At 56.6% G+C, this 137,424-nt stretch overlaps 2 protein-coding genes across 4 annotated transcripts; both read right to left on the reverse strand.

The window, feature by feature from the left end:
* Positions 1 to 1,384: 1,384 nt before the first annotated feature.
* Positions 1,385 to 114,017, reverse strand: CDH22 (cadherin 22). Of its 2 annotated transcripts, none has more exons than XM_077336158.1 (12): positions 113,486 to 114,017; positions 56,011 to 56,823; positions 31,871 to 32,165; positions 25,512 to 25,631; positions 18,004 to 18,171; positions 17,692 to 17,879; positions 17,120 to 17,373; positions 13,144 to 13,280; positions 6,764 to 6,885; positions 5,543 to 5,660; positions 3,935 to 4,186; positions 1,385 to 3,376 (listed from the first exon to the last, which is right to left on the reverse strand). In XM_077336158.1, the coding sequence occupies exons 2-12, from the start codon at positions 56,638 to 56,640 to the stop codon at positions 2,598 to 2,600; spliced, it is 3,063 nt and encodes a 1,020-aa protein (XP_077192273.1). In that variant the 5' UTR covers positions 56,641 to 56,823; positions 113,486 to 114,017; the 3' UTR covers positions 1,385 to 2,597. The 2 variants fall into 2 exon arrangements, with proteins under 2 accessions (XP_077192273.1, XP_077192274.1); XM_077336159.1 differs by lacking the exon at positions 113,486 to 114,017 and adding an exon at positions 111,842 to 111,975.
* Positions 114,018 to 131,671: 17,654 nt separating this feature from the next.
* On the reverse strand, positions 131,672 to 136,465 carry SLC35H1 (solute carrier family 35 member H1). Of its 2 annotated transcripts, XM_077336160.1 has the most exons (9): positions 136,243 to 136,428; positions 135,966 to 136,128; positions 135,816 to 135,879; positions 135,642 to 135,714; positions 135,391 to 135,559; positions 135,204 to 135,287; positions 134,201 to 134,376; positions 133,217 to 133,346; positions 131,672 to 133,131 (listed from the first exon to the last, which is right to left on the reverse strand). In XM_077336160.1, the coding sequence occupies exons 1-9, from the start codon at positions 136,411 to 136,413 to the stop codon at positions 133,028 to 133,030; spliced, it is 1,134 nt and encodes a 377-aa protein (XP_077192275.1). In that variant the 5' UTR covers positions 136,414 to 136,428; the 3' UTR covers positions 131,672 to 133,027. The 2 variants fall into 2 exon arrangements, with proteins under 2 accessions (XP_077192275.1, XP_077192276.1); XM_077336161.1 differs by lacking the exon at positions 135,391 to 135,559 and having other exon boundaries at positions 136,243 to 136,465.
* Between the last annotated feature and the right edge of the window lie 959 nt (positions 136,466 to 137,424).

Raw genomic sequence — 137,424 nt, forward strand, 5'->3', positions numbered from 1 at the left:
GGCAGCTGGCCAGCACAGGGGCAAAACCAAAGGCAGACTCCCCTTCTTGGCAGGGCAACATTGCGAGGGGGGCGTGAAGGGGCGGGCACACGCTCCTGGGCTCCCTTTGGGCCAGAGCCGCAGCTGGCTCTAGCCTGCCCTGCTCTCCTACCCCCCTCCCCCCCGCAGATGTTTGAGCTCTCCTGACAAGGTTCATACTCCGCAGGGGGGGACTGGATCTGTGCCTGGGGGGGGGGTCTCTGTGGGGCGCCCCTGTTGCCTCTCCCCATTCCAAACAAGGAGGGCCTGCCCCAGGAAGCCCCCCCCCCCCGTGGCTGTTCCCTCTCACAGCCAAGGCGGCCCTGGTTGCCATGCCAACAGACCAGGCGATCCAGAGCCACGTGGCCCACGGAGTCCTGATGCTGGATGCTGCCCCAGCCTCCAGGGTGTGACTGTAAGGCCGGCCTCCCTTCCACGCTGGCACCGTGGGGGGCAAGCAGAGAATTCTGCTCCTCTCCCCTTCCCCTCTCGGGAGCCCTCCAGGGCCATCCAGGGGAGCTCTCCGGTGTGGGGAGAGATACTGCCACCCCCCCCCCGTTGCTCTCGCCCCCCCCCCCCGGATGCAGCAGTGCTGGGCAGGAGGTGCCCTGCGGTTGTCCTGCCCAGTTGGCGAAAGGAGCAACAGTTCCTGCAGGCTGAGGAAGCCCCCGTGAGCCCCCACCCGCCCACAGGCTTGCTCCCAGGGCCAAGTGGGTGGCCCAGAGATTCCTTGCTGGGGGTGGCACAGTGGGGGGGATGTCCTGCAGGTCCAGCCTTCACTGCAACTCAACGCTTCAAGACGGCCAAGCAGGTGAAAGGGAGGGTTGCCAACTCCGCCTTGGGGCATTCCTGGAGATGTGGAGGTGGTGCCTGCATAGGGTGGACTTTGGGGAGGGGGAGGGGAGTTCAGTGGGGCAAACAGAGTCCATAGTTGCCACTTCCACCAGGAAAACAGCCTTGCAGTCTGGAAACCACTCTGGAATTGGGGGGGGGGGTCTCCTGGAGGCTGGCAACCCCACCTGAAGGCCCAGATAGCATGTGCCCAAGGAAGGGGAGGTCCAGAAGCCCCTTCGTATTGAAGCCCACAGAGTCCGGGGCAGGTCACCCTCTGGTTGGTGGGGCCAGGCAGCTGACCAGGAATTCAGTCATGGAATAAATGCCTAAGGTCCCCCTCCCCGTGTGGCCCCTGAGTCTAGTTCAGCAGGGGGATGGGCTTCCTGAGGAGGAGGGGGTGGGCCGGGGTGGCAGAGCTGCTAGGGCAGACGGGGCTCCCTTGACCGCTATGTGGGGCCTTCCTGCCAGGTCTACTCAACATCCCTCCCCCCCCCCCCCCGGACCCAAAGGAAAGCAGCAGAGCAGACCCCCGGGAGATTAGAAGGAAATCGTTTATTCCCGGGTCCAACAAGACCTTGTGGAAAGAGCCAGGATGTTCCCTGCCCACCACCAGCTGGCTTACAAAACAAAGCAACGCTGACACCATCCAAAACGCCTGCCCCTCCCTGCAGGGCATCCCCGGGAGGAAGCACAGGGCCTCCCTCTCAGGGGGGCTGCCCACAAGTCCCAGGGGGCAAAGGCCACAGTGCAGAGAAGGTGCCTGCCAGGAGCAGGGGGATGGGTGGGGGAGGCAGGGCTCACCAGGATGGCTGCTCTGTGTGGGGCAGGGTGTGGACACGGTGTGTGTGTGTGGGGGGGTGGGGGCAGGTACATACCCTGTTTGTCCCGTTGACGCGAGCTTGGCTGTCCCAGCGGGGCCCAGAGGGAGGGCCTATCCCCCCCCCCCCGCTCGGGGGCTAGGAATGCAGAAAAAGGTTCCTGAGGAAGAGAGCTCACACCCTCTGCTCCTGCCCTGGGCCCCCACCCTGGAAGAAGAGCAGCCCCCAGCCCTGTCACTTCTCTGGAACAAGGGAGGGGGAGTCACAGTGAAGGCCGCCCAGCCCAGGCCGGAGGACGCTGCCCCCCCCCCCCTCCGCTCAACCGCCCCTCCTGTCCCCAGCAGCCAAGGGGAGACTGGGGAAGTCCTGAGACGGGGCAGAGCAGTGGCCCCCCGGACGGACGGGGAAGGGCTATGGCAGCGGCTGCTGGAGGGGAGGGGGGCTTTGCAGGAGGGTCTGATCCATCCAGGCAGGGCCAGGGGTCCCTCCTGCTGAGGATGCAGAGGAAGGCTGGGCATGCACCACATGGCATGTGGGGAGGGGGGTCCAAAAAGCAGACTCCTCCCCCTGCCAAGTGTGCCTTGCTGTGGGCCCGGTTCAGGGGGCAAGGAGCAAGAAGAAGGGGCAGAGGGCCCAGAATGACTCCTAGCCCCTCCAGGTGAGAAGACCCTGAGCAACCGGGGTGGAAGGTGCAGTCCAAAGTGTGTTGGTGGGGAGGGGAGACACACTGAATGCTCAGCCGCACTTCAAGATGAGCGCACAGGAGCAGAAAAGGAAAACGACATCCCCCCCCATGATTTTGGGAGGGAGATGGAGGCAGAGGCCTGGCTCAATGAATCAAGGCCTGTCACAAGTGATGGAATCCATGTTGGCAACAAAAGCCTCCCTCCCCCCTGCGAGGCAGGCTCCCTTCCCTGGCAGATCCACTTAAAAGATGATTTGATTTTCCAGTGCGCCAGTCTCTCTCTCTCTCTCTCTCCAGGGCGCCTGGTGTGGCTCAAGGGTGGAGATGGCCATGGAGGGGATTTCTCCCCTGGGGGTTCCACCCGCTCTGCCTCCTGGGCTTGCCCCGCCCCTCCTGCCGGCCCCCGGGATCCCTCTGGTTAGGCCCGTCAGCAGGCCAGAGAGGTGCCCCCTCCTCTGCAGCCACAGTCCTTTGGGCACGGCATGGGGGGAGGGCTGCCCGGGGATTAGGACTCTGCCACCGCTGCCGCCTCCTCCTCGCCCCGGCGCCCGGCGTACAGCATGGCCAGCTGCCGGAAGCGGGGGCCCCAGCTGCTGAGATAGGAGAAGTCCTGCTCCCCCTGTGGAGCGGGAGGTGATGGAGCTGAAGGAGGTGAGGGGGGAGTCAGCCCCCTCGAAAGCATAGGTCTGGAAGGCGTCGTAGGGGGGCACGGCCGGGTCCTCGTCCGCCAGCCCCACCTTCCGGCTGATGTACTCCCGGAAGAGGGAGAAGTCCACGTCCGGGGCCTGGCCCCACTGCGGCAGCGGGCGCAGCTCCGAGGGGGGTCCGGGGGGGCCCTCCCCGCCGGCCTCGCTGAAGTCGTACAGGTTCCGCAGGGCCGACATGTCGTAGGCCTGCGTGTCCTGCTCCCCGCCCCCCTCGTCATTGTACTTGATGACGTTGTCACGCATGTCCTCGTCCTCCTCGGAGGCCAGCGGGCCCTTCTGGTGGCGCTTCAGCGCCAGGATCAGGAGCACCAGCACTGCAGGGCGGAGGAGAGGGGGTCGTGAGAGGCAGGCCACCCCACCCCACCCCCCCACCCCCAGCTGGCAACTTTGCTCACAGCCTGGCCAAGTCCAGTCGTGGGCGATGGGGGGGGGGAGGTCAAACGCTGATTACCACCTGGGCCCACCCGCCTCTTCCACAGGAACAGTGGGGCCGGAGGCCAGGGCTGAGCTTCCCCAGAGGGAGAGCGAGGGACCGACCGCCTCCCCAGACGGGCCAGGGCCGAGGGCCAAGAGGGCGTGGCTGGGAGCCTTTTGCCTCTGGGGGCTTGGCCAGCTGCAGGCAGCCTTCATGGCTCCCTCTGCACAGCATGGCCCCTTCCAGCTGGGCAGGGCTCAGCCACTCCCCTCTGCCCGAGATGTCCCAGTAGCTGCTGCTCCGGGGCCAGTTTGGCGAGGGAAGGGGAGAAGAGGGCGGGCGGCTCAGGCATGCCAGGGCAGACGCCCCCCACGCACGTGGCAGACAGCAGCCCCGGTCCAGGGGGAGGCGGCAGGAGAAGGCGGAGGCATCCGGGAGGGTCCCCAGGGCCACTCACCCACCAGGATGAGGACGCAGACCAGCAGGGCGATGAGGGCACCGGGACTGAGGGAGGCAGACGGGTCGTAGGCGGTGGCGTTACAGGACTGGACGGCCCCAGAGCCATCGCAGCCGCAGACGTGGATGGTGAGGGTCCCCGTGCTGCTCAGGGCGGGGGGGCCGCTGTCCACCACCAAGATGGGGAGCAAGAAGAGGTCCTGCTCCTGCCGGTTGAAGCCCGGGCGCTGGGTCCGCACTGCAGCGGTGTTGTCTGGGGAGAGGAGAAAGGAGATGGGGAACTGGGATGAAGGAGCCACACGGGCCCTGCCCCTCTCAGCTCTGCCACTGGGGCCCTTGAGAACAGGGGTGTCCCTCCCGTCAGCTTTTACCACGGCCGGCAAAGCCGCTGCCCGCAAAAAGAGCCCCCTTTCCAAGCCATTGAAATGAACCCCCGGGGGAGGGGGGTCACCGAGCCCCATAAACGACACGAGCCGATCCGCAGGCCGCATCCCAGAGAGGCAAGAGCAGGCAAGGAATGCCTGTGCAGAGCCCCCCCCCCTCTCCCTGGCACCAGGCACCGTCTGGGCGGCATCAAGGGCCCACCCTCAACAGGACGGGGGAGTTGCAATCCCAGGGCCAGCGACCACCCGCCTGCCCCCGGCCTGCTCGCTCTGCCAGGCTGGCTGGCTGGGTCGGCCCACTACCTGCATCCCCAGCTGGAGCTCCCTCCTGCCAGTCCCTGCCAACCTTGGGAGAGGTCCCTGGCCAGCCGGACAAAGGGCAAGTAGCGGCTGCAGCCCGGAGAGACACAAATTAGCGCCCATCCGCTGCTCCCTGCCAGTCCCTGCAGCCAAAGAAGCAGTTCCTCAGTGACCCGGTGTGGGCGGGACTTTAGGCCGCAGGGAGGGAGAAAGGGAGGTGCACACTCTGTGGCTGGACAGACCCTTCTCCTGGATGCTTGAGGCTGACCCTGCACTGAGCAGGGGGTGGGACTGCATGGCCTCCATGGCCCCCTTCTGCTCTAGGATTCGATGGGTCTGGCCCACATGCCTCCTGCCATCCAAATGAGGCCAGGAGGGCCAAGAAGCAGGGCCGGGCACCAGGCCATGCCATGCCGAGTTTCATGGTTGCCCAGAGCCGTTCTGGCTGTCGAGCGGGACGCAAGAGAAGGAGATTTAAGCACGAGCGTTGGGTCTCCATCTGGGCTGGCAGCGTTATGCAGCTCATCTTGGCTCCAACAGCAATATTTATAAATCACATCTCAAAACTGGCTACAAATTTGTACAAAGAAACAGATGGGCCGTTGGCGGGCGTTTGTCACCACTGAGATGTGAATCTACGGTGCTCAGGGGAGGTGGGGGGGGAGGTCACAGGAAGGGGGCTGGAGGGAGATGATGGGGAGAACAAGGCTGCGGGCCTGGCAGGGGGCTGGAGGGGGCGCAGACGGGGGCCCCTGAAGCACCCCCCAGATGCAGGGGGGAGGGGGAGGCAGGGGCCGTGCAGTCGTGGCCAAACACGGGGAGGGGGGCAGAAGGGAGCAGCAGAGGGTGGGGGAGGGGAGGAAGGCTCAAGGGATGCCCTCTGTGGGGAGGGGGGCAGGGCAGGGCAGGGCAGAGCAGGGACTCACCCGTGAAGTCCAGCAGAGAGAAGTGGCGGCTGCCCGAGGACTCGGGGGCCAGCGTGAAATAGAACTGGTGGCCACTCTGGGGCTCGTCTGGATCCACCACGCTGATGGTGTGGATGAGCTGCAGGAGGAACCAGAGCGACCCTCAGAGCCTGTCCCCTCCCCACCGCTGGGCAGCCGAGGAGGATCACCCTCCCACCCTCCGTTCCCCGGGAAGCCATCACAGCCCCCCCCCCCGGCGCCACCTCTTCAAGGGCTTCACAGGAGCGTGGCATGAAGGATACAGAATGCCACAACCCCCCCCCCCCAGCCCTAGAGGCCCAGGAGCCACTGAAGGGCCACCCCCAAGCGGCCGAGTTTGCTCTCCCCCCTTCTCCCCCCCTCCCCCTTGGCTTCCTCGCCAGCGTAGTGCCATGGGGAGCCCCCCTGCTGTCCTGCCTGTGGGTTTCTCACACCCAGCTGGATGAGTGCCTGTGGGGAAGGTTGCAGGGCCTGTGACTCCTGGGCCTGCCCTGTCCACACACGCCCTGCTCCCCGTCCCCTGGCCCCAGCCGCACGTCCGTCTTCACGGAGGAGGCAGGAGGGGCTCAGTTGCTGGAGCCGCCGCGCAACCGCGCAATCTTTGCCTCCCGTGTTCTTCCCGCAGAACAAAGTCCCCAGGCCTTTGGGGAAGCTCGGAGGGAAGATGTGCAGCCGACACTTTGCCCCGCAAAACTCCAAAACGAAATAGGCCACACGCTTTAAAAGGCCTGGGAGCTTCACTGACTGCGGCTAGAGGCCGTGCTCCTCTCGGGCTCCAGTGCTCTGGTTGGGATGGGAAGAGCTGCCCGCTCCTGGTGCCCCGGGGGGGGGGGGCAAGGGAAGCCTGACTTTTCCCCTGGGGGGTCTCTTGTCCAAGGACCACCCTGGGCTGGCCCTGCAGAGCTTGTGGGAGCTGACCAGGTTAGGCGGCCCAGGCCCTCCCGGCCGAGGCAAGGTACTGTGTGCATTCAGCCTGCAGTGGGCCTCTGGCGGCCCTGCGTGGGGGTCTCAAGGTGAGAGATGCCCAGAGGTGGCCTGCTCTGCCCTGCCTGTGCCCGGTGAGCCTGGGCTGCTCAGCCTCCAAGACTGGCCAGGCCAAGATGTCACGGGCCAGAGACGACCAATTTCCCTGAGAAAACCCTCCTCCCTCCCCTCCCCCCACGCTGGCCTCCAGCCCCCGAGAATCAAAGGGCTCCCCCCCACCTCTCCCGGCTTGGCATCTTCGCACACCGCAGCCTCGTAGGGAGTCGCAAGTTCAGGTGGGTTGTCGTTCACGTCCAGGATGCGGATCCGGAGGGACATTCTGGACTCTTTCCCGAGGTTGTCTGGAACACACCCAAGCACCGCAGGTGGCTAGAAACAGGGGCGGCAGCTGCCCAGAGGCCGCCTGTGCCGCAGCCTGACCCAGAGCCACCTGCCCACCCACCCCCAGCCCTGAAATAAAAGACACCTGCTGCCTCCCCACCTTCCCCGTCCCACAGGCCCAGCCCAAACGGTCCCCTCTCGCTGCTGCCAGGGGAAAGACGCAACAATTCAGGGGCTGGACTGATGGAAGGAACAGGGGCAGCTGGCCCACACCAAGCCCACCCAAGTGGGAGACACCAAAGGGGGGGGGAGCCAAGCCAGGCCTCAAACACAGAGGACCAGTACCATAGGTAAAGGTAAAGGTATCCCCTGTGCAAGCACTGGGTCATGTCTGACCCCTGGGGTGACACCCTCCAGCGTTTTCATGGCAGACTCAATACGGGGTGGTTTGCCAGTGCCTTCCCCAGTCATTACCGTTTACCCCCCAGCAAGCAAGCTGGGTACTCATTTTACCGACCTCGGAAGGATGGAAGGCTGAGTCAACCTTGAGCCGGCTGCTGGGATTGAACTCCCAGCCTCATGGGCAGACAGCTTCAGACAGCATGTTGCTGCTTTACCACCCTGCGCCACAAGAGGCTCCAGTACCATAAAGGGAAACAAAAACCCAATCTAAAAAACCAGGGAGAACCAAAAAGGTTAGGAATGCAAGGAATTATAAAAGAGGAAACATTTGATTGGAGTTCATCTCCTTAAAAACATTAAACTATCGGATGGCACACATAAAACACCTGGGGGAGCACCCTTAGCCAGCTTAGGTCTTGACTATCCGCCCCTGGATAGGCAAGGGTGCTCCTGCGTGCTTTTCCGGCCCCAAATCAGAGGCTATGGAATGGGATTCTGCTAAGTAAGAACACCTTGCAGGACCAGAACTAGCTATACCATACCAAATACGTTTTTTAACCCCACCCCACCCACCTCTAATATTGTACCAAAATATATTCACCTGTCAGTATACCTTTGAGGAAGAGGTAGGACCTCACCCCCTGGCCATACTGGTGTGCTCACCGAGATCTTTCCTGTGCACCATCAGATATTTTTATGTTTTAAATATATGAGCTTCATTACAACGTTTCCGTTCTTAGACTTGCTTTCATCTCAAACACGGAGGACTGGCCTACCAGGCGAGGTGTGCCCACGCCAGAACCCCCTGGACAGCGCAGCAGGGAACGCGGGAGGCCATGTTGATCCCCCCCCCGCCAAAGGTCTGTGATGGGCCAGGAGGGCAGGAAGGGGAGGGGGCCCAGGAAGGCGTGGCCACAGCTCTGCTTCCCAAGCACATGCTGCACCATCCAGCACTTCTGGCGTTTCTCGATGCCTGAGGGAGGTCTCGGTGGGTTCTCAGTGGTCAAAATGTGGAGAAAGGCTGCCGGAGCCTCTTGACCCTGGGGAGCCTGCAGCCTCTGGCCGGCTCTTGTCTGCGCTGCAGCCATCGAGAGAAGCCGGGCGGGTGGCCGGGCTTGCTGTGTGCAGGCTGGCGCTGTGAAGCACCACTGCGACATCCTCAGGCCCCCTGGGAGGCAGGCAGCCCAGGTGGGCAGGAGCGGGCATGATGCTGCCAGAGAGGAAACGTCACCTCCCTCGGCAGGCCCCCCCCCATGCATCCCAGCTCGGCTGACTGACATGCAAATTAGTTTAATTATTTCTTCTTCTAAAATAAATTATATTTTGCAGTGGCTGCAATATGTTGTGTCAGGCAAAATTACATTCAATATTTTTAAGCTAATTGATGTCAGCCTTGAGAAAAAGTGATTGACAGCAGTGCGGAAGTGAGCCTGCCCCTTAAATGCTTCCCTAAATTAAAATTAAACACGCCATTCCCCTGCATTTCCTCCTGGAGTTGGGATGCCATTAATCGGAGGAGGCTGCATGGAGGGGGGAGCAGTGCTGGGGAGACGCTTAGAGCGGGGGGGGGGGGCTCCCGGCTGTGATTGGCACCTGCTGGTCCCATCCAGAAGCCCCCCCCCCGCCCCCTTTCTCTGCCGCTCCCTGCCGAGATAGTTCCGGCAACAGGATCTGCCTCCAGGTCTGAATCTGCTCTGTGTGTGTGTGTGTGTGTGGGGGGGGGGGGTTTAGGCAGGTGCTTTTTTGGAAATGCTCCTCTTCCAAAAAAGAAACACGTGTGTGTGTGTGTGCGTGCAGCATTTGGTGACGCAGGACAGGCAGGCCACCCACACCGGGAAGAGGGACTTGCAGAGAAGCCCCAGGGGGACCGTGACACTCCCTCTGACCTGGCTGCTGCATGCCCTGGGCAGGGGGTGGATATGGAACTGCATGCAGCATTCAGGCATGGGTCCCCCCCCAAGTCCTCAGCACCCTCCACTGCCTAACCAGAAGGGTCCAGACGTGGGGGCACTGGAAGCCAGGAGGTTCTGGGCCCCCTCCCCTTTCTTTTGGAGACCAAGGAGGGTGGGGGTGCGTGGGTGGGTCACTGCCAAACAGCTCAAGGGCAGGGGGGGGTCTTTCTGATGCAGTGCTGCCTTCCTCAGGAAGCCTGGTAGGGCCTGTGGGGCCACTGCGGAGCAGCCATCGGGCATCTGAGGGAGCCTTCCCCTGCCTCTGTACCCCCACAGTGGCCGCTCCTCCATCCCTGCAGGAGAGGGGCATCTTTTCCTGCCGTCCGGCATCCCCGGAAGGAATATGGCCGCCCCAAGTGGCTGCAGAGGCAAGCTGAGCAGCCAGAGGGGTGGGACAGTCCGCGGTTGAGGACCTCGCCTCTGGAGAGTTGCCCAGCTGGGCCTTCAATGGCAGCGGGGGCGGGGGGGGGGATGCCAACCTCCATCGTTTGGCCACTGCCACAAGAGCTTCATGGCCAGCCTGTGTATCACACCAGGATTATTCCCTCTGCCTTCAGCACGGCAGCAGCCCTGAGCGCTTCTGTAGACCACCTCGCGCCCCCCCCCCCAGCAGACACGTACCCCCCTAGCCCTTTAGCAGCTAGGTCTCCTCCCTGCCATGCTGCCTGGCCAGAAAATGCTGAACTGGAGAACTCCCCCCCCCCCCGCCTCCTTCCCTTCTGTTGGGGAAGGGCTGGGCTGCTTCCCCTCCCCCACTAGGGACTCCCCTTAGGCCACAGGTGGGGGCTCCCAAGCATTAGGAAAAGGAATAATCTTGATGGGTGGGCACCTCTACGCTCACTGGCCCCCCTTTAGAATCCTAGAATCCTAGAGTTGGAAGGGGCCATACAGGCCATCCAGCAGCGATACCTGGCGAAGGCCTACCCTGCCAGGAAGGCCTGAAGCAGGCGGGGGGGGGGGCGGGGGGAGGAAGGGCCAGGGAGAAGCAGCTCGGTCTCCCCCACGAAGCTGGGAATCGCAAGCACCTCGCCCCCCACCGGCCCAGTCTTGGCTACGCAGGTGGGGAGAGTCTCCTTCTGCAGGGCAGACCCAGATGGCACAATGCGGGGGGACGGATTCTCCCTCCCCCAGGGCCGTGGCTCTCCCCCCTCCCCCCCTGCCGTGGGGCTCCACTCGGAAGGGCTGCCCTTTGCAGCCGCCACATCGGCCCTCAGTGGCACTCGCCGTTCCTTCTCCGGCATTAATATTTCATGATTACAAAGCGCTCCGGATAATGTCACCGCCAGAAGCGTCGGGACAGTTAAAATGGATGAGTCAGAGTTTCCTGACAGGGAGACATCGGCACACCACGGCCGGCCCACCACCGGCACTAATGCGGCCTGACAGGCCAGCCTCACGGCGACCGGCCAGCCAGCCAGCCAGCCTGACTGATCTGCCAATTGGAGTGGCTGGGGAGGAGAGCGGCCTGCTGCTGCCTGCCACCTCCGGTTTGCCAGCAGGGCCCGGCGGCCTCCCACCCAGAGGAGGGCCCGGTCAGCACGCCCAACCCCAGCCCCATCCCCCACCCCGCAAGCCTTCCAGGAGGCATCACTGCGGCCCCCTCCTCCCGTGCAGCAGAACAATGCCTTTGCCCCGAGGATCGGGGGGAGGGGGGCTGCGCGGGCAAGAGAAACGCCCCTGCCTCTGATCGGAAGGGCAGCCTCGGCCCCTCCTGCCCCCTCCCTGACACAGTGTGAGCAGCCTCAATGTGTGGGGGAGGCTCCTGCCCCCTCCCAGGGGCCTGATCCCTCCAGCCTGGCCAGAGCACACCCCTCCTCTCCCCTCCTTGCCGCGTGGCTCTCCCTCCTCTGTGTGCCAGCTTCCCTTCCTTCTGCTACCTCCGCCCCTCCTCCTGTCCCCCCTTCCTTTTGGCAGAGCCAGCCAGCCCCACAAGGCGAGACGTGGGAGGAGGAAATGTCTCGGGCCCCTTCCCGAAATCCGAAATCCGCTGCCTGCCTCAGAGGCCCAGCGGAGGGAGGCCGACTTCAAAGGGGGAGCCGGGGGACCCAGAAGCCTTTGTTTCCTTCGTCTGTCTTTGTTTGAAGCACAAGCACAGCCGGCCGGCCGCTCTCAGCCTTCCTCTTTGGGGAGAGTCTGGAAGACAGGGAGGGGGAGCAGAGGAGCAGGCAGGCAGGCAGGTGGGGGGGGCAGGAGCAGGCAGGCATGGTGGTGCTTGCACCCAGGCGGCACCCAGGGCAGGCCCAGTCAGCCAAGCCCCTACTGACCGCATTGCAAGGGTTGAGGGCATCATGGGAGGCCACCCCCAGTCCCCCTCGGCAGCTGGGGGCAAGGGGAAGGGGGGCTGGGCAGTCTTCCCACTACCCACGTGCAGAATGGACAAAGCCCCTCCACTGAGCTCCTTAAAAGCAGGACCACCCCATTTCTGCAGGGAAGTTTCCAGGGTGGCTCTTGCGAGCCAGAGACAGCAGCACGGCCCGCACAGCGCAGCTCCCAGGAGCAGCCTGAAGGGTGGGGGGAGGGGGCTTTCCCAGCTGTGAGCATGCCTCTGCCACAGACCTTGGCGGGCGGTCTGTGTGTGTGGGGGGGGAGGGGAGACACTTGTGGGAGCCTCCCTGTTGCCCCTCTGTGGTCCCCTATCCACAGCAGCAATGGGGTTTCCTTGCCCCATTCCTCAGCCAGCTGCCCCTCCTGCCAGGCCACTGGGGGGGGGGGCTTTTGGGGTTTCACCAAGACCAGCAACAGCTCAATTGCCACAGAGAGGCCGGGCCTCGGAATTCCCAGCTTCCATTTTTAAGACCTCTTTCCTTTATCTATATTGCCCCTCCCCATTTCTCCTCCTGTGAGGGGGGCTCGGCCGAGAGTGGGGCAGCTAGCCCAGAGTCACCCCCCCCCTCAGCCATCCTACGTGTGTCAGAAAGTAAACAGGGAGAAGGGGAGAGGGCAAGTGGAAGCTCAGGCACAAGAAGAGGAAGAGGCTGCCTGAAAACACAAGAGCCGGGCTGGGAAGAACAAGAAGAAGAGTTGGTTTTTATATGCCACTTTTCTCTACCCAAAGGATTATCAAAGTGGCTTCCAGTCGCCTTCCCTTTCCTCTCCCCACAACAGACACCCTGTGAGGGAGGGGAGGCTGGGGGAGCCCTGATATTACTGAAGAAGAAGAGTTGGTTCTTATATGCCACTTTTCTCTACCCGAAGGAGGCTCAAAGCAGCTTCCAATCCCCTTCCCTTTCCTCTCCCCACAACAGACACCCTGTGAGGTGGGTGAGGCTGAGAGAACGCTGATATTACTGCTCGGTCAGAACAGTTTTCTCAGTGCCGTGGTGACCCCAAGGTCACCCAGCTGGCTTCATGTGGGGGGGTGCAGAATTGAACCCGGCATGCCAGATTAGAAGTCCGCCCTCCTAGCCCCTGCACCAAACTGGCTCTCAGAGAACGGAAAGAGAACGGATGGGCCATGCCGCTGTGTGGAGGCTTGGAGCACCCTGTGAGAGTGGGAGCCCCACCTGGAGCCAAAAGCAGGGATGGGGGTCACTCTGGTCAGTGTGCCAATGAGCACCCCGTCAGCCAGCCAGCCAGCTCTGGTCGTTCAAACTTCCTGCCCAGCAGAGGGCATGACTAAGGCCTTGACAGCCCCTGCCATCACCCTGAGCAAGGGCTCCCCACCCCCACCCCCACCCCAGGCCGAGGGGCTTTCCAGGGGGAGACCCACAGAGCGAGCAGCAGAGCAGCTCTGGGCTCTGGCCAGGGAGGCGTGGCGTGCTGTGGCATGGCGATGTGGGTCCCAGGAAGCCTGTCTGGGGGCAGCCCCAGTGGCCGGATGCATGCCCCATCCCTGACTCATGCTGGGACTGCGGTGAGGTCCTGTGTGGGTCTCCCGTGCCCTGCGCTGTCCAGCCTCCTCTGCCCACCCCACCCGCACCTCACCTGCCTCCGTGGCCAAGACGGTGATGTTGTGCCAGCCTGCCGTCTCTCGGTCCAGCAGCTTGCCGGTCACGATGGTGCCCCACTCAGGGTCGATGTCAAAGATATGCTCCAGGTCTGAGCTCCGGTCAATGGCGTACCTGTGGCCCGGGACAGTAAGAGAGCCGGTGAGGGCAAGAAGTGGGGGGCGCGGGAAGGGGCGTCCTAGCACCTAGCAACCCAGGACACGAGAGGTTCCCAGGGGCTGAGTTTAGACTGTGCTCACCACTAACCCCCCCCCCACAACGTAGCCCAACCTCAAATGTAAAGAATTTCCGTCTTCAAACTGATGCAAATCAAACATGGCTTGCATAATGAATGTTGCTTCCAAAGCAGGCCTTTAATATTCTTTTGGTGAACTCTGGGCCCAGAGATGAAGGGGAGAATTGGTGCTGAGGGGGGGGGGGGGCAGAAAATCAACCAGCCACTGTGGGGTCACCAGTCCCCCCCCTAAGTCCTGGCCTGCTCAGTGTGTTCCCCCCCCCCTCTAATCTCCAGAGGCAGCGCTTAGGATGCTTAGGGCTAATCGTGCGTTGAGCAGGGGGTTGGACTAGATGGCCTGTGTGGCCCCTTCCAACTCTATGATTCTGTGATTCAGATTAGAAGCCATGGCTCTTCACCATAACACCAGAAATGAAATCTGCAAGTGATTTTGCCATGCTGAGCATAATTCCCCTCTCAAGAGTAGACTGAGGAGAAGTAGGAATCGAGCAGTTCAGCCCTCTCTTCGTCACCTGTGACAATGTCCCTTTCTGGTCCCTGCAATGGTCCTGCCATGTCCCTATTCTTTTTCTCACTCCGAATATACCTAAAGAACCCTTTCTTGCTGTTTTTAGCATTTCTTGCTAGACTAAACTCATACTGAGCTTTAGCTTTTCTAATACTCTCCCTACAAGCCTCAGTTCTTTGTTTATATTCCTCCTTGGTTATAAGGCCCTCCTTCCATTTCCTAAATGAGTCTTATTTGCTTATTTGCTTATTTGCTTATTTGCTTATTTGCTTATTTGCTTATTTGCTTATTTGCTTATTCATTCATTCATTCATTCATTCATTCATTCATTCATTCATTCATTCATTCATTCATTCATTCATTCATTCATTCATATGTCGGCCTCCCTGGGGGCTCAGGGCGGTTTACATAATAACATAAGAACAATACATGGAACAATACATCATTCAATTCTTTTGAAAGCTGTTTATGGAGCCACCAAGAACAGCAGACCCCCCCCCCCCGGTTGCCCCTCCCACTTTCTGGGAAATGAAGCTGTCAGCAAGACAAGTCAAGAATTTATCGGACTTTTCATTTTTAGCCGAGTCGGTCTTCCAACAGATCTCTGGGTAAATGAATTCTCCCAAGACCACTTTGTTTCCAGGGTCCCCCTGAGGTCCTTCCCATCCCCCACTGCCTGGTCTCCTGGACTGGAGATGCCACCCAGAGGCTCCAGCCCTCCCCCTCAAGAAACGTGTGTCCCCTCTAGTCAGCCCTCAGACCAGGAGCCCATCGAGATCTGCATTGTCTACTCAGACCCCAGGATCCCTGGGGGAGGGGGGGGGCTTCCACATCCTCTACTGCCCTATCTGAAGTGTGGTGTTGGGTGAGAGATTCCTGGACCATGAAAATGACAGAGAAGCAGGCTCTAGATCAGATCTAGACCACGCCTGAACCCTCCCTAGAAGCTGAGATGACAAAAGGGAGGCTACTGCACTTCTGGACCCTAATGAGGACACAAAAGGCCCTGGAGAAGATGACAATGGAAGGAAAATCAGAAGGCGGCAGCAAAAGAGGGAGACCCAACAGGAGAGCACTGAGGCAAGCAAGGGAGCCATGAGGAGGAGGAGGAGAAGAAGAAGAGTTGGTTCTTATATGCCGCTTTTCCCTACCCGAAGGAGGCTCAAAGCGGCTTCCATTCGCCTTCCCTTTCCTCTCCCCACAACAGACCCCCTGTGAGGGAGGGGAGGCTGAGAGAGCCCTGAGATTACTGAAGAAGAAAAAGAATTGGTTCTTATATGCCACTTTTCTCTACCCGAAGGAGGCTCCTGTCTGCTCGGTCAGAGCAGTTTTATCAGTGCCGTGGGGAGCCCAAGGTCACCCAGCTGGCTGCATGTGGGGAGTGCAGGATCGAACCTGGCATTCCAGATTAGAAGTCTGCCCTCCTAACCACTACACCAAACTGGCCCTCCCTTTGCAAGTCCCCGGATCAAGTCTGGCAACGAGAAGATGTTTTGGAGGCCTTTAATTCCTTGGCTTGCCAGAAGGCAGAAGTGCCCTGACAGCATTTCTCACGCACATGCTCCCATGCGCACACACTGCCTGCTCCTTTCCCCTCTGTGATGGGGGGGGGACTGACCCTTCTGGGGCCTCCTGCCTGTCCAGCGGAGTCTCAGCCACTGAGTCTCAGCCCCTCTTAAGGTCTGGGAACTGCTGCAAGTCAGAGGAGATCCAGCCGAGGCCCGTTCCCGGCCACCACATGTCCTCAGGTCATTGCTGAGCAAACATGTGCTTGAGAGCAGTGGCGGCAGGAGGACTCTGGCGCTGCCTGGCTTCAGGCTGGGCCACGGAGAGGAGGGGGAGCAGGTGGCGTTCGCTGAGGGATCTAGGCCAGGGCCGCCCCCCTTGGCTGCTCTGGCTGGACTTGTCCGTGGCCCGGGCTGTCTTGCAGAGGCATCTAGAGGCAAACACGGGGATTGAGGGATGTGCTCCGGATCCGTCCGGATTGCTCCTTCAGTGCAGGGCTCAGATGCCGGCAGGGGGAGAACAGGAGTCCTCCATGTGGGGGGAGGGCTTGTCGCGGGCGGGGGGGGGGGGGGAGAGGTTGTTACACAAGACTCATGCAGTTTGCTGTGGATGTTAAACCCTTGGGGGAAATTACTTGTGGCCTGGCAGTAGGAGGACGTCAGCATGCTGAGGACACCCAGCTCTCTGCTTCTCTGTCCCAATTACCCGGTGATGCTAGAGAGGTACTGAATGGAACCATGACTGCTGTGGTTAAATGGCTGAGGATTCAGTGAATCCAGTGGATCTAAGCTGAAAGGGAATCCAGACCAAGGGAGGTCAGGTAAAGTTCCTGGGCGGTGGTCTTCCCACTCGGGGGGGAGGGCGGGAAGCTGAACCGCACTGACTCCGATAAGAGCCCGAGAGCTTATTTTGTACCCAGCAGAGAAACGAGTTAATGCAGTGGCAAAAATGTCCTTCTCTCAGCTCCATTTCGCCTAGAAGACCCCCCCTCCCCCCGCACGGACTTGACTGATCTGGCCACATAGATCCATGCAATGGTGAACCCCCCCAGGCTGGACTACTGTAATGCACCTCCATTGGGTCTGCCCTTAAAGACAACTCTGAAACTCCAGAGCCTGGCATCCCTTTCTGCAGACACTCTGCCGCTTGCCCCGCAGTTGGCAGCATGAATGGCAGGTTGGGTTGATCCCCCAGAAGGTCCCCCCCTGCCCCGGCTGGCCATGTATCTGAGGACCACCGCTCTGGCTGTGCTCTACCACATCGCCTTGGATCCTGTGAGCCAAACCTCCTGAAAGGCCGGCTGGCCAATGGGTCAGGCTGGACGCAGTCTGTGACTGTGGATTCCCTGTGGTGGGGGGGGGGATGGACTGCCTGCGGAGGCGTCCAGGGAGGTCTCCCCACTCCTCCCTGGGGGCAGAACGTGGCAAAAAGAAATGTTCTGGAGCGCCCCCAGCCTCTCACTGGACAGGCCTCAAATTAGGCCCCGATGGGAGGAAAGAGGGTCGTCCTGGGTGCTCTGGAAAGGCCAAGGCAAGTGGGAAGGGGGCTGCGTGGAAGGCCTCAGAGGGCTGGGCTGGCTGCTCCGGATGTCCTCTCCCCAAGATGCAGGGACTCAACACGTGCCCGAATTCACCCTTCTCGGGACCCCACCGCTCCCTCCCTGCTCCGTCTCCACCGTTCAGGGCCCAGGGACATCAGTGTTACCGGATGGGGCTGTCTGGTGCGTCGGGGTCCAGGGCAGAGACCACGCCCACCACGGAGCCCACCGGGGCATCCTCGGGCACCTCCATCGGGCCCTGGGGGGGCTGGAACTCGGGCGGCTCATCCACATTCAGCACTGTCACCCGCACGATGGCCTGGTCCCGAAAGGTGCCCAGATCTGTGAAGCGGGGGTCTGCAAACTTGTTCAGTGCCTCCACCACCACCGTGTGCACAGGCTGGGCCTCGAAGTCCAGGGGCTGGAAGGGCCAAAGGAGACGGGCGTGAGGCGCTCTCCGAGGGCAGGGCCAGGGGCCTCCACAGGGTCCCACCGCATGGCCCAGTCCCCCCCCCCTCATGCCCCCAAGGAGGAACGGAGTGGTCCAGCCGTCATTCCAGAGGGCCCTGGGCTCCGGGGCCCCTTGTTTCCGGCCAGGAGGGAACGGAGCACCTGGATGCTCTAGGCCTCAGCCTCTGTGAGGGCCTGGGAAGGGGGAGCAGAGAGGAGGGGGCTGGAGAGGGGACATGTGCTTGGGCATCCACCAGAGCCCCCCCCCCCAGGCCCAGCCTCCACTCACCTTTTGCACAGACAGCAGGGCTTCCTGGGAGAGGCTGTCGGTGGCCACCTGGAAGGCCCCCCGCCCCTCCGCATCCTTGGCCTGGTAGGTCATGTCCGTGTTCTCGCCCACGTCCGAGTCTTCTGCCTTCACCCTGCCCACCAGGGTGCCCACGGGAGCCGTCTCCACAATGCTGAACTGGTACATCTCTGGCGGGTGGGGGGTGGGGGGAGAAGGGACCAGCATGAGCTCTTCCCTTGGCGAGGGGGGGGGTCCCTTGGGGGCTTTCGCAAGCTGCACAGGGGGCCTGCCAGACCCACGGCAAAGACTTACTCTGGGGGAAGCGGGGAGGGTTGTCGTTCACGTCTGTGATGACGATGGTCACCGTGGTGGAGCCAGACAGACCCCCCAGCTGCCCGGCCATGTCTGTGGCCCGGATGACCACCTCGTACCGGTCCTGGGTCTCGCGGTCCAGGTTGGCCACAGCTGTCCGGATGACACCTGCAAGAAGCCACAAAGCTCCATGGCAGTCTCAGCTCTCCTTGGGGGGTGGGAGCACCTTCCAGCAGACATCCCTCCCCCCATGCCTGGACAAGGGTGCTTTCCACTCTGCCCCCAAGGGAGCCTGGGCTCTGGCTGCTCTCACTGGACCTCTCCCCCCTTGCTCACTGGCACCCTGGGGGCAGGCAGGGCCCAATGCCCCCTCCCCACCATGTTTCACGCAGGGAACTGAGCCATGCCTGGCCAGCCCACGCCTACTGGAGCCTCGAAGGCAGGCAGAAGGCAACAGGCACCATGCCCATGGCTCTGGTCAACTCCTGGCACCAGCCCAAGGCCATCCCAAACCCTGCCAGCACCTGGCAGCCAAGGCCAGACAAACAATGTACCCCCCTCATGCCAAAGCAAAAGAGCTGGCTCAGCACTGTGCTGATTGGCCAACCCTCCTGTCAATCAGGAAGCTGTCCCCTCCCCTTGGGCCCCTGACATCCCATCCTCCCAGTCTCCTGGGGGGGTTGGAATTCAAAGTGTTGGAACAAGAGCGTGAGCATTTTCCTCCAGGTGAGCAAGCACTAGGCAAAGGGGGATTTTAGTAAAGCTTTTGACAAGGTTCCCCATGATGTTCTGATGGGTAAGTTGAAGGACTGCAATCTGGATTTTCAGATAGTTAGGTGGATAGGGAATTGGTTAGAGAACCGCACTCAAAGAGTTGTTGTCAATGGTGTTTCATCAGACTGGAGAGAGGTGAGTAGCGGGGTACCTCAGGGCTCGGTGCTTGGTCCGGTACTTTTTAACATATTTATTAATGATCTAGATGAGGGGGTGGAAGGACTACTCATCAAGTTTGCAGATGACACCAAATTGGGAGGACTGGCAAATACTCCGGAAGATAGAGACAGAGTTCAACGAGATCTGAACACAATGGAAAAATGGGCAAATGAGAACAAGATGCAATTTAATAAAGATAAGTGTAAAGTTCTGCATCTGGTTCAGAAAAATGAAAAGCATGCCTACTGGATGGGGGATACGCTTCTAGGTAACACTGTGTGTGAACGAGACCTTGGGGTACTTGTGGATTGTAAACTAAACATGAGCAGGCAGTGTGATGCAGCGGTAAAAAAGGCGACTGCCATTTTGGGCTGTATCAACAGGGGCATCACATCAAAGTCACAAGATGTCATAGTCCCATTGTATACAGCACTGGTCAGACCACACCTGGAGTACTGTGTGCAGTTCTGGAGGCCTCACTTCAAGAAGGACGTAGATAAAATTGAAAGGGTACAGAGGAGAGCGACGAAGATGATCTGGGGCCAAGGGACCAAGCCCTATGAAGATAGGTTGAGGGACTTGGGAATGTTCAGCCTGGAGAAAAGCAGCTTGAGAGGGGACATGATAGCCCTCTTTAAGTATTTGAAAGGTTGTCACTTGGAGGAGGGCAGGATGCTGTTTCTGTTGGCTGCAGAGGAGAGGACACGCAGTAATGGGTTTAAACTTCAAGTTCAACGATATAGGCTAGATATCAGGAAAACGTTTTTCACAGTCAGAGTAGTTCAGCAGTGGAATAGGCTGCCTAAGGAGGTGGTGAGCTCCCCCTCACTGGAAGTCTTCAAGCAAAGGTTGGATACACACTTTTCTTGGATGCTTTAGGATGCTTTGGGCTGATCCTGCGTTGAGCAGGGGGTTGGACTAGATGGCCTGTGCGGCCCCTTCCAACTCTATGCTTCTGTGATTCTATGATTCTGTGATTCAAATACACACTTCCCAGGAATGCCAGGCAGGCAGGGCAAGCTGCCTCCCCCAAGGAGGAAAGCAGGTCACATCTCTCCCCCCCTTCCCTTTACCGAAGCCACCTGCAGGAGACCCTCCTGTTGGGAAGGCTCCCCAAGAGAGCAGCAGGTGCTCTAACTCTGGCCAAGATGGGCCAGGAGGGGGGAGGGGGAAGCTGGTCAGAGTCAAAAATGAAAGGCAGGCAGCTCTCCAGCACCAGCCGTAGATCTCTCAGATTTTAAGGATCCTTTTACAGCATTAATGACCAGGAGGGCCCTGCGAGTTAAGCTGCTGAGATGGGCAATTAAACCTTCTGCTCCGCGCCCAGCAGAGAGCCTCTTGGTAAATCCAAGCACAGATGGGATCTGCTGCTGAGTGGTCCAGGGCAGCCCCCCAGAGCCTCCCCAGCCCACCGGTCCTGCATGCTCAGATGCCACCCTGGAGAAGCCAGCCCAGGCCCTTCCGCAAGGAGAAAGAGCAGCCCATGCCGGCCGGGCTGCAGAGGGGTCCAGGCTCTCCGAACTGAGGCCTGCTGAAGAACACCCCCCCCCGAAGACTGGGCTGGGGGAACCTTTTATGGTGCTGCCTGTTGGGGGAGAGTTGCCTCGGGGGGTTTCAGCTCAGTCCACAGCAGAGCCCTGTGAGGCAGGCCCACCCTCTGGGTCCCTGCAGGACCAGGTGAGAAGGGCTTCCCGGCCCCAGATGCCACCAGGGCTGCCGTGTTCTAGGTGGGAAACAGCCCAGCCAAGAGACGGCAGGCTTTGGGGAAGGACCGGGGGCCACAGAGGTCGCCCTTCCACCGCCTGGAGAAGAGATGAGGTTCCTGGGGGGAGGGGGTGCTGTGGCGAAGGGAAGCCTGCTTGGGGCCTGAACCCCTGGCGGGAAGCGGGCATCGGGGCACAAGGCACCCATCCTGTCCCACCCCGGCCAGGACCCCCACCAGGCCCTGCAAAGGAGGGGGCAGCGGGAGACCCCCTCCCCTCCTTACGTCCTCCATGCTCACAGCAGGCGGCTGCTCAGCATTTATCACAGGCCCCTTTTACGGCCGGCTTTATTAGAAGTTATTAAAGGCAGGAGCGCCTTCCGCTGCGCACCCATTAAATATTAATCGGGCATTTAGAAAGCCATCCTTAATTTAAAGTGCTACCTTTAATCAAAGGGCCAGAGCTAACGATGCAGCCATCCATCGGCATGCCCTGAGGGGGTGGGGCCGCTGCCTGCCGTCCTCACCTCCCCCCCACCCCAGGAAGAGCTGCCCCTCCCCTGCCAGCAGAGCCCCCATCCAAGGACATCTGTCCCCCCCCCCCCCCGCATCACACAGCAGGTTTGCAACTGGGCCCAGGGTCCCTCCACACGGGTCCCTCCACACGGGTGCCAGGGGAGGGGGCTTGAGGTAGGAAGGAGAAGAGGAGGAGGAGGCTGTCAAAACCCGACTTTTCTCTACCATAAGCTGACAAGCCCCTTCCCTTCCTCTCCCCACAATAGGCTCCTGGTGAGGCAGGTGGAACTGAGAGAGCTCTGAGAGAAATGGGACTGGCCCAAGGTCACCCCGTTATATGCATGAAGAGGAGGAGGAGGAAGACGCGGGACCAAACCTGGTTCTCCAGATTATAGTTCACCACCCTACACCATGACACCCTGATGGCGAAAGAGGCAGAGCAGGAGGGGGGGCATCCTGCTCCTTCCTAAGGTCACCATGGTGGGATGGGATTAACCTTATAAAATCACAGAACCATAGAATTGGAAAGGTCCATGCAGGCCATCTCCTCCCACCCCCTGCTCAGTGCAGGGTCAGCCTCAGGCATCCAGGAGAAGGATCTGTCCAGCCGCTGCTTGAAGACCGCCAGTGAGGGGGAGCTCCCCACCTCCTTAGGCAGCCCCTTCCACTGCTGAACTAAACTCCTAGAATCCTAGAGTGGGAAGGGGCCATGCAGGCCATCCAGTCCCACCCCCTGCTCAGTGCAGGATCAGCCTCAAGCATCCAGGAGAAGGATCTGTCCAGCCACTGCTTGAAGACCGCCAGTGAGGGGGAGCTCACCACTTCCTTAGGCAGCCCATTCCCCTGCTGAACTAGACTCCTAGACTCCTAGAGAGGGAAGGGGCCATGCAGGCCATCTAGTCCCACCCCCTGCTCAGTGCAGGATCAGCCTCCAGCATCCAGGAGAAGGATCTGTCCAGCCGCTACTTGAAGACCGCCAGTGAGGGGGAGCTCCCCACCTCCTTGGGCAGCCCCTTCCACTGCTGAACTAGACTAGTAGAATCTTAGAGTGGGAAGGGGCCATGCAGGCCATCCAGTCCCACCCCCTGCTCAGTGCAGGATCAGCCTCAAGCATCCAGGAGAAGGATCTGTCCAGACGCTGCTTGAAGACGGCCAGTGAGGGGGAGCTCCCCACCTCCTTAGGCAGCCCATTCCCCTGCTGAACTAGACTCCTAGACTCCTAGAGAGGGAAGGGGCCATGCAGGCCATCTAGTCCCACCCCCTGCTCAGTGCAGGATCAGCCTCCAGCATCCAGGAGAAGGATCTGTCCAGCCGCTACTTGAAGACCGCCAGTGAGGGGGAGCTCCCCACCTCCTTGGGCAGCCCCTTCCACTGCTGAACTAGACTAGTAGAATCTTAGAGTGGGAAGGGGCCATGCAGGCCATCTAGTCCCACCCCCTGCTTAGTGCAGGATCAGCCTCAAGCATCCAGGAGAAGGATCTGTCCAGACGCTGCTTGAAGACGGCCAGTGAGGGGGAGCTCCCCACCTCCTTAGGCAGCCCATTCCCCTGCTGAACTAGACTCCTAGACTCCTAGAGTGTGAAGGGGCCATGCAGGCCATCTAGTCCCACCTCCTGCTCAGTGCAGGATCAGCCTCCAGCATCCAGGAGAAGGATCCATCCAGCCGCTGCTTGAAGACGGCCAGTGAGGGGGGAGCTCCCCACCTCCTTAGGCAGCCCATTCCCCTGCTGAACTAGACTCCTAGAATCCTAGAGTGGGAAGGGGCCATGCAGGCCATCTAGTCCCACCCCCTGCTCAGTGCAAGACCAGCCTCAAGCATCCAGGAGAAGGATCTGTCCAGCCGCTGCTTGAAGACGGCCAGTGAGGGGGAGCTCCCCACCTCCTGAGGCAGCCCCTTCCACGGGTGAACCATTCATTTATTTATTTAGATTTTTATACCGCCCTTCCCTCCTAGACTCACAGAATCTTGAGTAGCACAAGGGTCAGATAGGCGAGGCCCCTCCCAGTGTGGCTCGGTGAGCATCACCAACTCTGGTTCCCGTGTGAAGGAGGGCCTCCTGCCCACACTTGCTGGTCAGCCTCCTGCCAGGGTCATTCGGGACTGTTATTTGTACAGTATTGAGGAGTTGTCAGCCGCATCTGGTCGATGATGATGCCCGCAGTCAATGCAGGGTCATAGCAAAGGCTGCGGGAGGAGCCAGTCCGAGAAAGCCTCAGCCTTTGCCATCCCTTTCTTGATCTCCTCTGCGGGGTCTGCTGCTACATTCCTCTTGGGAGGGGGAGCTGGAAGATTATCGGAGGTGCCTGGCCTTGGTCTGCTTGGCGCAGCTGATGTCACGTGCACCTGGGCGCATGGCTAGCTTGCATCTTTTGCCTGGGTCTGGGGCAATCCTGCCTTTCTGACTGGGATGTGTTTCTGTCTGTCTGGGGTGGGGCCTCAGATTAACACATTGCCTCTCTATTCAATTTCTGCAAGCTGAATCATGAGCTGCACCTTGCGACTTCAATAAACAATGTCTGCTGATGTGCCAAGAGTGTGCACGGGGAAGGTCGCTGAGGATCTAGCAGCACCTGGACCACCAAGGACCCAGCTCCAGGGGCCAGAGGGAGAGGGGCGGGATTCTCCTCCCACATGGGCCACCTTCCCAAGCCACAGCAGAGCCGGTCTGGGCAGGGGGGGGTTCCTGAAGCTGGACGTTCTGGTTAAAGATCTCCATCAAGTAAACACAGCCGTCACGGGATAAGAGGACAAGGCCACGTGTGAATTAAAAACTGGGTCATTTCTAAGTGGGCAGTTTTCACAGGGGGAGGGGGTAAGCAGTGGGGCTCTGCAGGGCTCGGTTCTAGCTCTGGTCTTTTTTAACCTGTTTGTTAATGATCTGGCGGTGAGCAGGGAGGTGGCTAAGTTTGTGGATTCAGGGTGGTGAGAACCCGGGAGGACTGTGAGGCGCTCCAGGGGGATCTGTTGAGGACGGGCAACGGCTTTGCCAACGTGGCAAACGGGGCCTGATGTGGGCAAGTGCAAAGTGAAGTGCTTTGGAGCCCAACCTCCCAACCCTTGACGGGATCTGGACTGGTGGCAGCTGACTCGGAGGGAGATCTCGGGGGTGTGGTGGAGAACTCCCTGAAGAGCTTGACCCCGTGTGTGACTGCAACCAGGAAGGGGATGCTGCTCCGGGGACGATTAGAGAGGGGGCTGAAACCAGATCAGCCGGCGTCCTCATGCCCCTGTAGAAGTCTATGGTGGGATCTCATTTGGACTACTCATGTGTGTAGCTCTGGCCACCACCCCTCAGCTGGCGGCAGATGAGATCTTGGCTGCTCCACTCCTAACAGCTTCATGAAGAGGCTGGACTAACGCATGGAGCAGGAGTCCATCCGTGTCCAGGGTGGTGGAACTCTGTCTTCTCAGCCCTTGGGAGGTCCCAGTGGGAGGGCTTCTGGAGTTCTGGCCCCACTGGAGGATCTCCTGCGGGCCCCTGGGTTTTGGTCACTGCATGACACAGAGTGTGGGGTTGGCGGGGTCATTGGCCTGATGCGGCATGGCTTCTCTTCTGTTCCTGTGCTGGAGTCCCTGAAGCAGAATTTGGCTGCTGTGGCAGACTGCATTAGCTCCCCTGATGGCAGGACAGGCCTTTTCTGTTGCCCCCCCCCCCAGACCTGGGGGTCCTCTTGCCAGAGGATGTCGGGGGAGGCCCGACAGGCACGAAGCGACTCATCTTGCTGGCCCCTCCTGACTGCCGGCCAGGCTCGGCTGTGGGCAGTTGGCTGGAAGGGCTGCATGTTCCAGGCGGTGCCAGGAGGTGTCTCTGGGGTGGGGGTGGGGGCCGGCCAGGACCACCCTTTTTTTCAGCTTCCGTCCTTTCTCGTTGCCACTCCAGGTGACGATGGATCCAGGGGGTGAGCTGTGTCGCTCTGAAGCCACAGACTGCAGGGGGAGTCCAGGGGCGCCTTGAAGAGCCGCAGTGTCATGCTGGACACCGACTTTCCTGGCCAAGCTGCTCCTGCCCACAGAATGTACCTGGCAGGCCTTTGTGGGAGACTCCAGGTGAGTCCCTGAGGCTTTCATGAAACCAGCCAACCATCCCAGTAAGTCCCAGCAGAGTCGTGGAAGCCCTGGCTCGGACCTACTGGGGAGCCTGCTTCAGTGGGGGGAGTGCCCTGAGGGAATCCCGCCCTGCCTCCCTGCGGTGGCCCTGCAGTGTGCAGCACTTCTTGCTCTGCTCCAGAGACCAAGGCGCTGGCTGGAAGCACCTGTGACCTGAGGCACACAGACATGTGCAGGTGCATGCACATGTGCATGGGCTGCCCTTCCTGGCAGGCCTGCCTGCTCTGCAGGGCTCCCGCGGCCACTCACCCGTCTTGCTGTCCACGGTGAAGTGCTGCTCCCCCTCCAGCACGCTGTAGACCACCCTGGCGCTGCTGCCATAGGTGGGGTCGTCTGCGTCTGAGGCCAGGACTTGCATGACAGACGTGCCTGGAGGGAGACGGAGGGGAAGGAGTGAGGCCCTCTGGGCATGCCCACCTCGGGCTCCTGCCAGCTGTGCTGGGCCAAGGCTCCATGCTCCCCCCCCCCCCCCAGACGCAGCCTGGCAGCCCCCTGCAGCACACGTGGCCGGGCCGGGCCGAGCAGATGGATGTCTCGAGTGGTAGCAATTAAGGTATTGATTTCCAGGATTGCCTCATTAAAGCGGGTCTCCACTCTGAGTGTCCCAGGGAGGGGTCTAATTTGACATCATGTCCAATTCATCAACCCCACGGTGTATGTGTGTGTGTGGGGGGGGGGGAGGCTGGCAGGGAGTCTGAGACACGGAAAGCACTATGTGGGGGAGGGGAGCTGTCAAGCAGCAGGAGCACCAGGCCCCCCTGCCCCTAACCACAATCCCGGCCCCCTGGGCGTGGTTTTGGGGACCCTGACTGGCAGCAGCAGCCCAGAAACAGGGGCCACTTGATCCTTGTGCTGGGAAGGCTGGTGTGGGAGCCGCCCCCCCACTCCTCCATATGCTGTAGCCGCTTCCCTACCCCCTCAGCGTGCCCCACCCCGCTCAGGCACCCATGGCCTGTGCCGAGGCAAGAAACGGGGAATCTGTTTGACCAGCCATGGCCTCCCACGCTGGCCACACTCTTGCATGAGACCCTTTCATGGAGACAGCCCAGGAGAAGGCAGGGGGTGTGGTGGAAGGAGGAGAATGGCAGCACAGAGGGCCTCCCCCCACCCCCACCCCCAGCCACACCCCAAAGCCACGTTTCCGCTCCCTTCCCTGGACCTGAGAGAAGAATTAGGCACGTCGAAGGGGCAGAGCCTCGATCCCCCCCCCCCCCCCCGTGCATCAGCTGGGACTGGAGGAGCAAGAGCGTGAGGAGGGATCTGGCGCCACTAGCCTGGCCCACCCAGCCCCCTCCCAAACAAAAACAAGACCCCCAAAGATGAAGGATGTGCCTGCCCCAGGGGGGTGGGGAGGCTGTTTGAAGTGGCTGCTGCCCTCCCTCTCTGGGCTCAGCCCCCCGCCCCCCGTGCAGCTACCAGGAGGGGGAAGGATCGGGCCCATGTGGTTAGGGGACCCCGCCAGAGAGGCAGCAGTGACCCCCCCTCCTGAAGAAGACACCCATCCCTGGGGGGGAGTGCTCTGTCGGCTGCTCTCTCTGGCCCATGACTGAGACGGAGGTGCCCTCCTCTGGCAGGCCAAGCAGACAGGCCACAAAGGTGCCAGCAGCGAGGCACAACTGGGGCCGGGGGAGAGGGGGGGAGAAGGGGCACTGTGCAGCCCCCGCCCGCCCCCTGACTTGCCTGCTGGCTGACCAGCCCCCCCCCCCAGGCCACTCCCTTGCCCAGCTGCCAGTGGCCCAGCACCCCCTCTCCCTCTGGCAGGGCAGCCATGCAGGGGTTCCCCGGCAGAACACAGCTAGGCCGCCTCTGGTGGCCCCGCAGCTTCCGGCCTCTCTCGGAAGAGGCTGAGGACTCAGACGCCTCTTGCTCTGGATCCGGGGCTGGGATTGGGACGGGAGACCAAGAGGAGCCCCCGGGAGTCACGGCTGTCCCTGCCAGTCGTGCTGGTGTCTCTCGTCCTGCGCAGCCCTCCCTGCAGTGTCCGGATTCCCACGGGGGCCCGGGGGCCATCCCAGTCGTCCTGCTCAGAATGTGCCTGAGCGAAGTTGATTGTTGCTGGCGATCCAGCCCCCCTGGCTCCAGCCCCCACACTCCCTGCGTTCAAACATTTGTGGGGGTGGGTTCTGGGGGAGGGGTCCGAAGGCATAACTGGCCCCTCCTGGGGCCGGAGTCTGTCCCGAGACTTCCTTTCTGTGCTCCTGACGGCCATTCCTTCCAACGGAGACCAGCAGTGGTTTTGGTGCCAGTGCTGGGCACGCCTGCCAGCTAATCTGAGGGGTCTGGGGCTACACTCCTTGGGACTCTCTGGCAGCTTCTCATGCCGTCATCCACCGGGGCTGAAGGGAGGGGGAGTCTGGGCTGCCGCTGGGGGACGGCTGTTCAGCACCCCTGCATCCATGCGGCCTGCAGGAGACGGCTGGAGAAGTCACCCAGGGGGCTGGGCGTGAGGACGGGCCACCCATAATAAGCTGCCAAGCCCTATGGGTCTGTGGAGGTCCTGAACAGAAACTCAGCCCAAGGACAGAAGGGTCAGCCTGCCCATCCAGGTGGGGGAGGGGGCACTCTCCCTGGGGGAGCAGATCTGTAGCTCAGGGGGACCTCTGGACCATGCCCCCTCCCCCCCCCCCCCGCCAGAGGTCTGTCTCAGCTATGGCTGGCCACGGTGATCTGATTACACCTGAGCTGTCCAGAAACTTCAGGTGGCCTGAAATGCAGCGGTGAGGCTACAGTGAGGGTGGGATGCAGGGGCCGCCTCCTCCCTGGGCTGGAAGATCTGCCAGTAGAGATGGGGAGATACCCTGGGGCAAGACAGGAGCCCCCCCCCCCACAAGCAACAGAGAGAATTCCTCTCCCTCCCCAAGCCAGCCCTGTCCTCTCCCGTGGCCTGGAAGCACCCCATGTCCTTGGCTCTTCCTCGGCAAAGCCAACCTGCCCCCCTCCCGCCCCCTTCCCCCCCCAGTTGCTGTCAGCCTCTCTCCTGCACCTCTGGCTGGTGGCCAAGGGGGTTGCCAGCTGCCAAGTGCGGGCATTGCTCTTCCTCATGCGCTGCTGGCCTGCTTGGTAATCCCCCAAGACTCTTTAGCGGTTCAGTGAGAGGGATTTGGTCTCCCTCGCTCGCCTTGGTGCCCTGCCAGCTAATGCATGTCCTCCCTCGCCTTTATCTCAAGCAATGAGGGGGATTTGCAGGCACCGCGGGTGGGCAGGCGGGCGGGCGGGCGGGTAGCAGCGGCCACCTCTGGCCAGAAGGAGGAAGCCCAGCCCGAGGGCCTAGGAGCTCTGTCCAGCGCCTGGGCCATCTGCGACCGCTCTGCTCTTCATGGCGTGGCTGTCAGCAGCAGAGTCCAAAGAAGGCCCCCACTGCCTGGGACCAGGAGGGACAGCAGCAAGGGGCAGGGCAGGCCAGGGCCCGATACTTGCCAGCCCGCCCGAGGGGGATACCCAGTCCCGAATCGTTCCTTTGCCCAGGGAGTCACACTTGACTCAGCAGCTCAACCGCGCTGGCGTTTAACAAACAAATCCAGCCCTCCCTTCTCCACCAATTGGCCCATTCCCTCTGCGGCTCATCAGCTGGGGCTTGTCCCAGCCTGCCCATGGCCAGAAGCTCAAGCAAGACTTTGGGGTGGGGCTGGGGGTGGGGGGAGGAATCCACCTCCTTCTGCGGCTGGTCAGCCTGGGCAAGACCCTGATTGGAAGAGGGACCCGCTGCAGCACAAGGCTGCTGAGCATCACAACCCACCTGGAGCCCAACAGCCAGGCCTCTCCGGCCCCTGCTGGGTCCAGAGCAGTCTTGAGCACAGAGGAACGGGCCCTCGACCTGGAACCGCCTCTCCAGAGCTGCCATCTGGGCGGCCAAGCAGGGCAGAAGCAGAAGGCCTCCCTGCACAATCCAGCACCCTCCTCCAGTGTCCCAAAGGACTGGGCACGACAAGAGAAGGGCTCTGCAGCCAGGCCAGGCCAGGCCAGGCCAGGCAGGGCCCCAGGCCCCGGTGAGTGGGCAGGCAGAGGGGGAAAGGGGCATGAGAGCCCAGTCAAGGGGAGGCTCTGTGGCAGAGCACCTGCCTGGCCAGGTCAAGTTCCCTGCTTCAAATCAGTGGAAACACAGAGGCTGCCCAGAGGGTGGCCACTGCCGAACCCTTGCTGCGACGCCGGCTAGGAGGCCACAGAAGCAGGGAGGCCACGGGCCTGAGGGGTGCCCCCGCAGCCTTAGAGCCTGGACAGGCGGGCCAGATGGGAGGCAGGAGGCCTCTTGGGCCAGCCTCACCCTGTCACCAGCCAGCCCCTCCCCGGGCTCTGCAGGATGGCCCGCTGCTCTTGGGAGTCGAGGAAAAAGGGGCTCTGCTCCCCGCTGCCCCCCAGTCCTGTCAAGGGGTGGGCCATCCCTGCAGTGGGGGGCACTCAGCCAATGGCCCTGAGGGAGGAGTGGCCACAGGGGGGGGTTGGCCTCCCCAAGCTGTGTGGCTCCCCCTCCCTCTGACTGGGAAGTCCTGGCCAGCACCTTCCTGCAGCCTGATGGGTCTGGGGCCAGGCAAGAGGCAGCCCTGCTGCCCAGCAGAGAGAGGGTTTTGTGGGTCAGGAACCAGCAGGCCTCTTGCTGTCCGGTAAAGGGCTCCTTCCCTACTCAGAGGGCTCTTAGCCCAGAGGCATCGGGAGGCACAGCTTCCTGGGCGGGGAGCCACACAAGGAGCTGCTCCTCCATTGCCCTGCAGCAGAGTCTCCCCCGGCCCCTCCCTCTGCCTGAGACCAGGGGGGCAGGCAGGCAGGCAGGGAGCCAGGCCGAAGTCCACGCCCCTCCCGCTGATCCCCTGGGAGGCCCTAGACCTCCCCCCCCCCGGCCCCTGCCCTCACCAAGGGCTCCCCCCCTTCCCTGGGCCAGGCCCCGCTCAGGCCACCTGGGCACGTCCTTGCTGCACGGCTCCCTCCCTCCCTCCCGAGGCCCCCGGGGCTTCTAATTGGCAGGAAGCGCCTCCTTTCATGTCGGGAAAGCGGCCGCCCGCCCGCCCGCCTGTGATCTCCAATTTGGCACAGACGCGGCCGCCTTTGATATGCCTTGTTCCCATCCGCCCGTGATCTGGCTCCGGAATAATTGTGAGCGATTTTCGAATCAGCAGCGTCTGGGCTGAGGATCCGCTCTGAGAATCCCGCTCTTCCACGCCTGCCTCGCCACCCACCCACCCACCCACGGCCCCACGGAGCCCACACGGGAAGCCTGGCCTCTCGTGACAAGCGGTGCGCTTAGGGGGCGGCCCGGGGGCCACCCCGCAGGGAGCCAAAGTCACTCTGCACATGCTCAAGTGCGGCTTCCCTTTAGGCCACCGCTCAGCCTCGGAAGAAGAGATGCGGGGCCAAAAGTGCACCTGTGAGTCGCAGCACAACGGAAGTGCCGGCCGAGGCCTCCCCATTCTGCCCCACGCGGCGTGGGAGGGGGAAGGGGGAGTCCCGCGCAGGAGAAGGCAGGGCCGAGCAAGAGAGCGCCTGAGGCCCTCCTTGGGCACCCACTCTGGTGCCATCTTCCTGCTCTCTAATGCTGAGGGGGGGGAGGGATGGCGAGAGGGGCTTCAGCCCCCCAAGGCAGAACGCAGTCCGTGCAGCAGAAGGCCTCGTGGGTTTCTGGCACCTCAGATCGCAGGGCTGGGGGGAGATCAGCTGCTTGGGAGCCCCCTGCCCATCCGAGAAGTCCTGCGAGGGTATGCTCCACTTTAAGGTGACCTCATGACTTGTTCTTGGGAAAGGAGCCTGCTGCGCCCACCCTCCCTCTGAGGAAGGGGATGGGTGGGGGGGCCTACCGCCCACCGCCTGGTGTGGCGCAGCCCATTCCAGCCCCTCTGCGTTGCCCTGCAGGTGTGAGCCAGGACTGGCACCTGAAGTGCCAGCTGCACGCACAGATAGGGCACCACAACCGGGCACTAGCTGCGGTTGGCATTTAATGCACAGTTAACTTCAACGATACTTTACTTATGTACTTGCTTTTGATGTGGCAAATAATCTCTCTTCCAAGCGGCAGGATTCTAGGCCAGCAGAAGCCTTTTCCAGATGTACATTTTCTGGTGCTCTTGCCATGTGTAACGAGGGTGGGCACTCCTCCCCAGGAGTGTGAATTTTCCATGTGCGCAACACTTTAGTATGTGTGAAAACGCTCCCTCAAAACCCCAGAGTTCTGTTTGCACAGGCCAAAGGTGCATGCCCGTGTAAAAACCCGCCATTCCCCCATGGCACAACCAGCGGCATCAGGAGGCCCACGCAGAGCACACACGTGACCAGAGCACCAGAACAGACTCTTCAGAAGGGGCGGCCTCCTCAGAGGTTTCACAGGGAACCATTCCCAGTGGCCATGTGGCAGCAGCCTCCCATGTGACCTCACTGCGGCCTGTGGCCCTGCTCTGCCTCAGGGGCCCCAGGGCTCGGACTGCCTGGCCAGGACCAGTCCCAGACGGGCCCGTGAGCGCTTCCACCTCATCCGGGGTGGTGGGCAGGAGGTGGACGCGGCAGTGCCAGGAGAAGAGCTGGGCGATGCCAGGCCTGGCGGCAGGCCTTGTTCCAGCGCCCAGAGGGAGGGGCTGTCCCTGGCTGTCTGCCAGGGTTCGGGGAGCAAGCCGAGCGCAGGGACTCACCGACAGGGGACAGCTCCGCCACACTGCCGATGTAGGGCCCCCCCAGGAAGCGGGGCTCACTGTCGTTGACGTCCTGCACCTTGATGACGAACTCCGACTCGGGCTCCAGCAGCTGGCCGGTCTGGCGGTCCCGGGCCTGGGCCCGCAGCGTGTAGGAGGTCTTGTGCTCCCGGTCAAGGCGCTCTGTGGCGTGGATGTCCCCCGTCAGCTCATCGATCAGGAAAATGGTCCCGGCCCCTTCCCCGGAGATGGTGTACTTGATGGAGCCGTCCCCTTCGTCAGAGTCCGAGTGGATCTGGGGGAGACACGGAAGAGGTTGGGGCCGGGCCGAGGTCTCTGGCCAGGGGGTCAGCAGCAGGAACCTGTTGTGCTCCCGGGAGACGTGCTGGAATCCGGCCACCAAACAACAGAAGGGGAAACAAAACCCATTCTGAAAAGCGGGTGAGAGCCAGAAAACCTGAGGGACAGAAATGTATAAAAGTACTTTAAATAAACAATTTATTAGACGGAGGACAAGGTCCTTTGAAATATCTGTAGAACGTTTTTCACCACCAATATTGGTGTTATGTATTGGATTTATGTCGATTTTAATGTTATTATTGTCAACCGCCATGAGCAGGCCGGACCAGGAATAGTGGTCAACAAAGTATAAATAAATAAATAAATAGTTTAAAAAAAACATAAAAAGGGACCCCTTCTTCCCCCGTAGGTCACCCACATACCCAACGCAAGAGGTCAAAGGCCTGTCTACTCTCAGCGCATACATTTGATAGGTGGTGACACCCATAGGGGAAGAAGTGCTCCCTTTTAACATTGCCTTGAGACCTCCAGCCACCACTTGGAGGCTGGCAGCCCTAGGCCTTGGTGGGGCATGCCCCCCCCCCACCTGGAGAATGAGCAAAGCCAAGCAGCCCCCACCCCCCTGCTCTATCCTCTGCTTTGGGGGGAGTGTCTGGCCACCTTCTCTGCCCTAAAAGTGGATGCTGGGCTCCCCAGCCCCTGAGGCGGTCCCTTCTCACTGGGCTCCCCAGTCAGGGGCCTCAGGATGCAGAGGCATCCCCCCCCAAAAAAAAGGTTGAAAGCACAGGACCTGATTTCTCACTCCTCAGAAGGTCTGCCGTCAGCAGTCTTGGGACACACCCGGAGCCACAGAATAGGGACATCCGCACCCTCCAGGCACTGCTGGGTCTCCTGTTTGCCCTGGCAAAGGCTCTTGGGGAACTGCGACAGCCTCCCCAAAAGCAGGCCCCATGGTCAGGGGGCAAGAGGAGGTTGGGAAAGGGCAGAGTGGAGTCTCACAGGGCCCCCCTCTTGCCATCAGGATCTGCAAGAAAGAAGCCCCCCCCCCACAAGTGGCTAGCCTCATTGGCCAGAAGGGCCCCAGAGGGTGAAACCGAAGGCAGGCGGGGAAGAGCTCCCCGAAGACCCCCGGGTGAGTGGGGGATGGTGTGGCCAAGGAAGTGCAAGGCTCCCAACAAGCGTCGTTCACTTCAAGTGTAGGGGAAGATTTTGGGGTCATAGAAGAAGAAGTGTCAGCCTGGCCTGTTACAGCCGTGGGAAAAGGCGCTCTTGGGGGGGGGGTGGAGTGATTAGGAAAGGGGCTGGGGATAAAAGGGCCCATCTTGTAATGCCCCTGTACAGGTCTCTGGGGCAGCCTCATTGGGAAGCCAGCACCCAGGTCTGGCCCCCGTGTCTCCAAAGGGACACCACCGGGCTGGACAAAGGGCAGAGGAGAGCCGCCAGGATGGGGGGAGGGGGGGATGCTGCACATTTCCTAGGGAACCAGATGCCCAGGCTTGGCCATATCCTTCTGAGGTGAAGCCAAACCCGTTTCTGCCCCGTTTTTATTGAGACTGGCTTTCTTCCTCAATGGAACCGTTGATATTTATCACAGAGCTCCTAAAAAGGCTTTGGTAAGCAATTGGATTGGGTCCATTGATGGCGCTTAACAGCACATCTCAGCTGCCTGTTCACGTCCAGACACGGCTCTGTCAAGCCAAATATTAGTAGCCCATCCCATCTCCTAAGCTACTCTTGCATGGCTGACCAGAAACAGCCTCAAAGCTTTTGAGATCATAAATGGGCTGACGGGGGGGGGGGGGGAGGGGGGTCAGGCAGGTCCACAGAGGAGAGGCCCACCATGAAACCTCCATGTTCCAGGGCAGTACGTAACCGAATGCCCCATGGCCGCTCTGCTGTACCGTTGCCCCTTGGAAGCAAATCTCTGGCCACTGTGTGAGGTGAGAGGCTAGCCAGGAGGGGGGGGGGGACCTGCACAGGTGGGACCCAGAAGATTCCTTCTTCAATTCGGCCTGCTGCCCATTCAAGGAAGTTACTCTGAGCCAGCCCTTGTTCTCCCAGCTCCATCCCACACTCTCCTCTTGGTGCATTCTACACGTGTGGCTATTTGGAGGCCCTGCACCGGATGTGGCCATCCCAGTACGTGGCCTGCTGGCTGGCTGGCTGGCTGGCTGGCTGCAGTAACGCTGCCGTGGGTTCTGCCCCTGCGGAGATTCCTCAGCACTGGCTCCAAACTTGCACTCGACGGGACTCTGCTGGAGGAGCCCTGGGAGGGGCCCCTCTTTCCAGGCCAGCAGCCCCTGGGGTGGGGTGGGGTGGGGGGTTGCAGCAGGCCAAAGGTGCTCTTCCTTGTGCTCTGGCCAGGGAGTGTGCTGTAGGGACGGGGCAGGGGAGCTCCTTCACAGAACTGTGTCCATCCAGGTACACACAGGGAACCACAGAGCCACGCGGCTGAAGATGGAGTGGGGCCCACTGCAGTGCCCCCCATTCAGGCACTTTCCAGGGGCCCTCTGAGCCTCTTGGGAGCACCCCCGCCCCTGGGGCAGACCACCCCTCTCTCCTGCAGCCAGTGCCATCTCACCTGACTGCCAGCTGCTCCCCAGGGTCTCAGGGGGGGAGGGTCTTCTGCTGGACATCCTGCTTGGGACCCTTTGAGCGCCAGGAGCCAGGGTGAGCCTTGGAAGGAGGACCCATCCGAAAGTTGCCTCTTCCTTCAAAATGAGCCCTTTGAGTCCAATATGGCCCTCTGGCCAGCAGGGGCTCTTCTAGGGTTGCAGACAGGGAACCTCACTTCCCTTTGCCTTCTGCCCAAGAGCCTTTTCCGGGGGGGGGGGGGGGGAGGGGGGTTATGCCAAGTGGCTGCAGGCCCCAGAGGCGGCCTTTCCCAGGCCCACTGGGCTAACTGAGACCTTGGCTGACCGCCAGCGGCTCTTGCGCGGTTTCCAGCCCCTTGGCAGGCTCCCCGAGGCCTCCACATGGCACACTCTGCCATGGACCTTGGAGAAACAGATCCTCTCCAGCAAAAGAAGCGGGCGAGGCGATCCTGTTCCTCGTTTTAACAGGTCATGCTCTGGGCATCCTGTGGCTGATTTTGTGTGGCCACTGTGGTGCTTGCTGGGTAATGACACACCAAAGAATTCAGTCTAGATTGGTTCCATATCTGGATGGATGGATGGCCACGACTTGGGCTGTCCGCAAGGCTGGACCCAGCTGGCCTCAGAGCAGCTCAGGCAAGACTCTCCCTCTTGTCCCCCCCCCCACCCCCACCCCATCCTCATGGTCACCCTCACCTTCGTTTCGAGCCCGCCTTCCTCTCTGAGCCCACAGGGGGTTCCAGAATGGGCCTAGCAATTAAGTCGACACCGCAGCAGGTCTAGAAAGACAGGGCTGGGGAAGGATGCAACCGGAAAAGCCTCCAAGGCAACAAAACTGGGCCGGGACATTCCTGGGTGAAGCAGCGGGTGGCAAAGGGAGAAGATGCTGCAGCCAAAGGCAGGGAGCACATTGTGTGGTTCACACAGGAACATCAGACCAGATGGAGAATCCAACTAACCCAGCCTCCTGACTCACACAGAGGCCAGCCGGGTCCTCCAGAGCAGCCCCTCTCACCACTGACAAACCCCTGAAACTTCCTTCGGGCTTCAAGGAACGCCGCAAGGGGCTCGATGGTGCAGAATGCGGTTGGGAAGCAGAGCTGTGGACACGCCCACTCGGGGCCCCTCCCCTCCCCTCCCCACCCCCTCCAGGCCCATCCTTGGCCAGTGGGGCGGTGGGTCAACATCACATTGCCTTATTAATGTCTAACAAAATTTTAAAAATATATTAAAATTAATTAACCCTCACCCCTTCCAGGTCTGCCAAGGAACTCCAGGGCATCAGGAAACCCTGGCTGAGAAAGCCTGATCCAGAGGGCCAAACGGGCGGAGAGGCTGAGGCCTTCCCCTGGTCTTGCCTCCTGGCACCGAGACTCAGAGGTTAACTGCCTCTGAACATGGATGTCATCGTTCCTGTCCTGTATACTGCACCTGGGTACCTGGGTGCAGTTCTGGAGGCCTCGCTTCAAAAAGCACGTGGACAACATGGAGAGGGTCCAGAGGAGAGCAATAAGGAGGATCCGGCACCTGGAGAACAAGCCCTGTGAGGAGAGGCTGAGGGGCTGGGGAATGTCCAGCCTGGAGAAGAGGAGGCTGAGGTGGGACAGGACGGCTCTCTTGAAGTATCTGAAAGGTTGTCCCTTGGAGGACGGCAGGGTGTGGCCCTCCTGAACTATGACTTGTTTATGCAAGCCCCATGAGCACACTTGGAAGACCTGCTGCAGCCTGACCCCTACTGCGAGCACGTGAGAAGCCTGCGGCAGGGCACGAAATCCGTGTCCCAGGATGCCACAGGGCCTCGCTGTTTGGCAGCCAAAGTCTACGAGTAGAATCAGGCTACTAAGGGCCATTTTTTCTAGAAGGGCTGTGCCCTGACCTTCTGCGGCAGTGCATGGGGCAGGCAAGCCCTACTACCCTAGTGGGATGGGTGTGCCTTGCAGGAGAAATCAAAGGTAGCGTTTCCAGGTAGCGGAGACAGTTGGAGCCCAGCAGGTGAGAAGGCACTCAAACGTACCAGAGTGGCTAAAAGGACTGACCCTCGGCATTACCTGACAGTCGATGGGGCAGAACGGAATGGGTGGCACGAGGGAGGGCTGTAGCCGACTCCCCCCCTCCCATGGGGGTGAAGAAACCAGCTTCCCCGGTGGTGGGCAGGAAGCCCCCAAGGAAGGCTGCACAAGTCCTCCTGACCCTTCCGGTGGAGCAACTAAGCCCCACCTCTTGGGGGGGCTGCAAAGGGCACGAGAACCAGCCTGGCAAGCCAGCGGGGAATGGGGCCGACCTGCTGTGAGATGGCCAGCCCCACCCCCCGCCTGCTAGTCCCTGTGACTCTCTTGGATCCGGAGGCTGGAGTGGGGGTGTGGACTGTGGGGCACAGAGACTCTCCTTAGCCCCGAGATGGGTGAGTTTGGAGGAGCTGAAGCAACCCACCCAGCTTGCGCAAACGGATGGATGCTTCTCCAAAGCTGGTCCAGGGGCAGATTTTGCTTCTGCTCAGGGATTGCTCCTCTCCAGCCAGCGACTTCCCATCAGACTCTCACAGAATCATAGAATCAAAGAGTTGGAAGGTGCCATATAGGCCATCTAGTCCAACCCCCTGCTCAACGCAGGATCAGCCCCAAGCATCCTCCTCAGGACTGGCCACATAGGTTTCCCCTCCCTCCCTCCACTCTTCCCCCCCCCCCCATCTGCCCAGTGGGCCCCCAAGGGAGAGCTGCAGGGCAAGGCCTGCTTAACTGGAGGGTTGGCTTTCCCTGGCACTTTGGTTCCCTTGCATTGTACCTTGTTAAGAGGTTAAAGATTTTCTTGGTGGAGACAATAGGCTGAAATGCTCTGGAATAAATATCCTGCAAGAGGCCTACAGTTCTACGTGGGCAGAGGAGCTGGCAGAAGGGAGAGACTTCTCCTGGCAGGCAAAATGGCTCCCTGGGGCTGCTTCAGGGCAGGGAAAGGTTGCCACTGAGTTAGACTCCAGCCATTTCTCTCCTGTGGCTGGCCGTGGTCCCAACCTGAAGGGCCCTCCGCCCCAAGCAGGTTCAGGAGGGGTCCTGGGAATAAGAAGAGATGGGGTTTTGTTCCCCGGGTTTTTGTACCGGAAGGAGTCCCACAACAGCTTCCCATCGCCTTCCCTTCCTCTCCCCACAACAGACACCCTGGGAGGGAAGTGAGGCTGAGAGAGCTCTGAGAGAACTGCACCTGGCCCAAGGTCACCCCGCTGGCTTCATAGGGAGGAGTGGAGAATCAAACCGTTCTCCAGATTAGAGGCCGTCACTCTTCATCATGGCACCATGCTGGCTTTCGCAAACAGCAACTAACAGCTCTAAAGGGGGATTAGACTCACGGAGGAGAAGCCTATCCATGGCTGCGGGCTCCACACTCAGAGGCACAGAACCTCTGACCCCAGGGCCAGGGAAGGCCTCGGCCTCTGAGCTCTGCTCTTAGCCCTCCAAAGGAACTGGTCGGGAGAGTGGGTGAGACGGGAGGCTGGGCCAGAGGGACCGTCACTGGCCTGGCCCAGCAGGGCTCTTCCGGGGTTCTTAGGAAGGCCTTGGCCTCTCTGCCCTGCAGTGGTAGATTCCAGTCCAGCGGCCCCTCACAGACCTGCAAGCTTCCCAGGATACCCGCTTTTGAGAGGCAAAGCTCTCTTTGTCAGGCATTCCCAAGCAGGGAACTCATGCGGCTCGTCTGATCGAAAATCCGCTGAGCCGACCAGCAAAGACGCCAGGAGGACATAATGTGCAGCTGGGCCCTCAGAAGCCCACGGAAAGGGGGACTGCTGTGCTGTAGCTGCTTTCGGGAAACAACTGTTGCGCGGCTTTCTATTGTCTCTCGGAAATGCTGAGCGTACACCGAGGAGATTGCTTCCCGTCCAGATAATAAAAAGCTTCCTTTTGTTTACTACCATGTTGACGCTTTCTATTTTTAATTCTTTCTCCCTGATTCTCCAGCAAGCACAAACTGAGAGGTGTTTTGGAGGAAAGGGCTACATCGGCTGCTTCCCTCTCTCTGGACCCAGTTGCAAATATGACTGCTTGGATAAAAATAAGGACTGTATACTTTTAAATTCACAAACACAGCACACAGTACAATTCTATGAGTTTAAGTTACACACGATGCACTGTTAAATTGTCTAGCTGGGATACAATAACCGTATTCCATGAATTGCTGTTCTCCCCCCCCCCCACCCCCCATTCCCTCCCCCCCCCCCAATGCCTGGAATGCTCCCATCTCCTGCTAGCCCTGGGGGGAGCCCTCGGAAGAAGCAGCTGCTGGCCCCGACCCGGTGTGTGTTTCGGGGGTGGGGTTAAGGTGAGGCTGGAGCACCAGGCCTGGCGGCTCTTCGGGATCAAGGAGCCCCTGGGAGACCAGCCAGTCCGGGCAGCACCTGCAAAGTCAAAGCTTCTGGGTCTTCCCAGATGCCCAGGGGTTGCGGCTGCCTGCTGAGCAGGCCCTCCCTTGGCTTGCTCAACTGATCCTGGTAACACGTGAGTCGCCCAGAAGCCGCGTCACCCAGGGCTCAGGCAGCCAACCAGTCCGGTGCCCCCAAGGCCTCGCCAGTTCACCCATCGGTCCTGCAACTGGGAAAGAGTACCCACAATGGGCTGGAAATACAACTGCAAACAGAACACTGCTGCTCAGATCAGCCAGAGCCGCCCCCCCCCCCACGGCACCACTTACCCGGCAGGGTGGATGAGGCTAGCTCTGAGCATCATCCTGGTGTCGTGGTTAAGGGTAGCAACCTCATATGAGAACTGGGTTTGATTCCCCCCCCTCCTCCACATGCAACCAGCTGGGTGACCTTGGGCCTGTCCCAGTTCTCTCCAGGCTCTCTCAGCCCCACCTCCCTCACAGGGTGTCTGTTGTGGGGAGAGGAAGGGAAAGGCAAATGGAAGGTGCTTTGAGACTCCTTCTGGTAGTAAAAAATGGGGTACCAAAACCTGCTCTTCTTCTTCCTGACACATCCCATCCTTTGCAGGAGGATTTATCGGCCATCCTTGATGTCTGAGGGTGAGATTATTAACTGATGTGGTTAACTGCTTGGCTGAGATGTTTGATTCCTTATAATAAAATTGTAAGCCACCTTGTGGTGCATAAAGAATGGTGAACAATTGTAAGAACAAAAAAAGTGGTCCAAAAGAACCTAAGAAGAACTCTGCTGGGTCAGCCCACTGAGGGTCCATCTAGTCCAGGACCACACATTGGCCAGCCAGTTCTTCTAGGTGCCAACAACAGGGCCGAGAGGCCGAGGCCTTCATAGGACTCTAGAGTGGGAAGGGTCCATGAAGGCCATCTAGTCCCACCCCCTGCTCAGTGCAGGATCAGCCTCCAGCGTCCAGGAGAAGGATCTGTCCAGCTGCTGGCAGAAGACTGCTGGTGGGAACATAAGGATATCAGGAGAGCCCTGCTGGATCAGACCAGTGAAGGCCCATTTAGTCCAGCCTCCTGCCTCACTCAGTGGCCAAGTAGTTCCTCTGGGCAGCCAACCAACAGGGCATTGAGTCCGAGGCCTTCCCCTGAGGTTGCCTCCTAGCTCCTAGGGATTTGGAGGTTGACTGCCTTTGAACATGGAAGTTCCCTTTAGCCACCAGGGCTAATAGCCACTGATAGACCTGTCTTCCTCAAACCTGTCTAATCCCCGTTTAAAGCGATTGGTTCCTGTGGCCATCACAAAATCCTCTGGCTGCAAATTCCAGATTTTAATCACTCCTTGCGTAAAGAAATATTCTCCTTTGTCTTGCCTGAGGATTTCAGATAGCTCCAGCCGAACACTCCCCCCCCCTCCCAAACTGGCAGCCACTTGGCGACAGGAAACTCCCAGAAAGGAGCTGAAACCTATGTTTGCATGAGAGTTGCCCACAGAGAACACTGAATTCTAAGCAATATCAAACAATGAATCAAATTCTTGGAAGAAAGCTGCTTGGGAACCCCCCCCCCCGCTCCATGCATTTGTAGCAATCTGGAGTCACAGCATATCAACATGAAAGAAAGGGTTGGGGGGGGGGGGAGGATACTGGATTACAGAGCAATGCCTTGGATAAAAAATGTGTCTATTAAAGAGAGCCCGTGCCTATCTGTTGTGAAGGAAAGGAATTCTATCCCTGGGGAGGGAAAGTGGTTCTGTGGGACGCATCTTCCTCCCCAGATGGGTAGAAGAACTCCTCCAGCCCAGTAAGTCTTTGAAGTGGACCGAAATCAGTGGGGATTCCTTCACTCCGCTTGCCAGCGTGTATTCATAGAACCATAGAGTTCGAAGGGGCCTCCAGGGTCATCTAGTCCATCCTCTGCAGAATGCAGGAAACTCATAATTACCTGCCCACCCACAGTGACCCCCAATTCCGTGTCCAGATGATGCTTCCCTCTACCCCCCCCCCAAAAAAAAACCCCCAAAAAACAGAATCCCTGGCCAGCCTAGTCTGGAGGAACCTCCCCTTCTGACCCCAAAGTGGCGACCGGCCTTTAGCTGGGCCTGCCAGGAAGGGCCACAAGAGCCCAGCCCAGACACAGCCCCTCCTGCCCCCCACTCCCCATCTGCCCCTGAGTGCACAGAATCTGCCTCTCCGTCAGATGGCTCTCCAGCCTCTGCTTAAAAACCTCCAAGGAAGGAGAACCCACCACCTCCCAGGGAAGCCTGGCACCAAGACCACCAGCAAACAACCCACCCCAGGATGGGGTCAGAACCGACGTGAACCTCCCATGCAGGAAAACACAGCCCCAAAACACAACCCTGCTGCTGCTGCTGCAATAACAGCATTTCTGGGTAGAGAGTGAGTTTTAACTTTTTCATGGAGGTTTAAATGTGCCATGAATTAGATGCCTGAAGATGAATTAAACGGCCCTCACAAAAGGGGTGGATACATGCAGAGGGGAGTCGCTTCCGGTGCCAGCCAGCTCCCTGTGGCTCTGCCCTGCCACCCTTCCTCCGGGATCGTGAGCCCCCATTCTGCTCCCATGTTTTGGAAGGCGTGGCCGGCTGGGAGGGAGGGAGGGACAGGGCCGGTCGGCCCACAGCTGGGGGGTCTGCCGCAGGAGGGCAAACGGCCGCTGCCCACAGCAGCCCCAGTGCCTGGAATCCACGCCAGACGCCCGGAGATAATTTTATTGGGGCATTAAACTGAGTGATGAGGTTTTTACAGTCCAGCCACTTATGAGAAATCCATTAACGGGAACTGGACTGGCAGAAGAGCAGCGGGCCCTGGCGAAAGGGGCAGGCGTTAATTGGGACGCTCCATAATGGGACGGGCCCCCGGAAAGGCTTCGTCAGGCGCCCTCGGCTGCTCGCCGCCCTTTTTGCTGAGAATCAGCAAAGTTGCCAAAAAGGAGAGTCGTCCATTAATCGGCTAATGAAATATGAAAATGTTTATGGGCCACTCAATCTTTCAAACGGCAGTTCCGCACTCCACCTCCAGACGCAGGCGGCCGCTCCGGCTGCCGGGATTTATGCCCACCCTGCCACTTTTTATGAGCCCCTCATTAGATTTGTCTTGTTAGAGACACTTTACCTTTCTATTTACCGTTTCCGGGAGGGAAACACACCTTTGCCCAAACCCCTGGCATGGGGCCCAGGGAATCCACAGGCGCTGACCCTGCTTCCCGCGCAAGGAAAAGGATGACTGCCCAAGGAAACTAAAACCCACTGCCCCGCCTGCCCCACAAGCCCGCCTGGAAATGTCCCTCCCTTCGCACCCCCAGGTTCCCGAGGAAGCCCTCCTCACAGGAAAGACAACCTGCTTGCTCAACAACCCCCCCACCACCACCACCACCACCACTCCAATGACCCTGTCACCTTCTCAGAGGAGAAGAGCTGCTTTTTTATACCCTGCTTTTCATTCCTTGAAGCACCTTTCCCTTCGTCTCCCCTGCGGGGCAGGTGGGGCTGAGAGAACCCCAAGAGAACTGTGACCAGCCCAAGGTCACCCACCTGGCTGCATGTGGAGGAGGAGCGGGGCATGAGTCCTGGAGCACCTTGCAGAGTCACGGGATTGTGGCAAGGGAGCGGATTTCAGGAGCCCCAAACATGGCTAGCCTTGAGGCAGTCCCTGGATTCTGGCTCTTTTCTGCTGCTGCTGCTGCTGCTCTCTCTGCAGAAAAGAGATAAATCTCTGCCCCCCCCCTCCACCCGCAGCCTGGCCCAGGCTCGAGGCCCCCCTTCTAGGCTCGGCGGGGGGGGGGGGGGGGGGAGTCTCACATGGGAGCTCGAGGCCTGCTGGTTGGCGTGAGGGCATCACAAGGGCATCACGACACAGCAGCAACCCCAGAAGAGGGCCAAGGAACATTCTCTGCCCTAGGGGCCCCACTAGCCTGCCACCGTCACCACGCAGGGCCAAGTCCGTGCCAGCCCCAAGCACGAGACTCCCCACCCCCACACTCACCTCGGGGACCACTCCAGGATGGGAGGGGGATTCTCCTCGGAGGAAAGACAAGGTGTCAGAGACTCCGCCCATTGCCCAGCCCCCCCTACAGGCCCCCTGGGCCGAAGCCGGGAGGTCCCTTGTGCGCGTCCTGCCCTAGACTCAGCACATTCTGGCTGCCTCCTGCATCGGGGATCCAGGGATGCGGCAGCGCATTGCTGAACATGCACAAGGGTGCATCTGGCCCGGCCGACTCGGCTTCTCGGAGCCCAGTGGTGGTCTTCAGCACGGGGGTCTCTTAGGACCTTCCATTTCCTCATGCACAGCAGCCAGAGGGGCCACGGATCCTGCATGCCCTCCGTTCCAGAGGTGGAGCGTATTCCTGCACAGCCCTGGCTCTTGGATCCCGCCCAAGCAGGCGCTCAGCTGGGGCTTCGGGCCTTGACATGGGGGGGGGGCCTCACACTGGCTCCCCGCCTGCCATGGCTCCGCCACGTGTTTGCAAGCTGGAGGGGTCCAACACTACTTGGCAATGCAAAAGGCTCTGCACCCTGGCACATCTGTCCTTGTCCCCCATGTGTGGGTGTGAACCACCTCTGCCCCATGTCATGTGCAGGCAGGCAGGGTTGGAGAACAGGCCGCCCCCCTCCACCACCGACCATCCTCCAGAACGCCGGAGGAGAGCGGATCCAGGCCTCCAGCCGCCCAGGGGAGAGGGAGGGGAGCCTTTCATCAGACCCATTTGTTTAAAAAGGAAATTGTTTCCTTGCCCTAAAGGGCTAGAAATCTGGGATTTTACGAGGCCATTAATTACCTCCCACTAATTAAATCAAAATTAAATGTGAGCAGAGGTGCATTTTCCTTATTAAAACGATTAAACAGAAGGCACAGATACACAAATAAGAAATGGCTCGGGAATGGAGGAAGAAAGGAAATCAAATAAAAACTTGCCCTTAATGAAGGCGCTTTTGCTGTTTGCTCCAACTCATAAAGCCCAAGTTCATCAATTTCCTTTAAATATTAGCAACTTAATTAAATCTGTTTTTTCCCTTTTAATCCCTCCGTCTATCTAAAATAGATCTGTCCACGTGCACAAGTTGGTAACTCAGGCTGACCCCATAATTCCATTTTTAAAAACCACGAAAATCCACATCAAACTGACAGGGGCCTCCGGGGAAATTGCTCTTCAGAAAACGGATTAACTCAAGGACCAAGACTTTATGAAAATGTTATTGGTCCAACTCCCAGACTGTTCTGTACGTGGGCACCAACGGGGGCAGAGGAAGAGGCAGGCAGGCAGGCAGCGGGCAGAGCGGGGCATGCTGGGGCTGGGCGCTCAGCTGACAGCAGCGGCCTGCCAGGAGAGGAGGGGTCGCGCCAGCAGGGGCTGGTCACTGGCCACGCTCCACGGCTTCCTCACACAGCCCGCTTGGCAGTTTTTCCAGGGCTGGCTGCTGCTGGGGTGGACGGTGTGGGAAGGGGCTGCAAAATCACAGGTTAGTTGGAGGTTCCCAGCTCCTCTTGGAAGCGCGGCTGTTGCTAGGCTACCTCTGGGATGCGCCAAGGCCCAGGGATGCTTCCAGGCACTCCCCAGGGGAGCCCACGATGAGCTGGGACCGCAGAGCACACTCGCTGGGTGGCTGGCTGGCTGGGGAGCTGCCCCTGTGGGAGGGGAGGGGAGGGGAGTCCCCTCCAGGCCAGGCTGGAATCTGGAGATGTTTGGGGAGGGGGATCACTTGCGCATGGAATTGGGGTTACTGTGGGTAGACAAGTAGTTGAGACTTCCTGCCTTGTGCAGGAGGTTGGACTAGATGACTCTGGAGATCCCTTCCAACTCTATGGTTCTCTGATTTGAGGAGCGCGAGAGACCCCAGGAGAGGACACCTGTCCAGACCCCACCCAGCAGGAGCCACGCTTGACAGGTCTACCAGCAGAGCGGGTTCACCCCCCACATACTGGGGCTGGGGGCAGCGTGGCCCCGGCAGTGGGGCCCAGGCACACAGCAGCAGACTTGTGGAGACACCCTCCTGGCTCCTGGAAGGGGGGGGGGAGCGGGCGGACTGCAGGGAGGGGGAAAGACTCCAGCGGCCATGAAGGAGATCCCATCCCTTCACCCACGAGCAGCCAATCAACCCACGGGCCCTGCCCAATTCAGATCTGGGGGTTCTGGGGGGTCATTCCGGAGGGCAAAGGTGTCTCCTGCTTCAGCTAGCCTCCAGCCCCGGGAGCAGAGCTGCCCAATGGGCTGAGGCAGTAGGAGTGGGCATGCCCGATCCAGCAGGCGGTCTTCCTCGGCAGCCCTAGGATCCAGCTGCCAGCATCCCCAGGCCTCTGCAGGGAGAGGGGTCCCTGGCCCCTGCACAAAGCGGCCGAGCCGGAGAGAGCTGTCTGCACAGTAAAGAGCCACAGCTGGTGAGACTGGAGGACACAGGGGGGGGGGGGGAGTGACAGGACAGGATGGTGCTTCTGGGAAGAAGTGGCATGGTGGGCAACGCAGGAAGAAGCAGACTAGTCGTCCATGCAGGGAGGCTACAGGAGACGCCTTCCACGGCCTCTGGATCACAGAGTCCAGGCTGGCATTGGGCACAGCCCCATGGCAGAGGCTGGGGGTTCCCTCAGCCAGCAATTTGGTCTCCCCCTCTGGAGGAGCCTCACGGGCCAAAAGGGAGCCCCCTCCTGCTGCTGCAGCTCCCCGTGAAATGCCCCAGAAGAAGCCTCCTATGCTGGGGCAGTGCTCCCCCCCCCCCCCACTTTGGCCAAGGCTTCCCCTGAACCGTTTCCTCCGAGACCACAGTCACGTCCTCCCTTGGGGCTTAAACCTCCCTTAGGCTCCCCAGTGCTCAGCTATGCCCAGCTATGCCCGGTCTCCTTGGGGGCCAATGCGGTGCAGTGCTGGGGTCCAAGCGCCCTTTTGGGCACAGCCCCCCAACAGCCGCTGCAGGGGCAGAGTGGCCCCCAGAGGCCCAAGAGTAGCTCTTTGCCATTCCAGGCAGCAGCTGCTTCTCAGGGGGTCTTTCAAAAGGAACGGGCTGCTGGGAAATATTCTCTCCCCCCCACCAGCTGACCTTCAGCCCCCCAGCGGGGGAGATCCCTGAGCGGGGCAGACAGCCACAGTTAAGCTTGGAGGAGGGCAGGATGCTGTTTCTGCTGGCTGCTGAGGAGAGGACACGCAGTAATGGGTTTAAACTTCAAGTACAACGATATAGGCTAGATATCAGGAAAAAGTTTTTCACAGAGTAGTTCAGCAGTGGAATAGGCTGCCTAAGGAGGTGGTGAGCTCCCCCTCACTGGCCGTCTTCAAGCAAAGGCTGGATACACACTTTTCTTGGATGCTTTAGGATGCTTTGGGCTGATCCTGCATTGAGCAGGGGGTTGGACTAGATGGCCTGTATGGCCCCTTCCAACTCTATGATTCTATGATTCTATGATAAATTGCATCTGGTTCTCATTTGCCCATTTTCCCATTATGTTCAGATCTCATTGAACTCTATCTCTGACTTCTGGAGTATTTGTCAGTCCTCCCAATTTGGTGTCATCTGCAAACTTGATGAGTAGTCCCTCCACCCCGTCATCTAGGTCATTAATAAATATGTTAAAAAAATATGCATCCTCCTGTATGCTTGAGGCTGATCCTGCACTGAGCAGGGGGTGGGACTAGATGGCCTGCATGGCCCCTTCCCACTCTAGGATTCTAATTCAGGAGTCTAGTTCAGCAGAGGAAGGTGGGGAGCTCCCCCTCACTGGCTGTCTAAGAGCAGCAGCTGGACAGATCCTTCTCCTGGATGCTTGAGGCTGATCCTGCATTGAGCAGGGGGTGGGACTGGGTGGCCTGCATGGCCCCTTCCCACTCTAGGATTCTGGGAGTCTAGTTCAGCAGTGGAATGGGCTGCCTAAGTAGGTGGGGAGCTCCCCCTCACTGGCCGTCTTCAAACAGCGGCTGGACAGATCCTTCTCCTGGATGCTTGAGGCTGATCCTGCACTGAGCAGGGGGTGGGACTAGATGGCCTTTTTGGCCCCTTCCCACTCTGGGATTATAGGAGTCTACTTCAGCAGTGGAATGGGCTTCCTCAGGAGGTGGGGAGCTCCCCATCACTGGCCGTCTTCAAGCAAAGGTTGGATACACACTTTTCTTGGATGCTTTAGGATGCTCTGGGCTGCTCCTGCGTTGAGCAGGAGGGTTGACTAGATGGCCTGTGTGGCCCCCTCTAGGATTCTGTGATTCTGTAATGTTTTCCCCAAAGTATCTGCACAGCCAGTCAGACCTCCCGTGGTTCCCACAGTGCTCGGCTGAACCCCAGCCCCATCGGTCTGCACCAACTTTCTGAAAATGCATGCATGGGGGGAGGGCCCCGTGATGGGGACCCTGGATGGGGGGCTGGAGGGTCAGGACAGATCTGGGAGGCCCAGGGACAAGCCACCTGCAGGCCACAGAAGCACAGAGGGGGACTTTGGGCCAGTCGGCGGGAGGGGTGTGTGGTCCGTTGCTTTGGGGTCCCACCGGGGACATCCCTGACTCAGCCCAATCAGTTGGCCAAGTGGCCTTGCTGGGGGGAGTGGGGGGCTGATCTCAGACATCCGTGCTACAGAGACCCATCGGATGCCCCATGCTGGAGATCTCTGTGCAGCTGCTGGGAAGTCATACGGGGATTTCGAGTAAGGGGCCTGCTGAGGCCCCCCAGCCCAGCCCCTCCCTTCCAGCAGACGGAGCGCATGTACTCTGCAAAGGCAGGGAGGGAGGGGAGGGGAGGGGAGGGGCAAGGGCCTTCCTGACAAAGCCTGGAAGGGCTTCAGGAGCCAGCCTGTCCCAGAAGGGGCTTTTGGGGATGGGGGTGGGGGTGGGAGTTAGAACCCACTGGGTCTCCTCTGTGCCTCGTGGCACCTTCTCCCGTTGGGGGTCCCGCTACCACCTCCCCTGGGCACCCACCCCTGGCCGCATCTAAAGGAGGGTACTGCCATGCCCTCCACGGGGCGCCTCCCTCTGGAGACTGTCTGCACACTTTGGGCCAGGACCACTTTCCTCAGACCCCTGCCTGGTTCAGCCCCAGAGGCCTTGATCCGGGTGCCGCCCCGTCCTCCCCACCCCACCCCCCCCCCGCCACCAGGGCTGCTTCTGCACAGAGGAGTCCCCCCAAGCACAAGCAGGCTGAGCTCCCACAGCGATCCCCCCCTCCGCTCTTTCCATGGTTCAGCGGTCTGCAGCCCCCCCCCCAATCTCCCAGACACACAGTTCCTGCGGGGGGGGGGGGTCAGGCTTTCAAAAGCAGCAGATCTGGTAGGTTGGGCTGCAACGCTCTGACAGTCCATGGCCACCGCCTCCTCGTTCCCAGCTGCCTCCAAAAAAAGGAGAAGAGGGTCTTTAATGCCTTTCCTTGCACCATCCCACCATGACCTTTCCCTCCAGCAGGACAAGGAACTTGCTTTTATAATAATAATAATAATAATAATAATAATAATAATAATAATAATAATAATAATAATAATAATAATAATAATAATAATAATCCTGAAGCTGCAGACCCAGGCACTTTTGCTAGGGAGCGTTAAGAACATTGCCGCAGGATGGCAAGCTGTCAGTTGCCATGTTTTTGTAAATGCCCCCCTCCCCTGCTGCAAGGGGCGGAGGTGAGGAGGCGGGACCTCCAGGAGCCCCCTTTCCTGGCCAGACGGCATCAGACCCTGGTGGGCACAGAGGGTCAGCGAGAGGAGCAGGACTAACGGGCGGGTGGGGGTGGGGAGAGAGGATCTCTTTTGCACTGCTGCTCCCCCCCCCCCAGCCGCTCACCGGGCATTTCACTTCCTGAGGCACTTTCTCTCGGGAGCGCTGAGGCCTCTGGGCTTTTCTCAGGGGCCTTCCCTTAGTTTTATGGCGTCTGTTCTCACGGACCCCCGGCCGTCCGCCCACTCGACCTGAGCCAGGCTGGGTGGGGGTCCTTAATTCTTAGGCCACATGACCTGGAAAAGCACACGCCGCCGTGTACACACACATGGCTACCCGCGTCAGAATGAGACGGAGGGACTCAGGAACGAGGGGAGCCCTGGCACGTGGCAGGCATGAGCAGGGCAAGGCTGCTGGGCGGCACCTGACTCACACGCAGGTCTTCCGGGGGGAGGGCGAGGGGCAGAGGGAATCGACCCCAGCCCGGAATAAACCCTCGTTGTCCACAGAGCGAGATTACAACTTCTCCAGTTAACTAGAGCAAAGAGGGCCCAGAGCCAGAATGCTTGAAAAAGCAAAGGGGGCTGCCAGCTCTAGGTTGGGGGACACACGGAGATGTGGGGGGTGGAGCCTGGGAGGGTGGGGCCTCAGTGGGGGACATCCCATAAAAGCCCCCCTCCAAAGCAGCCAATTTTCCGAGGGGGCCTGATCTTTATTATTATTATTATTATTATTTAATTTCTAGACCGCCCTTCTCCCAATAGGTCTCAGGGCGGTTTACAACATAAATAGTTAAAACACAATAAAATCCCCATAAAAACCCCAATTAAAAGTTACATATAACATAACATATAGCGGCGGTGGTCACAATTCTGATCTTAGTTCAGCCTGGTGGAGAGAATAATGTTCAGAAGAGGGTGGCACCAATACAATAGATCTAACCATGATCTCGGTGTTAGAGATCTCAATATTGGAGGGGATCCTCTGATGGGTTAGTGGGAGAGCTGCCCTGGCCTCAACCATATGCCTGGCGGAAGAGCTCCGTCTTACAGGCCCTGCGGAAAGCTGGTAGATCCTGCAGGGCCCTTAGCTCTTCTGGGAGCTCGTTCCACCAGGTTGGGGCCAGGACTGAAAAGGCCCTGGCCCGGGTCGAGGCCAGGCGCACATCCCGTGGGCCCGGGACAACCAGTAAATTCATACCCGCAGAGCGGAGTGCCCTGCGGGGGGCATAAGCAACCAAGCGGTCCCGCAGGTAGATGGGACCCAGACCGCGTATAGCCTTAAAGGTCAATACCAATACCTTGAATCTGATTCGGAAACAGACTGGTAACCAGTGCAGATGACGAAGCACCGGCTGAATGTGGGCCCTCAAAGGTGTTCTAGTGAGGACCCTGGCAGCCGCATTTTGGACCAGCTGTAACTTCCGAGTCAAAGACAAGGGAAGGCCCGCGTAGAGCGAGTTACAGAAGTCTAATCTGGAAGTGACCGTTGCATGGATCACTGTGGCCAGGTGTTCCGAGGACAGGTAGGGCGCTAGTAGCCGGGCTTGGCGAAGATGGAAAAATGCTGTCCGAGCTACATTGGTGACCTGAGCCTCCATAGAGAGGGAGGCATCAAATGTCACTCCCAAATTCCTGGCAACTGGTGCAGGTGTTAATTGCACCCCGTTCAGGCATGGGAGGCGCGCTTCCTGGTCCTGCCCTCTTCTGCCCAGCCACAGGACCTCCGTCTTGGAGGGGTTGAGTTTCAGGCGACTCTGCCTGAGCCATCCAGCTACCGCTTCCAAACAGCTGGCAAATGTATCCGGGGTGGAGTCCGGCCGGCCGTCCATTAGGAAGTAGAGCTGGGTGTCATCCGCATATTGGTGGCAACCCAGCCCATAGCCCCGGACCAGCTGGGCTAGAGGGCGCATATAGATGTTAAAAAGTGTGGGAGAGAGTATCGCCCCCTGCGGAACCCCACAAGGGAGCTCACAAGGGCTCGACAAACTCTCCCCCATCGCAACCCTCTGCGTCCGGTTCTGGAGGAAGGAGACCAGCCATTGAAGCGCAGTCCCCCTTATTCCAGCTCCGGCGAGGCGGTGTACCAATAACTCGTGGTCGACCACATCAAATGCGGCTGACAGGTCTAGAAGCACGAGAATGGCGGAGCCGCCCCGATCCAGCTGGCGCCGGATATCATCCATGAGGGCGACCAGCACGGTCTCCACCCCGTGGCCAGGGCGGAAGCCAGACTGGTATGGGTCGAGGGCCGAAGTTTCATCCAAGAAACCTAGGAGTTGGTCCGCTGCGGCCCGCTCTATCACCTTACCCAGAAACGCCAAATGCGAAACTGGGCGGTAACTGGCGGGGTTCCGCGGGTCCAATGATGGCTTTTTCAGTAAGGGGCGTACCACTGCTTCCTTAAGCCCCTTGGGAAACTCTCCAGATGTTAAGGAGAGGTTGACAATCTCCCTCAAGGGGCCTCCTATCCGCTGGTCGCCCGATTTGAGCAACCAGGACGGACAGGGATCCAAGGGGCAAGTGGTTGCCCTCACTGAACCCAGTAACTTGTCCACTTCGGTTACAGAGAGCCGCCTGAAGCCATCAAACACTAACCCCCTTGACGGCCACGGAGCTTCCAGTTCACTAACTGTATCAATCGTGGCAGGTAGGTCACGGCGGAGCGACAGGACTTTGTCCGCAAAATAGCTTGATAATGCCACACAGCTCAATTCCAATTCCCTTATCGTTTGTCGCCCTTCTTCCAGGGCGGTAAGTGATCTAATTACCTTAAATAATTGTGCTGGGCGAGAGCTTGCGGACGCGATTTCTGCGGCGTAGAAGTCTCGTTTCGCCGCTTTCACCGCATTCTCATACGCCTTCATAAGCGTGCGATGAGATGTCCTTGTAGCTTCGTCACGAGTCTTCCTCCACACTCGCTCAAGCCGTCTCACTTCCTTCTTCCTCTCCCGAAGCTCCTGGGAATACCATGGAGCCTGTTTGAGGCGAAGGCGGAGAGGGCGCCTAGGAGCAATCTCGTCAATGGCGGCCGTAAGGCGGGACTGCCAGTCCTCCACCAAGGCCGTCAACGAGGTGCCGGAGGGCATCGGGTCCCGCAGGGCATTCAGGAATCTCTCAGATTCCATGAGTCTCCGCGGGCGGACTAGAATACGTCCGTCACCCAAACGGAGAGGGGGTGGTATCCTCAGTCGAGCCTTCAGGGCATGGTGGTCTGACCATGGAACGATGTTATTCGCCACCAGATCTACCGCTACACCTGCACCAAAGATCAAATCGAGGGTGTGACCAGCCTGATGGGTGGGACCAGCAACAATCTGCGAGAACCCTAGTGTCTCCATGGCTGACACTAGATCCAGGCCAAGTCCTGAAGACGGCGCATCCGCATGAACGTTGAAGTCCCCCAAAACTAAAAGTTTTGGGTACTGCAACGTCCAGGCAGCCACCGCCTCCAGCAGGCCTGGCAGGGAATCGGGCGGAGCAGTGGGTGCTCGGTACACCAACCAGATCGCCACGTTCTCGACCGATTCCCACCCAAGACCGACACACTCAATCCCCGGAATCGTTGGCGCAGGGAGAGCCCTGAAGGAGAAGGTCTCTCTGACCAGAATTGCCACCCCCCCTCCCCTCCCATGGAGCCGGGGTTGATGCAGGACGGAAAACCCAGGCGGTGCCAGATCTTTCAAGGCGACGGTCTCGCCTTCGCGCACCCAGCTTTCCGTCACGCAAGCCAGGTCAGCCTCATGCCTTACGAAGTAATCCCGCAGGGTTGAGGACTTGTTGTTTATTGACCTGGCATTGCATAGGATCAACACCGGTTCCACCCTAGCCCTCTCCCCCATGAACCTGGGGATGGGACGAAGATTTGAAGGGCAACGTCCATATCGACCAGGCCACCGTCCGTGGAAATTCCACGGCCGGGGCCTTCTTGGACCTACGTATGTCGTTGCCCCCCTATTATTGAATCTCCTCCCACCGCTATGTTTGCCTTGGCCCAGAAGAACTGGAATTATAGCCCCGGGCCGGATCCCCATCTCAATGGCCACACTCTCTTCCCTAGGCCACCATGTAGGGCAGTCCTTCATCTAGCAGTTCTAATAGCTGTCTAAAAACCTCCCAACCCAATCCCTCCCGTCCCAATCCCCCCTCAAAAAACCCTCCCTCAAACCCACCCTCGACTAACTACAGCTATACTGGTCCCACCCACTAGCTATCCAGGGTGTTATACCGAGGATCCAGCTGAGTACCCAGCTGCTCTCCTCTGGTCGTCCACCCCTACCTAACACTCTGGAAAAATAAAATCCTGTCCCCCAACTGAATAGAACTTAGTCAGAGCAGTTCTGTCAACATCCAGGAGGTGGCGCAGGGGGTAGCTTGAGACAGTCTCCTTCTTCTCCTACTCTTCGGATGTTGCCGTTGCACTTTATAGCAGCAGGGCCTCTGATCTTGATTGCTCCAGCATGGAATGCGTGGAATGCAGGGGTCCGTTCTGCTCTCAACAGCTCTGCCACAGCTGAGTGAGACAGACAAGGTCCCACACTGCAACCAACCTTCCAGGCTGAATCCTCCCAAGCTTCGAGTTGGGGGAAGCTGTTTTCTGTGCCAACACCTGCTGGATGGATCAAAGGTGTGCAGTCCTTGCAGCAAGAGCTCCCACTCGTCCTCCAAGAAGAGGGCAGTGAGAGGGGGTGGGGGAGAGGGGGAGTAGTAGAAGAGCGAGCCATGCAGCGTTAAAGTGACCGCAGAGCATTCTTCCGTTCCAATGATGTGGGAAAACTCTCTAGGCGACGCCAGCTAAACACAGAGCAACGCAGCTCCTGCTGCTCTCAGGCCAGCTACTGAATTGTGCTGGTCCTCCGCACACAGTAAGTTCCACGTAGCTCAGATATTAACTATTAGCTCAGCATTAACCGCTCCGGCTTTTCTGCTCAAAAGCTCTCCGACTCCTTCCCAGTTCCTTGTTCTTCAACTCTCCCAGTCTCTCACTTTCTCCTCTCAATCCCCCTCCACTTGCCCTCTTCGTCTCCAGCCGGCTCGTCTGCTGTCTCTCGGCCGCTCCGCTCTCCTCGGCACTCCCTGCAGCTTTCTTCCAAGCTTCCCAGCTTTCTTCCCAGCTTTCAGTCTTTAAAAACTGCTCTTCTAGTTAAACAGTTGGGGTGGTCTCTGCCCTACCCGGTTGACAAGTTTGGGGCTGAACAATGAAAAAAAGAACCCTAAAAATTCCCCAGGACGGAGGAGCTAATGCCTTCCATCCGCCCCGGTGGCCATCTTGCCGCACCGGTGGCCATCTTGTTCATCGGGAGATCAAACATAGCAGCAGCAAGAGATTTCGAGATGCCATCGCAGAGGTGACGCAGATTTCTTCAGGGATGTTTGGGATGGTCCCACCAAAACCTAAGCAGGACAAACTGTGGCCAGGGGAGAACTGGGGGCAACCCCAACCTTGCCTTCCAGGGCTGCCAACTGGGTGGGTGAAGTCCACAGCTGGCCCTGCAACTGCTGACACGCCCCTTGCTGGGCTTAGTAGCCCCTAACAAGTAATCTCTCGTGCTGGGCACAGACCCCCTGCCCCCACAGAGGCCAGCAGCCCTAAGGCCCATGGGAGCCTGGCCCACCACCCTGACCCCTGCCTGAGCCAGGGAAGGAGGTACGGAGCTAGCTCCCCTGAACTCAACACAATGGCTGCCCACACTGGCCAGGGATTGTGGTTTATCCGGGGGGACGGGGGCATAATCTGGACATGGAACGGGAGGCCCTGGGGCTGGGCAAGGAGTTGTGAATTTCCTGCCTTCTGCAGGGGGCTGGACTTCCCATTCTGCGGCTGCTCAGCCTCTGCTTGCTGACAGGAGCTTCCCCAACTCCCCCCCCCCTTCACACTTGCTGGGGGGGAGGGGAGGGGAGTCCAGGCCCTGGTAGAGCGCAGCCTCACCTCAAACACCAAGCAGCCCATGGCTGGCCAGGCACCTGTGCTCGCTGCTCTGCCTGCTGCCATGCGCCATGCCTGGCTTGTGCCAGATTGCACGTTTCTTCTGCCCTGCCCAAGGACTCTGGAAGCAGCCCTCCCTGCTTCTACATTCCAGAGAGACTCTGCAGACTCTTATCTTAGTCTCCCTTTGGCCCTTGCATGCCAGTCCTGCCTTGGCTCTTGCACCTGGGTGTGACACGGACGGACTGACTCGTGTTTCGGCACTCTTAGGCAAACGTGGCTACCTTGGGACCGCCGTCTCCCCACCCGAATTGGGGGTCAGGGAGATAGAATCATAGAATCATAGAGTTGGAAGGGGCCATACAGGCCATCTAGTCCAACCCCCTGCTCAACACAGGATCAGCCCTAAGCATCCTAAAGCATCCAAGAAAAGTGTGTATCCAACCTTTGCTTGAAGACTTCCAGTGAGGGGGAGCTCACCACCTCCTTAGGCAGCCTATTCCACTGCTGAACTACTGTGAAAATTTTTTTCCTGATATCTAGCCTATATCATTGTACTTGTAGTTTAAACCTAGTACTGTGCATCCTTTGCAGCTTTTCATTTTTCTGACCCAGATGCAGAACTTTACACTTATCTTTATTGCATCTTGTTCTCATTTGCCCATTTTTCCATTGTGTTCAGATCTCGTTGAACTCTGTCTCTATCTTCCAGAGTATTTGCCAGTCCTCCCAATTTGGTGTCATCTGCAAACTTGATGAGTAGTCCCTCCACCCCCTCATCTAGATCATTAATAAATATGTTAAAAAGTACCGGTCCAAGCACCGAGCCCTGAGGTACCCCGCTACTCACCTCTCTCCAGTCTGATGAAACACCATTGACAACAACTCTTTGAGTTGTGGGGACACTCTTTGAGATGTGGGGACACAACTCGCCTTGTTCCCTGCCTGGCCCTAATAAAGACTGCCTTGGTTTTCTCCAATGCCTGGGACTCCGTGTCTATCTTATGAGGCTTTGGGAACTGCCCCCCAGGATCCTGACACCTTCCACACGTTCCAGACCCGGCTAAGGAAGCCTGTGGGGTGGAAGGGGGGAGGGCAGGGCCGAGACCAGAGGGCAGCCCAGGCACACCCACGTCCACCTGCCTGCTGCTGGGGACAGAGGCGGGAAGGGCTGGTCTGCTCAGAGCTGGTCTGGAGCCCAGGGCCCACTGGGGCTTGGGGAAGGCCAGGGGGAGCGGGAATCAGGGGGTCCGGGCGCCCGCCCCACCAGAAGGGAGCCACCCCATCCCAAGGCCCCCGGGACCCAGCTGACTTTACCTTCCCCACGTACAGTGGTTCCGTGCCCGTGTATTCCTCCACCACGAAGAACTGGTTCCAGACCCATCCGCGCTTCACGCGGCCGGTGCCAGGCAGCCCCCCATCCCCAGGTGGCTCCGTGCGCATGGCAAGGACCGCGGGCTGGCCCAGGGCCCAGAGAAGCAGCAGCAGCATCAGCAGCATCCAGGAGAAGCCCTCAGAAGCCCTCACCGAGGCGCCTGCACCGCTGGCCGAGACGACATGGGCATCCTTTGGGGAAGGAGGGAGGGCTAGGCAGCACGCACTGGGGGGGGGTGGGGTCAGCCGCTTACAGGCAGCCAGGACAGCGTCTTCCAGCATGCCTGCCCTGAAGACCCCGGCAAGAGCTCTCCCTCCTGGCTGACCAAGGGGACCCCTCGGCCCGGCCTCCCTCCAGACATCGGGCAGGGCAGAGGGAGGCCTGCCCCCCGCCCAACTGCTGCCTGGCAAGGGGGGTGCTTGCTTTCCACACAGCAGGAAGCAGGCTGGCTGCTCACACACCCCTCCCTGCCACCCTGTCCGGTCCGGTCCCAGAGGGGGCAGGGGGTCCATGTCCCTGAGAGGCCGAGTCACGCAAGTGTCCTTCGGGCCGACGGGGAAATTGCAGAGCATGGGCTGGTCAGACAGCAGCCGGGGTCCTCAGGGGGAAGCCGGCTGCAAGCTCCCTTCTTCTTCCCGTGGAGCCTTCCAAGATCCCAGTGGGACTGGTGGGGGGGCTCTCCAGCTGGTGTGGGCGACCTCCATCTTCTGCCTGGTCACAGGGGCTGGCACAGGGTGGCGACGGCATCCGGAAGCCTAGGGGAAGCAGAGGCATTAGCAGATTGGGGGGGGGGGCTTGTCTCGCCTTGTCCTGCCACCCCCTTCCCTCTCCTCCCTCTCCCCATTCAAAGCCACTTCCCATCCTGGGCAGCAACTCCGTCCTCACACCAGAGGCCTGCCCCCTGCGCTTCCTGGGTGTGGCCACTCCACCTCCCCGGCATCACCTCCCAGGCAGGACGGGGTAGACCCGTCAATGGGGAGGCATTTCTAACAGGGGCCAAAGGACTGCCAGTGGGGGACGGGCCCTCAGATTGCACAAACTGAACGTTGGGCTCAGAGGCTGCGGAAGGAGAGGCGTCAACTGCTCTTCCCAGGAAAGTGGCTTTAGGCTACTCCTCATTCTGGGAGCCTCAAAGGCCAGCGGGGCCAGGACACGGGGTCTGAAGCAGAGGAAGAGGCGAGTGCTGGATTAGCCTGCGGACCACTTTCTTGCAGTACAGCCGGACTTGGAAAAGCAGCGAGCCTCGGTCAAGCCCTTCTGAACCACAAGAACCTTTGGAAACATTGCAACCCCCAGAGGACACTGCAGACAATGGGGAGTGGGGGGGGGGAGAGAATTAGAGAACAGTTTGAGCTTAATCTGGCAGAACCTTCATTTCTCTACATGTTGCTGGAGAGGAAACTGATAACCATGCTGCTTTTGCAAAAGATGAGAATTGTCAGTGCCATCAAGTTTCCCAATAAGCAGACTCTTGGTTGAAGGAATCTCTTTATTAATGAAATAGGTACATGATGCTCTTTGCTGAAACTAAAGTTAATACAAGCCTACCTACATATATGGCTGTCCCAGAGCCCACCCGTCCGCAAAACCCAAAACTCATCGCCCCTACATTGCAAACTAAAGAAAAAGCAGTAAAACAAACTACCCCACTCCCGCCCGAGGTTGAGAGAGAACCAAGAGGCAACGAGAAGAGGCTTTGGGAATGTCCCGCAAACCTCTCCACGGCTGACAAGATAAAACAATAAATTTCACAAGACACTTCCTAACTGCCCGTGATCTTTGGTCAGGCACAGCTAAATAATAGTTGACACATAGACTCACAGAATAAATGCAACACGGTCATAAAAGCATCAGAGAAAGAACATGTGACAACAGGATGTGGAACTGAGAGAAGCCATGTTGGATCAAGCCAATGCACCATTCAGTCTCAAACTGTGCGCCACACAATGGTCAAAACCCAGGAGCCATCAAGAGGTCCAGCAGTGGGGCCAGAACTCCAGAAGCCCTCCCACTGTTGCTCCTCAGATAGTGCTCCATCAGTACCTTGTGGCTCATAGTCACTGAGGGACCTCTTTGCTCCAGATACTGGAGCTGTCTGTGCTTGTAACTGCCTCCAATTCCTGCAGCAGGGAATTCCTTGGGTTCATGACTCCTTGGATGATGGAGGACTTCCTTGTACCTGTTATAAGCCTACTGCTCATTGATTTCACAGAGTGCCCAACAGAGAAGGTGAGAAGAGGACTTCTTTCCCTACCTTCTCTATCCCAGGCATAAATTCGCTGGGCTCTATCATGTTGCCCCTCAATCATCTTCTCCTAACCTATTTAATGTTTCTTCACAGGGAAGGATTTCCATTCTCTTAATCGTTTTACTTGGCCTTTTCTGCACCTTTTCCAATGTTAGAATACTTTGAAGATATGCTATACATGGTATCCCAAATGAGGCCGTACCATTATACAGGGGCATGAGGACGCCGGCTGATCTGGTTTCAGCCCCCTCTCTAATCGTCCCCGGAGCAGCATCCCCTTCCTGGTTGCAGTCACACACGGGGTCGAGCTCTTCAGGGAGTTCTCCACCACACCCCCGAGATCTCCCTCCGAGTCAGCTGCCACCAGTCCAGATCCCGTCAAGGGTTGGGAGGTTGGGCTCCAAAGCACTTCACTTTGCACTTGCCCACATCAGGCCCCGTTTGCCACGTTGGCAAAGCCGTTGCCCGTCCTCAACAGATCCCCCTGGAGCGCCTCACAGTCCTCCCGGGTTCTCACCACCCTGAACCAAGTAGCACCATCCACAAACTTAGCCACCTCCCTGCTCCCCGTTCTCCCCACTGGGAGAACACTGTACCTAAATGCCCCCTCCCCCAAAGAGCTCTTAGCTCTGCAAATACCAGCATGTGGGTTGCCCCTGGCCCCAGAGAAATGCACCTGGCCTCGACCAGAGCTAGGGCCTTTTTGGCGCTGGCTCCAGCCTGGTGGACTGAGCTGCTGTAGGAGATCCAAGCCCTTCCTGAGCCGCCAGTGTTCTCAAGGGCCTGCAAGACGGGGCTCCTCCCCCAGGCATTTGGTTGAGGCCAAGGCAGCACTCTTACCACCTGGAAAGGCCCCCTGCCTAACCCCTGCTCAGGCTTCTGCCCAGCCATTCTCCTGCCATCACAGCTGGGCAATGAGAATAATTAGAATATCCCCAAGAGCTTTAAGATCAGGGCCAGGAGGTGGCTTAACTGAGGGGGCAACTCTAGTAGCATTTTAGTTGAATTTTAAGATTTTAAAGGTTTTATTGTACCTTATTATTCCTTCTGCTGTAAGCTGCCTTTTTGGAGAGAGGTGGCCTAGTAATTAAAAATTAAAAAATAGACTTGCAGCGGTTCACAATAAAACAGTAAAAACAAGACAGCCCCTAAGAATCCCCACGTCACATTGAGATGGCAAACCCCTGTTCCAACTCCACCCCCCCCCCAGCTGTGGTCAAGAGCGCTTTCATTAGGCGCGAGGGTCCTGATCTCACCACACTGGAGTACCCCCTGATAATCACTCCGGGACCCCAACCTGGCCTCAACCATACGCCTGGAGGAAGAGCTCCATCTTGCAGGCCAGTGAAGCATAGACAACTCTGTCAGGGCCCTCAGCTCTTCCGGGAGCTCATTCCACGAGGCCAGGGCCAGGGCTGAAAAGATTAAAAATATGTTTTACTGGTCCTAACAGAGGAAAAAAATCTTCCTCCCAGGACATGATTTCTCTTGCAGAGCTACGTGGTTCTGTCCCCACCCCCACATCACTAAGCCCCACCACACTGCACTAGGCATAAAATCAGCTAGGTTTGCCCCTGGTCTCAGTCCCTCAGTCCTGTTGTTGGCTGTCCAGAGGAACTGGCTGGCCTCTGTGTGAAACAGGAGGCTGGACTGGATGGCTAGCAGCTGGGGAGAAGGCAAGGAGCGCGGGGAGAGTGGTTACTCGGTAAGGGGCTTTCTTCCCTTCTTCTTTTCTAATTGAGGCAGCTCTGTGTCTGTGCGTGTGCGTGTGTTTGTGCGTGCACACCTGCGTGTGCATGTATGTGTGTGTGAGACAGAGGGAGGGAGGACAGTATTTGTGGGTGAGTGGGTGTTTTTGTAGCCTGCAGAGTATGCTTTGTTGCGTTGAGTAGCATTAAGAGTTATTTTCTGTGCCTAAGCCCGATGGAGCATGTGTGTGCTGGGGATGGTAAGTAACTGGGGGATTACAAACCCCACCCTGTGCTGGACTGACCCTGTGAGTTCAAAGCTCCTCCTCGCCAGGGCCTGGGAACTGTCTATCCTGAAGATAAAGATTCTAGAGCCAAGGAATCCGTTTTTGGAAGACATGGATACTCAAGGCCCACATCCAGTCACCTGCAAGGAGTGGGCCATGTTTGTTTTTCTCCAGCTTGGTGTCGTGGTTCGGAACGCGGACTTCTAATCTGGCGAGCCGGGATTGATTCTGCACTCTCCCACATGCAACCAGCTGGGTGACCTTGGCCTAGTCACAGCATTGATCAAGATGTTCTGACTGAGCAGGAATATCAGGGCTCTCTCAGCCTCCCCTCCCTCACAGGGTGTCTGTTGTGGGGAGAGGAAAGGGAAGGTGATTGGAAGCCGCTTTGAGACTCCTTCGGGTAGAGAAAAGTGGCATATAAGAACCAAGTCTTCTTCTGAATACAAGATGGACTACACTTGTCATAAATTGGTAAGGCTTTTAGAGAAGAAGATTAGGGGCCCAGAGGAGAGGATTAAAACAGCGTGAAATCAAGGAAGGAGAGGATTTCATTGATAGGAACTGTGGAAAGCTGCATTTGGAGGAGCAGAACAGGGCAAAGGAGAATGGGCTACTGATCTCCTTATGAGGTTTCCCTTCACTGCTGTAACATGAACCTGGAGGTGTTGAACAAGACAGCATTCAGTACCCCTGAACCTCAGGAACAGATTTCAAGCCCCTGCAGGGGGGTGGAAACAGCACCAAAGGTAGAGGAAGAACCGGAAATTCGAAGATGGAGTGAAGAGGGCATGGGACAGGAGGAAATGGTATTCCAAGGAAAAGGAACGTGTTGGTCTTCGATGAATCTGCTGAAGCAGAGAACAGTATGTGGCTAGGTGGATCAATAACTGGTTGACAAATCGTACCCAGAGGGTATTTGTTAATGGTTCAGCATCTTCTTGGAGAAGAGTGACAAGTGGAGTTCCCCAAGGACCTGTCCTGGGGCCTGTGTTGTTCAACCTATTTATAAATGATTTGGATGAGGGATTGGAGGGGATACTTATTGAATTAGCAGATGATACTAAACTGGGAGGGGTAACAAACACAACTGAAGACAGCAACAGAATACAGGATGATCTTGATAGGCCGGAGAATCGGGCTAAACTGAATAAAATGAAGTTCAATAGGGACAAATGTAAAGTTCCGCATTTAGGTAGGAAAAACCAAATACACCAATATAAGATGGGGGAGACTTGTCTTTGCAGTAGCATGTGCGAAAAGGATCTAGGAGTCTTAGTAGACCATACATTCAACATGAGTCAGCAGTGTGACTCAGTGGCTAAAAAGGCAAAGGGGATTTTGGGCTGTATCAAACGGAGTATCGTGTCCAGATCACGGGAGGTGATGGTGCCGCTTTACTCTGCTCTGGTTCGGCCTCACTTGGAGTCCTGTGTTCAGTTTTGGGCACCCCAGTTGAAGAGGGATGTTGACAAACTGGAGCGTGTCCAGAGGAGGGCAACAAAGATGGTGAGGGGTTTGGAGACCAAGACGTAGGAGGAAAGGCTGGGAGAGCTTGGTCTGTTTAGCCTAGAGAGGAGACAACTGAGAGGGGATCTGATAACCATCTTCAAGTATTTAAAAGGGTGCCAAATGGAGGAGGGAGCAGAGTTGTTCTTTCTTGCTCCAGAGGGACAGACCAGAACGAATGCTTTAGGATCCTTTGGGCTGATACTGCATTGAGCAGGGGGTTAAACACGATGGGCTGTATGGCCCTTTCCAACTCTATGATTCTGGGATGAAATTAATTCAAAAGAAATTCCATCTAAACATCCAGAAGAAGTTCCTGACAGTTCGAGTGGTTTCTCAGTGAAACAGGCTTCCCCGGGAGGAGGTGGGTTCTCCATCTTGTTGCTGTTCAGGATGCTGTTCCCTTTGGCTGCAGAAGAAAGGACACACAGTAATGGGTTTAAAATACAACAATATAGGCTAGATATCAGGGGGAAAAATTCACAGTCAGAGTAGTTCAGCAGTGGAATAGGCTGCCTAAGGAGGTGGTGAGCTCCCCCTCACTGGCAGTCTTCAAGCAAAGGTTGGATACACACTTTTCTTGGATGCTTTAGGATGCTTAGGGCTGATCCTGCGTTGAGCAGGGGGTTGGACTAGATGGCCTGTATGGCCCCTTCCAACTCTATGATTCTATGATTCTATGATCTTTGGAAATGTTTAAACAGAGGCTAGATAGCCATCTGATGGAGAGGCTGATTCTGTGAAGGCAAAGGGGTGGCAGGTTACAGTAGATGAGCGATTGGGATGTGAGTGTCCTGCATAGTGCAGGGGGTTGGACTAGTTGACCCATGAGGTCCTTTCCAACTCTATTAATCTATGATTCTATGATTCTAGGCCTGACCCCCTAGTTTGAGAGGCATGTTGCTTGCCAAGGGCAAAGATTAAAGATATTATGGACAAGCTTCCAAGAAAAGTGTGTATCCAACCTTTCCTTGAAGACTGCCAGTGAGGGGGAGCTCACCACCTCCTTAGGCAGCCTATTCCACTGCTGAACTACTCTGATTGTGATTTTTTTCCCCTGATATCTAGCCTATATCGTTGTACTTGTAGTTTAAACCCATTACTGCACGTCCTTTCCTCTTCAGCCAAAGGGAACAGCATCCTGTCCTCCTCCAAGTGACAACCTTTCAAATACTTAGGGGGCTATCATGTCCCCTCTCAACCTCCTTTTTTCCAGGCTGAACATTCCCAAGTCCCTCAACCTATCTTCATAGGGCTTCGTCCCTTGGCCCCAGATCATCCTCGTCGCTCTCCTCTGTACCCTTTCAATTTTATCCACGTTCTTCTTGAAGTGAGGCCTCCAGAACTGCACACAGTACTCCAGAACTGCACACAGTACTGCCGTATACAATGGGATTATGAAATCTTGTGATTTTGATGTGATGCCCCAGTTGATACAGCCCAAAATGGCAGTCGCCTCTTTTACTTCTTTATCACACTGCCTGCTCATGTTTAGTTTACAATCCACAAGTACCCCAAGGTCTCGTTCACACACAGTGCTACCTAGAAGCGTATCCCCCATCCAGTAGGCATGCTTTTCATTTTTCTGACCCAGATGCAGAACTTTACACTTATCTTTATTAAATTGCATCTTGTTCTCATTTGCCCATTTTTCCATTGTGTTCAGATCTCGTTGAACTCTGTCTCTATCTTCTGGAGTATTTGCCAGTCCTCCCAATTTGGTGTCATCTGCAAACTTGATGAGTAGTCCCTCCACCCCCTCATCTAGATCATTAATAAATATGTTAAAAAGTACCGGGCCGAGCACCGAGCCCTGAGGTACCCCGCTACTCACCTCTCTCCAGTCTGATGAAACACCATTGACAACAACTCTTTGAGCGCGGTTCTCTAACCAATGCCCTATCCACCTTATCTGAAAATCCAGATTGCAGTCCTTCAACTTATCCATCAGAACATCATGGGGAACCTTGTCAAAAGCTTTACTAAAATCCAAGTAAATGACATCAACCGAGTTTCCATGATCCAGCAAACCTGTTACTTGGTCAAAAAAGGAAACCAGGTTGGTCTGGCAAGATCTGTTGGAGACAAATCCATGCTGACTTCCTTGGATCACCAAATTGTCCTCCAGATGTTTGCAGATCTCTCCCTTTAATATCTGCTCCGTTATCTTCCCCACAACAGAGGTCAGACTCACTGGTCTGTAGTTTCCCGGGTCATCCTTCCTCCCTTTTTTGAAGATCGGAATAACGTTTGCTCTCTTCCAGTCCCCTGGGACATCTCCAGTCCTTAAAGCGGTCCTGAAGATGATGGACAAGGGCTGTGCAAGTTCTCTGGAAATTTCTTTGAGTACTCTCGGGTGCATTTCATCTGGCCCAGGGGATCTGAACTCATCCAGTGCAGCTAAATGCCTCTCGACAACCTCTCTATCCATGTTAACCTGCCACCCAGACACTATCCTTTGGTTACGGCCATCTCTAGGGAAAAAAACAGATGTAAAATAAGCACTAAGCCTTTCTGCTTTCTCTGCATCTTCCGTTAGAGTTTGTCCATCCGCACCCAACATTGGGCCTATTGCCTCCTTTACTTTACGTTTGCTCCTCACATAACTGAAAAATCTTTTCTTGTTACAATGGGCTTCCCTGGGCAATCTTAACTCACTCTCAGCTTTGGCCTTTCTGATGATTGATCTACAGTGCCTAGTAACCTGTAGATACTCTTCTTTAGAGCTCTGTCCTTCCCTCCATTTCCTGAACATTTTCCTTTTCTTTCTTAGTTCCTCTTGAAGTTCTCTGTTCATCCAAATAGGCTTCTTAGAGCTCCTGCAGTGTTTTCGTCTTTCTGGGATAGTCATTGATTGAGCATGCAATAGCTCTTGTTTGAGTAGCACCCACCCTTCACATGCTCCCTTCCCTTCCAGCATTCTCGTCCATGGTATGACACTCATCATGTCTCTGAGTTTATTAAAGTTTGCCCTACGAAAATCCAACATCCGCATCTGGCTACAAGCTTCCTTTTCTCCCCATCTCAAAAGGAATTCTATGAGGACATGGTCACTTCCCCCTACAGTCCCCACCTCCTTCACCTCATCCATCAACTCTTGCCTGTTGGTCAGTAACAACACTGTCCTCTCCCCACAACACCCTGTGAGGTGGGTGAAGCTGAGAGAGCCATGATATCACTGCTTGGTCAGAACAGTTTTATCAGTCCACATCCTAACCACTATACCAAACTGGCTGGTCTGGGACATCCAGCAACAGGTTAGCATGCACTGACACAGTCATAGAATCATAGAGTTGGAAGGGGCCACACAGGCCATCTAGTCCAACCCCCTGCTCAACGCAGGATCAGCCCTAAGCATCCTAAAACATCCAAGAAAAGTGTGTATCCAACCTTTGCTTGAAGACTGCCAGTGAAGACTGCCAATATTCCCCATTTGCCCCTGGCTGGACAACAAAGAAATAATGTATATCAGGAGCATCTTCTCATGGTTTCTGGGTTTCTGATGTGCATAAAATGCACTTAAACAACAGCAGGAATGGCTTCAGGAAGTCCAGAATGCAACAAGACTTGCAAAGTTAAAAATGAATGTGGAAGAAATGTGTTTTCAGTGTTACAGAATTCCAATTTCTACAAGACATTTCTGTCGATAAGAAGCCAGGGCTGCAGTGCTGGCTGCAGACTTGATGTTCGACAGCTTTGTGTGGGATGGAGAGTTACCTTGGAGAATTTGTCCCTGATTTGTCCACAACAGCAGCACCTCTGCAGAGATTTCTTGAACCAAAAGATAAATCATGCTGCGAGGCAGACCCGGAGAAATCCTGGGAAGTCTTGAAGCAATATCTCCTGTCAATGGGAGAATTCCCAGAAGGACCAAAAGAGGCAGTGGTTCGCCCGTTGCTCAAAAAACCATCTCAGAACCTGCGAGAGCCCAACATCTATCATCCCATCTCGCACCTTGTATTCCTGGGAAAGATGTTTGAAAGGGCTGTTGTGGACCAGCCATCAGGTTTCTTGGAGGAAGCTTCAGTCTAAGACCCTTCCCACTCAGGTTTCTGGCCTGGCCGTAAGGTAGAAACAGCACCAGTTGCCCTGACAGAGGACATCCCTCACCAGATGGACGGGGCTGGTCAATGCTACTCTTATTATTAGACCGTTTGCTACAGTCAACCATGAGCCTCTAGCTCGCTGCCTCACCAATGCTGAGATACGAGGGGCAGCCCTTCAGTGGCTGATCTCCTTCCTCCAGGAACTCGAACAGAGGGTAGCAACAGGAGAGAGCTCATCAAGCCACCCCCAACTTGCATGTGGAGTCCCTCAGGGAGCAGTTCTCTCTCCTCTTCTATTCAACATCTTGCTCAACTGGTGCGAAGTTCAGGTTGGGCTGTCACCAATATGCTGATGACACCCAGCTCCTCTTCCTGATGGATGACTGCCCTGATTCTCCCCCAGAAGCATTAGCAAGATGCCTGGAACAGTGACAAGGTGGCACAAGCATAGTCGTCTGAAGCTCAGCCCTTCAAAGACAGGAGGTCCTGTGGCTGGGCAAGAAGGGTCCATCTGAGGAAGTGTCCCTCCCCAACCTGGACGGAGTACAGCTATCCGTGGCTCCCTCCACCAGGAACCTCCTCAATGGAGGCTCAAGTCATTGAAGTAGTGCAGCTCACATTCTATCACCTTCCCCAAGCCAAACTACTGGTGCCCTACTTGGCCCCAGAATACCTAGCCACAGTGATCCACGTGACAGTCACCTCTAGACTAGACTTCTGGAACTCGCTCTACGTAGGTCTGCCCGTAACCTTGATCCAGAGACTACAGTCAGTCCAGAACACAGTGCCCAGGATCCTCACAGCAACACCTTGGAGGTCCCATATTCAGCCCATTCTTCAAGAACTGTGCGGGCTTACAGTCGAATTCCAGATCAAACTTAAAGTTCAGGTGATCACCTTTAAGGCCCTATGCGGTCTGGGGCCAGTGTACCTAAGGAACTGCCTCTTCGCATATACCCCTCAAAGAGCTTTATGCTCCACTACTTCCAACTGCCGAGTAATCCCAGGCCCCAATGAAGCTCGCTTGACCTCAACCAGGGCCAGAGCGTTCTCTGTCCTGGCCCGCACCTGGTGGAATGAGCTCCCAGAGGTGATTAGAGCCCTAATGGATCTAGAACAATTCTGCAGGGCTTGCAAAAAGGAGCTCTTCTGTCAAGCATTCAGTTGAGGTCCACTATTTCCAACATCTTCCACTGGGCTCCCGAGCCTCCCTCCCATGAAGCGAATGCCTGTACTGACCAGTCATGGGCTCCCCAGTATGTTCGAGTTATGAATTTATTGTTCTTACTTATTGTTACATGGCTTCATGATTGACTTATCTGTATTATTCTTGTTCATATGTTCCAGGGTGAACCGGCATGAGCCTCCAGGGAGGGCAGTATATAAATGTAATAAATAAAATAGAATACCAGAAGCAGCTGCCAGGGTTCAAGTTCTACACACTAAACAGACCCATCAAACTTCCCACATCTGCATCACAAGCCAGCGTCTGTGCAGGACTCCTTATATACGTGACAAGAATTGGGAAATGGTGGTATATCTCTCACAGATGCAAAAACGAGCTCCCCCATATCTGATTTACTTCTGAAACATTTACTCAATACATTTATGGGCACAGGGACTGTGGAAAGAGATCGGAAGTACCTCAGAGGTTTATTTATAATCAGAGTCGGAAGAGACCTCCAGGGTCATCCAGACCAAACCCCTGCACAATGCAGGAACTCAAAACTACCTGCCCACCCACAGTGAACCCTTCATGCCCAAATGATCCCCACCACCACCAAAAATCTCCAGAATCCAGCCTGGCCTGGAGGAAATACACCAACCAACTCACAACATCAATTAGCAATTCCCTGGGCATGCAAGGAAGGGCCACAAGGGATAAACGCTGGCACATCCCTTCCTGCCCACCCACTCACACTCTGCCTAAGTTCATAACATCAGCATTTCTGTCAGATGACTAGCTAGCCTCTGCTTAAAAACTTCCAAAGATGGAGAACCCACCACCTCCCAAGGAAGTCTGTTCCACTGAGGAACCGCTCTGACTGTCAGGAACTTCTTCTGGATATTTAGAGAGCCAGTTTGGTGTAGTAGTTAGGAGCATGGACTTCTAATCTGGCATGCCGGGTTCGATTCTGCGCTCCCCCACATGCAACCAGCTGGGTGACCTTGGGCTTGCCACGGCACTGATAAAACTGTTCTGACCGAGCAGTGATATCAGGGCTCTCTCAGCCTCACCTACCTCACAGGGTGTCTGTTGTGGGGAGAGGAATGGGAAGGCGACTGTAAGCCGCTTTGAGCCTCCTTCGGGTAGGGAAAAGAGGCATATAAGAACCAACTCTTCTTCTTCTTCTTCTAGATGGAATTTCTTTTGAATTAATTTCCTCCCAATGGTTCTGGTCCGTCCCTCCAGGGCAAGAGAAAACAACTCTGCTCCATCTTCTACATGGCTGCCTTTTAAATACTTGAAGATGGCTATCAGATCCCCTCTCAGTCACCTCCTCTCCAGGCTAAACAGACCAAGCTCCCCCAACCTTTCCTCATACATCTTGGTCTCCAAACCCCTCACCATCTTTGTTGCCCTCCTCTGGACACGCTCCAGTTTGTCTACATCACTGTTCAACTATAGTGTCCAAAACTGAACAGTTCTCCAAGTGAGGCTGAACCACAGCGGAGTAAAGCACCTCCATCAGGTATTTGGTAGAGGTTGACTGGAACCAACAACACCTCCTGGGCCCCCTGAACCTCCCTCCCAGGAATCCATGTACCTGACTTGAACAACCATGGATCTGTTTGATTATTATTCTGTTAAATTACTATATTGTTATCATTATCATTATTATTGTCATTATTCTAGTCTATTATATATGTAAAATTGATGTACAGCTTCTTTATGTTCTAAGCTTCTGTCTTTACGTTCTAAGCTAACTGTCTAAGCTTCAGGGGAGGACGGTATACAAAAGTAATAAATAAATGAATAAAAACATCACCTTGTGTGATCTGGACACTATATTTCTTTTAATACAGCCCAAAATCCCATTTGCCTCTTTTAGGTATTGAGTCACACTGATGATTGTCAGAATCCCCAGGTATTCCTGTCATGATTTCATTCTGGTTTATTCTGTTGCTTGTTAGGGTGCTGATCTAGCCTGGCCTTTTGCCCTCATGTAACAGAGATCCTTTTGCTTGACAGGTCAATTTCCTGCCACTATATTTTATGCCACTTTACCCTCATTCCACATTCTCCTACCCTTCTTTTATGCTCTGTACTTCCTAGACCTTCCTGTCCCTTGACGGCCAAATGGTTATCTCTAGATTTTTACTCTTTTGGACTCAAGTTCCCAAGAGAGAGGGAAGAGGCATATTGTTCACCCTATGCTTTGTAACTCAGTCCTGACTATGTCTTCAGCGTAGATGTTTGCATTTTCTTAATAAAGAAATGTTAATTCCACAAATTTACTTATTTAGAAATCAAAGCCTCTCACACTGATTCATGTTCAGTGTACGGTCTACTAAGACCCCCCCTCCCAGATCCTTTTCACATGAACTACTGCCAAGACAAGTCTCACCCATCCAATAGTGATGCATTTGATTTTCCCTACATAAATATAGAACTTTCCATTTGTCACTTGTGGGAATCCTTCAGCGTACTGAACCAAAGTGGAGCCATTTTTGAGAGCTGAGTGACCAAAGAAGGATGTGCAGAGTATGGAAAAATACTGCCACGTTGACAGGAACAGAGCTATGTGTCCTAAAGTCCAGAAGACTGGAAAACAACATACAGGAAGGAAAAAGGCCGGTAATGAATGTATGTATTTAGGCTTAAAGTATGTATATATTAACCTTGTAGTAGAGATAAGCATACTCACAGAGTACAGGGGGATTAAGACTGTAACAATAAAGACGGGGTAGGAGAGAGAGAGAGAAGAAGAAGAGAGCGCGCTCAATTCCCAGACGGGGAACCTCTGCTCGGACTCCCCTCGGCTCCTACCCAGATGAAAAGGCACACCGACTTTGAATCTTCTTTCTGGGGCTATCAGCTGTCGGCTGGCTCCGACAGTCACTATTAACATTTATTTTATTCATTTCAGCTCAGTTTTCCAGCCTATCAAGATCATCATGTATCCTGATTCTGTCTTCTGGTGTGTTTCCTAACACTACCATTTTAGTATCATCTACAAATTTAATAAGCACCCCCTCTATTCTTTCATCCAAATGTGAATATATGTTGAATAACCCAGGGCCCAGGACAGATCCCTGAGTCACTCCATCCATGACTCCACTCCAAGAAGATGAAGAACCATTTACAAGCATGCTTTGGGTGTGATCTGTCAAGCAGTTTTCGATCCACCTAACCGTAATAGGATCCATACCACATTTTATCCATTTGTCAATAAGTACATTATGCGGAACCTAATCAAAAGTCGTACTGAAATCAAAGCAAACAATGTCCACAGCATTCCCTGGATCTAGGAAGGTAGTAATTTTCTCCAAAAAAGAGATAAGGCCAGTCTGACATGACTTGTTCTTGAGGAAGCCATGCTGACTCTTAGTAATTACAGCCATCCTCAATAGCTACTCAAGGACCGACTGTTTGTTCTAAAATCTTGCCAGCTATTGATGTCAAGCTGACAGATTGGATCCTCCTTTTTGCCCTTCTAGAAGATGGGGGAAACAGTTTCCCCGCCTCCAATCTTCTGTCACTTCACCTGTTCTCCAAGAATTGTCAAAAATAATGGACAGGGGCTCAGAAATGAAATCTGCAAGTTTTTTTTAGTACCCTTGGATGCTATTTCTCTGGCCCAGAATATTTGGTTTCATTTAAAGAAAGTAGGTGTTTAGGGACTAGCCCTACAGTGATCCGAGGCCCACCACTCCCCTCCCTCATCACATGAAATGATTTTGCCATGTTGAGCAGGATTCCCTTATCACAAGATGACTGCGGAGAAGTAGGAATTGAGCAGTTCAGCCCACTCTTCGTCACCTGTGACAAGGTCACTTTCTGGTCCTACCATTTCCCTATTCTTTTTCTTTCTTTGAATTTAACTAAAGAACCCTTTCTTCTTGTTTTTAGCATTTCTTGCTAGACTAAGCTCATACTGAGCATTAGGTTTTCTAGCACTCTCCCTACAAGCCTCGGTTCTTTGTTTATATTCCTCCTTGGTTATCAGGTCTTCCTTCCATTTCCTAAATGAGTCTTTTTATTATTCAATTCTTTTGAAACCTGTTTATAGAGCCTTGCTGGTTTCTTTAGGTTCCTCCCAGTTTCACTTCTCAAAGGAATAGTTTTTGATTGTGCTCCAGTATTTCACTTCTGAAAAACTCCCAACCTTCATAGACTTCCATCTCCTTAAGTTTTTCTGACCACTGGATTCTACCCAACATAACTTTAAGTATCTTAAAATTTACTCCCCTGAAGTCTGGCCTGTACATGTGACTACATACAGCTTTTATCTTCCCCAAGATCATAAAGTCCAAAATCTCATGGTCACTACTACCAAGCATACCCGCAACTTTTTCCTTGTCTATCAGTTCTTCCCTACTGGTGAGAATCAAATCTAAAATAGCAGACCCCCTCGTTGTCCCTTCCGCTTTCTGGGAAATGAAGCTGTCAGCAAGAGAGGTCAAGAATTCATTGGACTTTTTAGCAGAGCTGGTCTTCCAGCAGTTATCTGGGTAATCCCATGACCACTCGGTCCTGTCTCTCTGAGAATTTTGTCGTCTGGTCTAGGAGCATCTCACCCAAGTCCTCTGTCTAGCCTATTATTTCCTAATCCTTATACTTTTACCCAAAGACTCTCAGCTGAACTCTCATGCTCAGACACATATTTCCTCACAAGTATATATATTCTTAACATATAGTGTTACTCCTAGAATCATAGAATCATAGAGTTGGAAGGGGCCACGCAGGCCATCTAGTCCCACCCCCTGCTCAACGCAGGATTAGCCCAAAGCATCCTAAAGCATCCAAGAAAAGTGTGTATCCAACCTTTGCTTGAAGACTGCCAGTGAGGGGGAGCTCACCACCTCCTTAGGCAGCCTATTCCACTGCTGAACTACTCTGACTGTGAATTTTTTCCCCCTGATATCTAGCCTATATCATTGTACTTGAAGTTTAAACCCATTACTGCGTGTCCTCTCCTCTGCAGCCAGCAGAAACAGCATCCTGCCCTCCTCCAAGTGACAACCTTTCAAATACTTAAAGAGGGCTATCATGTCCCCTCTCAACCTCCTTTTCTCCAGGCTGAACATTCCCAAGTCCCTCAACCTATCTTCATAGGGCTTGGTCCCTTGGTCCCAGATCATCTTCGTAGCTCTCCTCTGTATCCTTTCAATTTTATTTTATCAATTTTATCCTCCCTCCTTCTTTATTTGTCTGTCCCTTTTAAATAAGTTGTACCCTTCAATCCTATTATTCCAGTTGTGAGAGTTCTCCCACCCGGTTTCTGTAATGTCTATTAGATCATAGTCCCATCCCTTCCTCCCTTCCTTCATATACCGCCCTCCCCGGAGGCTCAGGGCGGTTTACATGGAACATATGAACAATACATGAAACAATCTATATTTATTTGGACTTCTAGTTCATCCTGCTTGTTTCCCATACTCTGTGCATTTGTATAGAGACATTGTAATCCTTCATACAAGTACCCCAGGGTTTTAGTTTTTGAACTTCCCTGCCTATGTGTCATTCCCTTTAAACCTGCCGTGTTCCCATCTACAGTTAATATCATTGAACTAGGTTTTGAATGTACGTCTCACTCCCCCATTGGGCTTAGTTTAAAGCCCTCCTCGCCAGGTCTGCAAGACTCTTTGCAAATATTTTTCCAATCTTCATGAGGTGCAAACCATCTCCCAATAGAAGAGCCTCATCATGGTAGGATGATCCATGGTCCAAAATCATAGAATCATAGAGTTGGAAGGAGCCATACAGGCCATCTAGTCCAACCCCCTGCTCAACGCAGGATCAGCCCAGAGCATCCTAAAGCATCCAAGAAAAGTGTGTATCCAACCTTTGCTTGAAGACTGCCAGTGAGGGGGAGCTCACCACCTCCTTACGCAGCCTATTCCACTGCTGAACTACTCTGACTGTGATAATTTTTTCCCTGATATCTAGCCTATATCGTTGTACTTGTAGTTTAAACCCATTACTGCGTGTCCTTTCCTCTGCAGCCAATGGGAACAGCATCCTGCCCTACTCCAAGTGACAACCTTTCAAATACTTAAAGAGGGCTATCATGTCCCCTCTCAACCTCCTTTTCTCCAAGCTGAACATTCCCAAGTCCCTCAATCTATCTTCATAGGGCTTGGTCCCTTGGCCCCAGATCATCCTCGTCGCTCTCTGATGATTGATCTACAGTGCCTAGTAACCAGTGCCTAGTAACCCTTCTATAGAGCTCTGTCCTTTACAGATGTAAAATAGGCACTAAGCCTTTCTGCTTTCTCTGCATCTTCCGTTAGAGTTTGTCCATCCGCACCCAACAGTGGGCCTATTGCCTCCTTTACTTTACGTTTGCTCCTCACATAACTGAAAAATCTTTTCTTGTTACAATGGGCTTCCCTGGGCAATCTTAGCTCACTCTCAGCTTTGGCCTTTCTGGTGATTGATCTACAGTGCCTAGTAACCTGTAGGTACTCTTCTTTAGAGCTCTGTCCTTCCCTCCATTTCCTGAACATTTTCCTTTTCTTTCTTAGTTCCTCTTCAAGTTCTCTGTTCATCCAAATAGGCTTCTTAGAGCTCCTGCAGTGTTTTCGTCTTTCTGGGATAGTCATTCATAGAATCATAGAATCATAGAGTTGGAAAGGGCCATACAGGCCATCTAGTCCAACCCCCTGCTCAACGCAGGACTAGCCCTAAGCATCCTAAAGCATCCAAGAAAAGTGTGTATCCAACCTTTGCTTGAAGACTGCCAGTGAGGGGGAGCTCACCACCTCCTTAGGCAGCCTATTCCACTGCTGAACTACTCTGACTGTGAAAAACCTTTTCCTGATATCTAGCCTATATCGCTGTACTTGAAGTTTAAACCCATTACTGCGTGTCCTCTCCTCTGCAGCCAGCAAAAACAGCATCCTGCTCTCCTCCAAGTGACAACCTTTCAAATACTTAAAGAGGGCTATCATGTCCCCTCTCAACCTCCTTTTCTTGATTGAGCATGCAATAGCTCTTGTTTGAGTAGCGCCCACCCTTCACATGCTCCCTTCCCTTCCAGCATTCTCGTCCATGGTATGACACTCATCACGTCTCTGAGTTTATTAAAGTTTGCCCTACGAAAATCCAACATCCGCGTCTGGCTACAAGCTTCCTTGGCTCCCCATCTCAAAAGGAATTCTATGAGGACATGGTCACTTCCCCCTAGGGTCCCCACCTGCTTCACCTCATTCACCAACTCTTGCCTGTTGGTCAGTATTAAGTCCAATATGGCTGATGTAGTTGGGTCAGTTCAACCACTGCTCCAACCCCCCCCTCCCCACCTGCATACTCTTGGTTCCCTTTCATCTATCTATGGTTTATAACACATATGCCCATTCTCGCCCACTGGGAAGTTGGTCTTATTTTTCAGTGTCCTTGGTTTGTAGAGAAGCAACAAAACCGCCAGCTGTGGCCCATCCAGCTTCGGGGAAGGAGACTAGATGTCTTGAGAGTTTGCACCTAAGAGATCAAAGGCCTCCCCTGAGTGAACTCCTGTTCCCACCTGAACCCACAAACCTACACAAAACTGGGGAGATCACAGTTCCTTGTCTCTATCAATGATTTCTTAACCTCTCTCTGCATGTTCTGCTCTGCTCTGTGGATCCTCTCCATAAAGACTGCTTTCCTTTACACCCCATGAGGTCCTGTGGGATTTTCGCCTGAGAGAGGGTCTCTTCCACGCACCAGAGTCCTCAGCTTGTGATCTCCAGCCTTTGTTTATAAATTTCCAAAGATGGAGAACCCATCATGACCCTCCCTTAGCATTTTAGATTAAAATGTTATTTTAATGAGAACATTTTTACGCTGCCTTCCCATCCAATCACATTCCCAAGGAGGCATATAGAAAAATCCTTATCCATGGTCTATATATTTGTGAAACAGCCTGGGGGGTGAAATGTGTCCGGCTGTCCAAGTTGGAATAGGGCCAATCTGATTGGCCCTGCCCCTGCAGCTCCCGCCCTCCCATCCTGGACTTTAGCCTCTTTACTCTCAGGCACGCCTCAGTGCCTGGATCCAGCAGCAGGAAAGGGGAGAGGACCCTGGGCAAAGAGTTGTGGTGGAGGGCCTGCTAACGAGGGCCTCTTGGCCTACTAAGCCAGGCCTGCTAACGAGTGCCTCTTGGCCTGCTAAGCAGGGCTTCTAACAACACCCTCCCGGCCTGCTGACTGCCTGCTAAGGAGCTCTGTCCCGGGCCTGCTAACAAGCTGACCAGCACCCGCCCACCCCACTTGATCCAGCTGCGAGCTGCAGCCCAAAGCCACCTTAAGCTGCCTGGCTGGGGGCCCTGGAAGGGGACCCTTTCAAGGCCCATTCTTAGGAATAGGCTTGGAAGCTAGTATTAACATAATTTTAAAACAGTTTAAAAACATTTACAATTATTATTAACGTGGTGTAAAACCACAAGCAAAAAATCTCAGGGCCAGGGAGGAGGGCCAAAAACAGTTCCTGGAGGAACGCCAAACCCAAATTAACAAAAAGCCAAACAGTCCTCACTCACTGGTGGGACACCCATCAAGGGAGACAGATGCTCTCCCTGAGGAGGGAGCTCCCAAATTTCGGCCATCACCCACCAGGCCTCAGATAGCAAGGCATCCATGACAGGTCTCAGAAGTGGACTGCTCCTATGGGAGAAGAAGGTCCTTAAGGAGGCAGGCTGGTCTCAGGCCACTCAACACTTCAAAGGTTGATACCAACACCTTGAATAACCTAGAAACCAATGGAAAGCCAGTATAGAACAAGACCCAAGAGCTATTATGCCTGTGACCCGCTCCAGTCCACACGGAGGCCCATTCTGTATCAACTGCAGCTTCCAGACAGCCCCACGCAGTCTAGGCTAGATAGTGCAAGGGCATACACTACAGTGGAAAGATCTTTCCTGGTCAGGAAGGGCTGCAGATGGTTCACCAGCCCACCCCGAAGAAAGGCACACCTGGCCACCGCTTTGTATCCGACAGGAGTCTCCTCAACTGAATCCCCCCAACTAAAATACCAGGCCTTTTCCTCATAGCAAAGTTGTCCAGACAATTTTGTTGCCCTCTTCTGTCCCTCTTCAATATCCTTTTTGAGACGCAGCAACCAGAACTGCTAACGATACTCCCAAAGAGGCCACTCGTGGCTCTGTGCAGGCAGGACAATGCTGCCCTACCGGGGGAGGGTCCATTCCAACACTGCTGCCCACCAGGCCACTGTTTCTACTGAGCTGCCCTCTTCAGCCCCAAGATCTCCTTCCAGCTCGTCTCAGTCTCTTCGGAGTCAGGATTTTTTCATTCCAAAATGCATCGCTTTACACTTCTCCTCATCAGTGTTGCCCACCTCCACTCCAGACAGATCTTCCTGGAGCTCTTCATAACCCACCCTTGTTTTTTAACATCTCATATCATTTGGTACCATCTGCAAATCCGGCGACTACAGTGCTCACCCCGCCAGCTCCTCATATGCTTGACGATTCTATCTTTAACAGCAGTTTCCACTAACTGACCTGGAACAGATGTTAATCTGCCCTGCAATTCCCCGGATTCCCTCTTTTCAAAAACAAGTGTGCCATTTGCCACTTCCCAGTCCTCACTTTGGCTCAGAGGCCAATTTTAGCACTGTTACATCTACTGCTTAGATGAACAATTTCAGACTGATGTTTCTCAGGGCCCCTTGGGACATGCCACCACCTGCATCTGGAAATGTGTTTCAACTTACTTAGTAGCCCTAGAACATCATCTCTCATCAGCTCAGTTTGGCTCAGACCTAGCGCTCACCCTCCTGACTGACGGCAGCAACAGTCTGGGTCCGCACCCTTCTGCTTCCCTGCTGTCTCCCTTCTGCGCCTTTGTCCCCCCACAGCCCAACTCCCTCCTGAGCTGGCATCTATTTATTTAGATTTATATGCCGCCACTCATGACAAGCCATCTCCTGACAGTTCACAATAAAAAACAATAGGAATACAAGACAGAGCCCAGGGGAGCGGAATCGATAGAAGTGAAGTAGGGTGGGATCCACAGAATGAGACATCGCCCTGGCCTCAGCCACACGCCTGGCAAAAGAGCTCCGTCTTGGAGGCCCTGCAGAAGCCAGCAGGTTCCGGCAGGGCCCTTAGCTCTTCTGGGAGCTCCTTCCACCCGATTGGGGCCAGGGAAATATCCTGGGGACCTGGGACAACCAGCAAATTCGTACCCGTAGAGTGAAGAGCCCTGCAGGGGGCACAGGCAGATAAGCGATGCTTCAGCTAGGTGGGATCCAGGCCACGTATAGCCTTAAAGGTCAAAAACAGAACCTTGAGCTTGATCGGTAACCAGTGAGGCTGCTGCAGCAGCAGCTGAATGTGGGCCCTCCAAGGTGTCTTAGTGAGGACCCTCACAGATGCATTTTGTACCAGTTGCAATTTCCGGGTCAAGATCAAGGGTAGACCCGCATAGAGCCAGTTACAGAAGTCTAACCTGTAAGTGACTGTTGCATGGATCACTGTGGCCCCTGAAGTGCTGGACTGGCCCTGCAAAGAGGCAGACAATGAGGTTTCATCTGCGCCAACAACCAGTGACTGAATCCAGTTCACAGAACTGCTGAGTTCGGAGGACCTCCAGGGTCATCTAGTCCACCCCCTGCACAATGTTGATAGGTAGGCAGAGGTCGATGTGGAATTCCAAAGATTATTTGCTACACACAGGTGACTATTTTTTATTTCCATAACTGATTAATAAAACTACTTCTGGCTCACCTCATGTCTTCAGATTCACGTTGACCCGGACACACGGACAAGTCCCACCCACCTGGCCCACTGCAGCCTAAGAGCCAGAATTGCACGGCTTGCTGTTCCAAGGGCCGCTTCAGCAGGCAATCCGGAAGAGTTCATCCTTCCGGCATTTTGCCCCAATGACTTGAGATTTCCTGCAATCCTGCCCTCCCCCTCCAGCCCCAAATGTCCTCAGCTGAATAGATATGTGGAAAGATCAGATGGGGAAAAGTCTGAGGAAGACAGTTTTTCTTCTAGGGAGGGCAATTTGTGCATCTGGGAAAGTCAGGTTCAAATTCCCACTCTGCTCTGGAAGGATGCAGGAGGCCTCTCAGCCTAGCCTCCCCCTCCTCCCATCACTATGAAGATTGGGGGGGGGGAGAAAGCGCTCAGCTGCTCTGGGTTCTGCTTTGGGGAAAGATGCAGCATCAATGAAGCACAGAAATCAACAGGAACCCACTTGCGCATGGGATCAAAAAGGGACCCTTGTGGAACACTGCTCCTGGGACCATGGAGCACCCTAAGTGTTGCATCCCCAGGGACCCTCCAGAGGCCTCAGAAGATTCTGGCTCCAGTTTTAATCACCGACAGACAACATATTTTCACAATGTGATTCACCTTTGTTGTTTTTATTTTGTTGAGGGTGAAGATGGAGTGACAGAATTTACACTTTAGGGATGTTCCCTTATATTGGCCAGTGTCACAGATCCGGCTGTTCCAGATCACATGACCCTCAGCTCATTTCCCCTCCGACCGGGCTTAGAGCTGGCAGCCCCAGGGGCTCCCACTGCGCCTCATCTGGAAGCTGCTTGAAGCCCTTGCTCACCCCGCAGGTTTCCCACCTCAGCACCCGGAAATGCCGCAGAGTGCTTGTGGTCTCTCTCTCTCTCTCTCTCTTTCTCTCTCTCTCTCACACACACACACACACACACACACACACACACACACACAGGCACACCCCCCACTGGCTTTCAATCCCTTGAAAGGTGATGGGGATGTAGGGGTGTGACAGGCAGCGCTTTCAAAGCAAGCCGTCAAGTTAGGGTTAGGGTTAGGGAACAGGCTTCCTCGGGAGGAGGTGGGCTCTCCATCCTTGGAGATTTTTAAGCAGAGGCTGGAGAGCCATCTGACGGAGAGGCTGATTCTGTGAAGGTTCAAGGGGGTGGCAGGTAACAGTGGAGGAGCGATTGGGATGTGAGTGTCCTGCATAGTGCAGGGGGTTGGACTAGATGGCCCAGGAGGTCCCCTCCAACTCTATTATTCTGTGATTCTATCTATTCTATAAGTGCTGAAGTATCAGAGAACCAGGAGGTGAAGAGTTAATCCTTCATCCAGCTAGAGAACTTGAGTGACAGGCAGCTCCAAGCACTCTGATTGGTCAGCAGCTGAGAGACAAGCACTGGAGAATGGAGTGCTGAGGAAATCGGGGGGGGGGGGGGGGGGGTTCTGACTGAGACCGACATGGAGGAAAGACCACTCCATACCTTAGTTGTCGGACATCTATTCTGAGCAGTTCTTACGCAGAAAACACGGTTTTGACTAAAGACCTGGGTTCAGCCTAGGCTGAAGGCAGTTCTACGCAGATAGGAGAACTGGAATATTTGGCAAAGTGATTTAGAGTAGTGGATTGAGACTCCCAGTCAGGCCCAAGGAAAAGGAGATATGTCTTCCAGGGAGAAAAGATTTAAACATGGAAATTAGCTCTGAAGATTTCCATGGTCTTCCGGAGTTAGAGGGAGACTGGATGTTTCAGAAAAGGGAAGAAAGGGTGCTGGACTGAGGGACCAGTCTCTGGAAAACCCAAGGAGTTTATGGAAGTGTTTGGGGAAACAGAGATACAAAAGCCTCTCAGGGTTAAGAGCTAAGAAACTAAGGGAATATTAATCTATAGCTCTCAATAGCCTGTTCATTCCCTGTGTGTTAAATATTCTGCTTGACTTTAGCAACTTCTCGAGCGCCTTCCAGAGAAGCGTCTCCAGTCATGAAGACTCCTGCACCTTCTTTTGGTGTGTCAGGGCTGTGCGAAAAGCCACAGGCTCTCACAGTGGGGCAGCCTGCTGCATTCCTCTCAGTCAAGAAGCCCTATTACTTGGGCAGCTCAGGCACGGAGGGAACAGAATTTTCATTTTGGAGGGGAATTCTTCCTCCACGTGGGGGATGGCAGAGGGAGCCATCCTAAGGCGCCTGCCAAGCTGCCCACCCCCCAGGACCCCTTGCACTCCGTGGCTTCTGCCTACTCACAAAAGCTCAGACCTCGAATTACACTAGCTTGGTCTTCAAGGGGCGGCTGCTGTTGCTGCTGCTCTCAAAATTGGTTCTGTTGCTTCAGTCCAACATGGCTATGCAGCTGAGGGGCACAGACAGCGACTCCCACGGCCATCAGGGCACCCATCCTTGGGGGGCACCAAAGAGCCGCAAGATGGCCGGCTTGCCCATCACTAGCTTGGACAGGTCTCAGGACTTCTCTCCGAGCAAGGGGGCGTGGACGCTTGTTCCCAGATGCTACAGTGACCTTCCTGTAAAATGCTGAAAATGAAAATTGGAGGGGGGGGCTGGCTTCAGGTCTTGCAGAAAGTGGCTGCTGCCTGGAAGCCTCCCCCTTCCTCCCCCCCTCCCAGAATCCTTAGAGCCCTCACCAAAAGGCTGCCTGCCCCAGACCCAGGCCAGGAGGGTGTCAGGGCCCAGGTTCTTTGCACTGCAGCTGACACCTACTCCTTGTGGGAGCCAGGGCTTGCCCCCCTCCAAGGAGAGGCTGCGGCTCCTACTATCACAACCCAGCCCCAAGCAGCAGAGAACATGGCAGCTCTGGAAGGTGGGCACCTTAGTCCCTCCCCTCCACAGGCCCATCTCAGGCTCCACCCCCCAAATCTGCAGGTATTTCCCAACCCGCAGATTTTTAAACAGTGGCTGGGTAGCCATCTGATGGAGAGGTTGATTCTATGAAGTTTCAAGAGGTGGCAGGTGACAGTGGATGAGCAAGAAGGTTGGGAGTGTCCTGCATAGTGCAGGGGGCTGGAATCATAGAATCATAGAGTTGGAAGGGGCCACACAGGCCATCTAGTCCAACCCCCTGCTCAAAGCAGGATCAGCCCTAAGCATCCTAAAGCATCCAAGAAAGCGTGTATCCACATTTATTTGAAGATTGCCAGTGAGGGGTTAGACGAGATGACCCAGGAGCCATGTAGGCCATCTAGTCCCACCCCCTGCTCAATACAGGATCAGCCTCAAGCATCTGGGAGAAGGAGGCAGCCCATCCCACTGCTGAACTAATCTGACTGTGAAAAAAATGTCCTGCTATGTAGCCGGTATTGTTCTCCGCGTAGTTTAAAGACATTACTGCAGGTCCTAGCCCCTGCTGTCAGAAGGAACCACTCCCTACCCTCCTTCAAGTGACAACCTTTTGAAATCCTCAAGAGAGCCACCCTTTCCCCTCCCGATCTCCTCTTCTCCAGGCTGAACATTCCCCAGCCCCTCAGCCTCTCCTCTCAGGGCTTCGTCTCCAGGTCCCGGATCAGCCTTGTTGCTCTCCTCTGAACCCTCTCAATTTTGTCCACGTCGTTTTCAAAATAAGGCCTCCAGACCTGCACATGGTACTCCAGGAGAGGTCTGGCCCTTGCGGTATACAGCACAGGGACTAGGGCACCTTGTGATTTGGACGTGATGCCTCTGTGGATCCAGCCCAGGGCTGCATTCGCCTTCTTTACCACCACATCACCCTGTCTGCTATTTAGCTTCGTCCACAAGTTCCCCAAGATCACGTTCACCCACACTGCTCCCCAGAAGCGTATCTCCCACCCAGAGTGGATGGTCCTCATTTTTGTGACCCAGATGTAGAACTCCACACTGCTGTTTATTGACCTGCCTCAGTGAGAAGTGGTACCCATGAAAACAGGAGATTCACACACGGCGGCCGGGCCACGTCTGGCGTCAGAGCAGCTGCCAGAGAAGCTCTTTGGGTTCCACTTGGATGGATCAGGACCACACGCCCAGAGTAGCCACCGGCAAGCAGAGCAGGCCTATGACCCCTGCATGTGGGGGTCCCGCCTCACCGCCTTGAGGACCCTGCTCCAGGGAGACCCCTGCAGCAGCCACACACCTCAGAACCTCCCAAGGGGCCCACCTGCCCAGCAGGGACTGCACAGAGAAAGGGGCTGCGGAAGGCAGACGTGGGGGGGGGGGTGCTGCCTCCTGCCCACTCCGCTGTCCCCAGGCAGACCTGTAGTCTGAGCCGGCATCAATTTGGAGTGCCCAAGGACAGAGCCCCCCCCCCCGGCCCCTTTCCTTGTCCTGGGCTCACTCCTGGGCTCTCCACTTCCCTCATGCCACCCTGCAGCCCTCCCCCAGGACCCAAGGCAAAAGAGCCCCCTCCCGGCCCTCTGACTTTGATGGACTTCACCGGCCGCTCCCTCCCTGGGGGCCCCAAAAGGCTGACGTCCTTCTCCTCTGCTCCCTGTCACCCTCACCACCACACTGGGAGCGAGGCCCAAGGTCACCCGGGAGCTTCCACCCTGGCACTGGATGCGGGCCTTGACACAGAACAGAATCCAGTGTGTCCTGGGGGCCTGCTGATTCCCCCCCCCCGGTCCCCCCTGCCCCCTGAGAGGGCCCCGGGAATTGTACCCCAACCCTGGGCTGTTGTTTTCTGCAGGCGCTGCCAGGTGGCCATGCCTCCCCCAGCACGGCCCCCCCAGGCCCTTCCTTCCCTTCCCTTCCCTTCCCTGAAATGCACAGACATCTAAGCACATGCACCCCCCTCCCCACCGCCGTGTCCCCCACCCACACGCACCGCTGGCTGCCTGCCTGCGAGGAAGAAGCCGTTGCTGTGGGAACAGGGTCTGCCTGAGAGCCCCCCCCCCCTCCCGCAGCCCAGGGGCTTCAAGCCGTCCTGTCGGCAGACGGGGGTTGGGGGGCACCTTCCCTCCTCGCCCCCTCCCGGGAAGAGAGCAGGAGCAGTGCCAGGCCCAGGGGCCCGCTGCCCCCCAGCCCCCCACCCCCTCTGCCGCCGTGGGCACGTGCCGCGCACGCCTGCCGCCCCCTCCCCAGGCAGGCCTCCCCCGGCTAGTCGGGGTGTGTTTGGTGGAGCCGTACTGTACATCATGTTGACAGAAGAAATTACATCCCGAGCTTATGTTTTACACTCTGCCCTGTCAGAACTCACCGCAGCCCAGTGATCAGGACAAATTGAATAGCATCCCGTCCGTGTCAATATTTATTTCATTTTACAAATGCAGTGGGGGAGCTGCCGGCGCAGCACACGTGTGGACGGCCGCTATGCCGGCACGGGGGGGGGGAGGGGGAGGCGGCACCAGAGAAGGGGGAAAAACCCCGGCGGCAGAGGACTCTGGCACCCCCGCCCCGCCGACCAGGCAGACTGCGCCCCCTCTGGCCCCACAGCCCCTTCCCCACAGCAGCCCACTGGGCAGCCCCACGAGGCCTGGAATGGCCCCTCCAGGGAGGCCTCCGGTGCTGCCCCACAGGGGATATTGCTGCAGCCATAGTAGATCTGCCAGGTGCTCTGAATTCCCAGCGTTCATTTTTTTAATAAGCAAAAGGCCTAACTCCACAATGGATGGGACTGGGGGCGGGGGGAGACCAAGGGCCATCGACACTTCTGACTAAGGATGGGCACAAACTGAGCCATGAAGCTCATGAGCGTTGGAGCCCTTTGTGGCCAAAGTGTGTGGGCAAAGCCGAGAGCAGTCCCTTCAGATTCCGGGCCCCTCTAAGGCACTGCTGCCTGAGCCCCTGGGCAGCCGGGGGCTCTGCTGTTTTGCAGGCTTCGCAGTCCCTTTCAAGGGGGTTTGCAGAGCCACGAGCCAAGAACCGGTTCAGTCTGCAGAGGAACCTCCCTGTGTGGATTGCGGTTCAGTCATAAGGCCACACAAAAGGCCTTTCCCCCACTTGTGCCCATCCCGACTCCGGGCTTCTGGGGACTCCGAGCACGAATGTCCTCCAGACTGAGGGCTAGCAAAGGAGCTCTGCGGCTTCCTCGCCTGGCTCATTCCATCTCCTGCTGGGTCTCTCTCTCTCTTTCTCTTCCTGGTCCTTCCACTTTCCCCAAAATGGGCAAGTTTCCTCGGGGGCCATTTGTGCCAAGGGCTTTTTTGCCATCTGTTTACCCCTCAAAGTGTTTCCACCGGTCAGTATGAGAGGACGTCCCTCAACAGAAGCCGAACCCCCGAGGTGTAATGCCGGAATCTGCACCTCCCAAGGGTAATTCTTGGGTCTGCACTTTGCGCAGGAACAGGCCGGCAGGAAGGCAGAAAGAGGCCAACCCGGCAGCATCAGAGGGAGGGAGACGACCCTGACCGAAGGGGAACAGGCAGAGAGGGCCCACAGGAGCCCTGCTCCCACCTCCTGCGCCTCACAGCATCTGGGGGCCAAAGGAAAGAACAGACATTTCCTACAGGCAGGAAGGGAAGCAGTCTGCTGGAAGCCGTCAAAGGCAGGAAACTAAAACCCTGGAAAGCAAGAGGAAGATGCTCTTAGGGCTCTCCACCTCTCAGCCATTCCAAGCAGAACCCCAAGAAGGAGCTGTGAGAATGCGGCACGGAGCTCAGAAGGGACGGCCTCCCTGGACCTCTTTAGACACCCCATTTCTCATCCACCAGGCCACAGGGCAGGTTATGGACTCATGGAATCCAAGAGTGGGAAGGGTCCATAGTGACCGTCCAGTCCCACCCCCTGCTCAAGGCTGGATCAGCCTCAGGCACCCAGGAGAAGGATCTGTCCAGCCACTGCTTGAAGACGGCCAGTGAGGGGGAGCTCCCCACCTCCTCAGGCAGCCCATTCCTCTGCTGAACTAGACTCCCAGAATCCTAGAGTGGGAAGGGGCCATGCAGGCCATCCAGTCCCACCCCCTGCTCAGTGCAGGATCAGCCTCAAGCATCCAGGAGAAGGATCTGTCCAGCCGCTGCTTGAAGACCGCCAGTGAGGGGGAGCTCCCCACCTCCTGAGGCAGTCCATTCCACTGCTGAACTAGACTCCTAGAATCCTAGAGTGGGAAGGGGCCATACAGGCCATCTAGTCCCACCCCCTGCTCAGTGCAGGATCAGCCTCCAGCATCCAGGAGAAGGATCTGTCCAGCCACTGCTTGAAGACGGCCAGTGAGGGGGAGCTCCCCACCTCCTGAGGCAGTCCATTCCACTGCTGAACTAGACTCCTAGAATCCTAGAGTGGGAAGGGGCCACAGAGGCCATCTAGTCCCACCCCCTGCTCAGTGCAGGATCAGCCTCCAGCATCCAGGAGAAGGATCTGTCCAGCCGCCGCTTGGAGACGGCCAGTGAAGGGGAGCTCCCCACTTCCTTGGGCAGCCCCTTCCACTGCTGAACTAGACTCCTAGAATCCTAAAGTGGGAAGGGGCCATGCAGGCCATCCAGTCCCACCCCCTGCTCAGTGCAGGATCAGCCTCCAGCATCCAGGAGAAGGATCTGTCCAGCCGCCGCTTGGAGACGGCCAGTGAAGGGGAGCTCCCCACTTCCTTGGGCAGCCCCTTCCACTGCTGAACTCGACTCCTAGAATCCTAGGCAGAGTCTGCACTTACTTTCTTTATTCCATTGTCAATCCTGTTGAATTCAGATCGCTTTGAACTCGTGTCTTCCTCTCCCCCCCCCCCATTGAAACAGGAAAGTCTTCTGCACGTGGTTAGGGAGGCTCAGAAGGGGGGGGGGAGCCAAGCCTCTTTCTTTGTTTTCTTGAAGGGGGGGGGAAGAGGAGCCAAGCAGGGAGCCTCTTTCTTTTCTTGGAGGGGGGGGGGGGAGAAGATCGAAAGAGGCAGAGGAGGGAGGAAAAATACAGGACCTACAGAAGTTGAGAGAAATTAGGGGCTTCTCCTTTACAGCAAGCTTGTCACATGACCAGGTGTGACCTATCAGAGGTTCTCTACCACGGAGCTTTCTTTCCCAATCCGGATTTTAAAAATATTGAGCGTTAAAAGCACCCTATGATATCGTACAATAGGGTCACTCTGGATCAATCCTTCTTGATGCAGAAGGAAAATTTAAATCGCCCCAAATCCAAACGGAAATTGCATTCTGTGTAGAGGGCAGGGACTGAATCAATTTGGGGTTGGAATAAAAGCTCCGTGCTGTTTACACCCTAGAGTGGGAAGGGGCCATGCAGGCCATCTAGTCCCACCCCCTGCTCAACGCAGGATCACCCCTAAGAATCATAGACTCCTAGAATCCTAGAGTGGGAAGGGGCCATGCAGGCCATCTAGTCCCACCCCCTGCTCAGGGCAGGATCAGCCTCAGGCATCCAGGAGAAGGATCTGTCCAGCCACTGCTTGAAGACCCCAGTGAGGGGGAGCTCCCCACCTCCTGAGGCAGCCCCTTCCACTGCTGAACTAGACTCCTAGAATCCTAGAGTGGGAAGGGGCCATGCAGGCCATCCAGTCCCACCCTCTGCTCAATGCAGGATTAGCCTCAAGCATCCAGGAGAAGGATCTGTCCGGCCACTGCTTGAAGACGGCCAGTGAGGGGGAGCTCCCCACCTCCTTAGGCAGCCCCTTCCCCTGCTGAACTAGACTCCTAGAATCCTAGAGTGGGAAGGGGCCATGCAGGCCATCCAGTCCCACCCTCTGCTCAATGCAGGATCATCCTCAAGCATCCAGGAGAAGGATCTGTCCAGCCGCTGCTTGAAGACGGCCAGTGAGGGGGAGCTCCCCACCTCCTTAGGCAGCCCCTTCCCCTGCTGAACTAGACTCCTAGAATCCTAGAGTGGGAAGGGGCCATGCAGGCCATCTAGTCCCACCCCCTGCTCAGGGCAGGATCAGCCTCAAGCATCCAGGAGAAGGATCCGTCCAGCCACTGCTTGAAGACAGCCAGTGAGGGGGAGCTCCCCACCTCCTTAGGCAGCCCCTTCCACTGCTGAACTAGACTCCTAGAATCCTAGAGTGGGAAGGGGCCATGCAGGCCATCTAGTCCCACCCCCTGCTCAGGGCAGGATCAGCCTCAAGCATCCAGGAGAAGGATCTGTCCAGCCGCTGCTTGAAGACGGCCAGTGAGGGGGAGCTCCCCACCTCCTTAGGCAGCCCCTTCCCCTGCTGAACTAGACTCCTAGAATCCTAGAGTGGGAAGGGGCCATGCAGGCCATCTAGTCCCACCCCCTGCTCAGGGCAGGATCAGCCTCAAGCATCCAGGAGAAGGATCCGTCCAGCCACTGCTTGAAGACGGCCAGTGAGGGGGAGCTCCCCACCTCCTTAGGCAGCCTATTCCACTGCTGAACTAGACTCCTAGAATCCTAGAGTGGGAAGGCGCCATGCAGGCCATCTAGTCCCACCCCCTGCTCAGGGCAGGATCAGCCTCAAGCATCCAGGAGAAGGATCCGTCCAGCCACTGCTTGAAGACGGCCAGTGAGGGGGAGCTCCCCACCTCCTGAGGCAGCCCCTTCCACTGCTGAACTAGACTCCTAGAATCCTAGAGTGGGAAGGAGTCATGCAGGCCATCCAGTCCCACCCCCTGCTCAGTGCAGGATCAGCCTCAAGCATCCAGGAAAAGGATCTGTTCAGCCGCTGCTTGAAGACGGCCAGTGAGGGGGAGCTCCCCACCTCCTTGGGCAGCCCCTTCCCCTGCTGAACTAGACTCCTAGAATCCTAGAGTGGGAAGGAGTCATGCAGGCCATCTAGTCCCACCCCCTGCTCAGTGCAGGATCAGCCTCCAGCATCCAAGAGAAGGATCTGTCCAGCCGCTGCTTGGAGACGGCCAGTGAGGGGGAGCTTACCACCTCCTTGGGCAGCCCCTTCCCCTGCTGAACTAGACTCCTAGAATCCTAGAGTGGGAAGGGGCCATGCAGGCCATCTAGTCCCACCCCCTGCTCAGTGCAGGATCAGCCTCCAGCATCCAGGAGAAGGATCTGTTCAGCCGCTGCTTGAAGACGGCCAGTGAGGGGGAGCTCCCCACCTCCTTGGGCAGCCCCTTCCCCTGCTGAACTAGACTCCTAGAGTCCTAGAGTGGGAAGGGGCCATGCAGGCCATCTAGTCCCACTCCCTGCTCAGTGCAGGATCAGCCTCCAGCATCCAGGAGAAGGATCTGTTCAGCCGCTGCTTGGAGACGGCCAGTGAGGGGGAGCTCCCCACCTCCTTAGGCAGCCCCTTCCACTGCTGAACTAGACTCCTAGAATCCTAGAGTGGGAAGGGGCCATGCAGGCCATCCAGTCCCACCCCCTGCTCAGTGCAGGATCAGCCTCCAGCATCCAGGAGAAGGATCTGTCCAGCTGCTGCTTGAAGACGGCCAGTGAGGGGGAGCTCCCCACCTCCTTGGGCAGCCCCTTCCACTGCTAAACTAGACTCCTAGAATCCTAGAGTGGGAAGGGGCCATGCAGGCCATCTCCTCCCACCCCCTGCTCAGTGCAGGGTCAGCCTCCAGCATCCAGGAGAAGGATCTGTCCAGCTGCTGCTTGAAGACGGCCAGTGAGGGGGAGCTCCCCACCTCCTTGGGCAGCCCCTTCCACTGCTGAACTGGACTCCTAGAATCCTAGAGTGGGAAGGGGCCATGCAGGCCATCTAGTCCACCCCCTGCTCAGTGCAGGATCAGCCTCCAGCATCCAGGAGAAGGATCTGTCCAGCCGCTGCTTGAAGACCCCCAGTGAGGGGGAGCTCCCCACCTCCTTAGGCAGCCCATTCCCCTGCTGAACTAGACTCCTAGAATCCTAGAGTGGGAAGGGGCCTTGAAGGCCATCTAGTCCCACCCCCTGCTCAGTGCAGGGTCATCCGTCCTGCCGCTGCTTGGAGACCACCAGTGATCACCACCTTCTTAGGCAGGCCATTCCCCTGCTGGACTATTCTGACTAGCCGATATCGTTCTCCATGTCGTTGTGGGTCTTCTGCCCTGCTGCCCAGAGGGTTCCGCAGTCAGTCCAGAAAAGGGGGCATTATATAACGGACACATTATGATCGTAGAGGTGTGGCACCAACCCCAAGGATCCGAAGTCCCGCGTAAGTATTAACACGATGAATTAAGCAGGGCAACAGCTGCACCCTCGCAGCCTCCTTGCAAGTGGGCCCCACAGAGCACTGACTGCAGAACCGGGCCCTGGCCTTTCATGCCATGAGGAATTCTGGGAACCGGCCTGAACGCTGCAGCCTTCTGATCTGGGCAGAAAAGCTCTCGTGAGGAATCCAGTTCTGCAGAGTTTGCACAAAGCCAGGCGAGCAGGAGGCATCCGGCCCCCTTGGGCAGACCACTCTGCAAGGTGGGGGCCACAACCAAGAACCCACATGTGCGTGCAGGGAGTTGTTGAGGGCGCCCTTTGCACACCAGCACTGCAGAACCCCCTGCTGACGTGAGCCATGCTGCTGTGGCCGGGCCCTGGGGGAAGGTGGTCTCCAGCCACGGAACAAGGTCATGGTGGACCCCTAAAGACTGGAGTGCCTTCCAAGGACTGGAGTGGCCATCTCTGCGTAGAAGCCAGGGTTTAGAAGACAGTCTTTGGCTCGCGTTTCCTTCCATCCCGGCGGTTGTGTTTGCAAATGCAGAGTATAGTTTTTATTTTCTTCGTAAATTTCATTCTCGGTGCGGGTAGTCTGATCCCTGTGACCCACGTTAAAGCTCTCCTTTGTTCAGGATGCACTGTGTGGAGAGCGAGGGGGCAGGGGCGGCAGTGAAACATCGCATGCCCCAGTGAGTGCTTTGGTGGCAGAGCAGGAGGGGGCTGAGGAGCAGGAAACAAAGCAGGGCCTGCCCCTGAGCAGTCTGTGTGCCGGACCCCCAAAAGGAAAGTGCTTAGCTGGTGGAGGTGCCAGAGCCACCCAGAGAAAGAGGGGAGAACAAACATGGGGGGGGGGAGAGGAAGGAAGAGGCACCTCCCAGGGCAGGACACCCAGCATGAGCGCACAGTCCAGCTCTTCCACAGTGGGACGAGACCTGAGGAGGAATTCCTCCCACTTCTCTGCAATCTCCCCCTGAATTCTCACCCCCTAACCAGGAGAAATGCTCACCCGCCAGCCCCGTTTCCTAGAGTGGGGGTGCCAGCCTGCCCTGAGACCAGCTTACGGCCCCTTTGGAGGGGGGGCTCCCTGGCACGGCACCCCAAACTGGAATCCTAGCTCTTCCCAAACCCCGCCTTCCCTAGGCTCCACCAACAATTCGCAGTGGGTAGCCCTTCTTACGAGGGAATGCAACCCGAGTCGTCATGATTCCATATTTACAAACATTTTCTCCAATCCACTCAGCGCAGAATTAGGCTAACTGAGATGCCATTGCCTGGATCAAACCTGGATTCTTTTTTGGAAAAAGACAGCATGATGGTCGCTACTTACCGAGGCGTTCTATTAGAGATGTCGTATATTCTGGCAAGGAGATTTACGTTTTCTGTGATGCGTTTCTTAGGACCCCTCCGAGTGCTGCCCCCTAAGCAAGGCAGCTAGCCCTAGAATTGCGTCTCTCCTCAACTCCGTGAGTTCTTCTGAGTCCTTTCCTGGCAAAGCATCTTCAATATGCAGTCAGACCTCACATTTTCCAGAACCAAAACAGAGGGAAAGAGTTCCTGCAGCTTCACTTTCGGAAGGACCCCTTTCATTCCTTTGCCATCCAACAGCTCAGGTGTCTCCCTGGCTGCTTTCCGGCTTCTAGTGTATTTAAAGGAATTCCTAATCTTTGTCTTAATGTCTTCATCAATAAGTTCCTTCTTTTGTCTTCTCACTCACTGGATCAATAACTTGCATTTGTTTTGCCGGAGCCTGTGTGCCTGTGTTAGGGCCTGCCAGGCTGCTTCCAACTTACGGCCACCCCATGGACAGATGACCTCCAGAATGCCCTACCCCGAACACCCAGGCTCAGATGGCCCTCCCTTGACTGTGTGGGCTGCTTCTTCTGCACCCGTCCGAGCAAGAGAGCCGAGGCTTAAAGGCAGCTCTGTGGGTGCCTGCACCCTGCAGCCAACCACTTCCCCCTCTCTTGTAGGCAGATACCCTTATTTATTTATTTTGAGATTTATTTCCCACTACTCCTGAGCCGGTTCATGGTGGATTACAATAATCTGTTATAATCAGTATATAAATGCAAAAATAAATAAATAAATAAATAAACAAAACCCTTTTAAAATTGGACATCACAGAATACAATAAAAATACGAAATTGCAACGATAAGCAATCATGGCGATAAAACCGATGCACGAACCTCCCTCCATCACCTATGCCAAGTATCACGGGGGCAGGAGGGGGGCCCTCGATGCCACAGTGGCCAGAGTGACAGACAACAACAGCACTGGCCTTAGGGGAGGGGTGGCATGATCTTCCTCATCGCTCTGGCCTCACCTATAGACCTGGTGGAAGAGCTCCACCTTGCAGGCCCTGTGGAATGCGGAAAGCTCCTGCAGGTCCTGCAACTCAACCAGGAGCTGGTTCCATCAGGCCGGGGCCATGACCGAAAAGGCCCTGGCCCTGGTCGAGGCCAGCCGTACTTCTCTGGGGCCGGGAATAACCAAAAACAGAGCATGGCTGAACTAGACTCCACACCTCCTTAGGCAGCCCATCCCACTGCTAAACAAGACTCATAGGAACCTAGAGGAGGAAGGGGTCATGCAGGCCATCTAGTCCCACCCCCTGCTCAGTGCAGGATCAGCCTCCAGCATCCAGGAGAAGGGTCTGTCCAGCCGCTGCTTGAAGACGGCCAGTGAGGGGGAGCTCCCCACCTCCTTAGGCAGCCCCTTCCACTGCTGAACTAGACTCCTAGAATCCTAGAGTGGGAAGGGGCCATGCAGGCCATCTAGTCCCACCCCCTGCTCAGTGCAGGATCAGCCTCCAGCATCCAGGAGAAGGGTCTGTCCAGCCGCTGCTTGAAGACCGCCAGTGAAGGGGAGCTCACCACCTCCTTAGGCAGCCCCTTCCACTGCTGAACTAGACTCCTAGAATCCCAGAGTGGGAAGGGGCCATGCAGGCCATCTAGTCCCACCCCCTGCTCAGTGCAGGATCAGCCTCCAGCATCCAGGAGAAGGATCTGTCCAGCCGCTGCTTGAAGACCGCCAGTGAGGGGGAGCTCCCCACCTCCTTAGGCAGCCCCTTCCACTGCTGAACTAGACTCCTAGAATCCCAGAGTGGGAAGGGGCCATCCAGGCCATCTAGTCCCACCCCCTGCTCAGTGCAGGGTCAGCCTCAGGCATCCAGGAGAAGGATCTGTCCAGCCGCTGCTTGAAGACGGCCAGTGAGGGGGAGCTCCCCACCTCCTTAGGCAGCCCCTTCCACTGCTGAACTAGACTCCTAGAATCCCAGAGTGGGAAGGGGCCATGCAGGCCATCTAGTCCCACCCCCTGCTCAGTGCAGGATCAGCCTCCAGCATCCAGGAGAAGGATCTGTCCAGCCGCTGCTTGAAGACCGCCAGTGAGGGGGAGCTCCCCACCTCCTTAGGCAGCCCCTTCCACTGCTGAACTAGACTCCTAGAATCCCAGAGTGGGAAGGGGCCATCCAGGCCATCTAGTCCCACCCCCTGCTCAGTGCAGGGTCAGCCTCAGGCATCCAGGAGAAGGATCTGTCCAGCCGCTGCTTGAAGACGGCCAGTGAGGGGAAGCTCCCCACCTCCTTAGGCAGCCCCTTCCACTGCTGAACTAGACTCCTAGAATCCCAGAGTGGGAAGGGGCCATCCAGGCCATCTAGTCCCACCCTCTGCTCAGTGCAGGGTCAGCCTCAGGCATCCAGGAGAAGGATCTGTCCAGCCGCTGCTTGAAGACGGCCAAGTGAGGGGGAGCTCCCCACCTCCTTAGGCAGCCCCTTCCATGGCTGAACTAGACTCCTGGAATCCTAGAGTGGGAAGGGGCCATGCAGGCCATCTAGTCCCCCTCCCCAGCCCATTCCACTGCTGAACTATTGACTATAAACATTCCCTTTTCCCCCTCCTGATATCTAGCCATTTAGAGAAAGGCAGGTTATGAGTTCAAATAAACCTGTCTTCTTTATTAAGCTGGCCAGGTACAATTCTGCTACAATGTAGACGAAGTTGTATCATTTGCGCCCCCCCCCCCTTGGGAAGCATCACCCGCCAGGGACATCAGTAAGCCCATTTGTTGGCTGTTTTGGGAGGACAGAGGGCACCTGCTGGTGGGGCCAGAGCTCAAGAGCCCCTCCCAGAGGTCTCTGCCTGCTGCTCTGCCCCCAGCCCCTCTCCCCTCCCCCCGCTCTGCTCCTAGGGCAGTGGGGGCTGCTGCTGGCTGAGGAGGGAGGAGGCCAGCCGTCCCTGCCCAGGGAAGCAAGGGGTGGGGGTGGGGTGGGGCTTTTGAGCCCCCACTAGCGAGAATTAAGCCGATAAGGCAAGGAAGGGCGGTGGGTCTGCCTGATCCTGGTGCCCCAAGCGAAGGGGATACCCTCCTTCTGAGTGGGGTGGAGGTGGATGGCAGAGCCAAGTTCCTCCCCCCTCCCCCACCCAGGATTTGGGGACTTGCAAGGCAGGAAGCTGCGGATGAGGCCTTGGGGCACGTGGTCAATTTCCCATTTAACCGGCCATATTGAATGATAAATAATTCATCCTTCTGCCAAACATTTGATTAAAAGAAGCCAATTCCCTTTGCATTTGTCAAGGGGCCAGAAATCCATTTCATGTTTTCCTTTTAATCTCTCGGTTTCATGGGGTGAATATTTTAGCTCCCTGGCATCCAGGCTTTGTTCAGTTGCCCCCTCCCCCCCACTACAGGTCCCTTAGCAAAGGGGGGCTACATGACGTGGGGCTGAAGGCCTCTTCGGAGGGGGGGTCTCCGCTTGCCCTCTGCTCTCCGGCCCTTCCTGCTGGGAGCAGCGGAGGAGTCCTGGAGGCGTTTCTTGGTTGGGTGGAGACTCCGTCCCGGCAGTTGGCGGCGGGGGAGAAGTGATGCCTTTTCATCCCCTGCGTGATTTCCAGTCCCTGCCGGGGAGCGCACTAAGGGGGCAGGGGGGGCCTGGCCCAAGGTCTGCGTCCAGAGGCACTGGGCTCCAGGCACTTCTTGAGCGTGAGAGCATGGGGCCAGTTCTGAGGAGTGCTGAAGGGGCCGCTCAGGGGCCCGGGCCAGGGACCGAGCCCTGCCCCCTCCCCCATGGCTCTGGAGTGGGGAGAAGCTGGCCAGGGGCTTCTCTGCAGCACAGGCTTGGTCCTCTGGCCTCAGGGCTGCTTTCCTGTGGGGTCTAGCCCTACCCCCTGCCCAGCCTCCTCTCCCCCCAACTGGCCACCCTCCCTCCTCCGGGCCGTGCCCATGGCAACCGGCCCCCTCCTTGGCAGCCTCTGCCAGGCCTCCGGAGCTGGCAGGTGCAGGTGGTTGGCGAGGCCTGGCCTCCGCCTCCGCCTGTCCGGACGTGCGCCACGAAGGAGGAGGAGGGCCGAGGAGGCTTTGTGTCCGTCTCGCTGAAGCATGAAAATTCCCTATTTGGAGAGGAATTACTGCCGAGCGAGACGGTTCTGGCTGCAAAAGCACTTTCCCCCAAGGGAGATGCTGAGATTTTCTTTGCAATTAAAATTTCTTTGGAACTTGGACCAAAGAAGGTTTGAAGAAGAAATAGTTTGAGTTTGAAATACTTTCCCCAAAGACCGATTGTGGGTGAGTTTTAGCAAACACCTTGTCCTCCCCTGGCGACTGGGAAGCAGAGACCTGACTCCAGAGGAGGCCTGCCTGCACCGCCCATCCGCTCCCTCCCTCCCTCCCAGGGCTCTGCAGGTGTGTTTGGGGGGGGCAGGTAAGGACCCCAGCCAAGGAAATCATTCCAGGGGGGGTGGGGGGGGGCTATTCCTCTCCCGAGCCTGGCCTGGGGGGAAAGGAAGGGGTGGTGCTTGCAAGGCTGGTGGCCTCTGCCCCCCCCCACACCGGGATCAGGCCGGCCTTTGGAACTTCTGCCTGGGAAGGGCCTGGGGATGGGGGGGGGTGGGCTCAGGCAGTCATCGAGCCATGGGGACAGGGGCTTAAGGTCCTGGCCTCCTCCTTTCCCTTGTGCTGACTTGACTCTTAGCCCACTGTTCGCACTGAGGCACAGGCCGACCGATCGCTGAGCATAACAGCCTCCCATCTTGGCTGGGGGCGACATCTGTGGTGGTGGGTGGCACGGGGGTGGGGGGAGGGGGTGGGAAATGGCACACCAGAAGGGGAGGGTGAAGTTGATCTCCCTGCCCCACTGATGCCTCGCTAGTCTGTCATGTCAGAGGGACCTCGAGGGAACCCATGTGATCATGGCCCCCACCCTGGGACAAACAGGAGATAGATTAAATTGAATCGAGGGGGCAGGATGACCCTCTGGAAGTCTCTGGAAGGTTGTCGGAGGAGAGCAGGGAAAGGTCCGTGTGGGCAGCAGAGGAGAGGACCTGCACTCATGGGTTTAAACTAGGTAGAACAGTGCTTCTCAACCTGGGGGTCGGGACCCCTTTGGGAGTCGAATGATCCTTTCACAGTGGTCGCGGCAGGGCAAGCAGTTGGCCCGGGGGGGGGGGAATACACACAACAGCCTTGTGAGGTAGATCAAGATAGAGCTTTCGTTTGTCTGGAAGAGCGGAAAAGAGCGAGATTGGCATGGGGGACAAGAGGCAGAACTGAACTGCTTGAGGCTGATCCTGCCCTGAGCAGGGGGTGGGACTAGATGGTGTCAGACGCACAGGAAACTCACAACAAAACTTATTCAAAAGAAAATAGTTTTATTGATTAGCACTATACGCATTGGACTGAAAGTCAAATCTGACTCGAAGCCAGATTTGCCTCAGCTTATCAATACATTTCTCCCGCCCAAAACTTGACAGTTCCCAAGGAGGGGGGTTAGTGAGGAAAGACATATGTGAAACAACAACAGGATTCCAAACTCCCATCCTTGAGAGAATTGACAACAACCCTGTGAGCCCATAACAAGATAAGGTTAGAATAACATCACTACTCTACTTTATTGCTTACACACTACAAGGCCGGGGCTAGCAGGCGCCAGGTTCAATTAAACAATATAACTGACATGGAGGAACTCAGGCTAATTTATGACAGAGATTCTACAATCCTGACAGATGGCCTCCATGGCCCCTTCCCTCTCTAGGATTCCAGGAGTCTAGTTCAGCAGTGGAAGGGGCTGCCTCAGGAGGTGGGGAGCTCCCCCTCACTGGCCGTCCTCAAGCAGCAGCTGGACAGATCCTTCTCCTGGATGCTTGAGGCTGATCCTGCACTGAGCAGGGGGTGGGACTAGATGGCCTCTAGGGCGTCTTCATAATTTAGGTTTCCGTCCCTCACCTGGCATCTTTGCCAGAGACACTGGCTGTCACCAGCAGGCAGCTCTGGGCCTTGTTTAACAGGCCTAATAAAAAACCAGTTCCAAGTCTCCAGGCAAAGACTGCTGCAGGCGGAGCTGGAGTCGGCCCTGGGAGGCCGGCCTTGGAAGGACACGGCCCAGCCCTGCTTCTGGATCTTCCGGCGTGCCCCCCCACACACACACACACTCCCACACGGCACACGCCTCCCCACCAGCCAGAGGCGCCCAGCTCCCTTGCCATGCAAGAAAGAGGCTTTTAGCGTCCTGTCCAATAGAATCAAATTTTTATATCCTTTCACGGCCAATAAATCCAGCTGGGAAGGAAGAGGCAGAAGGGGCGTAAAAGGCCTCGTAAACGCCGCCAGCAGCCGAGTGGAGGTGCCCGCAGAACCCGCGGCTCCATCCCAGCCGCGGGCCCTGGATAATGCCACCAATCGCCTCCTTGGCGCTCCCGTATCATTTTCCCAGCATGGTCTCTGCTGTCGCAGTGTGATGGTTTCACCCCATTAGCCTTGCTTAAAACAGTGATCCTGCGCCCACGCCTGTTATTGCCCACATAAATCAGGTGCCTTTGAATACGGAGCACCTTTAAATAAACAGCTGATGGAAGTGAAGTTCCAGGATCGTTATTAATAGCTTTTCATTTCGGTGTCCACAGCTCCGTGACATTCCTTCCCAGCAGAGAACCTCCCTTCCCAGCCCCGAGCACCGAAGATCCCCCGAGTCCTCCCGTCAGGATGAATGACGGTCCCCTTGCCCGTTAATTGCTCAGCCCCGCCACAGCCGGAATGCTAATCGGGACGTGCCAGAGGAGAGGGGCTGGGGAGCAGGAGCCGGGGGACCCTGGGAACCCTGGGAAGGGGTACTCACAGGGCCTCCGAGGAGGAGGAGGCAGGAGGGCGGAAAGGGGGCAGCCACCCAGCGCCTCCTCCATTATCCTGCATGGGGGGAGCATCTTCTAGGTGGGCGGAGGGAGGAGGAGCTGCCTGGCGGAATCAGGTCCCTTCCTCCTGGGCAGCCACTTCACCCGAACGGATCCAATTTATTTTTCCGGCAAGCCCCTGGCAAAGAAGGCATCGATCCCCATTCCCTCTCCGGTAATTAGCCGCCTCTCCTGGGAGCCCTCAGTGGGTGCTCCAGAACCCAGAATAGCTGAGAACTGCCCACAGGGCAGCAGAAAGGAGGCCAGGCAGGCGGCCCTGGACCACAGCGGGAGGGAACGGCCCAGGAGCCAGCAGTGGGACCAAGGAAAGGGCAAGGGAGGGGCTCTCCTTGGCTCAAGGGGGCCAAGGCCAAAGGCCACCCCCCACCCTTCATCTGCAACAGCACATCCTGCAGCCAACCCCACCTGCTGCCTGACTCCTGGCTCTCAAAGGATGCCAGTTCTCTTTTGTGTGCAGGGTAGGTGGGGGTGCCTCCCTCAAGCAGAAAAAAAGCAATTTTGGCAAGGAAAGGGCAAACAAGGAATGGGGCTGCCTGCCTGGGCCAGCACTGGAGCCCCCCCCCCCCCCACCAGGTCCGCCCCACTCCGGGGCCAGAATGGATCCCTGCAGCTCTCCTGTTGGCCCACAGGCCATGAGGTGGGCTCCCACCCAGAGGACACAAGGCACGGCCAGGCCGTGTGCGCCAGGCCAGGCTGGAAGAATGGTGTTGAGCAAAGCTGCTAAGCTTGGGAGCTGCCACCCCTGAGCGTGGCCATTGGCAGGCGTGTGGGGTGGGGGTGGGGGGTGGATAGAGCAGGTAGGAGTGGGCAAGGGCTGCCAGCCTCCGACAGGGCCCCCGTGGGCCTGGCACAGGTAAGCCAGCCTCAGGGCTGTGGGCCAGCAAGGGAACTGAAGGCACTCCCGGTGGCTACCTGCCCGCCCTCCAGGAGGAGGCCGTGGAGGACCGGCCCCTCCAGCACCTTCGGACCACGGCCTCTCTGCCCCCGCCCCCCGCCTGCATTGCCTTGCCCGAGGGCCACCTGCGGCACGTGCTGGGCCGCCACGTGCCTTCCGCAAAGCAGAGACCTTGAGCCTCGTGGCTGGGCTCTCTCCTGCAGGCCCACCTTCCAAGCCACTCGAGAGAGAGAGGGGGGGGGGCTCGGAAGCAAGAAGCAAGGGCAGTGAAGTAGGCAGAGGAAGGTGGGGGAGGGGGGGAGTAGAGACACCAGCAGGCAGGCAGGCAGAGCCAGAAAGAACCTGCAGCGGGTGGGCAAGGGGAGGGGGAGGGGGGCTGTGCGTGGGTGTCCTCCAGGGGCATCCCTGAACATCCACCCAGCGGGCAGGGAGGTTGGACATCTCATAGAATCATAGAATCATAGAATCATAGAGTTGGAAGGGGCCATACAGGCCATCTAGTCCAACCCCCTGCTCAACGCAGGATTAGCCCTAAGCATCCTAAAGCATCCAAGAAAAGTGTGTATCCAACCTTTGCTTGAAGACTTCCAGTGAGGGGGCACTCACCACCTCCTTAGGCAGCCTATTCCACTGCTGAACGACTCTGACTGAGAAAAACTTTTTCCTGATATCTAGCCTATATCGTTGTACTTGAAGTTTAAACCCATTACTGCGTGTCCTTTCCTCGGCAGCCAGCAGAAACAGCATCCTGCCCTCCTCCAAGTGACAACCTTTCAAATACTTAAAGAGGGCTATCATGTCCCCTCTCAACCTCCTTTTCTCCAGGCTGAACATTCCCAAGTCCCTCAACCTATCTTCATAGGGCTTGGTCCCTTGGCCCCAGATCATCTTCGTCGCTCTCCTCTGTACCCTTTCAATTTTATCTACGTCCTTCTTGAAGTGAGGCCTCCAGAACTGCACACAGTACTCCAGGTGTGGTCTGACCAGTGCCGTATACAATGGGACTATGACATCTTGTGATTTTGATGTGATGCCCCTGTTGATACAGCCCAAAATGGCATTTGCCTTTTTTACCGCTGCATCACACTGCCTGCTCATGTTTAGTTTACAATCCACAAGTACCCCAATCTCCTGCCAGCAGCGTCACCCGCTGGACCGTCTGGCCTTTTGGCCGCCTTCCAAAAGGGCCAGGCTCTCCCCACCCTGCCAGTGGGTGATCCGCTCCCTCCCTGCCCTGCTCCTGAGCCTCCTCCAAGGAGCCCCCAGCACCACCAGCTCTGCAAGCTGGGGCGGGGGGGGGCGGCGGGGGGGTCCCTGGGTGGGCAAGGCAAGAGCCGGGGCTTGCCCTGGCACACAGCAAACAGTCCTCCGGCCAGCACCCATCCCCAGATCCCTGGCAAGACCCTCCACCAGGCCCCGCCCCGAAGCCAGCCTCCGGTGCCTGCCCTCAGAGCCTGCCCCCCCCCAGGCCCCCTCTCCCGGCCCCCGCCACCGCCTGCAGGGGGTCCCCCGTCCTTAGCAACACTCTGGAAAGGGTGGCAGGGGAGGCCCCAAACCCCCACCCACCCAGCCTCCTCCAGGAAGGGGAGCCACCCCACAGAGGAGCCTGCCAGAGCGATCCGGCTGCATTTCTCCAGGGGCCCCTCCTGACCTGGCGCCCAGCACGAGGGACACGCAAACGAGGGCCCAGAAATGAAAAGCGTATTGGAGGGCAAGAGCCCCGGCAGGCCAGAGGAGCCAGACAAAACCCACAGGCCTGCACTGAGAGAGAGGGGGGGGGGCAAGAGCCATGTGGAAGGACATGTGCAGCAGCCCCCACTGCTGGAAAATGAAGGGTCTCACTCCCCCTCCACAGACCCTCCCAACAAGCCCCAGGTCAGGGCCAGGCCTCCCCTCCAGCTCCAGCGGCACGTGGTGCTCATGAGGCAGAGGGGGGGAGAGGGAGGGCCCAACGCCAGCCCCCCCCCCGAATCCAAGAGGGGCCCACTGTGCTTGAGAGACACTCTCCTTGCACACACAGGGACTGGTGGCGGATCTGGGTTGAGATCCTGATCCCGCTCCTTGCTAGGCAAATGTCTGCTACTCCCCCCCCCCAGAGAAAGAGCTGCCCAGAAGCAGAGGGGGGGGGCATAAACCTGCCCACCACTCCTCTCCTCCAAAAGTGGAAACGGGGCCTCAGGGATGGGGGGGGGGGGGTGCCCACCAGAGCCTGCAGGGAGGGAAGCCACAGCTGCTCCCCCAGTCCGGAAGGCAGCATGGCCACAGCCCCCCCCCCCACGCCTTCCTAGCCCCCCTTCCCACAGGCTCAGCACAAACAAGCATGTGTGACCGGAGAGGCCAGCTGAGGAGGGGAGGGGAGGGGAGGGGAGGGAAAATCTGCCCCCAAAGAAGATCAGGGGCAAAAGCTGCCTCCTTCCGGTGGCTTCGAGAAAACACGCCTGCTTGAGGGCCACGAATTTCAGGCCGCACTGAACATCCTTTGCTACGTCCTGGACTGAAAGGTCAAATCTGGACCCATCAGAACGTGAAATGGGGGGCCCAGAGAAGGGGGGGGGAATTGATCAGGTTTCGGTGCCTTTTTTCCCCCAAGGACTTTTTAAAATTTGTCCTGTGGAAAAACTGGAAGATTTGAGGGAATACTAAATAATCTCCAGTGAAATGTTTTCTCTTTTAGAGGAAAACCTCGCCTGCCTTGCAAAGCATTTCACTTATACCTACATATAACGTCCAAGGATTGGAGCAGGGGTGTGTGCGGAAACAATATGCTTTAAATCCTTTAAAATTGATAATAATACCTTATCAGTATTTTCAATTTGACTTAAAATCCAACCTTGCTGGCTGCCCTACCTAATCTAATGATATGAGGGTGTTCCTGCAAAAGTAATACACTTTATTTTGTTCACTACAGAATTTGCTTTCAACCTTCAAATTTTATTCCTTCCTCCCCCTCCTTTGCAAAAATTAAAGATGTATGTCCTACAGTAGCGCCAGGCACAACAGTTTGCGACTTGTTCACAGGTACGGGTTGGGCTTCCCATTTTTCTTACATAAAATGGATTTCCATAACTCTGCTGTGGAGAAACGCTTGCCCTCCCCAGCCTGCAGCCTACTATTTCGCCATTGAGACCACGGTCTGCGGAGTCCGACTGTGAACTCAGAGCTGGCCGGGATAAGGCAGCCAGGTCCCAAACACAGAGGATAGGAAAGCATTTGAAAGGAGAATCACAGAATTCTAGAGTTGGAAGGAGCCTCCAGGGTCATCTAGTCCAGCCACCAGCACAAGGCAGGAACTCACAACTACCTGCCCACCCACAGTGGCCCCAATTTCATGCCCGTGATCCTCCCCACCCCCCCCAAAAAAATATCTCCAGAATCCAGCCTGGCCTGGAGGGAATCCACCTCCCATCCCACAGCATCAATTCGCAATTCCCTGGGTCTGCAAGGAAGGGCCACAAGAGACCATCACTGGCACAGCCCTTCCTGCCCACCCACTCACACTCTGCCTAAGTTTTTAAAACCAAGTTCCTAAAACCAGCCTAATCTATCCAGCCTCTGCTGAAAAGCAAAACGTCCAAGGAAGGAGATCTCACCACCCCTCAAGGAAGCCTATTCCACTGAGGAACCGCTTTCACTGTCAGGAACTTCTTCCAGATGTTTAGCCGAAAATTATTTTGAATTAATTTAAATCCATTGGTTCTGGTCTGACCCGCTGGGGCAACAGAAAACAACTCTGCTCCATCTTCTCTATGACAGCCCTTCAAGTATTGGTAATCATATCACCTCTTGTCTTCTCTCCCAGATAAACAGACCAAGATCCCCCAACCTTTCCTCCTACGTCTTGGTCTCCAAACCCCTCACCATCTTTGTTGCCCTCCTCTGGACACGCTCCAGTTTCTCTGCATCCCTCTTCAACTGGGGTGCCCAAAACTGAACACAGGACTCCAAGTGAAGCTGAACCAGAGCAGAGTAAAGCGGTACCATCACCTCCCGTGATCTGGACACTATACTTGTTTTAATACAACCCAAAATCCCATTTGACTTTTTAACTACCGAGGTTAGAAAGGCCCAGGACAGATTCTTGAATTGTTTTCCCTTAACTGTTTTTACTCCGGGGAATGAGCAATGTTCCATTCCCCGGACTCCTAGAAGCCCATGGTCGACTATGTCAAACCCTGCTTTGAGGTCTAAATGGACTCCGGGGAATGGTAGAGGACAGGAAGGCCTGGAGGATCATTGTCCATGGGGTCCCGATGGGTCGGACACGACTTCGCACCTGACAACAACAACAACAACAACAACTGTTTTTAACTGTTAGCTGCTAATTTTACTTAATTATTATGAAGTCCTAGACCCATCCCAGTCAGTGCTGGTTGCCTTAACACAGGGCTTCTCAACCTGGGGGTTGGGACCTCTTTGGGGGTCGTACGACCCTTTCACAGGGGTCACGACATGGCAAGCAGCTTGGCCGGGGGGGGGGCACCATCCACACAACAGCCTTGCGAAGTAGATTGAGATAGAGCATTTGTCTGTCTGGAGCAGCGGAAAAAGGCGAAATTGGCATGGTGGGACAAGAGGCAGAACTGAACTGAAAACCCCCGGAAAAAAACCAATTTAGATACCATCACAAGCAACAGATGTTCACACCATTGGTCAGTTTTGGTTTAATTTGTGTGAAAGAACACTTGCAGAATTTTATGGTTGGGGTCACCACAACATGAGGAACTTTATTAAGGGGTTGCGGCATTAGGAAGGTTGAGAACCTCTGCCTTAACCTATGACCTCCATCACCAGCTGGACTGAGGCGGGTCAACATTGCTCATGCTTGTTGATGTTGTTGTCAGGTGCGAAGTCGTGTCCGACCCATCGCGACCCCATGGACAATGATCCTCCAGGCCTTCCTGTCCTCTACCATTCCCCGGAGTCCATTTAGACCTCAAAGCAGGGTTTGACATAGTGTCGGGGACCCGCTTGCTAACTGAAAAAACAGGGTGCCCCTTTGAAGAAAACGTCACGCCAGGCCTGGTGAACGATACAACAGGAACAAGCTTTATTTCAGCAACGTGGAGTCCGCTGGTATGGAGTAAGAGCTTCCACTGAACTCCAGGTGGAAGCTCCCTTTTATACAAAACCCACCTCCTTAGGCTGTATTGCCCCACCCAGTACTTGCGGAGGGAACATGCTGATACAATCATGACTCATGCACATATGCGAGGTTTTCCGGGGTTCCTGATGGCCCATTTTCCTGGAACAAAGGGCCATCTCCGGGCCCTTGTCAAAAGGTGGAGGGGGACATTGAGGTTCTTTAGCGGCCATTGCCACCTCAACGATCGGGTGGGGCGCCCAGCTGCCGGCTTGCCTATGATCACCATGCCCTACCTCCGTGATCGCGGGCGCCTCTGATGGCGGGGTTCGGTCCGGTTCCCAAGCCACCAAGGACCGAACCACGACATTCTGCCCCCCCAAAGGTCCATTCTCCAACCCCCCGGGACGGCCAGGATACCGCTTGTGGAAACGTTCAGTGAGTCGGGGCGCAAGGACGTCCGCTGCCCAGACCCATTCCCGGTCCCCCAAAGCGAAGTCCTTCCATTCCACGAGGTACTGCAACTTCCCCCTGTGGAGTCTAGAGTCCAGGATATCCGCCACCTCGTGGTGCTCCCCCCCCGGCAGGACCTCGGGCGCTGGCGGGGAAACCACGGGGTGCCAAACGTCACCGTCCGGAGTTTTCTTTAGAAGGCTCACGTGAAAGACGGGATGGATGTGCCGGAGGTTCTTGGGGAGCTTGAGCTTGACCGAAACTTCGTTGATCGGGGCCAAGACCTCGAAAGGCCCCAAAAACCGAGGGCCTAGCTTCTTGCTGGGCAAATTCAACCGTAGGTTCCGGGTGGAAAGGTAAACTCGATCCCCCGGTCGGATCTCTTCAGCTGGTCGTCTCTTCCGGTCGGCGTCCTCTTTCTGCGCTGCCTTGACTTTGTGGAGCTGCTCCTGCAGCGACTTCCAGCAGCTCCCGGCACGCTTCCCCCACTCGCGAAGGTCGGCCGATTCCCGGGCGGGGACCTCTCCAAGCTCCGGGAAGTGTCTCAGGTCTGTCCCGTAGACGACGGCAAAAGGCGACATCTCCGTGCTGCTGTGGTCTGCGTTGTTGTACGCGAACTCGGCCAGGGGGAGCAGGGGCACCCAGGTGTCTTGATGATAGGAACCGAAACACCGCAAGTACTGCTCCAGTACTTGATTAACCCGCTCGGTCTGCCCGTCCGTCTGGGGGTGGTAAGCGGAGCTCAGCCCTTGCTCGATGTCTAACAGGCGCAGGAAAGCTTGCCAAAACCGGGACACGAATTGTGAGCCCCGATCGGAAATCACCTTGTCCGGCAGCCCGTGCAGTCGGAACACGTGATCCAGGAACATCCGAGCCAATTGTGAAGCACTGGGGACACTGGCGCAAGGAATGAAATGGGCCTGTTTGGAAAATAGATCTACCACCACCCAGATCACCGTTTTCCCCTTGCTGGGAGGCAAGTCTGTTATAAAGTCCATGGAGATCACTGACCACGGCCGGGTCGGGACCTCGAGCGGGTGCAGCAGACCTTTCGGCTTGCCAACCCCCGGCTTGCAGGTCAGGCAGACAGGACAACCACTGACGTAAGCTTTTGTGTCCCGCCGCAGACTGGGCCACCAAAACCGCCGCCGGGCCAACTTCCAGGATTTTACGAAACCGAAGTGCCCGGCGGTCTTAGCATCGTGGCAGAGGCTGAGGGCTTCCCGTCGTAGCCCTTCCGGGACGTAGACAGCCTCCCCCCTCCGCCAGAGACCGGAGTCCAAAATCAAAGAGTCCCGGAGCTCAGCCAGCTCCTCGTCTGTCCCGTAGGCTGCCACTAGGCGGTCTCGGAGCGGGGCGGTCGCCGGGTCGGGCTCCCATTCCTCCCTGGCCCGACGCCTAGTGACGACCCCCCGTCCCAGCTGCTCCTCACCAAACACGGACCTGGTGCAGGGAGCGTACCCCTCCCCATAATGCGGCAGACGGGAGAGGGCGTCCGCGAGGAAATTCTCTTTGCCGGGGATGTGACCAAGCTTGAAATTGTACCGCGAAAAGAACTCCGCCCACCTCATCTGCTTGGCGTTCAGGGATCGCGGTTGCCGGAGCGCCTCCAGATTCTTGTGATCTGTCCAGACCTCGAACGGCTCCTCTGTTTCCTCCAGCCAATGCCGCCATTCGGTGAGGGCGAACTTAATCGCAAACGCCTCCTTCTCCCAGGTAGACCAGTTCCGCTCCGTTTCGGCGAATTTTCGTGAGAGGTAGGCCGCCGGCCTCAGCTGTCCCGCCTTGTCTCGCTGCAGGAGAACCGCCCCGGCTGCTGCGTCGCTGGCGTCGACTTGTACCACCATCGGCTGGGTTGGGTCGACGTGCAGTAGCGTGGGCTCAGACGCGAAAGCTTGCTTGAGGGCCAGGAACGCTGCCTCCGATTTCTCATTCCAGCCGAGCGCTGCGCTGGGCCGCGTGGCGCGAGGACCTCTCCCCTTGGTACCTAGCAGGTCCGTGAGGGGAGCCACTACGGAGGAGTATCTGGGGATGAAGCCTCTAAAAAAGTTAGCAAACCCCAGGAAGCTTTGTAGCTGTTTCCGGGTGCGGGGCCTTTCCCAGGCCAGCACCGCCTGCACCTTCTCGGGGTCCATAGCTATGCCCTGGGCTGAGATGCGGTAGCCCAAATAGTCCAGGGAGGGACGGTGGAATTCGCACTTAGCCAGCTTCACGTATAGGTGGTTTGCCAGCAGGCGCTTTAACACCTCCCTCACCAGGGTCACGTGCTCTTGGGGATCTTGGCTGTAGATCAGGACGTCATCCAAATAAACAACCACCCCCTGAAACAGAAGGTCCTGCAACACCTCATTAATTAGACTCATGAAAACCCCAGGTGCCCCGCTTAAACCGAACGGCATCACTTTAAATTCGAATTGTCCCAATTGACAGTTAAACGCTGTTTTCCACTCATCCCCCTCCCGGATGCGTACCCGGTAGTACGCCTCCCTTAGGTCCAGCTTAGTGAACAGAGTCCCTTTGCCCAGCCGGGCCAGCAAATCCGGGATCAGCGGGAGGGGGTAAGCGTTCCCCGCTGCGATGGCGTTGAGGCCCCGGTAGTCCTGGCACAGCCGTCGGGACCCATCCTTTTTCCGGACGAACAAGACTGGAGCTCCCATGGGACTGGAAGCGGGCCGGATGAAACCTCGGGCCAGATTTTTACCCAAAAACTCCCGGAGGTCCTTGAGCTCACCCTCACTCATCTTGTAGATGCGCCCTTTGGGTAGTACCGCCCCCTCTGGGATGTTGATAGCGCAGTCCGTGCGGCGGTGTGGGGGTAGCTCGTCCGCTTCCCGCTCGCTGAAAACGGCTGCGAGGTCTCGGTACTCTGGCGGGACCTCGGGCTCTGGTATCTCCTGCTGCGCCGCCGCCGCTCCCCTGGGATGCGCCGCCGTCCTCTTGTGGCTGGAATTCTCGTGGGGGACCCGATGCCGTGCACCCACCGTCAAGTCAAACTTCAGGGTCCCCGCCCGCCAGTCCACCACGGGGTTGTGTTCCTTCAGCCAATCCAGGCCCAACACCGCCCGATATCCCGCTACGGGGACCTGGATCAGCCACCGCAGCTCTTGGTGGTCCCCTATGTGGATGGCGATAGGACCCACCTCCTCCCCGAAAGGTCCCCCCTGAATCGGGCTGCCGCCCATCTGGACGAAAACCAGGGGAACCTTCCGAATGCGCTTCGGTAGCCCCAAAGCCCGGGCTATCTGGGGGTGGACCATGCTGTGGTCGCATCCAGAGTCCAAAAGAGCCTCCCCCACCCAACTTAGTCCGTTCTCCGGGTTCCGGAGCTCTAAAATTACCACGTTCGGAGGTCGCGCCTCATGCTGTAGGGGTTTTCCCTCGCACCGCGGGACCTGCTGCCCGGCGCCGTCTACAGCAGGTCCTGGCCGTTTCCCGTCGCCTGGGCGCTTCCCGGTTCGTTGCGGAGGTCCTCCGCCCGGCGTGCCTGCTGGGGGCGTGTCGCACCTCCCCCCTGGGAGAGCCCGCGGTCCTCCCCCCCTTGCCGTTGGCACGCTGCTGCGAAATGTCCTGACCCCCCGCATTTCAGGCACAGAGCTTCCCGGCGTCTCCTTTCCCGCTCGGGGTTCGGGGGTCGTTTGGGGCGAGAGTTGTCGGGGCCCGGTCTCGGCGCCTCGGCTGACCCGCCTTTGGCCTCCCGGGGGGGTGCGGCGGCCCAACCCAGGCTGGCTTCCAGCTTGGCGACCACAAAACACCACCCCTCCAGTGTAGACAGATCTTCTTCCGTCCCCTTGATCACGGCCCATTCCCTGAGCTTCGGGTTAAGGCCCTCCCGGAAGTACTCGATTTGGGTCTCCTCGTTCCAGGAGAACACCTTGCCTGCTTCCCTCCGGAAAATGTCTATATAGTCCATAACCCCCCTAGTACCCTGTCGAAGTCCCTTGATCCGACTCTTTGCCTTGTCCTCAGCCTGGGGGTCCTGGAATCGTCGGCGGAGCGCGACCACGAAGTCCTGCAGGTCCCGAGTTGCCGGGTCGCCGCGCTCGGCCAACCCTAGGTACCACTGACCCGCCTTGCCCTGGAGACACGAGGCCACCCCCCAGACCAAGTCCTCGGAGTCCTCATACCGGTCTCCATACCTCCGGGCATGCGTCAGCGCGTGGAGGAGGAACTGCGGGAGGTTGTCCGGCGTCCCGTCGAAACGCGCCTTAAGCTCTGGGGGGGAACGTTTTGGAGAGTAGTCCGACCCCCTCCGGATCCGGGATTCTCGGCGTCCGCCGTCTCGTCCTGCTCCGCTCCACCGGCTACCAACTTGCCCAACGACGCCGTGCCGCTCCCTGCCTTGCACGTCGCTCCTGCGTTGGTCCGGCTCTCGCCGCCCCGTCGGCTCACCCGCTCCCCCGAGATCCTCTGCTGTCTCGCCTCTCCGCTGGCCGTCTCGCCTACTCGGGACTGAAAACTGCTCCGGGTCGGGGTCCGGGGCCCGCTCACCAGTGCCGGGCTCGTCCTCGTCGCTGGAGACGTCCTCACTCGACGCGATCCCCTCCGCCGTTGTATTACCAGTCCCTCCGGGCCCGGCCCGAGCTTGCTCACGGGCTTCAGCTGCCTGCAAGCGCCTGGCCAAGTCCGCCATGGCCCGCCGCAGGTCCTCTAGGGATTCCTCAGGTCCTACCGGGCGAAGCGCCTGCCTCAGCTGGGTGTCCCAGGTTGGGGCCAACCCCCCAGACCTCGGCGCGCTCCCCGCCATGCTTGGGAACCCCATGGCCCGGCGCCTTCCCTTGGCCGCCGCTGCCGAGGGTCTCGGGGTCCCGGACAGCTGCTCCTGGCCCCCCGATTTTCGGAGGAAATCTCCCGGGGACATTAAACTCATGTTCCCGGGGTTCGTGGGGGTCGAGACCGCCCCGTTGCTTGAAAACGCCATCTCTGGATCCGTCCCGATAAGCGCTCGGATGCAATGCCGACCCTGGAGTTCGGTGGGAAGCTCTTACGATGTCGGGGACCCGCTTGCTAACTGAAAAAACAGGGTGCCCCTTTGAAGAAAACGTCACGCCAGGCCTGGTGAACGATACAACAGGAACAAGCTTTATTTCAGCAACGTGGAGTCCGCTGGTATGGAGTAAGAGCTTCCACTGAACTCCAGGTGGAAGCTCCCTTTTATACAAAACCCACCTCCTTAGGCTGTATTGCCCCACCCAGTACTTGCGGAGGGAACATGCTGATACAATCATGACTCATGCACATATGCGAGGTTTTCCGGGGTTCCTGATGGCCCATTTTCCTGGAACAAAGGGCCATCTCCGGGCCCTTGTCAAAAGGTGGAGGGGGACATTGAGGTTCTTTAGCGGCCATTGCCACCTCAACGATCGGGTGGGGCGCCCAGCTGCCGGCTTGCCTATGATCACCATGCCCTACCTCCGTGATCGCGGGCGCCTCTGATGGCGGGGTTCGGTCCGGTTCCCAAGCCACCAAGGACCGAACCATGACACATAGTTGACCATGGGCTTCTAGCTCACCACCTTGCCACAGCTGGGATTTGGGGGACAGTCCTCCAGTGCAAGCCCACAGGTGAAGTCCCACAGGGACTGGTCCTCTCACCAATCTTATTCAACATCCATACATGCTCCTTGCTCAGCTGGTGCAGAGGGTCAGGCAGAGATGTCACCAATATGCAGATGGCACCCAGGTCTTCCGCCTGGATGGCCACCCTGATTCACCCACAGAAATCTTGGCCAGCCGCCAGGAAGCAGTGACGAGGTGGCTCAAGCAGAGTTATCTGAAGCTCAGCCCTTCACAGATGGAGGTGTTCAGCTATCACTGGATCACTCCACCAGGAACCAGGGCATGATCCTGGATACCTCCATACCTCAGAGGTCCCCCATCCAGCCCATCCTCCAGCAGCTGTGCTAGCTTCCAATTGAATTCCTGATCAGGCTTAAGGTTCTGGTTAAGGCCATATGCAGTCTGGACCCAGTGTACCTGAGGGATCATCTCTCTGTTTACACCCCCCAAAGAACCTTATGCTCCCGCACTTCCAACTTCCTGGTGGTCCCTGGCCCCAAGGAAGCCCACCTGACCTCAACCAGGGCCAGAGCTCTCTCCATCCTGGCCCCCACCTGGTGGAACGAGCTCCCAGAGGAGATCAGGGCCCTGACCACTGGAACAATTCCACAGGGCCAGCAAAAGGCATTTGGTTGAGGTCGACCCAACCCCCTACTTCCCATCAGCCTCCCCTCCTCCCCCCCCCCCGCCAAGCCTCCCTCCTGCGACCCTCACTGCAGACTCGCCCCTCCCAGGATCGCCCCTCAGTACGCGGCGACTTCTTGTTCTCTCTACCGTTCCAAAACGTTGTTTATTGTTATTGTAAACTGAATTATTTGGATAGTTCCCGTTTGATGTAAACCGCCCTGAGCCATGGGGGAGGGTGGTATATAAATACAATTAATTAATACAAGAATTAATAAAGCAGCAGGCAAACGTGTCCCTCGGGAGCGCAACAGCTCCAGTCTGCGAAAGGGAGGTTTCTAGACCCTGCGCTCACTTGCAGGAGGAGTGGGATCCACCCGTGGGCGAGCAGCTGGGGAGCTCCTGGGCCTCTCTCCTGAGAGCAGGTGAGCCCTTCAGGCCCCGCCCCCTGCTGCGGATCGGAGGAGGAGGAGGAGGAGGAAAGCCCGGGCCTGGCCACACAGCAGGGCAGCACTGCCTGGTATCTGGGCAAAGACTCGATGGTCAACACTGATTTCTCCACAGAGTTTTGGCCACGGGTGCCAGAGTGTCACAGTGACCCTGCAGCGTGATGCCATCACTTCCTATGGCTTGGGCCTTCGTCTGCCGTCTGTTAAGGTCCACCCCAACCCCCACATACACACACAACCCACTCCTGAGGGCGCATTTGGGGCTGCTGCGCTCTGGACAGGCTGGGGCTACAAGCAACTCCCCTGTGTGCCGGGCCCAGCACACCCCGATCCCTGCTCTGCCCCCTGAGTCTCCCGGGGGCCCAGTGCCCGCCCTGAGGGATATGCCTGTTGCCTCGCCTGGCCGCCTCAGTGCTACTGACGTGTGGGTCAGAGCGCCAAGGAAGGAAGAGCCCAAACCGGCTTCCCCCCTCCCCCGAATGCCAAGGCCTACTCCACGGCATTCTGCCCGCCTGCCCGCCTGCCCCCCCCCCAATGGCACACATGGTCCCAGCTCAGACCAGGAAGAATCTCCTTCAGCTCCACTGTGCCAATGCTTTAGCCTCTGCATCTCCCACTGGCTGCTCCTCTTGGGGGGGGGGAGAGAGGGAGAGGAAGGAGCCTCTCCGTTTGGGGCCCTCTCCAGCCCTGCCAGATGCCCAAGGCCTTCCAGGGAGCACCACAGCTGGAAGGGGACCCAGCGACATCTCATCATGCATGGGAAAGAGAGAAGATTTGCCTGGGACTGGTGCTGGGGCCCCTGGCCAACCCTCAGAGATCAAGGGTGGGAGAGAGACCCTGGCCACATGACACCCCCTTATGGAAGCGTCTGGTGGCTGGAGCATCCACCGTGGCCTCCCTACCAAGGCCAAGCCGTGCACAGCATCTCCGGGAAGGCGAGGCTGCTGAGGAAAGGTGAGAGCAGTCCGTCAGAAATCAGGAGGGACAGAAGATGAGCTCCCCCCCCCCAGGACCCACGGGGGGGGGGTCTGCCTCTTGCCCCTCCCGCAGCTGCAAACAGGGCAGTCCCCTCGAAGTGCCAGACCTGAAGCACCTGAACAGGCAGGCACTCCCTGAGGCCTCCCAGTCTGGCACAGGCTGGCAGCTGTGCGTCTTTCCGCTCAAGAGCTCCCAAGCGGTCCCTGCAAAGCTCCCCTCCCTGAAGAAACAACTCCAGCCAGCCGAGCCTGGGATTTCTACACCTCCCTGGTCATGGAGAGCTCCCCTCCCTCCGAGGCTGACTGCAGTGAAGGACAGGGGACCAGCCCCCAGAAAGCCTCCATCTGGGCCCCAAAAGCCAGAAATCCTGTCGGCCCCAGAGACACCTCCTCTCCTGGCCAAAGACATGGAAAGCGGGAAAAGGGGCTGCTCCCAAGAGCAACACCAGTTGGCCAAGCAACGGACAGGACACCAGGAGGCTGCCTCACTCTGACTGCAAGGGCCACAGGAACCTGCTTCCAGGAGCCAGCCAGAATTCTGGCAAGCAGGGCATGAAAGGGCCCCCCCAGCCTGCTTCCGTTTCCTGGCTCAAAGGCAGACTGCCCTGGAATGCTGAGGCTCCCCTGAGTTCTCCACCTGTGTCCTGCCAGCCACAGCACCAGAGACTCCCAGTAAGTCAAGAGGAGTGACACAGCCCCCCTCCTCCCCAGGGCCATTGATTCTGCTCTCCCCTAGTCCCCCCCCCCCCAGCAGTGGGAACAAAAAGAGGCTGCAGGAAGTTGGGCCGCTGAGGGTGGCAGCCTCCCCCCTCCATCCCCCGCCAAGGCAAGCAGATGTGCGAAGCCACACCCAGGAGAGAGGCTGGCTTCAGGGCAGCACCCAATGGCCCACCCACACCCAGGCCCCCTGCTACTTGCAACCAAAGGAAGGCGTAGACTCACCCATGGAGGCGCAGCGGAAGGCATCCGGCTGCCATCCCACCCGACAGAGAGAGAGTTGAGCAGCCTGCGAGTTAGCAGCCAGGTCCCCCCTCCACGCGCACAGCCTCCAGCCGCCCCTCCTACCTGCACAGGAACAGGCCGGCATGCACAGCAACATGGCCACACAAACCCCACAGAGAGAGAGAGACACACACACACAGAGGCTGGCTCAGAGAAGAGCAGCCCTACCCCCTGTGCCCACCAAGGGCTCTCAAGCCACCGTTGTGCCCCCGTTGCAGGATGCATGGCCCCAGGGACCCCCCCCCCAGCAGGAGGCTGTGCCACCCCAGAGTCACGGCCCAACACAGCTCCGTCTTTGAACTGCCCCCTGCCAACCCAAGGGGACCCAGAGCGGGCAAAGGCCCTGCAGTGCCTCCCCCCTTCCCTGGTTTCCCAAGCCCTGTTGGAAACAGAAGTGGGGCAGCTGGGCCCCTGCTCTCTCCCTGAGCACCCAGCGGGCAGTGCCCCTCACCCAGCCCAGGCAGCCAACCTGGCACAACTGGGCGGAGTGGCAGAAACCAGTGTGAAGCCTTGCCTGAGCCCTAGAGAGGCCCCTCTGTCCCCACTCTCCCACGACCACTGTGCAAAGCCCACACCCTGCCCCACACCGCAGACCCATCAGGGAGCTTCCCCCTCCTGCCAGGTGAGAAAACTTAGCAGGGAAGCGGGTGGGGGGGCGCACCCTTGCCCCAAAGCCTCCATCCGAACTCTCCAGCAGACCCACACCTCAAGCAGGTGCTCCAGCCAAACACACCCACGGGCCCTTCTCTGAGGACTGTGGGGCAGATTCTCCTCCAGCAGGGGAAGAGGGGGGATCCAAGTGGCCATCTGCCAAAGCCCCAGAAATCTGCTTTGGCCCTTGAGGGGCCACGGGGCTGGAATCGTGGCCCTTGTATCTCCTTGCACTCCCCAGTCCTGCCAAGGCGGTCACACAGCTAAGGGGTGGGCGAAAGGCGGGAAGGCAGCGCAGCCTTGGGTCTCTGAGAGCCAGGTTCAAATCCCGGCTCAACCCGGTGACCTTGGGCCAGCCCCAGTCTCTCAGCCTCACCTACCTCACAGGGCGGTTGGGGAGAGGACATGGTTGTAAACCACTTTGGATAGCCATCCGAATATAAACGCCTCCGCAAAGAGACAAAACTGGCCCGGCGGCCACCCCCCAGCAGGCTTCAGGCGTCTCCGCCTTCAGACGAGTTTCGCATTCAAAACAGCCTCCGAGCAAATGGCAGCCCCGTCTCGGCCGACCAGGTGGGGCGCGGTGGGCCCGGTGTAGCCCGGGGGGAGGGGGATCCTTTGACGCTACAGTCGGGGATGGGAGAGGAGGGACCCTTCTCCCCAAGATTGCCTGCCAGGAGACGGAGCCCCAACACTTCGCGACAGCCCCGCAAGGTAGGCCACACTCGTCGGAATCCCCCCAACCCCCTGGACTTCTTTGCGGGGACCTGAAGTCGGGCCGCGCGTGTCCCGGGGAAGCGGCCGAGAGCGTCGGGCCGGGCGGCAGCGGGCGCGCTCCGAGCAGCCCCAAACCGACGAGGGCGGCGGCGGCGCGGAGCAAAGTTTGTAAGGCGGCGGCAAGTTGCGCTCGCCGACGGGCCCGGCGCGGCTTACCTCGGGGAAGGCAGGCAGGCGGGCGGGCGGGCGTGCGGGCGGCGCTCCGGCGACGGGAAGGGCGCATCTCCCGGCTCGCGGGCGGCGGGCGAGGGACAGGCGGCCGGCGCGGGGACCGCCGCTCGCTTCGCCCAGTCCAGCCCAGCTGGCTCTCTCGTCCTCGCTGGGGCTCTCGCTCGCCGGCAGCCGGGGGAGGCGCGTCGCAAGACGGCCGGTGGGCAGCGGGCCGGGCTGGCCGTTCGGCCCCGACGGCGTCTCCCTCGGGCGTGCGCCGGTCGGAGGCAGCGGCGGGGCGGCCACGGGGGGAGGGGTCAGGCCGAGAGCAGCCGGCGCTCTGCACGTGCTCGGGGGCCCTCCAACTCGGGCTCGGGGGCCGCCGCCGCCGCCCCCCGCCCCATGATCCAGGCACACGCGCAGCGTAGTTGAGGCGCACCCCTGAGCGGCAGGCGCGAGTTTCTCGTGCAACGGGGGCTGGGCAGCTCGTGGGCAGACCCGGATTCGCCCTGCGTAACGTGTGAAGCGGCCGGGCCCCGCCGCCTCCCAGCCAATGGAAGGAGCGCCTTTGCGCGGGAGGGAGGGGGGGCAGCGCTTTGCGACGGAGGTCACTTTCGGTGACACAGCTCCCCCTGTGGCCAGCCGGGGACATTGCCGAGAGGAAGGCGACTCCAGGCCGCTGCCCAACCGGCCAAGGCGGGCACGGCTCTGGCTCGTCGTTGCCAGCCTCCCGCGGAATAACCCCGGCCCACTCTGCAGGGCTGGCGCAGGGACCCCGCGGCGGGGGTCGCCCAGAGGAGCCGCCCAGCCTGCAGTCTCGGGGGCTTGGCGGGGGCCGTCCGGCAGGCGAGGCCCGAGTTTGCCTGCTGCCCCAGCGAAGCCTCTCCCGGGCGCCGGACGGGGGCGGTCGGTCCTCCCCCCCCCCCCGCCGATAGGCTGTGGCCGGGCCGGCGCCACCCAGCCCCCGCCCCCTCCCCCGGCCATGGCCGGGGCTTCCCGAGCTTTCCTGGCCGGCAGGGCGCAGAGGACCACCTTGGGGATGCGATGGGAGGCCTGGAAGACTGGCCCTCCTTCCGGTAGGGGAGAACGGGAGTCTTGGCCCCCCAGAAGACCCCATGACCGCCCCCCCTTTCTTGCCGGCCCTCAGAGCCTTCTGCCGCAGACCAGCCCTACTGCATCTCCATGCCAGGCGGAAATCCAACAGGAGGTGCTGGGGAGCTCACCAGGAGCCTTCAGAATTGGCTGCCTCTGAGCTCTTGCACCCGAGTGGGCCATCCTGACAGCCTGGGTGTCCTTGACAGGCAGTGGCTCTCTAGGGCCTGCGTGGTCGGAGAGGTGTGCACAGTTCCTGTCGGGTTACCAAGGGCCTTCTGTGTGCAGCCCCACCCTGTTTGAGTGCTCCACAGAAATCTGCCCACCCCCCAGCCCAGCTTGGTCCGTCTACAGGGGCTGGGAGAGGGTTTTCCAGGCCTGGACATCCCCACCCTAGCGGGACCTTTCGACACAGCTGGGCTCACATGGGCCATTTCTGCAGCTGCATCTCCTTGCTGGCTTAAGTGGACTCCGGAACGGTAGAGGACAGGAAGGCCTGGAGGAGCATTGTCCATGGGGTCGCGATGGGCAGGACACGACTTTGAAACTAGCAACCATAACAAGTCCTTGCTGGCCATGTTCAGCCGAGGTTCAGGAGATTCTCTTCAGCCTTGAGGTCGACTTCTCCAGCTTCACAGGGCAGTATCCCCAGCCACTCGGCACAGCCCCCCCCCCACTGCCTCCGCTCCCACCCCCCACCCCGTGTGTTGACCCCTGCCCTCGTCTCTGGGAGAGGTGGGGGCTGGGCTGAATGGCCCTTGGTGGTCTTGTCCAGCTCCCACGTGATTATGAAGGTCAGGAGGGTGCCTCAGTGTGTTCCCGAGGGGGGGGGGGGAGTGTGCCCAGCCCCTCCCCAGTCTTGGGCTCCAGGCCAGGCAGTGGGCTCCTCTGGCTGAGCCGGGTCCCCATTCCTCCCCCCACCCCGTCACGCCTTTTGCAGACTCCGCAGAACAGCCATGTGATTCGATCCCGGTGCCTTTATGAATAATTTGTTGTGCGATTATAAAGCAAATATTTAATTGAACTTTATGTAAAGATCTGCCGGCTGCCGCTTTGGGATGGGGAGGCAACATGATCGTCTGCCCAGGAAGCAGCTTCAGAGGACTGACCGACTGACGGGGGGGGGGGGCACCACAGAGACACCGCCCCTCTCTCCGTCCTGGGCCCAGGGGACACGCCTGCCTCCCCCTCGGCTTTCACTGCAGCCTGTCCCCGGGCGGACCACTGTGGGCCTTTCTGGGGCCTGAAGCTCCGCAGGCGGGAGGGTGGGGGCCCCAAGCGGGAGGGTGGGGGCCTCTGTGCAGCCTTGCCGCTGGTGGCCGGGCCTGGAGCTCCTTGGGGCCCCACGAGAACGGCCTACATTTCAGCTGGGAACCAAAGTCACGCAGGAGAGGAGATGTGCAAACAGCAGCTGTGCACAGGGAGCAGGAGTCAGTTCTCTGCCAGGCAGGCTTTCCCCACACAAATTGGACCCCAACGTGCTTTTTTGGGGCGTGGGGGGACATGTAGGCATCACGTTTGCTGTCCAAGTTCTGCAAATGGATCTCTTTGGGATCTAGGGCTTGGAGAAAATAAAGCTTCCTTGAACCCAAGCAACTCCCGGAGAGAGAAGCCATTCAGAGGCTCTGCTTGCTATTTGCAGCTGGGGTCAAGGAGATCGAATGGCCACCAGACGGCCTCCCTCCCTCCCTCCCACCGGGCCCCACCTGAGCTGTACAGCCGCTGCTGGGCTCCCTGACCAGCCTGCAGAGCATAGGGCGGGGAGCCTCGGCCTGTTAAGCACCTCCCGTCTCAGGAAGGATTCCAGAGAGTGGAAAGTCTTGCCCAAGAGGGTGCAAAGTAGGAGTCAAAGGCAGAAGTCGTGCAGGAAGAGGGGAGGGGGATGGTTTCTGAAGCTGCTCGAGGGCGTCTCTGTCTCTGGCCCTTCTGGATCGGGGGAAGCAAGGCCCAGGGTCACTTTCCACGGCCAATAAAGCTCCGAGTTCAAATGACAGGATATGAAATACAAGATCGGATCTGAGAGAAGCCTAAAGAAACAACAATGAAGGAAGATTTTGCTCTCTGCAATTTGGTCTGTCTTGTAATCCTGGCCGTTCCCCTGGCCCCACCTGGAGGTTGGCTCCTCTGAGGCCTCAGCTGCTGCGTGTCCAGTCCTGGGCCTGGTTTTGAATGCAGCAGTGTTGACTAGTTGCTGCATCAGCACATCTACCAGGTAGGCACACCCAGCTGCAGCTGCAGCACAAAAGATGCAGGAAAGGCCTTTGGTCGGCTGTGGGCCCTTCTGGTGCCTTGTGGAGGCCGTAGATCCACCCTCCTGGGCAGGGAGGCAGAGCCAGACGGACGGCATTCTTTCCTGCCTTCGGGATACCGAGTACGGACTGCTCAGCCGTCCAGCGATCTGGCCGGAGCAAACAGTGGCGCAGCAGATGTATCTTGCAAAAGATCTCTCTGCTCTCTGCACCCCACACATAATTCCATCAACTTCTCTCACGTCTGTCCCCTCAGTCATCCCTTTTCTAAGCTGAAAACCTCCAGACCCTTCAGCCTGTCCTGTCCCTTCATCATCTGGGTTATTGTTATTATTGTTAATTTATTTCCCACCACTCCCCGTAGGCTCATGGCAGGTAACATCCCATTAAAATACCCTTCATCCCATTAAAATACCCTTTAAAAGACTTTCTAACAAACCATAATGTGGCGGAAAAAACTCTCATTATTCCCACGCCCTGTTATCAGAGTGGCAGGGAAGGATGGGGAGGAGATATAGCCTGCTAGACCCAAGGGAGGCATGCTGGCTCTCATTTGCTGATCCCGGCCTCAACCATAGACCTGGCGGAAGAGCTCCATCTTGCAGGCCCTGCGGAAAGCTGGTAAATCCCGCAGGGCCCGCAGCTCACCCAGGAGCTCATTCCACCAGGTAGGGGCCAGGACCGAAAATGCTCTATCTCTAGCTCTGGTTGAGGCCAGGTGTGCTTCTCTAGGGCCGGGAACGACCAGGACAAGGACCCCCACGGAGCGTAGAGCCCTGCTGGGGGCAAAGGTGACAGGCGGTCCCTCAGGTATGTGGGTCCCAACCCACATAAGGCCTTAAAAGTCAAAACCAAACCTTGAACCTGATCCGGGCAGCAATTGGCAACCAGTGCAGCTGCCTCAGCACAGGCTGGATGTGGGCCCTCCAAGGTGTGCCAGTGAGAACCCTCGCAGCTGAGTTTTGCACTAGCTGAAGTTTCCGGATCAAGGACAAGGGCAGGCCCACGTAGAGCGACTTACAGAAATCCATTCTGGAGGTGACTGTCACATGGATCACTGTGGCCAAGTGGTCAGGGGACAGGTAGGGCGCTAGAAGTCGGGCCTGGCGAAGATGGAAAAATGCCTGGCCCGCTAATCTCTTGACCTAAGCCTCCGTGGTCAGGGAGGCATCAATGGTCACCCCCAGATTCCTGGCCTGGGGTGCAATGGTAAGTTGTACCCCTGCCAAGGTGGGTAAGCGCACTGCCTGGTCCTGTCCTCTGCCTCCCAGCCACAGGACCTCCGTCTTGGAGGGGTTGTGTCTCAGGCGACTGTGCTCGAACCATTCGGTCACTGCTTCCAAACATCTGGAGAATAGTTCTGGGGGGGAGTCCGGCCGACAGTCCATGAGGAGATAGAGCTGGGTGTTGTCAGCTTACTGGTGGCAACCCAGCCCGAAACTCCGTACCAGTTAGGCCAGAGGGCGCATAAAGATGTTGAACAATGCGGCGGAGAGGACTGCGCCCTGGGGGACCTCACAAGGAAGACTGTAGGGTCGCGAGAACTCATCCCCCACCTCTACCCTCTGGGTCCAGTTCTGGAGGAAGGAGCATATCCAGCACAAGGCTGTGCTCCGTATCCCCGTACCGGCAAGGTGGTGGATCAACAGTTTGTGATCCACAATGTCAAAGGCTGCCGACAAGTCCAGAAGAACCAACATGGCTGACCCACCTCTATCCAACTGGCGACGGAGGTCATCCTTTGCTCTTTGGCCAGCTCTGCAATATCCTTTTGAAGAAATGGGGATCAGAACTGTACACAGGCCCCCAAATGAGACGTTTTCCTAATAATCCCTAACCCAGAGCAAGCCTTTTTCAGCACTGAGCACCATGGTTGACACTTGCCTTGAGTGACCCACTGTGACCCCAAGGGCTCCCTGTCGAGACCCTAGTTATGCTCTTGCCATGTTAATCTAGTTCCTGCTCTTGCCATGGAGTCTTCCCCTGATTGCTTTTTCACTGGTTATTTTATCACCTGTTTCCACATTTAAGTCTTGGCCAGTGCATAGAATCATAGAGTTGGAAGGGGCCACACAGGCCATCTAGTCCAACCCCCTGCTCAACGCAGGATCAGCCCAAAGCATCCAAGAAATGTGTGTATCCAACCTTTGTTTGAAGACCACCAGTGAGGGAGAGCTCACCACTTCCTTAAGCAGCCTAAGGAGGTGGTGAGCTCCCCCTCACTGGTGGTCTTCAAGCAGTTGCTGGACAGATCCTTATCCTGGATGCTTGAGGCTGATCCTGCATTGACCAGCGGGTGGGACTAGATTGCCTGTATGGTCCCTTCCCACTCTAGGGCAGAGTCTGCACTTACTTTCTTTATTCCATTGTCAATCCTGTTGAATTCAGATTGCTTTGAACTCAGGTCTTCCTCTCCCCCCCCCAACTGAAACAGGAAAGTGTTCTGCACATGGTTAGGGTAGTTCAGAAGGGGGGGGGAGCCAAGCCTCTTTCTTTATTTTCTTGAAGGGGGGGGAGAGGAGCCAACCAGGGAGCCTCTTTCTTTTCTTGGGGGGGGGGGGGGGGAGGATCGAAAAAGGCAGAGAAGGGAGAAAAAATACAGGACCTACAGAAGTTGAGAGAAATTAGGGGCTTCTCCTTTAAGGCAAGCATGTCACATGACCAGGTGTAGCCTATCAGAGGTTCTCTACCACGGAGCTCTCTTTCCCAATCCGGATATTGAGGATTAAAAGCACTCTAAGATATCGCACAATAAAGGCAGAGTCACTCCGGATCAATCGTTCTTGCTGCAGAAGGCAAATTTAAATCGCCCCAAATCCAAATGGAAATCGCATTCTGTGTAGAGGGCAGGGACTGAATCGATCTGGGGTTGGAATAAAAGCTCCATGCAGTTTACACCTAGGATTCTGAGTCTGATTCTGCTGTGGAATGGGCTGCCTAAGGAGGTGGGGAGCTCCCCCTCCCTGGTGGTCTTCAAGCAGCGGCTGGACAGATTTGAACTCATCCAGTGCAGCTAAATGAGGTTAGATGGCCCTTCCAACTCTATGACTCTATACCTCATCCTTATCAGAACCAGGTTGGTTCTATCAAACCACAGGATAATAGAATCCTAGAGTTGGAAGGGATCTCCTGGGTCATCTAGTACAATCCCCTGCACCATGGAGGACATTCACAACCCTATAGCTCATGGTTGTGGTCTTAATGTGTATCTTTCCACTATGCCCCTCCCTCATCCTGGGAATAGATATCACTATGGGGCTTTTATGTGATATATATTGATGTAAAAATTGCCTGTCCTTCTGTTGGGGAGCTGCTTTTATAGTGTAAATTACATATGTTGGCATTCATTGAAGCACTGGTCTGTAAAAGCTGTGGAATCTCCAGTTCTCACCTGGAGATTCCTGGGTCTGAAGAAGGTCTAATAACTGATTGGAATGTTGTTTCCTTTTCATCTGCATACCTACATTATTCAGTTTGTTATGGTTAGATTGGTCAACTGACTAAAAGATTTATGGTTCTTCCCTTCCTCCTATATTCACACCTCCCTCATCCCTCTCCCTCTGTGTCCTTGAATCCCCACCTTCCTTAGAAGGGTCCCACATTAATTAGGCACACGGATGGGGGGGGATGGGTGAAGGGGTTATATACCATGTGACTGCACTGAAACTCCAGTTCTGACAATGGTAATGCATGTGTTAACTTGCTTGCTCTAGAATAAACCTCTCTTTTGTATCCAGTCTGTGTCTTCTTGGCAACAAAGTAACCTGACAATCCTACAGGTGGCAGTTTAGGCACCTTAAATGGCTGATAGGGGAGGGGCTGCGGCCTCTGCTTGGCAATCCCTGGCAGCATCTCCAGTTAAAATAACCAGGCAGGAGGTGATGGGAAAGTCCCTGGACAGCGTCTGCCAGTCTGAGCAGATAAGACCGGCCTTGAGGGACTGATGTCATAGAATCATAGAATCATAGAGTTGGAAGGGGCCATACAGGCCATCTAGTCCAACCCCCTGCTCAACGCAGGACTAGCCCTAAGCATCCTAAAGCATCCAAGAAAAGTGTGTATCCAACCTTTGCTTGAAGACTGCCAGTGAGGGGGAGCTCACCACCTCCTTAGGCAGCCTATTCCACTGCTGAACTACTCTGACTGTGAAAAATTTTTTCCTGATATCTAGCCTATATCATTGTACTTGTAGTTAAACACATGACTGCATGTCCTTTCCTCTGCAGCCAATGGGAACAGCATCCTGCCCTCCTCCAAATGACAACCTTTCAAATACTTAAAGAGGGCTATCATGTCCCCTCTCAACCTCCTTTTCTCAAGGATGAACATTCCCAAGTCCCTCAACCTATCTTCATAGGGCTTGGTCCCTTGGCCCCAGATCATCCTCATCGCTCTCCTCTGTGCCCTTTCAATTTTATCTACATCCTTCTTAGAATCATAGAATCATAGAATCATAGAATTGGAAGGGGCCATAGAGGCCATCTAGTAGAACCCCCTGCTCAACGCAGGATCAGCCCTAAGCATCCTAAAGCATCGAAGAAAAGTGTGTATCCAGCCTTTGCTTGAAGACTGCCAGTGAGGGGGAGTTCACCACCTCCTTAGGCAGCCTATTCTTGAAGTGAAGCCTCCAGAACTGCGCACAGTTCTGGTCCAAGTGTGATCTGACCAGTGCCATATACAATGGGACTATGACATCTTGTGATTTTGATGTGATGCCCTTGTTGATACAGCCCAAAATGGCATTTGCCTTTTTTTATGTCAGGTCCAAGACTTTGCCCTTCATAGGCTGCTTTGCCTCTTCATGAAAGACTTCCAGGATGTGTGAGGAGTTGGAGAATTCCAGGCCTTCTACAAGAATGTTTATGGGCTATTGTGACTGGTCACTGTTGAGAGGAACCTCAACAGTTTTTGGGACTCAGTGTCACTGGCTTCCACCGGCTCAGGCCTCCAGCCTCGAAGACATCTACAGCAAGTTCCTCGCCATCTTCAACAATCCACTGGGCTACTACATTAATCCTTCCATCTCCCTGACCCTCGACCAACAAGTGACGGCCATCTGCCAAGGTCAGACAAACACCCTTTGCACTCAAGCTCCAGATTGATACAGAGCTGGACAAGCTGTTGGAATCATAGAATCATAGAGTTGGAAGGGACCTCATGGGTCCAACCCCTTGCGCTATGCAGGACACTCACAACCCTCTCACTCATCCACTGTCACCTGCCACCCCCCTGAACCTTAACAGAATCAGCCTCTCCGTCAGATGGCTATCCAGCCTCTGTTTAAAAACCTCCAAAGATGGAGAACCCACCACCTCCTGAGGAAGCCTGTTCCACTGAGAAACCGCTCTAACTGTGAGGAACTTCTTCCAGATGTCAAGATGGAATTGCTTTTGAATTAATTTCATCCTATTGGTTCGGGTCTGTTCCTCTCGGGCAAGAGAGAACAACTCTGCTCCATCCTCTATATGGCACCCTTTTAAATGCTTGAAGATGGTTATCAGATCCCCTCTCAGTCATCTCCTCTCCAGGCTAAACAGACCAAGCTCCCCTAACCTTTCTTCATATGTCTTGGTCTCCAAACCCCTCTCCATTTTTGTTGCCCTCCTCTAGAGACGCTCCAGTTTGTCTACATCCCTATTCAACTGGGGTGCCCAAAACTGAACACAGTACTCCAGGGGAGGAATGCATGGCAGGGAAGTGTCCCCCCCTTTGCTGCCCACAGCACCTACACAACCCCAAACCTGAAAACACTAGTGTGTTGGACAGTGCTTTAGAAGCCAGGTTCCAAAAGCAGAAGTGATAGAGAAACAGTAAGTGAAGGGTTACATTCTTCATTGAGGCAGAAATCTTGTGACAGTCTTCTCCTGTCACTCTGATTGGCCAGCAACAGCTCTGAGAAGAGATATTAGAGCTGTACTGCTGAGGGAAGAGTTTAGTTCAGATACAATCATAGAATCATAGAGTTGGAAGGGGCCATACAGGCCATCTAGTCCAACCCCCTGCTCAACGCAGGATCAGCCCTAACCATTATAAAGCATCCAAGAAAAGTGTGTAACCTTTGCTTGAAGACTGCCAGTGAGGGAGAGTTCACCACCTCCTTAGGCAGCCTATTCCACTGCTGAACTACTGACTGCGAAAAATTTTTTCCTGATATGTAGCATATATCGTTGTACTTGAAGTTTAAACCCATTACTGCATGTCCTCTCCTCTGCAGCCAACAGAAACAGCATCCTGCCCTCCTCCAAGTGACAACCTTTCAAATACCCTTTCAATTTTATCTACGTCCTTCTTGAAGTGAGGCCTCCAGAACTGCACACAGTACTCCAGGTGAGGTCTGACCAGTGCCGTATACAATGGGACTATGACATCTTGTGATTTTGATGTGATGCCCCTGTTGATACAGCCCAAAATGGCAGTCGCCTCTTTTACTTCTTTATCACACTGCCTGCTCATGTTTAGCTTACAATCCACAAGTACCCCAAGGTCTCGTTCACACACAGTGCTACCTAGAAGCGTATCCCCCATCCAGTAGGCATGCTTTTCATTTTTCTGACCCAGATGCTGAACTTTACACTTATCTTTATTAAATTGCATCATGTTCTCATTTGCCCATTTTTCCATTGTGTTCAGATCTTGTTGAACTCTGTCTCTATCTTCCGGAGTATTTGCCAGTCCTCCCAATTTGGTGTCATCTGCAAACTTGATGAGTAGTCCCTCCACCCCCTCATCTAGATGATTAATAAATAAGTTAAAAAGTACCGGGCCGAGCACCGAGCCCTGAGGTACCCCGCTACTCACCTCTCTCCAGTCTGATGAAACACCATTGACAACAACTCTTTTGAGTGCGGTTCTCTAACCAATGCCCTATCCACCTGACTGTCTGAAAATCCAGATTGCAGTCCTTCAACTTATCCATCAGAACATCATGGGGAACCTTGTCAAAAGCTTTACTAAAATCCAAGTAAATGACATCAACCGAATTTCCACGATCCAGCAAACCTGTTACTTGGTCAAAAAAGGAAACGAGGTTAGTCTGGCAAGACCTGTTGGAGAGAAGTCCATGCTGACTTCCTTGGATCACCAAATTGTCCTCCAGATGTTTGCAGATCGCTCCCTTTAATATCTGCTCCATTATCTTCCCCACAACAGAGGTCAGACTCACTGGTCTGTAGTTTCCCAGGTCATCCTTCCTCCCTTTTTTGAAGATCGGAATAACGTTTGCTCTCTTCCAGTCCTCCGGGACATCTCCAGTTCTTAAAGAGGTCCCGAAGATGATGGACAAGGGCTGTGCAAGTTCTCTGGAAAGTTCTTTGAGCACTCTCGGGTGCATTTCATCCAGCCCAGGGGATTTGAACTCATCCAGTGCAGCTAAATGCCTCTCGACAACCTCTCTATCCATGTTAACCTGCCACCCAGACACTATCCTTTGGCTACTGCCATCTCTAGATGTGCCTAAACCCTTTGACCTGTGGGAAAAAACAGATATATAATAGGCACTAAGCCTTTCTGCTTTCTCTGCATCTTCCATTAGAGTTTGTCCATCCGCACCCAACAGTGGGCCTATTGCCTCCTTTACTTTACGTTTGCTCCTCACATAACTGAAAAATCTTTTCTTGTTACAATGGGCTTCCCTGGCCAATCTTAGCTCACTCTCAGCTTTGGCCTTTCTGATGATTGATTTACAGTGCCTAGTAACCTGTAGGTACTCTTCTTTAGAGCTCTGTCCTTCCCTCTATTTCCTGAACATTTTCCTTTTCTTTCTTAGTTCCTCTTGAAGTTCTCTGTTCATCCAAAGAGGCTTCTTAGAGCTCCTGCAGTGTTTTCGTCTTTCTGGGATAGTCATTGATTGAGCATGCAATAGCTCTTGTTTGAGTAGCGCCCACCCTTCACATGCTCCCTTCCCTTCCAGCATTCTCATCCACGGTATGACACTCATCATGTCTCTGAGTTTATTAAAGTTTGCCCTATGAAAATCCAACATCCGCGTCTGGCTACAAGCTTCCTTGCTCCCCATCTCAAAAGGAATTCTATGAGGACATGGTCACTTCCCCCTAGGGTCCCCACCTCCTTCACCTCATCCACCAACTCTTGCTTGTTGGTCAGTATTAAGTCCAGTATGGCTGAACCTCTTGTGGGTTCATCTACCATTTGATAAATGAAAATGTCAGCCAGGCAGGTCAAAAAGTTGCATGACTGAGGATGCTTCGCAGAGTTTGTTTCCCATCACACATCTGGGAAACTGAAGTCACCCATGATAACAAGGTCCTGCAGCTTGGATATTTTCTCAAGCTGCTCACAAAGTGCAGCATCCACATCCTCTCGTTGGTCAGGCGGTCGGTAGCAGACACCAACCACCACGCTGTTTGTTTTCCCCACGCTTATTTTCCCCCAGATGCTTTCCACTGTAGATATGCTCTCCTTCACTAGAATTTCCTGACAAGTAAGCCCTTTCCTCACATACAGTGCCACTCCTCCACCTCTTCGATCTATTGTTTTTTCTGAACAGTTCATATCCATCCACCATTACATTCCAGTCATGAGAATCATTCCACCAAGTTTCTGTGATGCCTACTAGATCATACCTTTCCATCAGCATGAGAAGTTCCAGCTCTTCCTTCTTATTGCCCATGCTTCGGGCGTTAGTATAAAGACATCTGAATCCTTTTACTTTTGGTTCCCTATGAGCTGGCCTTGCCGGTTGGGCTGCCCCCGATCGTTCTCCTTCCTTACACTCCCTATGTTGATCGTCTCCTTCCCCTTGTGGCTTCAGTTTAAAGCTCTCCTGATGAATCTCCACAGGTTCCTGCCAAACATATTATTCCCCAGCTTCGATAAGTGCAGTCCATCAGGTGCTAGTAGGCCTTCCTCAAGAAAGCCTATCCCATGGTCCCAGAAACCAAATCTCTCCTGCCGGCACCAACTACGCAGCCACTGATTCACCTCCATTATCTTCCTCTCCCAACGCATTCCTCTTCCCTTGACAGGCAAGATTGAAGAGAATACCACTTGTGCCCCCATTTGCTTGAGCTTCCTCCCCAGATCTTGATAGTCTTTTTTAATAGGAGCGATGGTATTCAGGGACATGTCATTCGTTCCCACATGGACCATCACAAATGGGTAGCAATCCGTAGATACTGACAGAACTTGTGTCAAGAGAGCTATCTGTCCTTTAGCTGTGAAACAACAACTCTGAGAACTTAGAGAAATCAATTGTGACTAAAAAGGCGAAAGCAGTTGTACAGTCAGGATCACTGGGATTGATATTTGGCAGAGGCATTTGGGTAGTGTTGTGAAACTCTCAAATAAGCCAAAGGAAAGGCTCTGGGGACAGCTCTGACTCCTCTGAGGAAAAACAGATTCTTTGCCTAACAGCCACCAGCCAACTGCAGCTGAGCAATCAGACAAGGAATCATGGTTAAGAGGCTATGAGGTGTGTATTCCATCACTTAGCCCAGAGATGCAAGTTCAGGGTCAGCCAGTTGCCCCATCTTCAGGATCTACAGGCCCACAAGAGCAATGTTGGTGCAGGTTTAGAAAGAATTTACAGTCTTGACATAGGTCAGCATGCCTCAGAGTACAGCCCTGGCAATCAGTTGCAGAGGAGGTATAAGAATCAATAGAGGAGATATGAAGCACCTATGGTGGGCATGGCGTAGAGCTTGAAGCATACAAAGAAAGGTTGGGGGAGCTTGGTCTGTTTAGCCTAGAGAGGAGACGACTGAGAGGGGATCTGATAACCATCTTCAAGTAGCCGAAAGCCTCCTTGGGGTGGCCAGAGCAGGCAATGCTGAGATACTCTACTCCTTCCCTACCTAGCTTCTTATGGGGCATGAGGCAGGCAACTCAGGGCACTAGAAGGACACTAAGTGGGAGAGACTACGGCTCCCCATCCACTTTAGTCATGCTAGATCCCTTTCTGGCACTCCCCAGTGGGGTGGGGCTCACATGGGCTCTTGACCAATCAGGTGGTGCTATTCCTTCCCCTTGGACTCCCCCACCTCAACTGCCATGCCAGCCCTGAGGGCACTCCAAAGGCTGTAGCCCTGCTCAGTGCAAGGAGAGGGGTAGCGATGGAATGCAGTCCCAGGGCTGGATGAACATGGGCAGTCCCACATTTGCAAGAGACTGTGCTGACTGGCGCTGGGAGAGACCAAGCTTGGGCAGAGAATGGGCACCCCCCTCCACTCCTGCACACAGACACCCCCAACAGCTCCCCTCTGGCTGTCTTATCCATGTGCAGAGCCTTTAAGCAGACTGAACTGGGGACCTTCTGCATGCAAAGCAGGTGCTTCATGCGCTGATTTATGGCCCCCTCTGCCAGGAAAGTGCACACAGAGTTGGGCATTTTCCAAAGCACAGCAGAAGACAGGACTTGAAGCCGCCACGCCTGACAGCAAGGTGGAAGAGAGGGCAGAGTGTCCTGGAACAGTGGAGGGCACAGAGGCTCTCGGGGATGGCTGGGGGTTTGAGGGGAGTAGCAAAGCTCCCCCCCCCAACATTCACCAACAAGAGAGTGCAAGTCCTCCCCCAGCCCTCCCACACTCACACACACTCTTGGCAGGCATTTGTCACTCCAGAAATGCCACTGCGGGAAGCATGGCCATTGAAAGTAGCACCAGGAGGAGGAACTTGCCTCCATGCAAGATCCCGTCTTCGATTTATGAGCCTGGAATGAGCCTCATTTCCCCAGCCAGGTCCACAAAGCAATTAAATTTAATCAAAGTATTCTGGAGTGGAGTGCCCTGGGGGCAGGCTAAATTCATGGCGAAGGGCGGGGACCAGCTGAGCTCTCTTGTGGCTGCCCCAGCCTCCCCTTGTAGCAATCCATGGCAGACTGCAGCGGCTGCTTGACTCTCCAGTCCAGAAAGGGGTGAGACTCTGAGAGGGGACAGGAGACGATCGGAAGGGGCTTCCACCAGCCCCGGGAGAGAAGCAGGAAACATTGGCATGGCACGTGACACCCTCAACAGGGTCTCTTTTTGGGCCTACAGGGAAGACAGACAAGGGACACCCACCTCTTGTAAAGGGCCTCTCCAAGCCAATCCTTGGCCAGCCACTGGGGGTGGAGTGGTCATCTGCAAACGCTACTCACTGCCAAAAGACCAGACAACAAGCTGCCTGCCCCACCCTCTTCCCCTTTGGGCAGCCACAAAGAAGGAAGGACTGGCCAGATCAAAGTGCACCCCTGCTACAGCCTCTGGGTGGGACACACCACCGACAGACTATGTGCCAGCTGCTGCCCTGCCCACCCCGCACCCCCCACAGGGCTCCCCACCACCTGCCTTGGCCAGTGGATCACCAGATCCTTTTCTCTTCCAGCACTCTGGTCCACGGGAGGACTCTCGTCATGTCTGAGTTTATTAAAGTCGGCCCTATGAAAGTATAACAGACACATCTGACTACGAACTTCCTTAGCCCCCCATCTTAAAAGAAATTCTAGGAGGACATGGTTCCCCCCCCCAAGGGTCCCAGCTCCTTTATCCCATGCACCAGCTCTTGCCTATTGGTCAGTATTAAGTCGAGTCTGGCAAAGCCTCCTGTAGGTTCTTCCACCATTTGATAAATGAAATTGTCAGCCAGGCAGGCCAGAAAGTTGCCCAACTCACATTCGGGAAATTGAAGTCACCCATAATTACAAGGTCCTGTTGCCCGGATAATATATCAAGGTGCTCAAAGAGGACAGCATGAACATCTTCATCCTGATTAGGTGGTCTGTAGCAAACACCAAGCACTATATTCTTTTTCCCTGCTTTATCTTTAGGATGCGTTGGGCTGATCCTGAGGTGAGCAGGGGGTTGGACTAGTTGGCCTGTATGGCCCCTTCCAACTCAATGATTCAGTGATCTTCACCCGGATGCTTTCCAAAGAAGCGTCACTCTCCTCCTCTAGTATTTCTTGACAGGCAAGCCCTCTCCTCACATACAGCACCACTCCACCTCCTCTCCAGCCTTTCCTGTTCCTTTGAACAATTTCTACCCACCCATTGCTTCATTCCAGTCATGGGAATCATTCCACCAAGTTTCTGTAATACCTACTAAATGATCTCTGTCTGCATGAGAAGCTCCATGGACAAAAGATTGTTAGTAGGGAATGGTGGCAGATGTTCTATCAGCCCCAGCTCATTAAAGATGCCATAGGCCATGGAGGAGACTGAAGCCTTCAACCGCAGGCCACTGGTGGATTCCCCTGACCCCAGGTTGCTCACTGAGCAACTGCATCACCATCTTCCTTGGACTGGCCATCACTTTCCCTCTTCCATCCCATGAACACCTTTTTCTTGCACTCTTGCATTCTGCAGGGGGTTGGACTAGATGACCCTGGAGGTCCCTTCCAACTCTAGGATTCCATGATCTCAAAGCAGCTGTGCAGGGCCTCCCTTCACAGACTCACCAGACTCAGTAGTCAGGGAGAAAGAAAGTTGTCTGTTATCCACTCCCCAAGACCCAGTAGTTCCATAAAGATCTCCAGTGGTTCCATAAAGATCTCAGACTAAACAGGGGAGATGGATCACAGTATTAATACCCCAGGACTGACCAATAGCTGTGAAGCAATACCTGGTGGAAACCCATACCAGCCGGGCTTTCGTCCTAGCCACGGGATGGAGACGGTGCTGGTTGCCTTGTTGGATGATCTCAAGTGCCAGGTGGGTTAGGGGCAGAGCGACTAGTCTCGTGATGTTAGATTTGACATGGTTCACCACAATTTCTTATCCCACCACCTCACTGGGACTGGGATATGTGGGACAGCCCTTCAGTGGCTGCTCACCTTCCTACAGAACCAGACACAGAGGGCTACAGTGGGGAAGAGTTATCACACCCCTTTCAACTCCCATGTGGAGTTCCACAACGGGTGGTGCTTTCTCCCATGCCTTTGAACATCTTCATGCACCCTCTGGCTCAGCTGGTTCGGAGTTTTGGGCTAGATGTTTTTAAGCAGAGGCTAGTCAGTCATCTGACAGAAATGCTGATTTGATGTGATTGTGAGTGGGTGGGCAGGAAGGGAAGTACCAGTGCTTATCTCTTGTGGCCCTTCCTTGCAGACCCAGGGAAATGCATCTTTGTATTATTTCTATGCATATTGTTTGGGCTTTCAAAGCATTTGATAGCAGCTTTTCTTCACCAATTCTTGTTGTGCTGTCTTTACACAGTGGATTTTGTTCTTTTACATAACTGTCACACACTGTGTACCCCAATTTGTATTTCTGGCCAGGACATCTCAAGCACAATAGAGGCAATTTTGTCCACACCACACAACCGGCCTGCACGGCTTCTGGGGAGCCCCTCCTGGGGTCTGGGAAAGGAAGAGGCAGGCCCTCTCTTGCAGCACACCACCTCTGCTTGCCCCACAATAGGTGGGAGTGAGGAGCCAGCAGCTGCGCTCGGGAAGGAGAGAGGGCCATGTCCCCTCCCTCCTGCTAACCTTCTGACAGCCATGTCCAGCAGACAAGAAACGTGATTCCTGCTCAGGAGAAAGCTGCTCACAAAGAAAAAACAGCCTTTCTGGTGCAAAATAATCCCTTGAGCCCCCCCCCCCCGCCTCCTTGCCATGAGCCTGAGCCCAATAAAAGCCCTTCTGTGAGGTTGCTGCTCCAAAGAACCTCCACAAGACTGCCGTGGCTCTGGTGTGATGGCTCACCCCCTGAAACAACGCAGGGGGAAACAGTTCCCTCCCTTGAACAGGGAACACGGTGCAGCAGCGCCACCTCCTCCCTGCGGCAGGCAAGCCAACGAGCGCAAACTGGAAAGACCCAAGCCGGTCCCTAAGGAGGGCTTCACACCCACACCTAGGCCTCTCATCACTGGCAATCTCCTGCCAGGAATTTCCCCCTGTCTCACCCAGCAATCCACCACCGCAGGAGCCTCTTTGGCCTCCGAGGTGGCTCTTTGGGCAATAGGAAGTACCCATCCAGGAGTATGGGGAAAGGCTGACTAGCGGATGGCACAGCACTAGTGATGCACTCCTGATGCTTACGAACAAACCAATGTGAAACACAAGGAAGATTTCTGCTTCAAGAGCTCATGGCCAGATGCTCTTTCATTCGGCATAGACCATGCGGCTTTAAAAGGAACACCCTCCCTCAACCCCTGATCCCAGTGGGTGGGGTAGACCATTATAAAGCCCAGCATGCCACTCTTTCAAGGTCTCCTCGTAGCTCTCCTTGGTAATCCAGTAGGTCCTCAAGCTCTGGCAAATTCTGTCTTGGGGCTTATTCATTTCCTGTTTCCAAACTGCTGTTTCAAACAGACCGTGCATACCCGCTCTGCCTCTCTCCCACCAGTAGCACATCAGACTCCTTCTACCAGCATGAAGGCTATTAACAAGCCACTGGAACAGAAGCACAGATTCAAAAGCAACAAGTCCCAAAGGACACATCAACAGAGGAGGCAAGTTTTTGTTTGTAAGCCATCTCACACTTTTCAGAAGGTAAAGGTAAATGCAATCTCAGGGAGAATCAAGGTGTTTTCCTCAGTGCACCAACCTGCCAAAGGGACCAAGGAGGCCAGGGGGTAGCCTCATGCAAGTGCAGAATGGCAGGTGTGCATTTTGCCCCACTTAAAAGGCTGTGATTATGGACTCCATAAAAACTTCCCTGAAGTGAGAGAAAAACAGCTTGTTCATGAGGATGTCTCTTTTCCCGCTATCTGGACAAAAGCCCACAGATCTCTTCTACCACTCTTTCCAGAAAGCTTTGGACAAAATCCCCCACCAAAGTTAAAAAGAAATCTTAGCCACAGAAAAGAGGACAGGCTCTCTTTGAGATCAGCTTCTAGTTCCAGATTAGGAAGCAGAGAGGGAAGCAGAAAATACTCTCCCCTGACCCCACCCCTCCAGTTCAATGAAACCGCAGCTGTTAAATTTGCATTATTTATTTTGTGCTTTCACTGGGAAGGATCCCTCCTGCCCCAAGAGGCTTACAATCTGAAACATGACTGAAGCAGGTATAATGTGGGGAAAGAATGCCCATGACTGAGTTTAATTTCGACAACAAAGGAAAGAGAAGCAAACTGGCATCACACACAGACGCAGGAGTCAGGGCCGATCTATGCGGTGTTCAAATGACACCAGTGGGGAAAGGCTGCAGTGGGAAGTGGTGCCCCCAAAGCCCCAGCCCTCCAAACACAGGCAGAAGCTGAACTTTAAGCAGCTCTTTAAGCAGGATCTCGGGGCCAGAGCTAAACACTCCCTAGAAGGATCCGCTCCCTGTGCTGAAACAGACGCCCAGTTACGTGAAAAGTTAAACATTTTTTAAAAGCAGAACATTGTGTCTGGCACATTTTAGAAGGCAGTGAGCATTGTTGGTCAAGCTCATCACCCGCAACTTGGAGGGGGGGGGGAGGTGATGTCAGCTTAGAAAATACCTCCTTCCCGTTAGGAAGGATTTGCCTTCCAGATTCATCAACAGCATCACTGCCACCGTTGTAATCGGTGCATAGCTATGTTTTGCATGGAATCCAGCAAGTCATAGAATCGTAGAGTTGGAAGTGACCTCCAGCGTCATCTAGTCCCTGCACCGTGCAGGAAATTCACAACTACCTGCCCACCGCTACCAGTCACCGACCTTGCTGTTCAGTGACTATAGGAGGATCCGTGGGAGGCAAGGGTCTGCAGTACGGGAACACAAGCACGATCCCCTTCTCCTCACGCCATGCAGACTGGAGCAGACTGGACGTGGCCCTGGACTGGGGATTGTGCCCAAGATTGTGCCCAAGCGGCCCTGGCTCTCCCACGCCCAACTCCTAGCCTGTGTGTGTGGCTGGTGCCCCACCCCCGTTTCAGAGTTCCACAGCCTTCTCCTAGATGCCGGGCATGCAGCTCAGGCACCTCAAGGATCACCCCAGTTCTGTCTCCTCCACCACAAACAAAATCAGACTGGCAAAACCGGGCATTGTCCCGTCCTGCTGTACCCCACTGCAAGGCTGACATGACTCCATTATTCCAACAACACCCTAATACATCAGCTGGTTCTGCACTGCTGCTTCCCCTCCTATCAGCCTCATCAGCCCCACACCTCCTTACCAGAGAGGCAACGCCATCCGTGAGGCTCCTCCCCAAACAGGGGAGACTCCTGGGCCCAGCTGCCTAGACCTTTTGCTGATGGAAGCAGAGTCCTTCCTACACACCCTGGCAAAACCCCCACCCAGCGGGTCCCCCACACTGCTGTCGGCCCTTGCCAGAGACTCCTGGCGAGGGCCCTACAGTGGGCGGTTCAGTGCTGGGGGAAACTCTCGGCCTCCCGTCCCTCAGGATGATGCAGCAGGAGCAGCTCCAGGTCAGAGTCAGGCTCCTTGTGTGGCTTCGTCCCCTTTGGTCCTAAGCAGAGAGGGAAACGTCAGGCACTATGTCAGGTGTGGCCAGCCCATGGGCTCAGGAGGCCAGGAGCCCCCGCCAGCCTTACCTTTGGCCCCAAAGGCCTTCAACGCAACATGCAGGCAGATCCCCAGGAGGCACACGGCAAAGCCAAGCCAGTTCAAGACGCTGAGGTGATCCCCCAGGAGCTGAGTAGCCAGCAGTAGAGTGCAGACTTCCTGGGAGGGGGGGGGGCAGGGTAAATCCTGTCAGACTGATTGGCCCTTCTTGCCCGCCTACACACCAAACCCGACTGTTCAGCCCCCTAACTCAGTCTCATCTGCACTGACTGGCAGCAGCTCTTCCTCCAGGACCTCCATCATCCCCACACCCCCGCCACCTCCCCCTGTAGACACTGCTACTGGGGACTGCACTGGGGGCAATTTGGAGTTCCAGCAGGCACTCTCCCACTGAGCCACACCCCACTCCCATCCAGCTCAGGGCAGAAGCACTGGTCTCTGGGGCACCTCTGACTCCACAGCACAGATGTCCAAGGGACAGTGGTCCCTGGCTTGTGACCTGGCACCAGGCGTCTAGTCGCTGGCAAGAATTATTTCACGTAAAAGAGACAGGGAGGCTCCTCATGGAGGCACAAGAAAAAGAACAAGAAGAGGCAGCCTTTTATATGACGCTTTTCCCTACCAGAAGCAATCTCAAAGTGGCTTCCAATCACCTTCCCATTCCTCTCCCCACAACAGACACCCTGTGAGGGAGCGGAGGCTGAGAGAGCCCTGATATTATTATTATTATATTATGAAAAAGAAGAAGAGTTGGTTCTTATATGATGCTGCTCCTTTTCTCTACCTGAAGGAGTCTCAAAGTGGCTTACAGTCGCCTTCCCTTCCTCTCCCCCCAACAGACACCCTGTGAGGGAGAAGAGACTGGGAGAGGCCTGATATCACTGCTTGGTCAGCTCTATTATTTCTCAGTGAAGTGAAAGGGAGGATCCTCACAGAGGCACAAGAAGATTCAGCCTGCCTTGGGACAAAGGAATCCCATTCCAAGCAGCTTCGGAGCGAGTCTGACCACGTACCTTGAGAATCCCAGAGATGGACAGGGCGAGGCTGGATGTTCTTGACACTAACAGGAACTCCGAGAAGCCCAGCCCAAATGCCAGCACGCCCCCCAGGGCCAGCTTCCCGAGGAGGCCCAGAAGCACCCCTGCCTCACGGCAACGGAACAGCTTCTCCGATGAGGACAAGGACAGGCCTGCAAAAGAGATGCAAGAGGTCCCGACTCTTCTCACTCAGACCCTGCCAGGTTCACCCATTTGCTAGCCTTGCACTCCCAGGAAGAAATTCACATGTTGCCACCACAGTCCCCACCAGAAAAACGAGAAGCAGACACAAGGGCGCTTACTTACCCGGAGACCGCCAAGAGGGAAGAGGTCTGTGAGCTGCTTCCAAGCAAGACTCTCAGGAAGGGTAGTTCTTAGTCTGAGGAAGAGTGCTTGCACTCGAAAGCTCACGCCTTGAATAAATCTTTGTGGGTCTTAAAGGTGCCTGACTGGACTCTGGTTTTGTTTTGTTGTGCTGCTTCAGACCAACTCGGCTACCCACTTGAATCTGATGCAACAATATTTTCTTCTCCAATTTTGGGCAAAGCTCTATTATTCATGCTGGCACTCACAAGAAAGAAGCCCGCCCATCCTGGGGGGCCTCAGAACACTGGAGCTAACAAGTGGTCTCTAAATGCCCAGAGCACCTGGCTGTTTGCAAGAAGATGCCAATGGGCAATTTAGCCCTTTGCGGGCCAATAGCAGTAACAGGAACCCAGAGAATCTAGTTGCTCTTGGCTTCTGGCAACTCTTCCAAGGCCTGGCAATGGCTTCTCTGACATGCCACGCAAAGAGGATTCTGGCAAGGATTCTGGGGTGCAGCCGCCTATGTCTAACGGAAGGGAAGCTGAAGGGCCAGTGCTTCTCTTCCTCTCCCTGGAACTGGTGCCATGTTGCTTCTTCCCAGCGTTCTGCAGTGAGGCCCCTCGCTCTCTCGGCCAGCCACCTCCTGGGCCCTCCATGCACACCCACTCCTTACCTTCAAAAACAGCAAAGAGTGGGAAGAGGCCGAGGAACATGAGAGGCTGGAGGTGGAACATGGTGTCGATGGGATTCTGGAGCCCTGTGGGGGAGAAAAGGACAGAGAAGGCAGGGGGCGGGAGAGGCGTGGTTGGGGAGATGGCCGGAGTGGGCCCCTCTTCAATCCCCCCTCCCCAGTCACGCACCCAATTCGTCCTTCTGCAGCAGGATCTGAGTGAGGGTCCAGCGGACGCCGCCCAGGAAGGAGGCGCCCAGCACCAGCAGGAAGCCCTCTGCCTCGAACTGCGTTGCCCGATAGGTGAAGAGGAAGAGCCCTCCGGCCACCAGCAGCACCACCAGCACCAGTGCCGCCCTCTGCAAGGCAGGAACGGAAGGAGGGAGCAGCTAGACCGCGGTCACCGCCGTGCCCCCCCTCCCCCCCCCCCGGGCCACTCACCGGCTCCTCCAGTTTGAAGACCAGGGAAAAAAACAGGATGAAGAGGATGGCGGAGGACTTGGTCATGGTGTAGCTGCGGAAGGGACGTGGGGGGTGGGTCAGCTGCGGGAGGGGGGGCGGGGACTGACTCCCCCCCCCCCAAGTGGCAGGGGCCTGCGGGCGGGCGGGACTCACAGCGAGACGGTGATGTAGAGGAAGCTCCAGTTGCTGAGGCCGACATCCAGGGCGGTGGACAGGGCTGCCGAGACAGAGCGGGCGTTACCAACCTCCCGGCGGGGGCAGCAGGGAGCCGCCAGGGCTGCGGGGGGGGAGGGGCACACCCACCTGCGGGCGCTACCCGGCGCAGGTAACCGGGCCAGGGCAGGAGCGGCGCCCGCGGGCGACGGGCAGGGGGGGCGCAGCGGCCGCGCACGGCCCGCGCCGCCCCGCTCAGCGCGAAGATGACCAGCAGGTGCAGCAGCGTCATGAAGAGCGGGAAGCCGAAGCTCTGCGGGAAGGGGGGGCGTCAGGGGGGAGGGGGCGTCAGGGGGGAGGGGGCGCCGGGCCCCCCCCCGCCTGCCCCCCCGCCTACCCTCCCCTCCCCTCCCCTCCCCCCCCCCACCTTCATGAGCCACTTGTTGTAGAAGGTGATGCCGATGGAGAAGGCGTAGTAGAGCAGCACCAGCCCCGCCGTCAGCCCCGCCCGCCGACCCCACGACGCCGCCGGAGGGGACGAGGACGAGGCCGCCATCAGCCCCGGCCGCCCCGCGCGGGCCCAGGCCGCGGTTGCCATGGCGCCGCTTCCGGGTCCCCGGCACCGCGCCGCTCATTGGCCCCCCAGCGCCTGACGTGGCGCGGGGCGGGGTTTCCTGCCTTCCTTCCGGATGCCGCGCCTGCCCCGCCGCTGCCGGGAGCTTGGCACCCTGCGGGGAGGGAGAGAGGCCTTTCCGGAGAGGGGGCACCCCCTCCCGCACGCCCCCCTCCCCAAGATCATGGGAAGGGTCCTCCAGGGCCATCTAGTCCACCCCCTGCCCGTTGCAGGAAATTGACAACTACTGCCCCCCCGTGACCCCAATGGTTAATGACCCCCCCAAACGCAACGCCGCCCCCCTGCCCAGTCCGGCTGGGAGGAGATGCGCCTCCTAGTCTTCGGCACCCGGGAGAGAAGGGAGGCCAAGGCCCCGCGGAGCGTCCTGCCGCTCCTGGACGCAGCAAGGGGCTCGCTCCAGTGTGGCATTTGCCGCCCCTGGCAGATGGGGCGCTGCATCATCATCCCTCAGTCATAAGCAACCAAGTGCTTTACCAGTAATAGGATCCATGCTGCATTTTACCAACTGGCCAACAAGAATATCAGGTGGATTGTGGGACCTCATCAAAAGCGTCCCTGCAATCGAGATAAACTCTATCTGCATGCCTCCCCAATCTTGCAAGGAAATCTTGTTCTGTTCACACACGGCTCCCCAGAGGTGTCTCTCCCACCCAGTATGGGGGCTTCTCAGTCTTTGCACTTCTTGCCCACTTTTCCTGTGTGGTCAGATCTTGTTGAACTCTTTACCTTCTGGACCATTTGCTCCCCCCCCCCCCAAACTGGTTATCTGCAAATTTAATGCAGAGTCCCTCCACCCCCCTCATCCAGATCCAGATCATTCATAAAAATGGTGATTAGTACCGGACCTAGTACTGAGACCTGTGGCACCCCACTGCTCACCTTCCTCCAGTACAATGAAACCCCTGCCATTTTGCTCTATTGTATTGATCTTTTGCCTGTCCCCTTTCTATTTCCTAAAGCCCTTCTGATCTCCTG

The sequence above is a fragment of the Paroedura picta genome, chromosome 4 (genome assembly GCF_049243985.1).
Source record: "Paroedura picta isolate Pp20150507F chromosome 4, Ppicta_v3.0, whole genome shotgun sequence".
Classification (NCBI taxonomy): Eukaryota; Metazoa; Chordata; class Lepidosauria; order Squamata; family Gekkonidae; genus Paroedura; species Paroedura picta.

Bases quoted from the DNA above. Each gene is read 5' to 3' on its own strand.
- CDH22 (XM_077336158.1), bottom strand. From the start codon at position 56,640: ATGCTCTGCAATTTCCCCGTCGGCCCGAAGGACACTTGCGTGACTCGG. The intron at 25,632-31,870 runs GTGAGTCCCTGC...GTCTCCCTCCAG, and splicing joins GGCGGAGCTGTCCCCTGTCG to GCACGTCTGTCATGCAAGTC. The intron at 5,661-6,763 runs GTGGGGGGGAGC...TTCCTCCTGCAG, and splicing joins AAGATGCCAAGCCGGGAGAG to CTCATCCACACCATCAGCGT.
- SLC35H1 (XM_077336160.1), bottom strand. From the start codon at position 136,413: ATGGCAACCGCGGCCTGGGCCCGCGCGGGGCGGCCGGGGCTGATGGCG. The intron at 135,560-135,641 runs GTGAGTGGCCCG...CCTGCCTTGCAG, and splicing joins TCTTCAAACTGGAGGAGCCG to AGGGCGGCACTGGTGCTGGT. The intron at 134,377-135,203 runs GTAAGGAGTGGG...TCTCTTTTGCAG, and splicing joins ACTCTTTGCTGTTTTTGAAG to GCCTGTCCTTGTCCTCATCG.